The 144,179-nt window shown below is 37.2% G+C and overlaps 11 protein-coding genes across 12 annotated transcripts; 6 read left to right on the forward strand and 5 right to left on the reverse strand.

Moving 5' to 3' along the window:
• The first annotated feature begins 2,837 nt into the window (after positions 1-2,837).
• On the forward strand, positions 2,838-4,332 carry LOC104114604 (DNA damage-repair/toleration protein DRT100-like). The gene has a single exon (XM_009625086.4). It carries the CDS (start codon positions 2,988-2,990, stop codon positions 4,092-4,094), a length of 1,107 nt encoding a protein of 368 aa, XP_009623381.1. The 5' UTR covers positions 2,838-2,987; the 3' UTR covers positions 4,095-4,332.
• Positions 4,333-25,184: 20,852 nt separating this feature from the next.
• LOC138908789 (uncharacterized) lies at positions 25,185-25,757 on the forward strand. Its single transcript, XM_070199487.1, has one exon. It carries the CDS (start codon positions 25,185-25,187, stop codon positions 25,755-25,757), a length of 573 nt encoding a protein of 190 aa, XP_070055588.1.
• A 13,566-nt stretch (positions 25,758-39,323) lies between these two features.
• LOC104114614 (disease resistance protein RPM1-like) lies at positions 39,324-41,051 on the forward strand. The gene is made up of 3 exons (XM_070200103.1): positions 39,324-39,922; positions 40,011-40,514; positions 40,634-41,051. Exons 1-3 carry the CDS (start codon positions 39,324-39,326, stop codon positions 41,049-41,051), a joined length of 1,521 nt encoding a protein of 506 aa, XP_070056204.1.
• A 6,980-nt stretch (positions 41,052-48,031) lies between these two features.
• Positions 48,032-48,721, reverse strand: LOC104114605 (histone H3.2-like). Its single transcript, XM_009625087.4, has one exon. It carries the CDS (start codon positions 48,642-48,644, stop codon positions 48,234-48,236), a length of 411 nt encoding a protein of 136 aa, XP_009623382.1. The 5' UTR covers positions 48,645-48,721; the 3' UTR covers positions 48,032-48,233.
• Positions 48,722-60,330: 11,609 nt separating this feature from the next.
• On the forward strand, positions 60,331-78,488 carry LOC104114608 (clustered mitochondria protein). Of its 2 annotated transcripts, none has more exons than XM_009625089.3 (29): positions 60,331-60,485; positions 62,494-62,728; positions 63,785-63,846; positions 64,369-64,558; positions 64,653-64,790; positions 64,910-65,066; positions 65,161-65,354; positions 65,494-65,595; positions 66,837-66,972; positions 67,139-67,267; positions 68,431-68,821; positions 69,726-69,830; positions 70,852-70,970; positions 71,364-71,472; positions 71,657-71,797; positions 72,653-72,775; positions 72,866-73,036; positions 73,178-73,264; positions 73,746-73,880; positions 74,420-74,566; positions 74,649-74,717; positions 75,620-75,778; positions 75,943-75,999; positions 76,079-76,119; positions 76,242-76,361; positions 76,498-76,807; positions 76,901-77,008; positions 77,100-77,171; positions 77,572-78,488. In XM_009625089.3, the coding sequence occupies exons 2-29, from the start codon at positions 62,503-62,505 to the stop codon at positions 78,028-78,030; spliced, it is 4,257 nt and encodes a 1,418-aa protein (XP_009623384.1). In that variant the 5' UTR covers positions 60,331-60,485; positions 62,494-62,502; the 3' UTR covers positions 78,031-78,488. The 2 variants fall into 2 exon arrangements, with proteins under 2 accessions (XP_009623384.1, XP_009623385.1); XM_009625090.4 differs by having other exon boundaries at positions 62,494-62,719.
• On the reverse strand, positions 69,752-70,446 carry LOC104114606 (uncharacterized protein At2g23090-like). Its single transcript, XM_009625088.4, has one exon. It carries the CDS (start codon positions 70,366-70,368, stop codon positions 70,135-70,137), a length of 234 nt encoding a protein of 77 aa, XP_009623383.1. The 5' UTR covers positions 70,369-70,446; the 3' UTR covers positions 69,752-70,134.
• Positions 78,489-82,254: 3,766 nt separating the features above from the next.
• Positions 82,255-82,822, forward strand: LOC138909119 (uncharacterized). The gene is made up of 2 exons (XM_070200342.1): positions 82,255-82,471; positions 82,566-82,822. The coding sequence occupies exons 1-2, from the start codon at positions 82,255-82,257 to the stop codon at positions 82,820-82,822; spliced, it is 474 nt and encodes a 157-aa protein (XP_070056443.1).
• Positions 82,823-85,085: 2,263 nt separating this feature from the next.
• LOC104114609 (chaperone protein dnaJ GFA2, mitochondrial) lies at positions 85,086-94,320 on the reverse strand. Its single transcript, XM_009625091.4, has 17 exons — positions 94,000-94,320; positions 93,799-93,879; positions 92,291-92,373; positions 91,761-91,844; positions 91,619-91,657; positions 91,349-91,459; positions 90,439-90,486; positions 90,243-90,330; positions 89,657-89,721; positions 89,478-89,552; positions 88,694-88,766; positions 87,878-87,969; positions 87,705-87,776; positions 86,996-87,052; positions 86,081-86,129; positions 85,686-85,752; positions 85,086-85,460 (listed from the first exon to the last, which is right to left on the reverse strand). Exons 1-17 carry the CDS (start codon positions 94,145-94,147, stop codon positions 85,364-85,366), a joined length of 1,329 nt encoding a protein of 442 aa, XP_009623386.1. The 5' UTR covers positions 94,148-94,320; the 3' UTR covers positions 85,086-85,363.
• A 1,084-nt stretch (positions 94,321-95,404) lies between these two features.
• Positions 95,405-97,263, reverse strand: LOC104114610 (probable magnesium transporter NIPA8). Its single transcript, XM_009625093.4, has one exon. It carries the CDS (start codon positions 96,883-96,885, stop codon positions 95,866-95,868), a length of 1,020 nt encoding a protein of 339 aa, XP_009623388.1. The 5' UTR covers positions 96,886-97,263; the 3' UTR covers positions 95,405-95,865.
• Positions 97,264-113,799: 16,536 nt separating this feature from the next.
• Positions 113,800-117,293, forward strand: LOC104114611 (FT-interacting protein 1). Its single transcript, XM_009625094.4, has one exon. The coding sequence runs from the start codon at positions 113,921-113,923 to the stop codon at positions 117,149-117,151; it is 3,231 nt and encodes a 1,076-aa protein (XP_009623389.1). The 5' UTR covers positions 113,800-113,920; the 3' UTR covers positions 117,152-117,293.
• A 531-nt stretch (positions 117,294-117,824) lies between these two features.
• Positions 117,825-138,120, reverse strand: LOC104114612 (DNA-directed RNA polymerase I subunit 2). Its single transcript, XM_009625095.4, has 27 exons — positions 137,746-138,120; positions 137,010-137,092; positions 136,807-136,926; positions 136,398-136,477; positions 136,170-136,233; positions 135,969-136,039; positions 135,003-135,080; positions 134,879-134,924; positions 129,545-129,725; positions 129,410-129,462; positions 129,221-129,294; positions 128,996-129,113; positions 127,224-127,311; positions 126,366-126,481; positions 124,792-124,919; positions 124,611-124,690; positions 123,775-124,013; positions 123,536-123,700; positions 123,237-123,401; positions 123,022-123,096; positions 122,706-122,809; positions 122,558-122,633; positions 122,288-122,416; positions 122,061-122,201; positions 119,383-119,595; positions 118,975-119,217; positions 117,825-118,374 (listed from the first exon to the last, which is right to left on the reverse strand). Exons 1-27 carry the CDS (start codon positions 137,945-137,947, stop codon positions 117,949-117,951), a joined length of 3,558 nt encoding a protein of 1,185 aa, XP_009623390.1. The 5' UTR covers positions 137,948-138,120; the 3' UTR covers positions 117,825-117,948.
• Positions 138,121-144,179: the final 6,059 nt, after the last annotated feature.

Below are 144,179 nucleotides of genomic sequence, written 5' to 3' on the forward strand. Positions count from 1 at the left end.
GGTTTTCTTTTTGAGGAAGGGATTTTGAAGTCTTTGCCATTGCTTCTAAATAGAGGAGAAAAGGAAGTGCTGATAAAAGAGGAGGTGTGATTAGCAGACAACTTATATAAGCTTTCAGAAAACTAGAAGATGAGAGTGTTGAAGTTTTCTTAAGGCACAAGAGCAAAAGTTTGAATGTAAAAGTTCTAAATAAATGGATGAAAGGGTATTTATAGTTCTCAAACGGCGGTTCGTATCCTGAAGTGGCCGACCGTTAACTGACACGCATTTAATGCCTTGAAAACTGGACCGATGGGACGTTTCAACTATTCTTATCACTTACGTCATGATTTATCGAAATGAGAACCGGAGGCTCATATCGTTTCTCATCATCTACTCTCCGAAAAATAAGGGGACTATCTGTATACGGGTAAAATCGGGCTCGATGTTCGATCGAGCTTCCAACCTCCCTAATTAAAGCCAGGGTCGAAATATCCGTAATCGGGTGAAAGTCGAGCTCGAAGTTCGATCTTACGTCCAACACAATCAGCTAAGATCGAAATATGGTAACAAGATCGGGCCCAAAGTATTGCTAAAATTAGTCATCGACACCACTAGATTTGCCCTCGGGTTTATCGAAGTCATAACCGGTTTCGGTCATAACGTCTCAAGGAATATATTGCCAACTTATCCTATAGGGGTCCGAAATTCCCGCAACTAATCGGGCATTACGGCAAAAATTACGAAACATACCCAAAAAAAGGACCAACGGTCAGCAAATCAATGACCTTTTTACCTTTTATGCAATAATAGAATAACACCTTAAAAGTAGGTTCCCCTAATATATAAAGGGAGCCTCACAATTCATGAAGGATATTGTAACATACACTCATAAGCAATACATTATCGTTATCCTCTAAATTCTTATTTCTTTGTCATCTTGGTGTCAATCAAAGCACATCCGACTCAAGGGTGGTCAGCTTTCCTAGGCCGAAATCACCCAATCTATATGGTTTGCAGTTAATCTATCGTTATTTATTTCAATTGCAGTCTAACTTATCGTTCAGTATCAAGTTAATCCGCGTATCCTTTAAACCACTAATAAATTCAATTGTTATCTGATTTTGACGGAAAACATAAATAACTACCATTATCTTATCTCAAATATATCCCTTTTACTAACGAATTTTCATCAAGAAAAAAGAGTATTTGATTTGATTAATATGGTGTAAAGCCATGTAAGGATAAGTTTGGACTTTTTAAATTGTTAAGAAGCATTTAGAATTTTTAATTATTTAGGGGCATGCATTCAAATGATTGTAAAAGGTATATAAACCATTTTGATAGTTTAAGTGGGCATTTGGACATAAGAATGGTAAAATTCCAGAAAAAAAGTGAATTTTTTTCTAAGTGAAAATGGTATTTGAAAATTAAAGTTGTGTTTGGACATGAATATAATTTTGGGTTGTTTTTGAAGTTTTGCGAGTGATATGAGTGAAAATTTTGAAAAACAGTTTTTTGGAGTTTTTCAAATTTTCGAAAAATTTCAAAATCCATCTTCAAGTGAAAACTTAAAAATTTATGGCTAAACACTGGTTTCGAAAAAAAGTGAAATTTTTAGAAAAAAGTAAAATTTTTCTTATATCCAAACGGAGAGTAAATTTGAATGTTTTGTTTATCTATGCGGCTTGGCGGTGGCAATGTCAAAGCCAAGCTGGGACATCCGTTAGTGGGAGGGCGCTTTCATAGACCAAAAGGTTAACGTGGGACAAATATAAGACAAATCAGATATATACTTCAAGGGTAAATTTGAACTTTTATTAGAAAAGAAAACAAAATAAATAACAGATTCGTAAAATGATAAAACTTATTTACTCCCGGTTTTATCAAACTAAAGAATACAAGCCATACGTCTTTCGGATATGCATTTATTACTTAATCATATTTAAGTGATATATTTTCACTTTAATTTTTACAGCGAAAGTTAAATAATGGTATTGTATACGAGTAAAATCGAGTTTATGGTGCATCCCGACCTCCGATAAAATAATTTAGGCTCGAGACATGGCGGCAAGGGATCGAAATCGAGACAAAAAGCTCCACCGGGCCAGAATCTGGAGGCTTGACGTCTGCCCTCGAGAATGTCGAGGTCATGGTCCCGGAATCGGTCCTAACCTCGAACGACTTCGAAGAACATTGTCAAACAATCAAGCATCGCCAACGGAAAGCCGAAATATCCGTGACCGGCCGAATATCGCGGAGGGGATTTCGGCACATATCGATAAGGAACCGACAATCAGTAAATCAGAAGATTTTTTTACCTTTTATAGAGTTATACCTAAAGTAGGACTCCTCTACTATATAAAGGGGATCTAATAATTCATGAAGCACATTGTAACACGCACTCAAAAACAGTATATTATTATTTTCTCTCTAGCTCTTACTCTTTTTCATTTATGCTGGTTGTGGTGAGCCGGGCTCGAGAGCGAATATTTCACTAAGGCTGAAACTATCCAACTCGTGTGGTTTGAATTTGTTTTATCTTTGTTTGTTCAATAGTAACTTAATTTATCGCTTTGTATCAAGTTAATCCGCGTATCCTTGAAATCACTTACAAATTTAATTGTTATCCGATTTTGAGGGCAACCTATATATACGCAAAATACATGCAACTATTTACCCTCTTAAGACTGACTGAGTCACATTTCATCAGCAATAAAAGGGTTTTAATCTGACGTACAGTTAGGCCAACCAACTTCTTGGATTGAAAAAAAAGAGGGGGAAAAAGTACATTGAATTAAAATCTGAAGGAAGAAATAAAAATAAATTAATTGAGGAGAAAAGAAGAGTAATATGGCAATTCATTTATATATTTCTATATATAACATCTCATTCTCCCACTTCCATGTATTAGAAGAGAAAAAACACTTGTATATAGACACATACAAAATATATACATATAGAGAGAAGAAAAGAATTGTAGTGCTGCATTTCTGGAGAGAGGCGAAATGGGTCTTACCGGAGTAACATTCTTGGTCACTCTGATGTTGCTGACCGCCGTCACTATTCCGGCAAATGGTTGCTCGCCGGCAGACCAAGCAGCATTAATGAACTTCAAAGCAGCACTTAACGAGCCATATTTGGGCATTTTCAACACATGGACGGGCACCAACTGTTGCCAGGGTTGGAACGGTGTTAGCTGTGACCCGAATACTCAACGGGTCGCCGACATTGTTCTTCGGGGCGAATCCGAAGACCCGATTTACGAGAAAGCCGGCCGGTCTGGTTACATGACCGGTTCACTCTCCCCCTCCCTCTGCAAACTCGATGGCCTTACTACCCTCATCGTCGCCGACTGGAAAGGCATCTCCAGCGAAATTCCGGCTTGTCTCACGTCGTTAAAAAATCTCCGTATAGTTGATCTCATCGGAAACAAAATCACCGGCCAAATTCCGGCGAACATCGGTCAGCTAAGTAAACTCGCCGTCCTTAACCTCGCCGATAATCAAATCTCCGGCTCAATCCCCGGCTCAATTGTCAATCTCGGCAAATTAATGCACCTTGAGCTTAGCAACAATCAAATCTCCGGCGAAATTCCGTCCGATATCGGGAAACTCAGCATGATGAGTAGAGCACTACTCAACAAGAACAAACTCACCGGTTCAATCCCGAACTCAATCTCCAAACTCTACCGGTTAGCCGATCTCGATTTATCAATGAACCAAATTACCGGTTCAATCCCAGCCCAGCTCGGTTCAATGCCTGTTCTCTCAACCCTAAACCTAGACTCCAACCAACTCTCCGGTTCAATTCCCAAAAATCTACTCAGTAGCCCCGGTTTAAACATCCTTAACTTAAGTAGAAACTCATTAGAAGGATTATTACCCGATGTTTTTGGTTCAAAAACATATTTTACGCATCTCGATTTATCGTACAACAATCTTAGGGGTTCAATTCCTAAATCCTTGGCTTCAGCTAAGTACATTGGTCATTTGGATTTGAGCTACAATCACCTTTGCGGCCCGATTCCAAACGGGTCTCCATTCGATCATCTAGAAGCTTCATCTTTCTCTAACAACGATTGTTTGTGTGGATCGCCATTACGTACTTGTTAATTTCTTTGTTGAGGGTTTAATTATGGTTTGTAATTAATCGTATTATCGGTTGATTACACATAATTGTATTATGCTGTAATGGTAAAATCTTTCTTCGTAGTGTGCTTAGCTTAATTACTGAAAGTGTAAACCCATAAATTATTGCTAAGCAACGGTTATGAGGTCGCATCATGCATGCACGTGAAGATGTGTAAAAGTTTCCAGGAAAAATATCTAAGAAAATTGTATGCTTTTATTATTTGTAAATCTCCCGAACTTTTCTTTCCTCAATAATTTGCTATCGATTTGTACCCTTCATGATTCTTTTAACCTGTTTGACTGGATACGAAGTTTAAGAAAAAATAAAGACTTTTAAAATTTATAGTCTTAAACAAGTCAAAAAGGGGCCAGAGTATTTATGTGGTTATAAAAGATTCTCATTAAGGGTAGAATCGTAAGTTTAAACTAAATTGTTTCCAAATTTAGAAATTGGTCATTCTTTTTAAAACGAACCAAAAATTAAATAGGTTCACGTAAACTAGAACGGAAGAAGTATTATTTAAAGTGAGCATTCGAGTTTTTTTTTTTTATATATAAAAGATTTCTGCTTTTTCCTCTTTTAGCCAAATAGTTCGTGCACAACTGAACTGATGCAAGAAAGTTGAAAATTAATTTCAAACAACGATATGATATTATCTGTGACTTGCAAAATTTTGCACTTTATAGATAACCTTCTTTCAGACAATTAAACTCAAAAAGTTATGTTTCTTTATACTTTTTTTTGGGGAAGATTAAGACCCAAGCTATTTGGATACTGTTGGTCTGTGAACATTATGATTTGATGGCATATCATCAGATAATTTATTACGGACAAGACAGGAAGAGAAAAAATACAAGATCAATAAACTGAAATTTGAAAGGAAATGTTAGTTAGGTCATATGAATTATGATTTAAATGATATCATTGCTTAGTAGGAAAATGCATTAAGTGCTTGCTCAATGCCGTCGGCAGGAATCTGGTTGGTAGCCCTCATATATTTAGCCGAGGCGGACGTAGCCTTTTGGCTATAGATTCACCTGCAGAAATTAAAGACTTAATAAAATATTACATTTCAAATTAGAGGTATTCATGGTTCGATTTGGATCATTTTTTTCTAAAAAGAAACAAAATCAAGTAAGTCGATTTTTCAAATATTAGAACCAAACCAAATCAATTAAGTTATTTTTTTATCGATTCAGTGAATGTCGGGTTTTCGATTTTTTCGATTATTTATCTATTTTTTCTTAAATATGAGACATACACTACCAAATACATATTCCGTCGACCACATTTTCAACATAACACTATCAAACCAATTGCTCTTTGAGAAATCTATTATTTACCAAGATATATTGATGATAATTGAACCGAATAGTGATGAATAATTTAGGACTCAATTAAAAATAAATTATTTTTAAAATGAAATAAATTCTTGTACTTAGAAAAAGAAAACTACCAATCAAACTAGAATGTAAAGGCAAAGAACTAGAATATTATAATAACAAAGAACTAGACTAAAAGTGCAAACTATTATAATGTAGCATAAAACTTTAGAAACTTTGTATAAAAGATACATATATATAGGTGTAATGATAAATTTTAAATAGCTACTTTTATATTCTGTTTGGTTCAATTTTTTTCGGTTATTTTTTAATTAAAACCAAAATCAGACCAAATTTGGTCGGTTTTTAAAATTCAAAACTAAAACCAAACCAAACCGAAAAGGTATCAATTTTTTAGTCGGTTTGGTTCCATTTTTCGGGTTTTTATGAATACCCCTATTTCAAATCATAAATTTAGTTGTACAATAAGTTCAGTGTATAGCTGAATCCATTCAGTTTAAATTCTAAATTCACCTTTTATAATTAGTTGAAATAAAAAAAATTATTTAAAATTATAGTTAACATTTTACACTGATTTTAATAAGCCATTTGGTTTATTTATGCCGCTAAATTAGACTTACTATAATCAATTATATGTTGTTAAAGTCGTTTTAACTTGGAAGTGAAAAATATTTATACACGTCACTGCATTAAACCCTTTATAGGAAAAATAAAACCAAAAGAGCGGCGGGTAAGACGAAAAGGCAATTGATGGGAGTGAATCCTGCTTAAAGGTGGTATAGAATAAAGAAAGGTAATTCTAAACAAAATCACAATGGTAGTATATAACTCTAATTAGATCAAGTTCTAAACAAAATCACAGTCGTAGCCAAGATCGAGCTCGAGATCCATAGACCGATCAAGATCGAGATCATCCAAGATCGAACTCGAGACCCGGAGACCGATCAAGGTCGAGATCGGCCAAAATCGAGATCGAACAAATAGAGACCAATCAAGATCGAGATCAAGCCAAGAAAAAAACTGTTATAACCGCAATTAGGGGGAGAATCTCGGTGAAAACTATGGCACAAATCAAGGAGAGACTAATTAATTAATCTATCATGGGATCCCCACTATGTATTTTTAATTATATCCAAAATAGAATTTTTCCACTATATTAAGGGTTGTTATCATTTGTACAAGGGGGTCAGATTCATTGAGATTTACAGAACATAAAGCAAATACTATCCTTTTCTAGGCTTTGATATTTAGTCATATTGTTCCTCTATCAATCACTCTGCATTCAATTTGAAGGTGATAAAACTTGAAGGCTTAGGCTAACTAATTCATTCGGTTTGCATTCATTTTTCTTTTACAGCTAATTTTGATATTCATTTACTTATTTTTCTCAATTTGTACCAAGTTATACCATGTATCCTTAGAACTACGTATAAATTCAATTGCTATCCATTTTTCGGGTAAACAGTTTGGTGCCCACCGTGGGGCTAAGGATAATAGTGATTATTTGATACAAATCTCTGTAAAACACGCTATTTTACATTTGCTCTTGGAAGTATCTTTAATTTCAGGCTAAAAATGACGAACTCTCAATTAATGGCCGTACTTATCGACAACAAATCTGGCCATCAAGATGAGAATAACAACGTGACGCCCGGGGATGAAAGGCCACCCGTTGACCCCGTTGGAACTCAGGCCGTGGATCCAATTGATGTTAATTCGCATGTGGCCATTGAAGCGAACCAACATTCCGACCCCGAAAACAGCATTCATGATGGAACTCGATCTGCAATTCGAAATACCCAAAATGTTGGAGAAGACGGGATCAACCTTTGTATAATTTTCGAAATGTTGCAAGCTCAACAGGTAGCGATAGCTCAGTTGCAGAGCCAAACCCAGGCACCGAGCAGGCCTGAGCCCGGTCCACCCCAAGAAGTCACCCAAAGAACGGGGCCAACTATAGTAAGGTCAAATGAACAAGAATCGGGGACTAACCCTGAAATTATGAAGATGCTCAAGGAACTGACAAAACGGATAGAGTCAGGAGAAAAGAGGATTGAAGAAAACGACAAGAAAGTAGAAACTTATAACTCCAGGGTTGATCTGATTTCGGGGGCACCACCAATATTGAAGGGTTTGGATTCCAAAAAGTTGGCACAAAAGCCTTTCCCCCTAGCGCAACTCCCAAACCGATCCCTAAGAAGTTCTGCATGCCCGAGATTCCTAAATATAATAAAACGACCGACCCCAACAAACATGTCACCTCTTACACGTGTGCTATTAAAGAGAACGATCTAGAGGACGACGAGATCGAATCCGTATTATTAAAGAAATTTCGGGGAAACCCTGTCAAAAGGAGCAATGATATGGTATCATAATTTACCACCAAACTCTATCGATTCTTTTGCCATGCTTGCAGATTCTTTTGTAAAAGCACACGCCGGAGCCATAAAGGTCAAGACCAGAAAGTCAGACATTTTCAAGGTAAGGCAAAAAGATAGCGAGATGCTAAGAAATTTGTATCTCGTTTCCAAATGAAACGAATGGATCTACCATCGGTCATGGACGATTGGGCCATTCAAGCTTTCACTCAAGGACTAAACGAACGAAGCTCAGTGGCTTCACAGCAGTTAAAGTAGAACTTGATTGAGTTCCCGACTGTTACCTGGGCCGATGTACATAATCGATATCAATCGAAGATTAGAGTCAAAGACGACCAGTTGGGGGCCCCTTATGGATCCGTTACCAAAAAGGACATCGATCGAGAATCGAGGATGAACAGAGACCAATACCGGCCGTATAATAGAGATCGTAGGGGCAGCGGACCAGGGCATAACTCCGTACGAGGTGAAAGGAGAAGTGATCGAGGCCAAGGGTATCGAGGGTTGATGAGCAAGAATAGTTTCGACAGGCATACCGGACCTAAGAGGAACCGCGATTGTCAGAGTATAACTTCAACATTGATGCATCCGCCATCGTATCGACTATCGGATGCATCAAAGATACTAAATGGCCTCGACCTTTGCAGACCGATCCAGCCCAGAGAAATCCCAATCAAATGTGCAAGTATCATGGCACTCATGGCCACATAACGGAAGATTGCAAGCAGTTGAGGGAAGAAGTAGCCCGGTTATTCAATGAAGGGCACCTTCGAGAGTTTTTAAGTGATCAGACAAAGAATGTTACACCCCATATTTTCGTACGTGAAAGTACACCATAAGTAAATTGATAGAAGCTCGGAAATGAGATGGTACATCCCGCATTTTCGTATGTTAAAGTTTCGTCGTAAGTTAATCGACGTAAATTCGGGAATGAGATTATTTTAAGATTATAAGCATTATGCTATTTCAAATAAGTGACGAGTAAATTCGTGAAGGTAAGAAGGTAAGCAAATCGAAGAAAATGAATTCCGTTTAAGTTTGACATTTTGGGATAAAATACGACCCGAGCTAAAATACCTGGTATTTATGGACTAGTACCATACAAGGTACCACATGACCATGATAGTACGGTGTATAAAGTATATTAAAAGTGAGTAGTATTTTAAGTAATTTGAGATAATTTTTAATTATGTGGATAATCAGGTAATTATTAATTTTAGTGGGAGATTAATAATTAATTAAGGAATTAATTGGATAAATTTGGATAAGACTAACCCCCTCCCCATCGTGGCAGCAAACCCACCCCTAATAAATGATTCATAATGTCATTTGGTAACGTGGCAAAGTTTGAGAACTCTTTGGTTAAAGTATTAGAAATAATCTATATAATATTCTATAACTTATAAGATATGTTTGATCTTAAAAATGGATAACTCTTTTACCAATTATAATCTTGATTCCTAGACTTGCTTAAGCTCACGGGTGAAGCTCAAGAATTTCAAGAGTCACCTTATTCACTACAAGACTTCTAATTCACAAAGGAACGTGAATTAGCATTTAGCAAAGTAGCGGATTTTGAGCAAAGAATTTCATACAAAGTTACATTGCGTAATAGCAACGGGATTTGCAATTCTAAGAGAGCACTGTACAATCTTTCTCACGAACATCATACGGATTTTTCCCTACTTCGTTCCGCCGTTACGTGTTGTCGCAATCAACGGATGTTAAAGGGATTGTCAAGAAAATCAGTTCAGGTATGTTAAGGTTATCCCTTCTTTCCTTTTGGCATGATCTATACGACACGAACGAAATGAGTAAACGCATAATTTTCATAAATGACTCTACTTATAGAAGTATTAGGGGTGTCTATATTCTTGATTCACCATGTGAATTATTTTTATATCTTCTGTTCATGGGTCTTAGAAAAATACGTATTTGATAAAATTTATCCGACATGCATATTATTTTTATGACATTCCGAGAAAATCTTATTAACGTATTTCTTATGCATTTCATGCATTTATATATGTACATTGACCCATGACCAGATGGCGTTATATACGCGTATATTATATGTATATGGGATATGGAAAAAGGTTATGGTGTTATATACGCACCACCACCCGATCAGCTGGTATAGGTTGATGATTTGCCCACAGTGGCCGAAATGATATGATGGGATGCCCTCAGAGGCTTGATGATGTTATAAACGCATATACCTATACATGGTATGATATTTATACGCATATGCATGACATTATAAAAATGAAATAATTCACAGAGCTATGCAGACGTACATGTCGAGTCTTTTACTCCATGTTTCTCTCATGTCTATTATTTATTGATTTTTATTCCTTACATACTCGGTACATTATTTGTACTGACGTCCATTTTGCCTGGGGACGTTGCGTTTCATGCCCGCAGGTCCCGATAGACAGATCGAGAGTCCTCCAAGTAGGCGATCAGCTAAGCAGAAGATGTTGGTGCACTCCATTTACTCCGGAGTTACTTGTTTGGTTAGTATGATTTAGATGTATATTGTTTGGTATGACGGGGCTCTGTCCCGACCTTTATGACATTTCTATACCCTTAGAGGCTTGTAGACATATGTCGTGTACGTGAAAGATTGTACGGCCTTGTCGGCCTATGTTTTGAGTTTATAAATGATTATGTTGGCCTATTAGGCCTGTGTGTCATGTGTATATGATGATGTAAAAAGAAAGATACGTTACGTTGGTACTCGGTTGAGTAAGGTACTGGGTGCCCGTCACGGCCCATCGGATTGGGTTGTGACAAAGAATCACTTCAAAAATAGAAAGTTCAATAGACAAAACGAGCAAGAAGAGTCGCAACACATTATCCACATGATTATCAGAGGGGTCGATGTTCCCCAAGGGCCAGTGTTTAAATGCACTAAGGTGTCGATTATAAGGGAGAAGTGATCTCGAGCTCAGGATTACATACCAAAAGGAACCTTGTCCTTCAATGACAAAGACGCAGAAGGAATCATGCAGCCCCATAACGATGCACTGGTAATATCTGTACTCATGAATAAAACTCAAGTTAAGCGTGTGTTGATTGATCCAGGTAGTTCGGCCAACATCATTCGATCGAGGGTCGTAGAGCAACTCGGTCTACAAGACCAGGTCATGCCCGCGGACCTGGTACTGAACGGATTCAACATGGCATGTGAAACTACTAAGGGCGAGATAACTCTACCAGTAAACGTGGCCGGGACCATCCAAGAAATGAAGTTCCACGTGATCGAGGGCGACATGAGGTATAACGCCTTGTTCGGGAGACCATGGATCCACAACATGAGAGCAGTACCCTCGACCCTACACCAGGTTCTAAAATTCCTAACACCAGAGGGAATCAAAATAATCTACGGGGAACAACCTGCAGCAAAGAAAATATTTGCCATTGACGAAGTGACTCCGATATCGTCACTCTCATCGGCAAAGAGATCAAATTAGAAGGGAAAACAAGATACCAAATAGCAATCACAAATGCCGACCTCGGTCCAACTAGAGAAGCAGGAGATTGAAGAAGATAATGATTATGGGGTCCCTCGATCCTTCATAGTCCCCGATGATTCCGACGCTACCAAATCAACGGTTGAAGAACTGGAGCAAATCACACTAATCAAACATCTGCCCGAACGAAAGGTATACCTGGGCATGGAGTTAAATTCCGAGCTCAGGAAAAAGCTTATTCAATTTCTTATAGCTAACATGGATTATTTCGCTTGGTCTCATCTTGACATGACGGGGATCCCACCGAAAATCACCACCCATAGACTGAGCTTGGATCCGAAGTTCCATCCGGTAAAGCAAAAAAGAAGACCCCAGTCCGAGGTCAAACATGCTTTCGTCAAAGACGAGGTAACCAAGCTTCTTAAAATAGGGTCAATCCGTGAGGTAAAATACCCTGGATGGTTAGCAAACATAGTAGTAGTGCCTAAAAAAGGAAACAAGCTTAGAATGTGTGTAGATTACAAATAGCTGAATAAAGCATGCCCCAAGGATTCTTTTCCTTTGCCTAATATCGATCGCATGATCGATGCTACGGCCGGCCACAAGATCCTCAATTTTCTCGATGCCTATTCTGGGAACGATCAGATACAAATGAGCCCGGATGATCAAGAAAAGACCTCGTTCATCACTAAGTATGGTACATACTGCTACAATGTAATACCATTTGGATTAAAAAATGTTGGTGCCACTTATTAACGCCTAGTAAATCGGATGATCGAAGATCAAATAGAAAAATCTATGGACGTTTACATCGATGACATGCTAGTTAAGTCCCTGCGAGCAGAGGACCATTTAAAGCACTTACAGGAAACTCTCAGTATATTGAAGAAGTACAACATGAAGCTAAACCCGGAAAAATATGCATTCGGGGTTGGGTCAGGCAAATTTCTCAGATTCATGGTATCTAAACGAGGAATCGAGATCAATCCCGACAAGATCAAAGCTATCGATGGCATCACCGTGGTAGACAACGTAAAGGCCGTGCAGAGGTTAACTGGGCGCATGGCCGCCCTGGGAGATTTATCTCAAGGTCCTCCAATAAAGGCCACCAATTTTTCTCGTTGCTAAAAAAGAAAAATATTTTCACATGGACCTTGGAATGACACCATGCCTTGGAAGAGCTTAAACGGTACTTATCGAGCCCACCGCTGCTTCACACGCCAAAGGGGACGAATAGCTTTACTTATATTTGGCAGTATCTGAGGTAGTGGTAAGTGGAGTCCTAGTCCAAGAAGAACGAGGTACGCAGTTTCCCATTTATTATGTCAGCCGGACCTTAGGTGAGGCCGAAACTAGATATCCCCACCTAGAAAAATTGGCGCTCGCTTTGATAAGCGCCTCTAGGAAACTAAAACTATACTTTCAATCTCACCCCATATGTGTCGTAACAACTTACCCACTTCGAAATATTTTGCATAAACCCGAACTTTCGGGACGGTTAGCCAAATGGGCCATAGAAATCAGCGGGTATGATATCGAATATCGACCCCGAACAACAATTAAGTCTTAAATTTTGGCAGACTTCGTGGATGATTTCACTCCGGCCCTAGCACCCGAGGTGGAAAGAGAACTATTGATAAATTCGGGTACGTCCTCAAGAATCTGGGCCCTCTTCACGGACGGTGCTTCGAACACAAAAGGGTCCGGGCTCGGCATCGTACTAAAATCACCCACAGGTAATGTAGTTAGACAGTCTATCAGAACTACAAAATTGACTAACAATGAGGACGAGTTTGAGGCCATGATTGTAGGTCTCGAACTAGCTAGAAGCTTAGGAGAAGAGGTCATAGAGGCTAAGTATGATTCCCTCCTCGTGGTAAACCAAGTTAACGGGACTTTTGAAGTCTGAGAAGACCGAATGCAGAGGTACTTGGATAAACTACAGGTGACCCTACATCGATTTAAGGAATGCACCTTGCAACATGTACCTTGAGAACAGAACAGCGAGGTCGGCACTCTTGCAAACTTAGGTTCATCGGCCGAAGATGACGAACTCAACTCAGGGATCGTCGTACAACTCATGAGATCGGTAATTGAAAAAGGTCACGCCGAGATAAACTCCACAAGTTTAACCTGGGATTGGAGAAACAAATACATAGAATACTTAAAGAACGGGAAGCTTCCATCAGATCCAAAGGAGTCGAGAGCTCTGCGCACAAAGGCAGAACGATTCACTTTGTCCGAAGACGGAACGCTATTTAGAAGGACGTTCGATGGACCATTGGCAATATGTTTGGGACCGGGAGATACCGACTACATCCTACGGGAAATTCACGAGGGCACTTGTGGAAATCATTCTGGTACCGATTCGCTGGTCCACAAAGTAATTAGAGCAGGATACTATTGGACCGATATGGGCAAGGATGCAAGGGAATTCGTTCAAAAATGAGACAAATGCCAAAGTCACGCGCCCGTGATTCATCAACCCGGGGAACTACTCCACTCGGTCCTGTCCCCATGGCCCTTCATGAAATGGGGAATGGACATCGTTGGCCCTCTCCCATCGGCCCCAAGTAAGGTTCAGTTTATTTTGTTTATGACTGATTATTTTTTAAAATGGGTTGAAGCACAGGCTTTCGGGAAAGTCAGAGAAAAGGAAGTCATAGACTTCATTTGGAACCACATCATATGTCAATTTGGGATGCCCTACGAGATTGTATGTGATAATGGAAAATAATTCATCGGCAGCAAAGTAACTAAATTTCTCGAGGATCACAAGATCAAAAGGATCCTATCAACACCTTATCATCCCAGCGGGAACGGACAAGCCGAATCGGCCAACAAAACCATCATCCAAAATCTTAATAAGAGATTGACTGATGCCAAAGGAAAAAGGAGAGAAATACTACCCGAGCTTCTATGGGCATACCGTACAACATCGAAATCCAGTACCGAAGCAACACTGTACTCGTTAGTTTATGGCGCCAAAGCTATGATCCCGGTCGAGGTCAGAGAACCTAGTGTCAGGTTTCGATACGCAACAGAGGAGTCGAATAACGAGACCATGAATACGAGCCTAGAATTGTTGGATGAAAGACACGAAGCCGCTCTCTTCCGATTGGCCACCCAAAAACAGCGGATCGAAAGGTACTACAAATCGAATAGCCAATCTTCGACATTTTAACATCGGGGACTTGCTGCTAAGAAAAGTCACCCTCAATACCCGAAATCCGAATGAAGAGAAACTGGGCCCTAATTGGGAAGGACCGTATCGGGTTCTCGAAATCATCAGACAAGGATCCTATAAGCTCGGCACGATAAACGGCGAACAACTGTCGAGCAATTGGAACGTATCACACCTAAAATGATACTACTGCTGAGGTACGGCCCCTCCTATTTTCATTTATATTTTAAACTAACCCTTGCAGGTGTTGGACCAGAAACAACGATGGACTCTTCGACGCGAAGCCTTTAGGTCTGAAAGCACGCATTGCACTCTTTTTCTCTTAGACCAGTTTTGCCCCAAATAGGTTTCCGGTGAGGTTTTTAATGAGGCAACCATTGATCATGCTAATTTAGAATAATTCAATAGTATCCGAGGCTTCTTTATAATCAACCTTGAATACTGGGGGGCATCTCGAATATCAACTTTGATGCGAGGAAGTTACTTCATGGAAGCAGGGTCTCGATAGGAAAAATTTGTAAGGGCCAAACGGTCGAACGAACCATGCCCGCATAGTTTGCTCGAGCCCTGGCACAGAACACGTACGCATGTATAATCATTTATAAAGAGAAATATTTTTTTCTTTACCAATATCTCGTGCCTTAGAATTTTTTTTTCTACTTTACAATTTCATACTCTCGATCTATTATGTAAACATACTTAAGGGCCGACCATGACCAGAGTTCGGATGATTACCCCCGTGCTCGGGGACTGTCGTCCGAAAAATAAACGAGATGGAATTATTAAAATTCCGAGATCATAAGACCTTTTAGGAAACCCTTGATTTTTATAGGCCACGGCCACCCCACTCGGGGACTGACACTTCAGGCAAGCTCGAAGTAAAACGGGAAAATAAATACAAGGGGAAAATCCCGAACTAAAGAGGGTACGACCAAATTAACACGGATCAGAGACGTCCGAATCCCGTAACAAAACAGGCCTTCGAATTCTTTCATAAACTGGTTAAAAAGGCTACCCCCGACAAAATCATAAAATACTTCGATAATATCAAGCCTCAAAAACTCTAATGAGTAAAAAATTGTTCGAACTCTCGAACGATTCCTTATTTCATGTTAAGGCATTACAAGCTTTTTGCAAATACAAATGATAAAAAAAATTTTCAAGACGAAAAGGGAAAAAAGCCATAAACAATCTTTTTACAAAAGTCTAAGGGCTATTTTTTGCTTTGAGTTCGAGAGACCATCCTCGCTCAAATAAAAAACCTAAGGGTTACCTTACTTCGAGTTCGAGCAAACATTCACTTGATCATAAAGTCTAAGGGCTATACTAGTTCAGTTTCAATCAAATTGTCTAAACCTCGGGCCTTAGAATACAACTTCATAATTTTATAAGGCAGAAAGGAAGAAAGTTTATATATATATATATATATGTGTGTGTGTGTGTGTATCAAAACTCATTTACAAGGGCAGCATGACCCGATCAAATCTCTCTACAAAAGACCGAAACGGTCTTAAAAGAAATACAAAAAATACTAATCCTAAAGGACTTAGTCTTCTACGGGAGCAGCATCTTCACCCTCGAGGCCTCCTTCACTTTCATATCCGCTCATACTCCTAGAATCATCATCATCAGGAAAGGCCAACACTCTGGTTTCGGCTCCAAGCTCCTTAGCATTCTAAATCTCGGTTGTAAGGTCGAAGACACGAGCATGGATCTCCTCGAGAGTCTCCCATCGAGACTGGTATTTAGCATGCTCGGCAACCCAGTTTGATCGAGCCTGAGCAGCCACGACAACCTCCTTTGCTCGAACCTGAGCAGCTTCAGCATCGGACCGATAGACGACCACCATTGCATCAGCATTAGCCTTGGCCATTTCGACTTCTGATTTGGCCGTTGCAAGTTCTGTGGCCAGCCTCTCTCGATCAGAAGTTGTTGAACCCAACCGAAACTGGAATTCCTCGATTTTCTTAGCTTGTACCAAGACCTTATATTTCAAGCTTCGGAGTTGGGTCTCAGCCAAGGCCAGTTGAGCTCGGGCAACCTCCTTTTCTGAGGCAAGGCGGTCCATGTTCTTCCTCCATACCTCGACCTCCGCTTTCACTGCGTCCACTTTCCCACGAAGCTACTTGATTACATCGAGCTTAACTGAACCTGTGGGACCAAACTGTTAGCCATCACGCCTGAGTTAGTGTCATTAACTTCAAATATTCTTTTTACCTGCTCGGCCAGATCAACTTGTTCTTTCTGAGCTGCTTCTAGCTCAGCCCAAAGTCCTTTTGCTTCCCCTTCTCTCTGCTCACTGAGAAGCTTGAAGGCATCTCTCTCCTTAGTAATCCCTCAGTTTTCGGCTTCGTACCGGCTCAGTTCCCCTCGGGATCAGAAGAAAGCCTCATGATGAAGCACAGAAGCCTACAAAAATAAAAATAAGGAATTATACACGGGAAGAAAAATAGAAGTATGAAAATTGGCAAAGAAAATATGAATTTACTCGGTTCAGGGCCTGTTGGTCTTCGTTGAAAAGACAAGGCGCTCCCACCTCGCCCAAGCTTTTCTTCGGAGCCTCCAAGTTACTCAGACCGGTGACAGCTTCTACCCCAATAAAATAACCACGGAAAGGATCTTCCTCTCCATGGGCTCCCTCCCCGTGAAAAGTCTCCACGGCCTGAGCGTCGCGTATCATCGACTGGGAAAATGAAGGAAACGAGGGGGAATCCTCGATCTCTATTTTCTCAAGTAGGCCTTCTGGGGCGCCACCTCTGTCTTGGGGAGCCTCAAGCCCGGTATCTGCACTGGCATCCACCGCTTCTTTAATGGTTTTTTTGCCCCGAGGTATAGCATCTTCGGTTCCCCTCGGCTCGAGAACTTGGGCTGAAGTCTCATCCTCGACCTTATCAAGCCCAGATGGAGCAGTATCAACTCCCACCAGTTCCGAAGTTTTTCGAATCTCGGTGCTAACTCCCGCACGGGCCACCAGCCTGGAATCATCTTCTTCTTCTTCTTCCCTTAGTCTTTGGACTGACTCCATATTCAGTGGGATTGTGTTCCCCTTGGGTTTACGGGCTATTCTCTTCTTGGGTTTTTGACCCTCGGAGTTTGAGGCCCTTTTTATCTTATTCTCCTTCATCGGTTTCGAAATAGGTGGTAAAACTTCTTCATCACCGGACAGGGGTCTCATAGTCGCATTCTTTCAGAGACCTACAAAAGGAGAAAGTAAATAAACTCATGTTTGGAAAGATGCTTGAACGATAGGCAAATCGGTAAATCAGGAAGAAGGCTTACCATGAGTACGAGCCTCCCACTGGCCCTTTGACAAATCGTGCCATGCGCGCTCGGTGTATGTTGACGTTGAAACCAGGCTCCTGACCCAGTTCTCGAGGTGGGGAACCGTACCTGGCATCCAAGCAACGGCTGCATCCAGAAAAATAGTGATAAGAAAGGATGAAGAAGTAAAAAAAACGAACAGAAATTAAAGACGGAATCATACTTACGTTTCATATTCCATTTCTCAAGAAATGACATGCTCTCAGTCAGGATTGGGTCTGTGGTCTTCACCCAAACAAACCGGCCCATCCAGCCCCGATCTTTATCTTCATCTATACTCGAGATGAGCACCTTGGTGGCCCGGCGTTGAAGCTTTATCAGCCCACCTCGATAGAGTCGAGGGCTATATAATCTTATGAGGTGGTCAAGGGTGAAGGGAAGCCCGTCGATTTTTCTCACGAAGAAACAAAGCAGTATCACGATCATCCAGAAAGAAGGGTGAATTTGGCCGAGGGTCACCTGGTATTTCTTGCAGAAGTCTACGATGATCGGATCGAGGGGACCCAGCGTGAAAGGATAAGTGTAAACACTCAGAAACCCTTCCACGTGGGTGGTGATCGCTTCTTCCGGTGCCGGTATCACAACTTCTTTATTTTCCCAGTTGTAATATTTCTTCACCAGATCAAGGAGGCTTTTGGATATCGAGCATATATATCTCGATACCGGCTTGCATTGACCAGGAACCGATGAGGGTTTCTTGACCTTAAAGTCGGAATCAATGACATACACCCCGGGAATAAGTTCTTCAGGGCGTGGCTCCACCACTGGTTTCTCGCCGGCCGACCGAGATGAGGAAGCATCTTCTTTCTGCGAAACAATTTTAGATGTTTTGGCCATTTAGTTTTTGTAGGCAAAGAAGAATGGAGATTGAAGTATTTGGTATTTTAGGAAGAACAAGCAAAGAAACTCAAAAACCTGAAGAGAGAATGCTTTGGAGAAGGCAAAGAACTATGAAGATTGGAGTGAAAAAGATTTGAAAGTAAAAGCTTGAAATAATGAAGAAAGGGGCTATTTATCGGTTTCACAATGACAGTTCAAAACTGGTAGTGGCCGACCATTGACTGACGCGCATTTAATGCATTGGCAACTGAACCGACGGGACGTTTGTCGCATATGTCACAATCGAGCTCGTCGTTGATTTCATTTCTCATCTAGCCGGAGTTTGAAAATTCATATCGTTTCTCGCTATCTTCTTTTCAAGAAATGAGGGGACTATTTGTATACGGTCAAAACTGAGTTTGCCCTTCGAGATTGGAACATGATGGACCGAAGTTTATCATTGTAATATCGAGCCATAATGCGAAGTTAGGTTGTCGAGCTCGAGCCCTAGAGACCGATCAAGATCGAGATTGGCCATGATCGAGCTCGAGACCCAGAGATCGATCAAGATCGAGCTCGAGATCCGGAGAGCGATCAAGATCGAGCTCGAGACCCGGAGACCGATCAAGGTCGATATCGGCCAAAATTGAGGTCGAACAAATAGAGACCAATCAAGATCGAGATCGAGCCAAGAAACAAAAAAGCCGTTATAGCCGCAATTAGGGGGAGAATCTCGGCGGAAACCATGGCACAAATCAAGGAGAGACTAATTAATTAATCTATCATGGGATCCCCACTATGTATTTTTAATTATATCCAAAATAGGATTTTTTTCACTATATTAAGGGTTGTTATCATTTGTAAAAGGGGTCAGATTCATTGAGATTTACAGAACATAAAGCAAATACTATTCTTTTCTAGGCTTTGATATTTAGTCATATTGTTCCTCTATCAATCACTCTCCATTTAATTTGAATGTGATAAAACTTGAAGGCTTAGACTAACTAATTTATTCGGTTTGTATTCATTTTTCTTTTACAGCTAATTTCGATATTCATTTACTTATTTTTCTCAATTTGTACCAAGTTATACCACGTATCCTTAGAACTATGTATAAATTTAACTGTTATCCGTTTTTCCGATAAATAGTAGTATATAACTCTAATTAGATCATAATAAGATTCGATTTCAGTATTTCATATTTAATAGTGTGCATGAATCATTTGGGATGTAAACGATATAAGGAGAAAAAAAAGTATTTTGACAACACTTTAATAGGGATAATCTTGAATAAGTAGTTCTTTTTGTGTGTTTTTACTGGGTTGAGTCTGTCTCACATGGTTTGTCTAGTGCGGTTATATCCTCTGTGTGGTTTGCAGGTTATTATATATGGGGGTTTACCCAGTGCTCACCCGAACGGCTATCGCACGTGGCTTGCCTAGTGCGGTTTAAATCTCTTATGTGGTTTGCAGGCTATTACACATGGGGTTACCCAGTGCACACAGAGTGCTCACCCGAACGGCAGAGATTGTGACAGAGGTTGTAGCGACGGCGGATTTTCCTCTTACCAAAAAAAATACTAGGGATAATTTCGTACATAAAAAATGAAGCCATAGTTAAGAGACAAAACATGCATAGGAAAGAATCTTCAGGATAACTTTCTAACTGAAATTAAGTAAAATAAGCAAACAATTACGCGTCAATCATTGAGGTGGCTATATGAATTTCGATCCATTTTGCTCCATGTAATGCTTCTCAGTCCCAAAGTTCAAATAAAAAAACATTGACAGAGAAGAATTAGGGGCATCACATGCAATCTTAAGAGAGGACCAATGTGCCAAGCAATTAAGAAAATGACAGATGAGTACAGGAAAAGCAGAGGGGAAGAGGAACAGAGGTCAAGTTGTTGCTGAGCAAATGCATGTTCCCAAACCCAACCCCATGCATGTGACTTGCCTAGAATATCAAACTATGCACGATTTTAGGGGTCCACTCACTAAATACCCCCACTTAAAATCCATGGCTCACAATAACCAATACAAAGTTAGTACTACTATTAAAACACATTTATCCAAATAGAATATTTTGTAATCAACAGCAGAACTTAAAATCAGCTGCCTCAATGCATAAGCAGCTTCTTGGTTGCACCTACTTTCTACTCCAGTGCAACACATAAATGCAAAGCCTGAAAAGATTGGTAGTAACAGTTATGGAACATTTAAAGACACACCAGGATAATAAATTCTCTGGTCACGAACTTTTTATCACTTTCTTTCAGCAACATTAGTTATACAAATTCCAAAAGAAAAAAGTGAAAAATGAGAGAAAAGGAAAATATATACAAACAGAGCAGTTTCTTTTATGGTACTTGAAAGTAGAACTTTTAGTCTCTTTTACATGATTTTCTGTCTTCCGAAAAGATAAAAACACTCACTCACTCAGAAAGGAAGAAATAATTTCACGCTTCGAAAGAGTGGTGGGAGCACCATTTATTCACCGCTTTAGAGTCTAGATTCAACCAGAATTTCACGTGTTAGTCATACGCACAACATACTCAATTGCTGTTGGAGTTGAAGTAAGAAAGCAGCCCGATTACAAGCAGGCCAATCTGAAACTCATCCCACATGACTTATTGGGCCACATTATATTTATTTTGTATAACAGGCTACTAGGCCCAATTCTGGGAAGTAAGCCCATTTGTTGTATATAGCTTTAACTAGTGTAAGCGTACAGACATTAAATTCTTTAACTGACTAAAAATGAAATAATATCTCTCTTCTCTCTCTTCCTTCTCTCGTGTGGTGAATTACATGTTTCAATCTCTGTATTAATCTCATCAAGTTAACATGGTATCAGAGCGGTGATTCCGTTCCTGTTCATTTCTAGCTTTCTCGCGATGTTATCCTCATCTATGTCACGACCCAAAATCCAACTAGTCGTGATGGCACCTAACCCAACCCGTTAGGTAAGCCGATTACCAACTAACCAATTTCAATAATAATTATTAAAGCAATTTAAGTGAATAAAGGTCTTAATCTTGTACAATCCCCAAGAACTGGTAGTACAAATCATGAGTTTCTAAGAATAGAGTATACAAAGCGAAAATGGAATAAATACATAGTATGTTTGAATAATACATAAACAGAGTTTTTATAAATCTAAGGCTACCCTGAACAAGAAGCAGCTACAACAGAAACGCATGTACATCTTCAAGCCCCGCAACCATCGAGCACAGCAACATCAGCAGCCAACATCTGCACACAATGTGCAGAAGTGTAGTATCAATACAACCGACCCCATGTACTGAGTAAGTAACAAACCTAGCCGTAGGTTGAAAGTAGTGACGAGCTTCTACCAAGGTCGGGTCCAAAATCAATAGTTCACAACAGTCCATAACAGCATAAAGAAAATAATACCAGAAGTAACTCAGAGATAAAATGTTCAGCCAAATCATGATTTCAAAAATAATAGTTCTTCCTTTCAAATCCATCAGTGAAAACTCAAATCTTTTGCCGGAGTTGACAATAATATAAATAGTTTGAAAACAATAAATTTCTCCCAAAATCTTGTCAATAATAAATAAGATGTTTCATTTTCCTTCCGGATAACCCGTATAAAAACAAATGCATCACTATGCCCATCTGTAAAAAATGTGTGAAAAATCATGAATGATGTGATGCAGTACAACACGAGAAAATACATCTCTATGCAGGTATATCATGTGTGCATGCCAATGTGATACAAATTAATGATAAAATCATAAACATCCCCTCGGGCAGAACATCACTTATATACAGCCCCTCGGGCAAACCTCACAGTCACTCATGCCACTCGGGTATACCTCACAATCACTCTTGCCACTCGGGCATACCTCACAATCACTTTTGCCACTCGGGCATACCTCACAATCACTCTTGCCACTCGGGCATACCTCACAATCACTCATGCCTCACAGTCACTCGGCACTCGGCACTCGCACTCAGTAGGTACCTGCGCTCACTTGGGGTGTGTACAGACTCCGGAGGGGATCCTTCAGCCCAAGCGCTATATCAAGCCAAATCATGGCATAAATCACTCAGGCCCTCGGCCTATATCAAACATGTCGCGACGTGCAGCCCGATCCCATAAATATGTAACATGTTGCGGCGTGCAGTCCGATCCCATAAATATCCTCACAAATCAGGCTCTTGGCCTCACTCAATCATCAATTTCTCCAGTCTCTTGGGCTCACCATGTCATGAAAAAAATAATATCCCAAAAATGATGATATGATGTATCAATACATAATAACAGAGACTGAGATATGATATACAATGAAATGAATATGACTGAGTATAAATTTCAATTTAACACAATAATTCACAGCAATATGACCTCTGTGGGTCCCAATAATACTGGCACATAGCCTTAACATGATTTTTAATATGCTTTTCAGCTCAATTTCTTTAACTCATAGAACCGCATGGAAAATGCCAAGATTATTTAACTATAAAATTTCACAGAAATAATTATGTCGCAATTTCTATAGTACACGCACACATGCCCGTCACCTAGCATGTGAGTCACCTCCCAACAATTCACAAAATACATATATTCAGGGTTCATACCCTCAACTCCAAGATTAGAAGAGTTACTTACCTCGAACAAGCCGAATCCAATGTCGAGCAAGCTAAAAAATACTCCAGAAATTCTATTATGCGCGTATCAACTCTCGAACGGCTTGAATCTACCACAATTAATTTGATTCAGTCCACACAATATATAGGAATTAATTCCATATCAAAATACTAATATTTTCTACAAAATCTTAAAATCTGACGAAACTCACAAAATACGACAACACATCCAATTACAAGTTCAACCATACTAATTTCACTCAAATCCGACTCCAAATCGGTATTCAAACTTGAAAATTTTATTTTGTGATATTATAGAAATTTTCTTCTATTTCTCTTGAAGATTCAATAATCTTACACCAAAAATGAAGATTAATTCATGGAATATAATCACAAGGGAGTTAAGAACACTTATCCCAAGTTGTGTGAAAAATTTCCTCTACAAAATCGCCCAACCCGAGCTCCAAAATCCGAAAATGGGTGAAAATATTGAACCCTCGAATTTTAAGGTTCTGCCCCAGCGATTTCCGCATCTGCGGACAAGATTTGTGCACCTGAACATCTGCTTGTGCGAGCAAAATGTCGCATTTACGGACTCCACTCGCCTGCCCAGTTTCCGCTTCTGCGCGCATATATCCGCATATGCGCTCACGCAGGTGCGGAATTTTCCCTCGCACCTGCGACCAATGCCTCACAGCCCTCTACCCGCATTTGCGCTCCTTCTCGCGCAGGTGCGATTTCGCACCTGCGAAGCATCTTCCGCACATGCGTACCTCACTTCAGCGCACCCCTGCTCGCACTTGCGAGCCCGCACCTGCGACTACTTTTCGGCAGGTGCGATTACACCAGAAGGCTTCAGTTCCAGCAGTCTTCGAAATTCAAAAATCAATTCGTTAACCATCCGAAACTCACCCGAGGCCCTCGGATCCCCGTCCGAACATACCAACAAGTTTCACAATATAACACGGACCTACTCGAGGCCTCAAATCATACCTAACAACCTCAAAAATACGAACTACACACGGATTCAAGCCTAATAAATTTTTAAATTTCCAAATTCTACAAACGACACCGAAACACATCAAATCACGTCCGATTGACCTCAAATTTTGTAAACAAGTCATATTTCATATTACGGACCTATTTCAATTTTCAGAATTGGATTCCGACCCCTATATCAAAAAGTCAACCCCCGGTCAAACTTCCCAAATATTTAACTTTCGACAATTCAAGCCAAATTCCACTATGGACCTCTAAATAATTTTTCGGACACGCTCCTAAGTCCAAAATCACCATACGGAGCTATTAAAAATCATCAAAATTCTATTCCGGGGTCGTCTACATATAAGTCGATATCCGATCACTATCCTAACTTAAGCTTTAAACCTTGAAACTATGTGTTCTAATTCATTCCATAACCTCACTGGACCCGAACCAATTACCCCAGTAATTCACACAATAACTGTAAAGTATAATTTGAGCAGTAAATGGGAAAATGGGGTTGTAATACTCAAAACGACCGGCCGGGTCGTTACAATCTATTATCATCAAAGTTTCTCAATTTTTGTGGTGCTTTATGGTTTTCCGATCGTCGTCAAAGTTCTTAGTTTTTTGCTTTGGATGTGTCAATTTCGGCAGATTTTCAGCTAAATTTCAGTGGATTGAAGTCGTTTTGAAGTTGTTTCAAAAGCTTTTTAGTGGATTGCTTCAGTTCTTCGATTAAGGTTTACCGTTGGTTCCTTTATGAGTGCAAATTTGGGGTTTTCAATAAATTTCAAGGCATTCATCGTCTTTAGGTCGCAAAGACGACGGGTACACTCGTTCCTTGTCATATCTACTGATTGCTCTGTTGTGTTCATCTAAGTGTTGGTATTTTGCTCTTTGTTTTTGAATAAGTGTAGTATTTTGCTCTTTGTTTGATTGTGCTTCACAATATGGTGAACCCTAATGCCGAGCCTTCATCAGTTTCTTCAAATTTCGCACTTGATTCCTCGAGCCCTCTTTTTCTCCTTTCCTCTGATGTACCTGGTGTCTCACTTGTCACTGTGCCATTCTCTGATATTGGTTTTGGTGGATGGAGACATAGCATGATTGTCTCTTTGTCCGCTAGAAATAAGATAGGCTTCATCGATGGTTCATGTACCAAGCCACCTGAGAATTCTCCCCAGTTTAAACAGTGGGACCGTTGTAATAACATGATCATTTCCTGGTTGACCAATTCCTTATCACCTGATATAGCTGAGAGCGTCCAGTATTCTGATACTGCAGAAAGTATTTGGACTCAACTTAATCGAAGGTATGGAACAGTAAATGACACCAAGGTTTTTGAAATTAAGAATGAATTGGCTTCAACTAATCAGGGGTCACTGGACATAGAATCATACTTTAATAAGCTGAAAAAGTTATGGGGTGAACTTAGGTTCATGCGTGCTTCTCGTGGGAGTTCATGCACCTGTTCTGCCAAGTCTGAACTTCAGAGAGAGGATGATGAGAACAAATTACACTAGTTTCTTATAGGGCTCAACGAGATATATGTTGGAGTTAGGAGCAATCTCTTTATGATGCAGCATCCTCCATCTCTTGATACTGCTTATAGTATCCTTATTCAAGATGAGAGACAAAGACAAGTGTCATCTCCATCCCAATTTAGTGTTGATTCTGCTTCCTTCAATGTTCACCTCACCAACAAAGTTTCAAGTTCTCTTAATCCTCATTCCACTAACAAGTTTCCAGGTCCACCCACTAGACAGTTCAATCAGAGGATTAATTTTGATCAGAATAAATCAAGTGCGGTGTGTAGATACTGCAAGAAACTTAGACATCCTGTTGAGAAGTGTTACAGACTTCATGGTTTTCCATCTTGTTTCAAATTCACCAAGGATTGGAGGATTGCGTCAAATGTAGAGGTACAAGGTCCCAATGTTGATTTTGAAGGTAATCATTCTCAAGCTGAGGGTTCAACTGATCAAGGATCTTTGGTTCCTGGTCTTTCTAAAGACTAGTACACCCAGCTCATGCTTCTGCTTCAGTTTGTGCCACAACTTTCAGAATCTTTGCCACAATCCAGTCTTATGGCCTCTGCCAATTTTGCTGGTATACTCACTCCTTCTGATTCTGTTAAGAATGTCTCTTATGGTGCTTGCATGTTGACTAAAGTACATGATTGCATTTGGATTATAGATTCTGGAGCTACTGACCACATAACCTCTAATAAGGACCTTCTCTTTGATATCAAACCTCTAGTTATACCTTACCTAGTCACTTTACCTAATGGGTACAAAGTCAAAGTCACTTGCACTGGTTCCCTTCATTTTCTTTCTTTTACACTTCATCATGTTCTTTATGTCCCTAGCTTTCATTACAATCTTATCTCTGTGTCTTAGCTTGTCTCTCAGTTAGATTGCATTGTTCTATTTGCTAAGTTTGCATGTTTGATACATGCCCCTTCACTGAAGAGGTCATTGGTCTTTGGTAAACTTGAGCATGGACTCTACAGGCTTGTGCATTCCTCTACTTCTTCAAAGTCTGATGCTCTTGCTTCTGCATCCAGTTCTGCTTTTTCTTCTTCTTTACCTTCTGATTCTATTCATTGTAAATACCATGCTCCATTAGCTTCTGATTCAGTTACTAATTCTCATTGTATATATCATTCTGGTTTGAATAAAATGGAGCTTTTATGGCATCATATATTGGGGCACATGCCCTTTGCTAGAATGAGGGAAATCTCTGATTTGCCCTGTAAATTTTCTACAAAATAACCCTTTACTTGTACTATTTGTCCCTTAGCTAGACAATATGGGTTACCCTTCCCTGATAGCTCCATTAAGACTACACATTATTTTCATCTAGTTCATGTGGATACTTGGGGTCCCTATGGTTGCCCTACCTATAATGGTTGCAAATACTTCTTGACTATAGTGGATGACTTTACTAGATCTACTTTGACTCATTTCATGGGGTCCAAGAGCAATGCCTTTTCTTTAATCAAAACTTTTGTTACCATGGTAAAAACACAATTCAACACCACTATCCAAATTATTAGAAGTGACAATGCTTTTGAACTTGGCTCTAGTAATTCTTCTAGGGAGTTCTTTGTTGAAACTGGGATTATTCATCAAACATCTTGTTCTCACACTCCACAACAAAATAGTGTAGTAGAGAGAAAACATAGGTATTTACTAGGGACCTCTAGAGCTCTTCCTTTTCAGTCCAAACTACCTCTCATGTTTTGGGGGGATTGTGTACTTACTGCCATATATCTAATTTATAGATTTCCTTCCAAACTTCTTCAGAAGAAATCACCTTTTGAATTACTATTTGGGCAGCCTCCTTTCTATTCTCACTTCAAAACATTCGGATGCCTATGTTTCTCAACAGTTCCTAAGTGCTATCGGAACAAATTTCGGCCTAGAGCTGAACCTTATAGTTTTCTGGGATATCACCTCACTAAAAAGGGGTATAAGCTTTACAACCTCACTACTAAGCTCACTCTAGTATCTACAGATGTGATTTTTTATGAGTACATATTTCCTTTTGCATCATCTCATACTTCTCCATCTACTGTCTTCCATGCTCCTTCTTCCTCTTACCTTTATGATCCCTCCACTCCTTCATGTCCTGATACTTCCACTCCTTCCTTTCCTGCTCCTTCCTCTCCTTCTTCTTCATTTCCCTTTCATTATTCTCATGAACCTGTCTCTTCTCCTAGCTCCCCTGCTCCTTCTTTTACTGCTTTCTCCCCTGTCCTTAGGAGGTCTGCCATGACCCATACTCTCCTTACTCATCTCCAATAATTTGCCTGTGATCTCCCTCCTTCCTTATGTGGTTCCAGTTCTACTTTTGCATGCCTTCATAACTTAGTTGACACTGCTGAAGTTGAGCCTCATTCCTATCAACAAGTTGTGTCTACTCCTGCATGGCAAGAGGCTATAAGAAAGGAATTTGAAGCTCTCAAGGCTAATCACACTTGGTCGATAGTTGAATTGCATGTTGGGAAGAAACCAATTGAGTGCAAATGGGTCTATAAAATCAAATACAAGGCTCGTGGGACTGTGGAGATATATAAGGCTAGGCTAGTTGTTAGGGGTGACACTCAAGTTGAAGGTGTAGATTTCAATGAGACATTCTCTCCTGTTGTAAAGCTTCCCCCTGGATTGTGTGCCACTTCATCTTCTGATTCCTCATCTCCTTTGATCTGCCATCTCCAAAAATCCTTGTATGGGTTGAGACAGGCATCCAGGAGTACCATTGTGAAGATGTGAGTTTTGTCACTTTCCCCCTTGATTTGAATCACAAGTTGAAGGCTGATATGGGTGAACTTCTGCCATCTCCTGAGCAGTATAGAAGTCTGGTGGGTAAACCTAACTTTCTTACCCATACCATGCCTGATTTATCATTTGTAGTGCAGCATCTGAGTCAGTTTCTTCAGAGCCCATTTTTTTCCCATATGCATGTTGCTTTACACATTCTCAGGTACCTTAAGGGGTCCTCTGATGTTGGAGTGTTCATCAGTAGCTCTCCTAATCTCTCCTTATCTGCATATTGTGACATTGACTGGGCTGCATGCCCAGACACCAGGAGGTCAGTCACTGGTTTCTGCATTTTATTAGGTGATTCATTTGTTGGCTGGAAGGCAAAAAAACAACATATTGTGTCTCTTTCTTTAGCTGAGGCTGAATACAGAGCCATCAGTAAAGTTGTAGCTGAGTTGGTTTGGGTTGTGCGACTACTATTTGATTTTGGAAATGTTGTTCCTGTTGTTGTTCCTGTTTTCTGTGATAACCAAGCAGCAATACATATTGCTAAAAATCCTGTTTTCCATGAGCGAACCAAGCACATTGAGGTCGACTGCTATTTCATTAGAACCAAGCTTGGTGAAGGTTTGATTGCTTTGCATCATGTTCTCACTTCCTCTCAGCTAGCTTATGTCTTTACCAAGCCTCTTACACGTCTGGCCCATCATTCTCTCTTGCTCAAGTTGGGTGTGCAGTCACCCTCCAACTTGCGGGGGTGTTGGAGTTGAAGAAAGAAAGCAGCACAATCATACGCAGGCCCAATCTGAAGCTCATCCCACATGACTTATTGGGCCACATTATATTTATTTGTATAACAGGCTACTAGACCCAATTCTGGGAAGTAAGCCCATTTGTTGTATATAGTTTAACTAGTGTAAGTATACAGACACTCAATTCTTTAACTGACTGAAAATGAAATAATATATCTCTTCTCTCTTCCTTCTCTCGTATGGTGAATTACATGTTTCAATCTCTTATGTATTAATCTAATCAAGTTAACAATTGCAGGATCAACTGCCTATAACTAGTAATCCTGTCGGGTTTAACTTCTTCCCCCGACAGTGTAAAAGTTGTTTGTGTAATAAGTTAAATTAATAAATTGAAAAAATAAGACAAATAACATTCTATAACAAGTTAAATTGCACGAATCGTGTGAAAAGTTCATAACACTGTCGAAAGCCAATTTGCCATTTCGGAAGAGTATGTACATAAATTGTGCACCGCATTAGCTTCGATAAGAAAGTGAGAAAATTTAGTCATAGGTACAGATTAAGCGAATTGCAAACGTATACCCGTTATGATCACAACCGCACATCTCGTGTTACTATACCATTAGAGATGGGGAAGATTTACAGGTTTTTGAAAGTGACCTACAAGAATTGCACATAAAATAGCAGTATAGCACTGCCAGGTTGATGCTTAAAATTTCGCCATCATAAAAATGCACCTCAACTATGCTTAAGATCTTCCGTAAAAGATAAAGTAGTTAAAATATTCGTCAAACGGCTACCTTGAGCATAAGTCCATCTTGATTTTCTATTAATAATAGTAGTGTCTGAGCCAGCTTGAGCATATTTTTATTTCACAGATTATGCATTACCTCTCACCTGTCAAGTAACTCTGGTTTAAACAGATAGAAAGAAACCATCTATTTTGAATTCCACCGCATTGACAATTAGGCCCAGTCTTGGGTGAGACAAGTCTATCTTGATAATATAAAGTTACTTGTTTTCATGACTTCTGAAAGGATCAGGTAGAACAGGATTAGCATACTTTCTAAGCACGCTAACATCCTTGCATGTGCACCTATTTGGACAGCAACTGCCATTCAGGAATCAAAGAACATTGACACTCTTAAGTTGGATGAGCTAATTGGAAATCTCACTTCTTATGAACTTAGAAGGTAAACCATGAAGATGGATGTACCCAAGAAGGAAAGGAGTCTGGTACTCAGAATTACTGAAGGTTCTGATATTAAAGATGATGAAATGGCAATGATCACAAAGGACTTCAAGAAGTACCTAAAGAGAGGAAAGGGTCATTCAAGAAGTGGAAGCTACAGCAAACCAAAGGCTCCTGAAAGGCAAACCAATGAGGGATGCTATAAGGGTGGTAAGACTGATCACCACATCAAGAACTGCCCTCAATGGAAAATTGAATGGAAGAAGGAAAGAGTTGAACGAAGAAATAGGAAGAAGGAACATGTTCAACCCAAGAAGAACAAAGGATCAACAAAGGCTATGGTTGTTGCTTGGGGAGAAAGCGCAGATGAGTAAGATGGAGATGAACAAGCACTTATGGCCATTGGAGAATCTGATGAGGAATCTGAGGTAAGTGTAATTTATCTCAAAGACAACATTAAATTTTTGTCTAAAGAAAGGCTATCTGAATTACTTCTAGATTTCATTGATGAATCTGAGGATGTAAACAATGAAAATGAACAGTTATCTAAGGAATGTGTGATTTTGAAAGCAAAGTGTAAGAACCTGGAACTTAGGGTTAGTGAGACTATAAGTGAAAATACTGCATTAAAGAATCAGGTTCATGCATTTGAATCAAATGCCCTAAAACATAGATCTGAAAACCTAAAACTGAAATTAGGAACAAGTAAGAAGACAGTTAATTGCACACAACTCACTCTAGAAGAAAATGTAGGTAAACTAAAAGATGAGTTGTATAAGAAGGATAAGCATGTTAGAATTTTGAAGGAGGATCTAGGCAAAGTCAAACATGAACTAGATAGAACTTGTAAATGGAACAGGTCCTCCGATGCACTTTCATGGCTACAGGAATATCATAGTAGCAATAGAAGAGGACTTGGCTTTGGGAATCTGCCACCTAAATGGAATCCCAAAAGCAAGTACCTTACACTTCTTGAGAACAAGATTTGTACTCACTGTGATAAAACAGGTCACTACAAAAGTGAATGCAATGCAAAAGATAAGGCAAGCCAAAAGAACAAAGAAAGGCTACCAAGTTGGGCTAAAAAGAATCTGATTCATCCTTTTGCCTATAGAAAGGGACCCAAACTAGTTTGGGTTCCTAAGACTAACCCCTGATTTCCTTTTGCAGGTCCAAGTGAAGGGAAGCAGCCAAATATGATACATGGATAGTGGCTGCTCAAAGCACATGACAGGAAGCAAGAACCAGTTCCTTTTACTTGAGGACCTCAAAAGAGGTAATGTCTCCTTTGAAAATGGGAAGAAAGGTGAGATCATTGGGGTTGAAAAGGTAGGTAATACTATTCTCACTCTATTGAGAATTTCTACTTGATATATGGCTTAAAATACAGTTTAATCAGTGTATCACAACTGTGTGATAGAGGTAAATTGGTAGCATTCACCTCTACCAAATATTTTGTGATTAATCTTACCAATGACAAGATTGTTTTGTAGGGAAAAAGAGCGAACAATATATATATATTGTAGATCTGTCCACACTTTCAGAAAATAAACTCACTTGCTTAAGTGTGATAGACAATGATCCCCTCATTTAGCACAAGAGACTTGGACATGCAAGTCTGAGTCAACTCAACAAATTAGTTTCCAAGGACCTGGTGATAGGGTTGCCTAACATCAAGTTCAAAGAAGACAAAGTTTATGAGGCTTGTGCAAGGGGGAAGCAAGTAATATCCTCTTTTAAATGCAAGAAAGTGGTAAGCACCATCAGGACGATGGAACTGGTTCATATGGATCTTTATGGTCCAATGGGAACATTAAGCGGAGGTGGTAAAAAATATGTGATGGTGCTTGTTGATGATTACTCTAGGTTTACTTGGACATCGTTTTTAACATCTAAAGATGAAGCATTTGACATGTTCACTTCTTTAGTTAGAAAAACTAAGAAACAACTAGGTAATCAACTTGCATCAATTAGGTCTGATCATGGCACTGAATTTGAAAATGCTAAATTTGCTGAATTTTCTGATGAGCATGGCATAGATCATAATTTTTTTGCTCCTAGGACTCCACAACAAAATGGAGTAGTTGAAAGAAAGAATAGGACACTTGAAGATATGGCTAGGACTATGCTTCTTTCTAGTAAACTGCCACATAGCTTCTGGGCAGAAGCTGTAAATACCGCATGCTACATCATAAATAGGTGTATGACTAGACCTCTTATAGATAAGACTCTCTATGAGTTACTTAAAGGGAGAAAACCAAACATATCCCATCTTAGGGCATTTGGATGCAAGTGCTTTATGCACAATAATGGTAAAGACTCCCTAGGTAAGTTTGATCCCAGAAGTGATGAGGGAGTATTCTTGGGATATTCTTCACATAGCAAAGCTTATAAGGTCTATAACAAAAGAACTATGTGTGTAGAAGAAAGTATTCATGTGGTTTTTGATGAAACTAACATTCTTTCTGAGAGGCAGGAACATGATGATGAAGCAATTGGGCTGGTAAGAAACTCAAATGAAACGACAACCCAGACTGAAGCTGCACTAGAGGAAGGAACATATGATGGAACATGTGATGGAATAGGTTCTTCCACCCAGGGCAACATGACAGAGGGAATAGAACAAAGAGGAAATGATTCTCAAACCTCAAAGGAACCTGTCCATGAACCTGTTCCACAACAACGAAGCATTGAAGGAACATCAAGGGGGAACCAGTTGGTTGTAAAATCTTACATGTATCAAAGTTCTCATCCCATTGAGAACATAATCATTAATCCAACCTCTGAAATCAAAAGCAGATCTTCATTAAAAAAATCTGTGTGCTTTTGATGCCCTTTATGTCTTATTGAACCTAAAAATGTTGTTGAGGCTTTGCAGGATGCAGACTGGGTAAATTCAATGCAAGATGAACTCAACCAATTTGAAAGGAGTCAAGTTTGGCATCTGGTACCAAGACCCAAGGACAGATCAGTAATTGGCACAAAATGGGTCTTCAGAAACAAACTTGATGAAGATGGAATAGTTACAAGGAACAAGGCAAGATTGGTGGTTCAAGGATATAGCCAAGAGGAGGGCATAGACTATGATGAAACCTTTGCTTCAGTTGCAAGGTTGGAAGCTATAAGACTCCTCATAGCCTTTGCTGCTTACATGGAATTCACCCTTCACCAGATGGATATCAAAAGTACCTTCCTCAATGGCTATCTAAAGGAAGAAGTGTTTGTCAAGCAACCTCTGGGGTTTGAAAGCAAGGAAAGTCCTGATCATGTGTACAAACTTGACAAAGCACTTTATGGGCTCAAGCATGCTCCAAGAGCATGGTATGAAAGATTATCAAAGTTTTTGCTTGAGCATGACTACAAGAGAGGTAAAATTGACAATACTTTGTTCTTGAAAGAAAAAGGTAAAGATCTCTTGGTAGTTCAGATATATGTTGATGATAAGATCTTTGGAGCAACTACTGATAAGTTAGGTAAAGAATTTTCTAAACTAATGGGGAGTGAATTTGAAATGAGCATGATGGGTGAGCTTAATTTCTTTTTAGGCTTACAAAGTAAACAAAATTCAAATGGAACTATGATCCATCAGCAGAAGTATGTAAAAGAGTTGCTTAAAAGGTTTAAAATGGAAGATTCCAAAGAAATTGACACTTCCTATTGCAACAGCTACAAAGTTGGATATAGATGAACCCGGTTCATCTGTCGATCAGAAGTTGTATAGGGGAATGATTGGCTCATTGTTGTATCTCACTACTAGTAGACCTGACATTATTTTCAGTGTAGGCCTTTGTACAAGATTTCAGGCAAATCCAAAGGAGTCTCACTTGACTGCTGTCAAGAGAATTTTGAGATATCTAAAAGGCACCACTGATCTCTATCTATGGTATCCAAAAGGTAGTAATTTCAATCTAGTGTGATATGTTAATGTTGATTATGCAGGTTTTTTAGTGGATAGAAAGAGCACCTCAGGTATGGCACACTTTCTTGGCTCATGTCTTGTGTCTTGGGCTACCAAAAAGCAAAATTCAGTGGCCTTATCTAGTGCTGAAGCTGAGTATGTTGTTGTTGCTTCATGTTGTGCTCAATTGTTATGGATCAAACAGCAATTAATGGACTTTGAAATTGATGTTGGTTGTATCCCCATTTTTTATGATAACACTAGTGCTATTAGTATGACCAAGAACCCGGTTCATCACAAGAGAACTAAGCACATAGATGTTAGGCATCACTTTTTGAGAGATAACTATAAAAAAGGTTGATCACTGTGGAATTTTGTGCTACTGACAAGCAAATAGCTGACATCTTCAAAAAAGCCATAAGTAGAGATCACTTTGAAAAGAACAGGTTAGAATTAGGGATGATTAAGATCATCTAAAAGGACCAATTCAGAATTCATAACGGGAAAAAAAATTGAAAAAACAAATTTTTTTAAAAATTGTTTTTGGTTAAAAAAATCTAAAAATGTGTATATAATTAGATTAATTTTTGCTCAGACTCATACTTTCAATAGTATACTCTTGTGCCATATGTTAAAATGACTCATTAATCTCTAATGATACTTTCTCTATTTTGGCAAATTTAGACTTACACAAGAGAATTATCAGTGAAGAGCCTGGTTCATCAAGATTGTCGGTATGTTTTCTACATTCTGCATAATTTGAAATAATAATATTTGGATCATGAGAAGAGTCCTACCTAAGTCCAAATTCCTTTTAAAATTATCCAATATAAGTGAACTAGTTCCGTTCAAAAGAATTCTAACCAAATTAAACCACCTAGATACTAGGGAAAGACTCCCCTATCTCTTCAAAACTGACAATTCAGTTTGATTAGACTTCTAAAAGTCTAAAAAGCCTATCGTTACCCATTAATTACCCCCCTTTAAATTTATCACCATCATCTCTGTTTTCATTCCAAAATTTTCAAGTCGTCGAAATACTCTTCATCTTCTCTCATCCTCCAAATTTCGATCCATCTCTCTTTTTCTTCCAGAACCAAGCATAGTAATGACTAACCCTTCTGAAAATCCCGGCACACCCCAACCATGATCCTCATCTTCAACCACTACTCAGCCTAATAAAAGAAGAGTTAAGATGCTTTCTCGCAAGACAGTGGCTGGGAGTGAATTATCAAAGAAATTAGACGCTCAATTGAAAGCTAGCCAAGCCCAAGAACCCCAAAACTCTGAAGAATCCTTCAAGTCTGCTACTGAGGGGAAATAAATTGGGTCTTCTGATACAGAACAGGTAACCTCTGGTCCAAATACTACTACTGAAGTCATTTTTGAGTTAGCTGAGAATTTGGAGAACAGGTTTATTCTGGTTGGATTTGTGGTTGATGTAGAATCTTTAGAGTCCAAAAGGATTGGTGGTAAAAATAAAAAGGAAAAACAAAAGGAGAGTGAGGGTGCTCGTAGTGAAGAAAGAGGAATGGGTAAAAGAGTGGTTGATTCTTCACCCACTCCTGATACAGGTATAATAGTTGTTTGTGGAGCTGAATCGGGTAAAATGGAGGAAAGTGTGAAGAAAATAGGGGGAAGTGTGTCTTGGGAAGCCGCTGAAGGGCTGGTTAAACTTGGGCAAAATATAGATGAACCTGGTTCATCAGTAGAAGAAACCCTCGCATACCTATTGAAGAAAGTGAGTGAGAGATACAACCCAAAGAAGAAGAGAACTTCCAAGGCTAAGATCCCTGGCATTGCTAGGGGTAACAAGAAAAGGAAAGTTGCTCCTTCTGATTCTGCTGAAAATCCTCCCACAAGAGGAAGAGCCACAAGAAGCCAGCTAAAGCAGAATGAGGCAGATTTGCAAAAAGCCTTAGAAGAAAGCAAAAGAAAATAGGTTGCAAAAGGGAAGAAGAAGATGGCTGAGTCTGTTGAGGTTGTTGAAGTTGATGAGATGGATTGGTCCATCAAGATAAAGATGTGATTGAAGAAGTGTAGGTTCAGACTCCCAAACCCAAGAAAGCCAAGACTTCTACTAAGAAGTCTATCTCTGTGTCAAAGTCTGCTGAATCATCCACCCTAGCAAAAAGGACCAGGTCTGTTGTGAAGACAAAATATGTGAAAATTGTTGAGGAATAAGAATGGAGTGGAGAGGAAGAGGAAGATGGTTCGAATACTAAGAAGGACAAGATGGACAAGTTTGGCAAGAGGACAATTCTGAAGGGTAGACTACTCAGGGATTTGGAGGAGGAAGGGATGGTGCTACTGTTGGAGAAATCGGAATTGCAAGTCTGGAAGGACATGGTCCTTCAGATGGATGGCAGGTTGGCCAGGAGTGAAATTGTTGAATTCATGGAAAATGCTGCAGTGAAGGATGGACGGGTTACCGGCTTGGTGAAAGGGGTGAAAATATCTTTCAATGTGAAGGAGTTGGGTGAAATTCTAGGTGTACCTGGTGAGGGGTACAATGACTACATAAATCTTAAGTGGCCAAGCCTAGAAAACCTTCCTACTGCCCTATCCATTACTAGAAAATTCAGTGACAATGAGGAGGAACTTGAGCCCAAGGCTGTGTACAAGAGTGAGATGAAGCCATCCCACAAGGTGTTATTCGAATTTGTCAACAAGTGTGTTCTTCCTAGGAAGGAAATGAGGAACATTGCCAACTTCATGGACTTGGTTCTGATGGAGTGTTTGGATAGTGGGAGGCAGATCAATTGGCCTGGATTTATAATCCACCTTCTTGATAGGGTTATAAATGGCTCCAAGACTCATGTCATTCCCTATGGCTTCATTCTCACAACTGTGCTTGCATATTTTAAGGTGCCTCTGAAGAAATGGGAGGTGGCTACAAGCAAAGATCACTTTGGGGAAAATACTCTGATTGTTTGTGACTATGAGGTCCATGCCACTCCTAATGAACCTGGTTCATCCAAGAAAGTACCAGTCAATAGCAAGGTCGGAGCCTTGGTGCAGGAGAGTGTGGCAAAGGATACTGAGATTGAGAGGCTGAAGAAAAGGTTGGCTGAGGTGGAGACTGAGAGAGATTCTCTCAGAACTGAGATGGCAAGAGAAAAGAGAAGAATGATGGCATTCTTCAAGATATGCTGAAACTTCTCCAAGCCAAAAACCAAGCGCCTAGTTCTTCCCAGCCTTAAGCTTATAGTCTAGTGTAGATCCTTCAGTGACCCAGTTTGGGATTTTTTTTTTGTTTGCTCATGTTTTCAGTATTTTTATTTCTTTTTATGCTTTGTGAAAGAATCATATCAAGTATCAATAAAAATTGATGGGTTTTGCTCTAACTGTTTGTTTATATTTCTTTGATGGTTAAAATTCTTAGCTTGATCAATGATGATTAATCCATGGTTGCATTTGAAGTAGCTCCAATGGCCATGAGTAAGTTTTAAAATTTGGATATCGTACATTTTTAATGCAACTTTTCGATGATGCCAAAAGGGGGAAAAGGTTGTGCTTTACACTTTGAACAGTGATGTTTATAACCTAATGAACTTGATCCTTGATGATAAGTGATAAAAACGAAAAATATTTCTAACATTGTGTTGATGTTGAGCTAAGTTGAAACAGGGCCTAAGCTTATGAAAAGCACAGAGTTTGTCATCATCAAAAAGGGGGAATTTGTTGGCCTAAGTGAAGGTTAGTTTTGAAGATTGACAAAGGAAGCTCAGGCTTGAACCAGGTTCATCCCTTGTGTGCATAGACGGGCAGATTCGAGCATGTGGGATGCACGTGAAGGAGATAAGCTTAACTTGGTAAAATTGATATCCCCTGATCGAAAAGGTTGCATAATTGATATGGATAAGGACTCCTTAATCAAAGAGAACACTATCCAAGATAAGGGAGGAGTTAGAAGTTGAGATCAACTAGAACTCTTCCACCAAGGAAGAGTAGTATTAGAACTCTAGTTATTTCTTCATCTACTAACTCTATATATTGCAGGATGTTCTCATTCTACAGAGTTGCACAAAAGCAGAAGTTAAACGTGAATTGAGAGCAAAATAGCAAGGCATTTTGCAAGCAATTCGTGTGTGATTCAAGTGTGCAAACCAGGAGCTACATGAACCAGATAGAAGAACCATCTCTAAGTGTTTGTCTTTTATTCTAGTTCAATTGTAGTAGGTGTTTTCATATTGTACCTTTTAGCTTTATCTAGAGGCAATTATAATAGGTACTCAGAGTATTCAAGTTAGAGTTAGCTTGAAGTTATCGCATCAGTTAGAGGCCCGTTTCCACAACGGGATTAAAGTTAATCCTAGGTTTACAAAAGTGTTTTGTAAATGCAGTTTTTGGCTCAGTGATTTAGTGGAGAGTTTGGAAAAATCCTACTGAGAAGTAGGTCGTCATTTTTTCATCTTTTGAGCCAGGTGTTTTTCACATAAAATACTTGTGTTCTTTACTTTTCGCATTTACTATTTCAGCAATAGTAGGTTAAGGAACACATAGAAAAACTAGGTCTTTCTATAATCAGTTTAGGCGAAAAATTGAGTACCACACAAATCACCCCCTCTCTTTTGTGAGGTATTGAAGTTAAAAACATCATATTCAGTATATCAAAGGTCTAAGCACCATGAGCAGTAACAGACTAAAAGCACTAGCAAAAGTATTCCTGCAATCGAGAAGGTATGTACTAGTTTTTGATGATGTCTGGACTATTCAAGCTTGGGAAGCTATTAGATATGTATTGCCTGATGTAAATAATGAAAGTCGTGTTATCGTCACAACACGTCTTTTCGACGTGGCTTCCTTTTGTAGCATAGAGTGCAATGGCTATGATTATGAGCTGAAACCCTTGTCTGCAGAAGAGGCGTGGAATCTTTTCCGCCAAAAGGCATTTCATGGTAATTTGTGCCCTTCACACTTGGAGAGAATTTGTAGGAAAATCATAAAAAAAATGTGGTGGATTGCCGCTGGCTATTATGGCCATTGGTGGGGTTTTGGCTACAAAGAACTGGACTAATATTAGGGAATGGGGAATGCTTAATCACAACCTTGGTCCTGAACTTGATAGCAATGACAAATTTGGGAGTATGAGAATAGTTTTGTTACTCAGTTTCAATGATCTTCCCTACTATCTTAAGCCATGTTTCCTGTATTTGAGCATTTATCCCGAGGATCATCTAATTGAGCGCAATACATTGATCTACCGGTGGATAACAGAAGGGTTTGTAAAACAAAAAGAGGGGAGGACAGTTGAAGACGTTGCAGAAGGCTATCTCAATGAGCTCATCAACAGAAGCTTGCTCCATCCGGTGCAATACAATGATGACGGTAGCATGAAATTGGGACGGATTCATGACCTATATCGCGAGCTTATTCTTTCAAAATCAAGAGATGATAACTTTACTGCAACAGTTAATGAGCAGACTACATTGTGGCCTGAAAAAACTCGACGCATGTCAATCCATGGCACGCTAGGGAACCTACAAGTGAAAAGGTCAGCCACTAAACTCCGGTCTTTTCTTACATTTGGTGTAAGCAGATCCACAGTCCTTATCATGCATGAGTCTAGTGCTTGGTAGCTCCAGGATGCTCAGAGTTTTAGATTTGAGAAGAGCCCCTCTAGAAATGATTCCTGAAACAGTTTTCCAGTTGTTTCATTTAAGGTATCTAAGCTTGAGGAATACCAGTGTGAGGGTGCTTTCAAGATCCATTGAAAGACTCAAACAGCTAGAAATATTAGATCTGAAGCAGACATATGTCACTGAGTTGCCTGTGGAGATTTTGAAACTTGAAAATCTCCGCCTTTTAGTTTATAGCCACGTTTCCTACTCGTATCTTCCTTATAATTGTTCACCGGGTTTTAAGGCTTTGAGAGGATTTGGAACTTTGAGAGCCTTGCAGAAACTTGTGTATATTGAGGCAACCCCCGGCAGTGACATACTCAGAGAAGTAGGGATGTTGAGTGAACTGAGAAGACTTTGTATTCTAAAGTTGAGAAAAGAAGATGGGAGGACTGTGTGCTCATCAATTGTAAAGCTCCGCAAGCTTGAGTCTTTAAATCTTAAATCACTCGAAGAACATGAGATCCTTGATATTTCTTACATGTCTTCCCCTCCACCTCTTCTTCAGCGCCTGTATTTGACAGGACGCATTGTTAAGTTTCCAAGGTAGATTTAAGATCCTCATTCCTTGGTCAAAATATACTTCAGGTGGACTCATTTAACAGATGATTCGCTCAAATATCTCCAAGATTTTCCCAATCTTGTCCATCTCGAATTTCTTGTAGGATACACTGGAGAGGAACTACACTTGAGCAAGGTAAATTTCAGAAGCTTAAGTTGTTAAATTTGGACAAGTGGGAAGGACTTAGACGGGTGACAATCAAAGAGGGTGCAATACCTCATTTGGAGAAGATGGTTATCCAGAGATGTACTTTGCTGGAAAGTGTGCCAATAGGAATTGAATGCCTCCTTAGTCTGAAGATTCTTGAATTTTTTGACATGTCTGATGAATTTATCATGACATTGCGTCCCGACAAACTAGGTGCTGATTCTTGGAAAGTTTCACATATTCCTGAAGTATATTATACGTATTGGAGGGACGGTTGTTGGATGGTACACTCACTAAAGGAGAAGTGCAACAATCAGATTTCTAGCCATTCTGGAGCTGTCACTAGGACCTATGGAAGGCGAAATTCGCTGTAGGGTTATTTGTTCGCTTGAAGAGCTTCTCAGCCCCCCTCCAGTTTCTGTATATACGTTTTTCGGTCTCCTTCCAGTTTATGTACATAAGCTTTCTCAGCTTCTTAGTCTCCTTCCACTTTCTGTACATAAGATTTCTCTGCTCCTTCATTAGACTTGAGAATTGAAAACACTTACTTTTCCTGTTGTTAAATAGTTATATATAAATTTGTAATGTTCTCTTTACATAGCGAAACTGAACTTAATCTGTAACTGGTGCTACTTTAAGTTATTCGTTTCAAAGAGTTTGTGAGTTCTCAGACTTGCATTATGATGCCATACTAATCTTGTGCAATTTTGCAATCTCTGCGCGTATGCGCTTTCTTTTAAAATATTTAGTGTTAGAGTACTGCATATGTAAATATATGAAAGTTTATTTTATTGTACACTCATGCATTTTTAAGTAGGCTGTTTGTATCAAGTTTGAAGCTCTTGTTTGTATCAATTGGAGTCGATTCATTATTCAGTCTTAATAGTCTTTCTGATTTTTAGTAGTATTATCTGTAGTTCTAAACTTGAAAAACTGAAAATCTTTTCAGCTTTTTGGTCGAATTTTACACTTCTATGCATGTGTCAATTCTTTTTATTTTATATCTATTTTGCAAACCAAACAATTACTACCTCTCACGTGAATATAGTTGCAATGAAAGAATTATATTACACTCTGGCTAGTGTTACTGAGCAGAAATGAAGGAAGCTGAAAGAAGAGAAAGGGAAAAAATTCTTAATTGATTTCACTTATCCAAATGTGAAATCATATGTTGTGCAATTTTATTTGACATTTAGAATGTTGCAACTATTGTTTGGTAAGTACAAATAGGTTATGCTAGCTCAAAGCTCATACATCCTTCGAATTATGATGGTCTAATGTCATTCGTACAATAGGATCTAGTGATATATTACTTTGTCGAACATATAGATTTCATGCGTCAAATATAGCTGAAGTGAACTAAATAAAATAGAATCAACTAAGAAAAATAAGTTAGCAAAGTACATAGGTGCTTTCTTTCCTATTAATTTGGATTTCATTCAGTTCTTAAATAAAATTTTATATTTAGAAGTATGATTTTGACTCCGGCAACTGATACTAATGGCATTATGCCTGATGATAACTTCTCTAACGAGGTCCATAAGAGTACTATTCATCGACATAATTGCAAATTCTAGTTAATGTGTGATTTTACGTATCTACCAGATATGTTTTTTTGTTTGATTTTTCACCCGGTGTTCGTTAATCGTATTGAGAGCTCAATTAAATGCGGATTCACGTCGAAAAGTCAGTACTTAATAAAGGCAACTCCATACTCGTGGCTTGAACACGAGACCTCTGATTATTGTTACTATGCCACAACGTAGAATCTTATGTTGGTGAGCATGTATTGTTGCAGGCAGGGGTGTCAATAGGTTTTTAAAAACCGACTAAACTGACCGAATCGAACCGTACCGAAACTAAATTAGTTCCAACAAGCCACTAGGTATCGCGATGATCTTTGGTAGCAAGCTACAATGTATTGAATATCTTTGCTCTGGTTTGATTCAGATTTCTCTTGTTGGATATTAATCTTCTAAAAAGCTCTTTCTTGAATCCCAACTTGATTAGTATATTTTCACTCGTAAGATTTATATTTCTCTTGTCTTTGCTTAATTTGTTTTACGCTACTATTAGAATAGTAGGATGAATCTCTATTATGGACATCTTTCATGTTCCTTTGATCATCACTAAAAATGTATAGAGAGTTTTGTCAAAGTCCTATGCAAGTACACATTTATCGCATTCTAGACTAGCGACTCTTGCATGACGTTTTTAAAAAAATACCAAAAAATTAACCGAACCGTACATATATCGAAGAGAAATCGAGATAATTAGGACGGTTCGAAAAGTCTAATTTTAATTATACAAAATGGAATAACAAAAAAATTAGTATGGTACAAATTTTATAAAATATCAGCCAAACTGAATCATTAACACCCGTAGTTGCAGGTTACAATTTGATGTATATATTTTATTTAATATAAAAGTAGCTATACATTATCTTTTGGTGTATATATTGTTCATTATATAGAAACTTTGTGATTTCAATATTTATTTCTCATTAATTATACATGTTTAAGTGAAAATATTATGTTAAATCTCATTTAGGAAATGCAATTAATCTCCTTTATGAAAACATAGCATTTTTGAGATACGACGCATTTTGAAAATGTGGATTATAAATTTCATTTGTGAAGGTGATTAGATATTAATTAATGTTTGGCGGTCATTTTTCAGAAGTCTATTCGCATATTTCGCATTCATTTTTTCACGTATTTTTACTCGCTTGGTTTGATCAGACTTATGATTTCCAAAAGAAAACACGTTAGGAAATATTACCAACTTGTAAAACCTTTTCCTAATCAATATAGGTTTCCCTGAGGCAAAATCCTTATATGTCTCTATTTATACTCTTATTAGGTTGTTCTAGTTAACTCGTTAATTTTCGAACTCAAGCCCACGACTTTGTTCTCCTTGTTTCTAACTACTACTATTGAGATATGAGTTTAGGCATGGATTTAGAAGAATTGTTTCTAAACTATTTTGGCATAGAGAGAAAGCCAAATATTTTTAAGTTGATTAAAGCAGCCATAGACGTTGGTACATGGAAGTACCCTACAAAGTTTAAGAAGCACAAAGATGAAATACTGATGATGTTGCTCAATCCGGAAAAACCAAGCGGCGTTGACAGTGTTGGTGATGAAGAAATCGATAGTGGTGGTGTTGAGTTCTCTGTTGATGATCTCCACCAAATGGAGAAGAGTTCTTCTTCTAGGTTTCAAGAAACAGGCCATATTCTTGGGCGACAAGGGAACTACAACGTCAGTAAGGCCAAATCTACTGTATTTAAACTAAGTTTAAAGAAGACTCAGGACATTGACGATAAGCTTCAACACAAACATGTTGATAGTGATAAAGAAAAGAAGACAGAAGTAGGGAAGTATCTGTCTGACAGTACAGAAAGTAAGAACATGAGTTGTGTCACGGGATCGGCAACCAAGAATTCTTCTGGAGGTTTAAGGAAGATGAAGGAGGATATCAACCCCGTACAAGAAAAACAAGATTGTTCCTCACAGAAGATCAAGAGGAGGCTTGAGGGAGGAGGGCAGTTACAGAAACAGAGAAACTGCAGTGCAATTACAAGACCAAATCAGAAAATAACACAAAGCTCTACAGTTGCAAGACCAATGCAAAAACCAGCACAAAGCTCTACAGTTGCAAGACCAACGCAAAAGCCAGCACAAAGCTCTACAGTTGCAAGACTATTAATGGAAAAAAATAACACAATCCGGAATGAAGTTTGAATCAAGTAAAAAAAAAATTGAGGAAAAGGTTGCTGAGCAAAAAAATGCCAAGAGAAGGATCATAATGGTGGACTTTCATGATATGCCGAAACCAGCTAAAGATCCTTCTGCTCCCAAACGTTGCTGGGATACGAGGAGGAGGTTTTGAGATTCTGATTCCATTTGTTGTAAATTCTCTATCATGAGAATCTTAGTTTTTTTCCTTTTTGACTTGTAATTGTAGAGAGTATCATCACTCAGGTTCATTTTTTATTGAACGCTTGGTATGACTTTTGTATGTCTGAATGATCTTTTTTCTGAAATAGAAAAATCATAACCATAAAAAAAAAAATATATATGTAGATTATATGTGGCTTTGATGTGGTTCCTCATGTGTATTTTGGCTCCAAAGGGGTCTTTTCCTATTTTTCTGCCTCTTTCATTTGTATTAATGTTTTAATTACTTTGCCTTTTAAAATATCATTCTTTATTGACAACTCAGAGTTTCTTTATTGTCTTTAAACTCTTAGTTGAGCTCTTGTTTTCCTGTTGCCCTTGCAAGGGTGTATGCAGCTATTAAGAATGAAAAATGTGGTCTTTGGTCTAACTATTTTCTTACCTATTTATGATTTGACAAAAATCAATCTTTCTGTTGCTGCTGCTACTAAATTCATGTAGTTGCAATTACAGGGTGAGGTTGACAACCCTTCAAAATTTAGCATCTCTATGCCTTGGTTTTTAAATTACTGTCGTATTTAGTAGTTAAACAACGAAAGTAGATTTCATACCTCCGAGAGCAGATTGGTTTCCAGCTTGGGAAATATTATAAGCTCAAGGAGATGTTTAACAGGCATAATCATTTGGGAAAGTTTAGATTACATTTTCAATTACTAGTTGCATTTAATCTAGTTTGTATAGCATCAAATGTTAATCACAGGTACTTGTTGAAGATGCCTTCAAGTTAATAGTATAATAGTTCCCTTTAGGTCTGAGCCATGAGATGGAACAAAAGTCGCATTAATCTTCCACTTGTTTAGAGTACTAACACATGAAATGCAGTAAACCACTCCAGGAATAATCATCTAGCCATGCATAAAGTGAATATATATCAAGTCAATGCAGAACCAAGGAGAAGGCCTCTTACAACAAAAAAAAATACAAAAACATCAGACAGCGCAGTATATTTTCAAACTGCATGGCAGCAGTTGCAAAAGCAGCAAGCTGCAGGGCAGCATTCTCCTAATTGCACAATGCTACAGTGCAAAAATAGAATTGCACTCTCAAAATGCCCGATAAAAAGAGCCCCTTAAACATATTGAACATATATCACAAATATATTGTGGTCAAAACAAGTGAACGACATAGAATACAGAATCTACAATTCCAAACTCTAGTATGTGTAAATCTTTTGAAGCACATAATGAAGATGCAAAACTGACTTGAGGAGTAACATAGATGATGTTACTTCGCCCAGCTTAGACATCATGTTATGTGGATCATTTCAGCATTCAGCCACAAATCAAGACAATTAAATATCAAGACTCTACAAGAAACAACAAAAGCAAATGTTTTATTAGTACTAGACATGCGAACTAATTTACATGTTCTACATCTGTTAAATGAAAGTTTGCGGGATTCATAAAACTACATTATTGACCTTTTTTTTGGTTGAAAATATTTTGATAATTTATTACCATTAGCGAAGTAACACTACCCCAAATGACCTTAACTTGGATTATTCGATAACAGAGTTAAGGTTATGGACTCCGGACCACTGTAGTTGTTTAATGCAACCAAGCCGAGCAAAAATCTTGTGTGATGTTAGTAATCTAAAGAATAATAGGGCAATCCACACTGTAAGCATGGTCTGACAAGGAAGTGTTCTCTATTGAAAATTTGATACTATTAGTCATTTACTACCATTCAGTAGAAGCTTTGTTTTAAGATAAATTTCAACAAAGTCAAATCAAGTTTGTAGGCTGCACTCTTTATTATTTTTCTTAGCTAATCGAGCCACAAGATTACTAGAAACATCAGGAGAGCCAACAAACTGATTACACCTTAACTCTGAAGAAAATCCAAGAAAATTGACATATTTAAGCAACAAACAATTGGTAGAAAGTAAAGGGTCTTTGTAATATGTAACAAGTAACTACCATTCCTTTTTATAGTCGTACGTTCACAAACTCAATCAGCTCAAAGTTCAGATTTTATTTAGAAAGACTTGCAGGAGACAAGATGTCTGAAAATAGATTGGTTCATCTCAGGTTAGAAATGAGAGAAGTAATTCACAAGGCTCATTTATTCAGACAACAAAACTAAAACTTACCTTCTGATAATCTGATTAATAAGATAATGCAGAGGCTGAACACTTCTGATTCAATATAGCATGGATTTTTGCTGTCAATGTTAGAATTGAAAGTAGATATTCTTAGGAACAGCATAGCTAAGGAGCATCGTTTACCCACACTCTTGTTTGTTTTCAGATCTGCAAAGAATTAGAATGCTTCAGTTGCTCCCCTAATACCAGTATTTATGGACACAGTGGTAAGAAGTGAATTTGAGGACAAAAGGGGAACCTTTTAAATTTTTAATTTACTGTCACTAGACACCTCTGTATAGAAGAGCTGCACTCCTCAATTCAACATGTTAAAGGTGTCTATATAAATACGAAAAATAAAAGTTCCAAATGTCAATCTTCAATCAGGTTATGTACATCTCGTTTTAGGTCACAAGGGCAATTGGTGGGTGGGAAAGGCAAAGTCATGTATTGAAACAAAGAAGCACCTTCCATTATAGATGTAATAAAAGTAAAATCTTCTTAACTTTAACTGTTTTGGAATACCTCACATGCACAGACACACACACAAACATTCATGCATATAGCATGATATTCGTCGAAACTTTAAATTAGAACAAAATGAAACAGATTTTACCAACTTCAGAGAACTAAGAACTCAACACTTAACATATGTTTATTGTTCAAGATCATGAGGTTTACACCAATAACCCTAACAGCGCAGCACATTTGCCCAATCAAAACTCAGGCTTTTAATTTGCTAATTTTGGATTTTGTCCAAATTGACTCATCAATGAATACATACCTAGTCCACACGGCAAAACATTACAAGTTGAGCAAGTTACACTTGTGTGGTCAAAATTTGCACCCTTGTGTTAGCTGAGATGAAGTCTCAAGAAGAATAGCTCAGTCAGTTTGAATACTACAGCTGCAGCACCACGTTTCCAGAAGTTGAAGTCAAAACAGAAATTTCTTCAAAGCAGATACCACTTCAACCTTTGATGGGTTTAAGTAAAAAAAGAATATCAACGTCAACCCAACCCCTACGAATTAGTTCTTTCTTAGGGAAATTAGGAATCTAAATACTTTTATTCCTTCCTTAAATAATAGTAGCATACATATGAAAGCCCTACACTACCAGAAGTAACAAAGCCATTTAGAGAACGGAAAAATACTCCACATCATTAAGAAATATATCGTAGTCTTCAAATTTCCAATAAAAAATATAAGGTATGCCTGCACATTCCTGATTTATAATAGCAACAATAGTGTTCCAATTTCTAGTTGTTTACTTGTTTGCAAGTTTTACACTAATACATGTGACAAGCACTTTTGATTGAACCAAAACGGCCAACAGATTTCATTAATCGGATTTTAAAAAACTAATAAACCAGAGGTTTTACATAAATTTTGACTGAAACAAGTCATTTGATTTACATCATTAACCCTAACATCCAACAAAACAAAGAAAAATAAAGAAGTAAATCAGATAACACGAATTAATCATAACCATAAGCCAACAAAGCATCTTCCTAAGCCCTTTCTCCACGGATCCTCCTGGCCAGCTGAATGTCCTTTGGCATTATGGTGACCCTCTTCGCGTGAATGGCACAAAGATTGGTGTCTTCAAAGAGTCCAACAAGGTAAGCTTCGGCTGCCTCTTGAAGAGCAGCAACAGCACTGCTCTGGAACCTCAAATCTGTCTTGAAATCCTGTGCTATTTCCCTCACCAGCCTCTGAAATGGCAACTTCCTCATCAACAACTCAGTAGATTTCTGGTACTTCCTGATTTCCCTGAGAGCGACAGTTCCTGGACGGAAACGGTGAGGCTTCTTCACTCCTCCGGTCGCCGGAGCTAACTTTCTCGCGGCCTTGGTAGCTAGCTGCTTCCTTGGAGCCTTTCCACCAGTGGATTTGCGGGCAGTTTGCTTGGTACGAGCCATTTAGAATGTATTATAATAATGTGAAAGACTTTGTAGGTTCGGCACTGCTTTGGTTGTTACAATAATAGTGAATTGGAGCGATGTCTGATGGGAACTTATATAGGAGCGAAGTTGGGCGGGAATATTGGGAAATTTTGAAGAGTTTGAAATTTTTTTGGCGTTGTGGTGATTGAGAGTGAATGAAGTCCGTTGATTTTGTGTTAACGGTGAAGATTTGAGAAGAGTTGTTTGCTTCGGATAGCTATCCGCATACTACTTTAATATCAAATGGGTATTCACCACGTGGAATTTCACAGGTTCGTTCATTTTTGCCTGGCGTGTTATGTTTTGGGCCAAGGCTACAGATGGTAGGTCCACTACTGTTTGTGTTTCCATCTTTGCTCAGTAATGAGTGATTAATGAGAAAAATTTGGGTGAAATTCAAAAATAGCGAGATCTATACATAGTTATTGAAAAATAGTCACAGTTTCAAAAATAATTAAAATTTAGTCACTTTTTATGAAAAGCTAAATCTGAACGAAAATACTGCTAAAAATCCGGAAAATATTCCAATATAATATACTGGAGTTCGAATTTTTTACATGTGAACTTTTATGCATAATATATTGGAGTTCTAGCAGAATATATTTGGTCCAGCATAATATGCTGAAAGTTCATACACAGGTGTTCCAAGCCTCCAACCTCCGGTATATTATGCTGGAACTTTCCGTATATTGGAATTCCAACATAATATCTGGAAGTTCATACACAAGTGCATCAATCTCCCATATATTATGCTAGAATTTTTCGTGTTGCAACAAAATAGTTGCTATTTTCTAATGACTTTGCAAACGCTGACTATTTTTTAATTACCAGTCCGAAAAATAGCTAACTCTTGCTATTTTCACGAAAATTTTGCCTTCGCGTGTTTTGTTTTGGCTTTTCCCTCTTATTTGATGTCCACAAAGTCCGCAAAAAAACCAAATAAAGTACATCTTATTTATGTCATTCCTTATAATATTATATTAATTACTAGTTTGCTTGTCCGTGCTTGACGAGGTCGTAGAAAGAATAAAATGGAATATATTAAAGAGCTTACTCTTATAAAAAAAATAATTAGTTTTTTAAGATCAAACATTATATTATAGATTCTATAAAAGAGAATTGAAAAATAGTTAGGTTAAATATGAGACGAACAATTTAAGAAATTAATATATGTGAACTTGAATAAGATAATAGAATATTAAAAATAAAGTTAATGAAAAGAGAAAAATGGTAATTTTAAAAAAGCTTCCTTTTCCTCGAAGGCCTTTTTTTTAGTAGTTTGTTTCTTAGTATATCAACAACAAACAATAACAACAATCCAGTAAAATCTCACAAGTGGAGCCCGAAGGGATAGAAAGGTTGTTTCCGATAGACTCTCGGCTCAAGAAGACGAATTAAGTTAAGACTAGAAAATTTGAAACCAGAAAATTTGAAACCAAAAAATTTGAATTTAATATCTATTTCTACCATACTCATTCTAATATAATATAGATAAAAAATAAAAAACGTTCTCATCTCAAATTCAAATAATTTTTATCATTCTATTTCTAAATTGGACCGCATTTTCAAAAAATTATGTTATGATTTCAAACTTAAACAAACCGCACTCAATTCAAATATTAATCATAGAAAAATATTTTCTTAATTATTTGAACACATTATATTTAAATAATGTAGTAATATTTACGTATAAAATATTCATTTGCCTGATCTATCAATATTAATATGACTTTATTATTCTTGTTATTAAAATATTTTTTTACTTATTATTTAATTTTTTTCTTTCCTTATAAATAATTTGTATACTTTATGTAAGATCTTATTTTGCTGCTTGAATTTACTTAATTTTTAAACTCAATAAATCTTTAATATTTTAAGTAAATTTTAATTTTATTTTATATTTTAACTTACTCCAAAGTATAAATAGTCATAGATAATCTCAATTTACGTCTTTATATATTTTAAACTTTTTTCTATTATAGTTTTTTAATTAATTTTTTACCTCCATATTATTAGCTAATATAGAAGAAAATCTATGAGTGGATCAATATATTGATATAAATATAGATGTAGATATAGATACATACATACATACATATATATATATATATATATATATATAGAGAGAGAGAGAGAGAGAGAGAGAGAGAGAGAGAGAGAGAGAGAGATTAAATTTATCTAAGATCTATTTAGATTATGTATAAGATTCATTAAACTACTTCCATTAATTATATTTCTATTTATAATTTTTAATTATTAATGTTCTCCTAAAATTGCCAAGTGGCTTCATTTTAGCTTGCCACTTGGCTCAGCCACAATGCATACTATCCTCCTTTTAATATAATATAGATTTTAATATAATATAGATTATTAATTACCAAAAAAAAGTTGCATTGTTTTCTTTTTTCTTTACCCTTCATTTCATGTATTACTTATTTGAATTAAGAAAATATCTAGAAAAACAAAGGTTTTACTATCTGATGAAAGAAAAATAATCACATACATTTATACGTACATCTAACAGATAATTAGTCATCATATATTAAAATCACACACACATTATATTTATATATATATATATATATATATTTATATATATATTCCTTCAAATTGCTTTTCTTTTTGTTTCTTTAAAGAATCTTTTATAATAGAATATTCAGTTCATTTAAGCACTAATTCTAATTAAAACTTATCTTTCTGATTCCATCACTATAATAAAACTAAATTGTATATGCATATAACATAAAGTTATATTTCATCTATCTCGAATAAATTATTAAAAATAAAATCACTGATATATTCTATAATCGCACCAAGTATGAGCAGGTTCACCAGTTTGCCTAAACTTTAAGTAAAGTATGTAAACCACAATAAAATGGACCATGAATTATAACCGATATCTATGTCATGTTGTTATCAAATACCTTGCATTTTATATCCTTACACCCAAAGTGTGGAGTCTAGGTATTCAAAAGAAAAAGCAGGCAAGAAAATACACAATTAAAGAAAATTAGTGTAAATTTATGTGTGCTGGGTTTTTGTGTACGCTTCCTCCATTTCAATTGGAATTAGTTTTTGGACACGTACGTTACAAGTGGATCTCATGCTTAGAAGTACAAGCATTTTAAAAATGATATAAATAATTTTAAAATATTTGTGAGTTACACAATATATGAAAAAGAAACGCAAGCTCAAACTAATAAGTGGTGTGTCTATTCGATCGATATTGTTATCATTGCACAACAAAATCAGATTAGAAATTGCTATTAAATGAATCTGAAAGAATATTCTTTCATTTTCAATGGTGAAATTAAAGTTGAATTCTCGTGACCTTTGTAGACAATAAATATGCGTCGAGAAAAATAAGTAAGACCGAAAAATATTACAACAATCGTAGTATTTGATTTCAAGTAATTTGAGTATACAATCTCTATGAATCCTCTGATTATTCTTTCTCATAGTAAATAAATTCAAGGGCCCTTTAACTTGATTTTGAATATGTAATTTTTGCCACGAATGATGATCTTGAATTCAACTAGCACGAAGTTTGATTTGAACTCGTACTCCTTTAATCTTGATTTGTTCTTCGTTCTTGAGCTTGAACTTGATTTGTTCTTCGTTCTTGAGCTTGAACCTGATTGCTTGAACTTGAACTTGATTGGTTGAAGTTTGAAACTTGTGAAGAAATTTGTAGTGTTTGATCCACGAGCTCTTTCTTGCTTCTTGTTATAACTTCTGGTGTCTTTTCTGGGTTATGAAGACCTCTATTTATAGTTTTGGGAGGAAAGAGTTATGATAAGAACAAACTCTTTCCGACCAATCAAATTGAAGTGTGACAAGGCCGCATTTGATTGGCCAGAACATATCACTTGCACATGTGACGCAATTTCATTGGCCTTTTAATTTGACTTGACATGCCTTGTCATTTTGACATGTGGCATGATCCTATTGGCTCTTCCGTTTAACTTGACGTGCCGCGTCATTTGACACGTGGTACCAAACTGGACCTCATGAAATATGACATCTTGGGCTTAATGAAGTGGGCTCATCATTTTAGCCCAATTAAATGGGATAGCCCAATGGATTAAGACTATTTATTTAAGATAATTTTCAGAAATCACTATTGTTTAGTACCTATTAACTTCCTATAGCTACCATATGCATAATTATTTCCTATAACTACTATTCAGTTGTTACGGTAGTGTATTCGTTGTATTCGCGCTGCTGTGTTCATGAATATATCAGCAAGAAACGCCTAAAAATCAGGGTAGTTTAGTTGTACGCGCATGTATTCACATGTATTCGCGCCATGTATTCATGAATACAATAGCAAAAAACGCATAAAATCAGGGCAGTCCAGTTGTACGCGCATGTATTCACATGTATTCGTGCTACTGTATTCATGAATACAACAGTAAAAAGCACCTAAAATCAAGGCAGTGCAGTTGTACATGCATGTATTCACACCATATATACATGAATACATCAGTAAAAAGCGCGTAAAATCAGGCAGTCCGGCTGTACGCGCATGTATTCGCGCTGCTGTATTCATGAATACAGTAACGATAATCACCTTAAAAATAGGTATGTCCATCTGTCTAAGAGAGGAAAAACATAAATAGCGTATTTTCACGCCGTGTATTCATGAATACAATAACGACAATCACCTTAAAAATAGGTATGTCCATCTGTCTAAGAGAGGAAAAACATAAATAACGTATTTCATGCATCAATGGTAGTATATACTATAAATACTTATTTTGGTATAAAATATAAAAGATAGCTATAGAAAATAATATTTTAAAATAATTTTGGTTTATAATAAATAGGGTGTATACCTTTGCTATATGTGGTAAAATTTTCTTTATTTAATCCATATATATTGGATAATATAATTAATTCAATTATATTAACCCATAATATTTGTTTGGACCAATATATCTTGAATTTAAAATATAGTCCAAATTATTTTATCGATATAGATTCGATAAAATTTAAATACTTACCACCTCTAAATTAAGTTAGGATATATCCTTTAAATTCGTAGGATTGTATTGACGATGGTTGGAATTCCAAAAAATAAACATAAGTCTGCATTGTCGAAGTTGTAGCATATAGGATTCTCCAACTTTTGCTTATACTCTTCTTTTTTTTTTCCTTTCTCTTTCCGAACACATGTACAATGAAATTGTCGATGAGCCAACATCAAGAGGATCTTAATTCAAATTATTTAGTCCAAAATGCTTTGAAATTTTTGACCGTCAATAATAACCATATCGGCTGATAGATACTTACACATTCTATGTTTGTGTTTTGTATTAATCTTCGTCTTTCTACATTTACTTCACAATTTTGTTCATGCATTTGGTTATGTCATTAAAAATTCGACGGCTTATGCACTGCAACCAGCAACATGATTTAGACTATAAAGGCTATCCCAGTCATATTTGAGGAAAAAACCAAATTTTCATATTTAAGGAGAATCAAAATAACTAATATTATAAAAATCTAACAAGGCTAATGACATCAAATCTAACCTTGAGAATTATCCTACGTGAACCGATAGATTTCTTCACCAACCAATGGCGTGTAGACTAATGACTACAATTGATGAAAAAAATACTTAAAAAGGAAAAGGATTAGCAAGATTAAGATCTTAAACAATTTTTTTTGCTTTTAAGGAGAAGCTACAAATAACCAGAAGCAGAAAATTAATTTGTTCAAGACAAAAATAACCTTACAATAAATTGATATTTTTTAAATTATTCAATTTAACATTTTTTCCTTTTCCTTTTTATTTCTACCATACATTTCTTCTCTTTTTATTCAATTATATTTTTATTCTTTTTATCCTATGCCTAATAGTAGATTTTTAATTTGTATTAAATAATATATTTTGATATATTTAAATTATAATGTAAATAATAAGTAATACTAGATACTCAATGTTATTACTTTGGAATAACTATATTTTATATTGATTAGAGTTTTAATTTATATTTTTACTTATGTTTTATATTTTAATTAATTATTTTATAAGAAATATTTAGATTCATTTTTTTAAAATAATACTAATTGCAAACTGAACATTTACTGTCATTTTTCTTAATTGATACTTAAAAGTACTTTTTGAAAATTGACCAAACACAATGAGCTTGCAAAGAGCATTACCCAACTGAAATAGTCAAACACAAACTACTATTTTACAAAAATATTTTTTTCAAAAAGCACTTTTAAACAAAAAAAACTTTTCAAAAGAAATTATTTTTGGCAGCTTGGCCAAACGGATTGTAAGTCCCAAATAAACTATTCATTCCCCATCTTAAATGAGACTTTTCAGTAACCAAACTGTTGAGTACGCATCCCAAAAACTCAACATATACATTATGGGTGTTTAACGGGCGGGTTGGGACGGGCCGGACACAAAAAAAAATAGTCCGTTCGTTTAACATTGTGGGATGTTAGCGGGCTATACTTTTTCGAGTTTTTTTTTGTCCGTCCGGGTTCGGACTCAGCTGGTTGTTAGCGGGCTATGGAATTTTTTATTATTTTTTTAAGTAAATTTTGTTTTTCTTAAGTAATTAAACTTTGAAGTTTAAAATTTGAAATTTAAATTTTATAATTTTAAAATTAAAATTTGAAAGTAAGTGGCTACAAAAAATTATTTAATAAGACCAATAGGCAATATGTAAGGATCAAGCTCCGAAGACTTTCAATTGATATTTTTATTGAATAATATATAATACTTCAAATTAAGTTGCAAGCTCTTTTTTGATTTTGTTATTTTTGAACTTGCAAATTAAAAGTTTACAATAATTATTAAAAAAAATAGTACATCACATGCTTTGCATCATTTTTATAAGTTCATCCATGTCAACATGAGGTTCTTGATTACCGGCATTGGTTGAATCAGAACCATAAACCATTATATCTCCAATTTCTTGGTCCTCCGCTTCATCTACCTCGTTACGCCCTTGATTTCGTCGTTCTAATCTTATCCAATTTTTGAAACACACTAGAATTTTCAAAGCGTTGCTACCCAATGAATTAAGGGTATCTCCTAGTTGCTGCCTTGCTTGGCTAAATGCGCTCTCTGATGCGACTGTTGAAATCGGCACATTTAGCACGTCTCGAACCATGGCCGAAAGAACAAGAAATTGATTTGAGTTGCTCCTCCACCAACCCAGTGGTAGAAATTCCTTTGTGCGGGGATCTGTTGACTTTTGCAAGTATAATTGAAGTTCATTAATATTCCTGCTACTGGTTTGTTGATGCTCCCCTGTTGTAGACCAAATCAAATAATATTCAACACCATCATTATCATCCAAAGCACTGGTCCCAGATGTTGAAACTGAACTTGAAGGAATATTTGCATCTACAACAGAAGAAGTATCAACAATGTTAGCATAATAATTATATAATATTTCTAAATGTTTGTGTAGATCAGAAATACAAGTGTCAATATCAGGAGTTTCAGTTGGTCCAATATCCATATAAGAATATAAAGCAGTGATTAATTGGCGACAAGTGGCCATTTTGATATAAGGGTTTAAAATAGCATCAATTAGGTAAATAGGGGGAATTTGGTAAAAATATTTTTTAAACTTATCTAGCATAGATTCAACAACAGAAGTATATCCTTCTTTCTTCTTCAAATTATGTAGTAAAAGAGAAATTTCAGCAATATGAACTAAACCATTTGCAATAGTAGGATAATAAGCTCTAGGAAACTCAAGTGTAGCCACATAATTTTTTTGTAAAAACTTTACAATATCTTCAACGACATCCCAAGTTCTAGATGTTAACAAACGGCTAAGATCGGTACAATGAGAATTAGCAACTTCAGTTATAGGCATTCTATATTTATAACAACATTTTAAGAATAAATAAGTATAATTCCACCTACTAACTATTTCTTCATGCATGAGTCTTGGTTTTAGTCCATAGTGTACACATCTTTTTTTAAATGCATTTAATCTAGCACTTCTATTATTTTCTTGAATTATACCAACAGCTCTTCTAACTAAAGTGATATCATCTCTAAATAATCCAAGGCCACTCTTCACAATCAAATTATAAATATGACATGCACATCTAACGTGAAATATTTCAGGAAGTGATGGGTGTAGATGCAATTTTAATATTGTAATAACAACATTGTTGTTAGAAGTATTATCAAATGACACACACAAAACTTTTTCTGCAAGATTATAAAATATAGCAACTTCATGGATATTATTACTTATAAATGCACCAGTATGACTTTGATCTTCATCATATTTAAAAGCAATAATACGTTTTGCATCCAAAAATTACCATCCATCCAATGGCATGTAACCGTCAAATAATCATTACCATTTACAGCATGACCAATATCAGAAGTAAGAGAAATTCTACAAGAAAGACTGGCAAACAAATAACGTATATATGTTTGATATTGTCCAAAAAGCCTAAAGATATCAGCTCTACAAGTACTTTTAGGAATACCTTTAAACAAAATGTTATAAATTCTTTGAATATAAGTAACAAGATATGGTGAAGCAGCAAAACTAAAAGGTAAACAACCTAAAACAATCATTTTAGCTAATTCTTCCCGATCTTTCTTAATATCGTATTTACCCATTAACCCTTCAGTACCCGGATTAAGTTTTTGTTGCCCATCTTTCTCATCTACTCCCCAATCAAGAGGGTGGTTGTCTACCACGTGCCTACGAAGTTGACCCGTTCTCCCTCCCTTACCGGTCTCATGTTTATAAATATCCTTACAAATTCTACATCTTACATAATTTTTATCTTCTTCTAGTATGTCAAAAAAATTCCAACACTTACTTCTTAATCTTCGGTTCTTCTTAATAGGGAGGGGAGGCCTACTTGTATTACCACGACTTCCACCCCTAATGTTTTGAGTTTGACTAGCATTACCAGGTGTAGCTGGTGGTGTTTCGAGATTATCAGGTGATGAAAATGGAATATCATCTAAATTATCATCTAAATCATCATCTATACCATAATTTTTGTTGAAGTCCCTCATAATCTACATTTAAATTTTCACGTGAACTTTCAGAAATATGTGTAAAGCTACTAGAAGAACAAGCACCACCTCTTGATCATTTGGAAGTTTTCTTACTACCACCTTTACTAGTGCACGCTTTTTTGGCTTCTTTAAATATATCCATTATGTAAATTAAATTAATAATTGTAAATAATAAAATAAATGTACACCAAAGAAGAGAAAAATATAGAACGAGTGTACCGGGATTCCGGATGCAGCACTAAATTTGATATCAAAAATCAAACTTCAATTGATAGATCGATACTTGATAGTTGACACCACACTTCACTTGAATACTTGATATTTGATAATAATAATTTTGTAATGGCTAAACTAAATATTTGATGAAACTTGAAATAATAAGTAATTGAGAATTTAAGAACAGTAATTAATAATATCAAGAGAGAATTAGAGTAGTAAGAGAGTGAATTGTGAGGAAAAATAAAGAAGAAGTGGGGTATTTATAATTTTTAAAAGGTTAAAATTATAATTTATCAAATACTAGGGGTGTGGGGCTATTTTCTTAAGGGGGTAGGCCGAAATGATCATTTTTGCAAAAAGGGTTGTTGGCCAACAATCATATTTGAATTTGACCGTTGCCAACGGTCAATTTTTTATTTTTTATTTAAAAATAAAATAAAATAAAGAAATAAAGAAATAAAAAAATAAAAAACGTTAAAAATCGGGCTGAACCGGGCTATAGCCCGTTAACAGGTTAACGAAACCCGCTCCCCGTCCAACCCGTCCCAGCCCGCCCCCCACGCTACAGTACCGGGCTGAACCGGGTTGTAAACGGGTCAGCCCGACCCGATTAACAAGTATAATACACATACAAAAGATACCACATAAATTGTACAACGACAAATGTCCAAATATACTTCTGTACTTTCAAAAATGGTCTAAAAATATCCCTCGTTATACTATTGGGTTATCTATACCCCTGCCGTCATACTTTGAGTTCAAATAGAGCCCTCATTTAAACAGAGGGACACGTGTCATCGGCATGTTGGCCAATTCTAAATATCTCCTAATTAATTAAAAAGTAATTTTCTAAAACAATTTTTGTTTGTTTGTAAAAACTGGAAAAAAATGAATTTTTTTTTACTAAAAACTGAAAAATATTTTCTAAAATAATATTTTTGTAAAAACTGAAAAAAAAAAACTGAAATTTTATAAACTAAAAACTGAAAAAAAAGAAAATATTTTTTTTTCCATTTTTTACAAAAACATTGCTTTTGAAAGTTGCTTTTCAGTTTTTTTTTTTTTACAAAAACAATTGCTTTAAAAAATATTTTTCAATTTTTTTAAAGCAATATTTTTCTAAAAACTGGAAAAAAATATTTTCGATTTTTTCAGTTTTTAGTAAAAAAAAAACATTCAGTTTTTTCCAGTTTTTACAAAAGCATTGCTTTAGAAAATTATTTTTCAGTTTGTTTTTCAGTTTTTGCAAAAACATTGTTTTAGAAAATATTTTTTAGTTTTTTTAAAAGCAGTTTTTTTTTGTAAAAACTGGAAAAAAGTATTTTCGTTTTTTTCTAGTTTATAGTAAAAAAAAAATTCAATTTTTTTCCAGTTTTTATAACAAAAAAATTGCTTTAGAAAATTATTTTTTAATTAAATATGAGATATTTAGAATTGGCTAACATGACGATGACACGTGTCCCTTCGTTTAAATGAGGGGTATATTTGAACCAAAAGTATGATTGCATGGGTATAGATAACCCAATAGTATAACGAGGGATATTTTTAGACCATTTTCGAAACTACATGAGTATATTTGGCCCTTTTAACAACTTATTATAATCTCACTAGTGGGGTCTGGGGAGGGTAGTGTGTACGCAGACCTTACCCCTACCCTGGGGTAGAGAGACTATTTCCGATAGACCCTCGGCTCCCTCCCTCCAAGTACTACCCACATTGCTCTTGGGGTGACTCGAACTCACAACCTCTTGATTGGAAGTGGAGGATGCTCACCACTAGAGCAACCCACTTTTGTCACCACATAAATTGTACATAAAATAAAGAAAAAACTCTATATGTAAAATGAATCTAGGGTTTTGATCGTCTAGAAGAGTTAATCTAAAATACTAAATCTTGATCTGCGATCTCAAAAGTAAAAAAATTGTAGAAATGTGACATATTTTGGGGTTGTCTTTAATTATTGATCCACGCTTGCCCATGAGCAGAACTTCAAAGTCAAAAGTTAAAAGTATTACGCATGGGACAAGCGAGGAGCAATATTTATTAAAGTTAAAGTTTTTCCCATGAGTAAAGCGGAGAAAACACTCAAAACCACCCACTTTGAAGTCTATTTGTGTACTTCACCCCTCAAAAGTTGCTATTTTGCCGATTTCCCCCCAAAAAGATGTTGAGATCTTCACACAAATAGCCAGTCGAATTTATAGTTTATTTTTTTAGTTAATATACATAAAAAATATAGTATACGATTATACACATACAATACATAGATTAATATATATTATATATTCACTAACTATTTTAAATTTAAACGCTTGAGTAGACAGTTACTTAAGTTAATTCTTTAAAGATGTTCTAGGTCCAATAACTGAAGCCCAATTTAAATTAGATTCGATGAAGAAGAATCAGAAGAAAAGCCCAACGTGTACTACAGAGTCGCAATAATAACAAAAGCCGCGCCGTCTCTCAGCCTTTCTCTCCCTCTAATTGCTAAAACCTCTGTCTACCCACCCACCTGCCAACAATCGGCCATCGGTCTCTTGCAATTGCTAGTGCTTCCCTTTTAGGTAATATACATGGTCAATCCTTTAGTTTCCTTCTGTAAGTGTTGTTTGACTGACTTTTTTCCCCACTTTCCTTAATGTTTGCTTTTGGTCACTCGTATTTTTCTTTTGTACTATGGTGATTGTTTGTGTTTAAATGATTAAAAGCTAAAATATTGATGTGGATAATAAGCTTACTTCGGTTCTTTTTATTTGTTAAATGCTTGTAGGCTGAAAAAATCATTTGGATTTGCACCTTTTTTGATGTTTGTTTTTGGACTTCACTATCTGGGTTGAGTTACTTTCCAAGTTTATCTTTTTGAGTATTTACTCAATTAGCGTGGAGATTAAGGGTGTTTTTGGTATGAAGTAAAATATTTTTCAATTTGGTTTAAATATTTTGTAAAACATTTTCCGAACTCATTTTCCTCAAAATGTTTTCCATGTTTTCCTTATCAAGAGAATCTTAAACATTTTCCAAAACTCCTTCTCAATCTTACTCACCACCCTATTCCCCACCCTCATCAACCCACCCCACACCCAGGGGCGGACCCACATGCTTCGCTGAGAAATTACACTGTGTATATTGGTAAATTATATTTGAAACAGCAAAAATATGTATAGAAATAAAAATTTGAACCCACTTGAAATGTTGAGGTGGTAAAGAGTGTTCAAAATGTAAGGAAGGTGTTGTGTTCGAATCCCTCTTGTGGGGCTTGTAAACTTTGTTTTGTAATCTCTAGCGTGCCATAGTTATGCGCTTAGTCCCTTATGAATTTATTATTCTTACTTTTATATTTTTTTTATTTCACATTATTTTTTTATTGAAATCAATAAAAATTATTCTACAGTTTTACCTACTTCAAAAATTAACCTATCTACAAAGTGAATTTTGGTTGTTTCTTTCTTAAATTTTGATAAAACATGAAAGTACATTTGTTTAAATCATTTAAGAACAAAAAAAGTGTTCAAACCCTAGTTGTCTTACCCGACACTACTTATATGAATAGCCACTCATCTTTTACTTAACCCGCTTGTATAAAATCCTGGGTCCGCCACTACCCACACCCACCCATCTAAGCCCCCACCCCATGCCTGCCCACTCCACCCCTCCTCGGAAAAAGTCTTTTGTTTTTTCAAATTTGATTTTTTTTTCAGTCACCACTCACCCTACTACTCCCCCGATTTTTTTTTTTTTCGTTTTTCTGCACCACCCACCCCCACCCTGCCAAACCCCACGCTCCACTGCCCCACCCACCCCAACCCTGCTCATACTCCCGCTGCCCCACCCCTTACCCCCGCACATTTTTTTTTTTACTTTTTGTTTTGTAATTTCAAATTTCTGTTTTTTCTTTTTTCTGCACCCCACCCCCGAAAAAAATTATTTTTTTAAAATATATTTTCAGTTTTAGTTTTTTCATCTTTCGGTTTACATGTTCGAAATTTTACAAGTTCCAAAGTTATGAGTTCGGAGGTTTATGTGTTTGGAAGTTTGCGCGTACCAAATACCGGAAAAAGAATAGGATTACTACTTGTTTTCCAAGAAAATATTTTCCACGGAAAACATTTTCCGTTATACCAAACACACCCTAATTGTTTATTTCTTTGTCTTGAGTTGGTATTATGCAGATTGAGTCACTTTCACATGTTGCTCTTTTTGACCATTTATCAAACGAGTATCCCTGGAAGATTGGAGATTATGTGATTCTTTTGCTGTTTTCTTGATTTTTTATTTGTATATTGATTTTGAGTTTCTTGCCCTTCATGAGCCGAGGGTCTATTGGAAACAACCTCTCTACCTGCATTAGGTAGGGGTAAGGTCTGCGTACAGACTACCCTCTCCCCAGACCCCACCTGTTGGGATCATACTGGGTTTGTTGTTGTTGTTATTTTGAGTTTGTAGTTTTTCATTTTCAAAGTGAAACAGAAAAAAAGTTTCAAGTTTCTTACTTCTTTTTCCTTTATTTGATTCTTCGCTTAGACTAATGATAATTGTTTAGTATGTCACACTGGGTCTTCTTGTATGTTTCAGGGGATAGAAATGGCCGGGAAATCAAACAAAGGGAAGAATAGGAAGGCAGTTCAAAATCCGACCACTGCCAGTTCGTCAGAGCAAGCAGCACCATCTGATGCTCCGGTGAATGATACTGCAACACATGCAGAGGCTAATGGAACAACAGCGGTGACTCCACCAACTGATACAAAGATGGAGGCAACTGAGTCTGGAAATGGGACTTCTGGACACGAGGCAAAGCAAGGTGAACGTGGTAACATAAAATTTTAATTTTAATATGTAAAGACGGTTGCTGGTTTTACAAATTTGTATCTGGAGGTGGGAGAGAGGCAGATATATGATGCAGTATATTTGAAGGATCATGAAAATACACAAATAATTGCAACTTGTAATGTTGCTACATTGTACATATTCTCAAGCACTCACTTTATGCTGGCAATTAATTAACTTATCCTTTACCGATCAAAAAGTATGGAACTGTTTCTGCTATAGAATGAATCAATGTCCACATTGTCGATTCAGCTTTTATTCATGCGGTTGGAAATTCCCGGTGGTATGCAAAAAGGCAGGCAGTCATCTATACTTATCAGAACCTCTTGGATGCACCAAAAGTTTATTAGAAGAAAAAACGCCCTCATCTGTTGTTTTTGTTTTCAATTTATCCAAAATAGGAGGAAGAGAAAAACAAAGAAGAAAAGAATTGTTTTTTCAGTCTTGGAGATAAAAGCTGTTAATAGATGTGTCATGAGATCTATTACGTAATATGTGAATGCAATCTGTTCGCTATGTTCTTTAATTATATTACTCCTGGAAACCTTCTCATGATTCCTTTAAAGCTGATAAAGCATATGGTGAACAGTAACTCTTATCTCCACACCTATGTCAGTTAGATGATCCTTCAAAGGAAAAGATTTTATGAGAGTGGCTAGTGCATAGGATACTTGATGTGCCTACTTCTGGTATGCTCCATGAAACGTGCGTTGTTTTATTCTGGATCTCTGCCATATGTGTCATTTTGAATATAAAACAATGTACAGTGCTAGCGTCATTAGAATTCTTTTTCCCATGTTTATTATTCTTGTCAAACTGTCTATCTTTTCTGCTTATGTAATCGCTGGTCATGTAAAAACCACATACATCATCAAACTCATACTTAATACGTCTAGGTTCTCTTCCAGTTACACTTTTTCATATTACTTGAAGATAACTATTTTACATTCTTGTATGACTTTTATTTAATAGTTTAAACTTCTTTCTAGTTCTACATATTGGAGGAAATGAAGAGCGATTCTGCTTTAATTTATTGCAGGTGACATCCATCTTTATCCTGTTACTGTCAAAACCCAAGGAGGGGATAAGCTAGAGCTACAAGTACGATGCATTACTAATTTTCTTGGATTTTTATTTCTTATTGATGGCTGTGTCGCAAAACTTGTTACTTTCTTTATCATTCTCCTTTGAAAGATGGCTTCATTCTCCAGATTAAGAGAGTGGCTAGAATTCTCTCATGGCATAGATAAGAAGTCTTGTTCGTATGTTCCATTGTGCAATTATATTTTGTATCTGGATTGTCATAATCATGAAAAGCCGCTCTTTCTCTTTGTTTCTTGATGTTCTTAGCTACTTGCCATTTGTAATCCTGCCTTTATGTGTAGGTGTTTATGTTTAGGCGTTTAGGTCTATGTTGCGTGGACTCTCCAAAATGCTGCCGCACCCGCACCCATGTCGGATCCTCCAAAAATGCACCACTTTTGGAGGATCCGACATGCATCCCGTGACATTTCCAGAGAGTCCAAGCAACATAGGTTTAGGTCCACCTTATATTTAAATATTTGTGGTGCTAGTGAGTTAGTTTGTCTAATATTTGATGTTCTGATGGGTACGTGTTTGCAGTTGAGTCCTGGGGATTCTGTTATGGATGTGCGGCAGTTTCTTCTTGATGCTCCAGAGACATGCTTCGTTACGTGCTATGATCTATTGCTGCATGTAAAGGATGGTTCTGTTCATCATCTGGAAGATTATAATGAAATCTCCGAAGTTGCTGATATCACCACAGGAGACTGCTTCCTGGAGATGGTGCCAGGTGTGGCTTATTTACTTGGTCTGCTAGTTATTATATTTAACTGTTATCAATGAGCTTATACTTGTTTCCTCTAACTTAAACCTGATTGTTGCAGCATTGTACGATGATCGATCCATAAGAGCTCATGTTCACCGTACTCGAGAATTGCTCTCTCTTTCCACATTGCATTCCTCACTATCAACATCACTTGCACTGCAGCATGAAATGGGAAGTAACAACACGAAATCTGGAGGTTTGCTATTCAGCTGTTGTTCTTTTTCCTTCTATTTTATATTCATTTTGTTTACTAATTTGATGGCCATTTATCAATTGGATAGGCATGACAAAGATTTCTGGCTTTTTATGTTTTAGAGCCTATGAAAGCCGATGTACCTGAACTTGAAAACTTGGGTTTTGTGGAGGATGTTTCTGGTTCAGTCTCTAGCTTGTTGGCAGCACCTTCAAAGGAAACTAAATGTGTTGAGAGCATTGTGTTCTCTTCGTTTAATCCTCCTCCTAGCTACAGAAGGTTTATAATTATTTATCTTATGATGATCATCAAATTTATTTTTCGTCAGGGAGGTTCATTGTGACATGCTGACTTTGGTTTCTCCTGCATACAGGCTTTCTGGAGACTTGATTTATTTGGATGTAGTAACACTAGAAGGAAATAAGTATTGCGTTACTGGAACAACCAAAACATTTTATGTTAATTCCAGCACAGCGAATGTTCTTGATCCAAGGTCTAATAAAACTGGTTCAGAAGCAACTACTCTTATTGGGCTCTTTCAAAAGATTAGCTCCAGATTTAAGAAAGGTAGTAACATGGTACAAAGTACGCCCCCCCCCCCAAAAAAAAAAATACTAGATGGCATTTCATTTTGAGTCCAAATATATAAATGATTTTATCTTGCATTGAAGTTTTTATTTTATTTATAATGAATCTTGCATTGAAGCTTTTCGTGAAATATTGGAGCGGAAGGCTTCTGCACATCCTTTTGAGAATGTTCAATCTATGCTACCACCAAATTCGTGGCTTGGGTCATATCCTATCCCTGGTAAGTTGTTTTTGATGCATTCTTAACCTCTGGTTATCTTTATTTCTTGTTGGTGTATGTTGTATACACATACAGATGAGGTAGGTGGATGCTGGGTCACATAGATGCCAAAAATGAGGCATACTTAGTGGTGTTAGGAATCCTAGAAAGTCTGTTGCAATCTGTAATAATACTTGATTAGTGAACCATATAGTTGAAAAGTGCGAGGTACGATGACTTGCAAGGTCTTTGTCTGTTGGACCTGATGTAGAATTTGTCTGACAGGTGGTTAACCATGTTTTAATTGCATTCCTTATGTGTGAAGTTATGTCCGCTGCACGTTGAACATGTCCCTTTATTTCAAATTTGAACACTTCAAAAGATCAGTTTTATTCCCAGGGCATTTTGAAATATATTCAAAAAACATATGAAATATTAGATTAGATTAATGATGAGGTGTCAAAACTATCACGTTTGATTTGATATAGTAAATGCTGAACATCAATCTAAAATCCAACTTAATAATACCCTCAAGGATTAAAAACCTTGTGTGAAGGAATATTAAAGTCGTTGACCAAACATCCGGTTTAAGGACACATGGACAGTGAATCAACAGAATCGAGTTTGCAATCCTTCATTGTGGTTTCTAATCTTGGGATATTGCATGTTGATTTCCAGTGTTTATAATGTTGTGCAGGCATGGATGGCCATGTGTCCTTTCTGCTCCTGTTGTAGAGTAGAATAATTCCAGGGACTTCCATGTAGTCAAATTTATGTTCACGTCTCATATCTTAAAGATGTGTCACTTTTCATTCTTACAACTTCTTCCGTCCCTTTTTATATGAAAACTCTTCCCTTGGGATGTCCCAAAATGTTTGACGGTATTCCAGAAACATGATTTCACAAATTTCAAAAAAAAAAATGATTTAATTATTCAAAATTTAAACTTGATATGATGCGTTCTCTGCTGAACTAACTTAGTAAGTGTTACTTTAATCTTTTTCATCATCACTAATATATTACATAATGTATCCACAATAACTAATATAATGCATAAGTCAGAGTAGCATTTGTATAAGATGCGCGGAGGGATTATTATTCCTCAGTTCCTTTATGACAATGAGGGACTTGTATGTGGAGACAATTTTAAGTTAATAACTAATAACTTAAAAACTGTTACTTTTCATTCTCTTACAATTATCTTTCTTTTAATTATTATTGGTGTCACTAGTTTTAGTTCTTTTTGGATTCTCTGGTGTCAGATCACAAACGTGATGCAGCACGGGCAGAGAATGCACTTACACTTTCTTTTGGAAGTGAGCTGATTGGCATGCAAAGGGATTGGAATGAAGAGTTACAATCTTGTCGGGAATTCCCCCATACAAACCCCCAGGAAAGGTGCATCTCGACGGATCTAACTTCTAAGTCAAATTGTGCATTCTAGAGTGAATTAATTAATTCTGTTATAGATTCTACTTGTGTATGCAATACTATGCCTACGTCTGTCTGTGAAGGTAGAGTTTCCTCTGTTCATGTGTAGTCATCTAACTCCTTTTTATCACAGGATACTGCGAGATAGGGCCCTGTACAAAGTCAGTTCGGACTTTGTAGATGCTGCAATTAGTGGTGCTATTGGAGTTATCAACAGGTGTATTCCCCCAATTAATCCAACTGATCCAGAGTGCTTTCATATGTAAGTATTGAGCTGGAGATGAGCACAAATAATTTCCTTGTAACTATATGGTTTCACTTAAAAATAACTTAATACTTTTGGATATGGTATAGTTTGACCTCCATAATTGAAAATATAGTGCAAGAAAGTGGAAAACTAGGTAACAAACAGAAAGTGGGGTTTTGCTTGGGGGAGGGGCGGTGAAGGTGAACATATCAATTAGGTATCAACTGATATCCCGTAAGGGTGTCAAATGTCAGGTCGAAACGGGATGAGTAGAAGAAGTGTGTTAAAGAACAGATCACAAACAAACTGCCAACTCAAGTCCTTCAGCTAAATAGCCTGGGTAAAATATGTTCATTATAGTTCTTGCATTGCAATAGTCATTATTATGTCTTTTCCAGTTATTCACCGAGTTTCGAACCGTGCACCACTGGCCATCGGGGAATTCTCGGTTATAGAACAAGTCATTACTATGTCTTTTACAAGTTCACTCGGAGCATTAAATTTGTTGTATAGCTCCTCGAAATTGATCTTCATTGGAAGTAGAAAAGAAAACAAAGGGGAGCAAGCTAGGTAATAGGAACCAGTGGAGGCAGTTGGAATGCATACACGCAAGTAAAAGAAAAACAGTATTTTAGTGCCATCAGGCAGCAGTGGTTGCCTTAATCCCATTCTGCAAGTGCACCTTTTTTTTTTTCTGGTTCCCTTAGTACATAAATTGCATCATTATTCCCATCATTCCCACCAATGAATTTGGGCTACTACTTGTACCCCAAACTGGCCCAATATTTTGTACGGTCTGTTTTGACCTGTCATTTAACATATTAATCACCCTATACACTGAAGTATGGGCGGTTGGATGGGTTAACAGCTTAAGTTGAAACCAGTCGTTTAACATGCTCTTATCCCATTAGCCCTTCCACCAGGTGGAAAGAAGGTCAGAAGGACATTGGGAGTTAATGGTGGTGAGAAGGCAGGTACAGGGTGGGGAGAAAGTAGAGAGATCGTCATTGCTGTCCTTCTCTATTGCTTGTCTGAGCTGACTATGTGCCTGATCCATCATTTCCGTGCTGCATTTTTGTTCACATTATGCTTGTTGGCCAAATGTTGTTTAGATTGCTAGAAAGATTCTCCTTAGTTGTTCATTGTCACTTTTGCCTGATACTTTTGTATGAATCTAGGTACGTTCACAATAATATATTCTTCAGCTTTGCTGTTGATGCGGATCTTGAGCAACTGTCCCGAAAGCAGGGAGCTGATTCTAAAGTTGAGGGCACAGGCTTATTACGTAGTTTGTCGGAAAAGACCTCCAACAATTTGTCACAGGGAGCCTCTGAAGTCTCTAATGGAGATGAGCATGGCGGCCCAGTTGTAGAAGCTGTAAACATCAACTTGGATTGTCCTCCTGGAGTGCCTGGTGAAACTCAGTTGGCAGAAAGTGAGCAAGCCACTTATGCAAGTGCGAATAATGACTTGAAAGGCACAAAATCATATCAGGAAGCTGATGTCCCTGGATTATACAACCTTGCTATGGCGATAATTGATTATAGAGGTCATAGAGTGGTGGCACAGGTGTTTATTGAACTTGTATTACCTATATAGTCGTATGCTGTAGTTTAATGCTTTAGATAAGTTCAGACATTAAGTGTTAATTACCATGGGTTTTCAACTGGAAACCATCTTTCATGAATTTTGTAATTTCATGCATCTGACTTTGAAGTTGGACCTGCAATATAAGTAAGTGGCTTCACTTACTCGACATTTGTCCTGGATTGAACCCCTCCGTACCATTTTATGTGGAGTCGATTGACCGGGTCAGGAATTTAAGAAATTTAAGAATTCTTTTAACATGTAAGCCAAAGATATGTGAAGTACCGAAAGTATCCTTTTAGATGGGTTTTGGTGAGAGTTCCACATGTCATGCATTTTTTCTCTCCTTATAAAAGGATGAACTTTTATTCAAGTAAATCCCAACAAGTCATGTCATTAAGGGTAAAATGGAGATACAAAGATTAAATAGTTTCCAAAACGAGAAAGGTACCGTTCTTGTGGGGATAGACTAAAGAGAAAAGTGTGTCACATCAAACGGGACAGAGGGAGTATAACGTAATTACATCATAGAATTTAATCAGCTGGAGATTTGGAAGTGAATCGTACTTATTTAATTTCGATATAGACAGGGTTCCGAGGCATAATTTTCTTGCATCTCTTATAAATAACTGTGCTAGTATGGGTCTCTTTGGATAGGTACTCTTCTTGATGGCCATGTTTGATTTAATCTTGTAATTCCTTTCAGATGCATGGCTTACCCTTGTGCATTATTCTGCCAATTTATCTGAAGATTTTAACTTTTTTCTGTTTTTCTCGGTAGAGTGTTTACCCTTGTGCATTATTCTGCAAGATGCATGGCTTACCCTTGTGCATTATTCTGCCAATTTATCGGAAGATTTTAACTTTTTTCTGTTTTTCTTGGTAGAGTGTTTTACCTGGTATCCTTCAAGGTGACAAATCAGATTCCCTCTTATACGGGTCTGTTGATAATGGCAAGAAAATCTGCTGGAGTGACGAGTTCCATTCCAAGGTACCAGTGGACCTTAATTTTTTGTTCACCTTCTTTTTTTCCTTGTATGGCTTGCACAACAATTTTAGGATGTTTGTGGAAAGTATAAGGTTTATTAGGATTACTTGCTGGGTTTGTCATGATTCTTTAACTATCATACTTTTTTTTTTTCAAAGACAAACCACTAACACAACTTGAGAGTCTCGCAAACGAGCACACACATACAAGCAGTTCACAACTTGATTGGGCTGACTGTTGCAGCTAGTGACGGGCAGATAATACCGACTTTTTTTTTGCAAGGATGTTTGACACCTAATTAAACAGCTCACTTTTTGAGATGAGGAAAACAGGCATAAAGATCAGATTTTGGATGTTTAGCTTCAGCATGTTCCTTGCACTTCACCTCTGATGTCGTGCACATAAATGTCTGCATACTCACCTTGCACTGGATACTCATTGCTTTTTTGTTCGTGTCGTGCTGACTTCCTTTGGAAGCTTTCGACTTCTCGAGATTTTTCTCGCGAGCCATCTTGGCTTTCTGACTGTTGCCTCCACCCATGATTTTTCTTGATCAGAGGTCGGAAAAAGAAAACCCTAGAAGAGCCCTTTTTGTTTCAGCGCTAAAACGTGGCGGGGAATGGCATGCTTTGGTTCTATATATTGTGATAATGAATTGATTTGAAGCATCTGGGCTTCTTTGGTGTGCTCAACTGGACATGCTTGTTATGGAGTGATACATGTCTTGCTGGATTCCTCTTTTCCTTTCTGTGCCTTTGGTTATTATGAGGGATCATTTTAGTTCCCTTATTTTTTTGGGGGGGGGGGGGTGCCTTATTTCCTGGTAGTATTTTTAGATGGTAAAGAAAGATGTTTGTTGTGGGATCATAGGGGTATGATATTTCAATGTGAACTGTAATTCTTGTAATGACGGCTGATGTTATTTTTTTCCTCTCCTTTTTATCATTCTTGACTTGTTTGTTAATCATTTGAAGTTTATATCTGGTTCTGTTCGTAAATTTCACCCAGCTTTATTTGTTCTTAGGTGCTAGAAGCTGCAAAACGTCTGCACTTGAAGGAACACACTGTCCTTGATGGATCTGGAAATGAATTCAAATTAGCTGCACCAGTGGAATGCAAGGGCATTGTTGGTAGTGATGACAGGTGATTACTTTTTGAGGATTCACTGCTCCTTCGCGCACGGGGAGGGGGGGGGCTGTCTTATGATGAAAGCCAATTTTGGTTCATTGGTGATAAGAATCTATTTCACCACAGGATGTCATTGGTGGTAATAATCTATTTCACCACAGGATGCATATGATTGAAGTCCTGTGAAATATACACATAACAGACCCCTCCAAGCTTAATAATGTCATATTTTTGTAGATATATAACTTGGAGATGGGAAAACGTGGAAACTTTTAAATAGATACTGCTCTTTCATTAGTTGCAGTTAGCATATGCGTCTGTATATGTGAATGTCATTGACTTAACCAACTTAAGTGGGCAATTTGTCATCTTAATAAGATTAATTCTTTAGTCTTATGTGGTTTTCAGGCATTATCTGTTGGACTTGATGAGAGTCACTCCTCGTGATGCAAATTATAGTGGTTCAGGTTCCAGATTTTGTATTTTGCGACCTGAATTGATAACTGCGTTTTGCCAAGTGAGTCCTGCTTGTGCTATGACTTGCTCTCCTATTTTCATTTGTGTTCAATTCTTATATTTATTTTGGTTTTTATATTTGTTCCGGATCTGCAAACCTTATTTTTTGGGTTCGGGTTGCTTTTGTACTTGGATCTGATTTCTGATTCTTCGCTCTCAAAAAATTATCTTGGTTCTTTCCCAAGGCTGAAGTTGCTGAGAGGTCAAAATCGAAGTGCGAGTCAGAGGGGGAGGTACCAGTGGCCTCTGATTCTTCAACGGTAAATAACACTGAAGAATTACAAACAACCGATGGCGTTGCCCCAGCTGAAGTCGACAGTAATAAGGTAGCAATCTCCTGCTTAAATGAAGTCTGTCCTCCTACTGCAAACTTTTTTTTTGTCTAGCTTATAATGAGATGGAATGTGTTGTTGAAAGTCAATTCCTTGTGGTAACAATTACCGCAGTTGCGCACTACTGTTGGATATAAGTATGCTTGTTTACTTGCGACCAATTTTGTGTTGGATAATATAGTTTCATAGTATTTCTTTAACAATACACACTTCTTGAAAGATATTTCTTTTATAATATGATTCGCGAGATTTTAAAGTTCTATTTTATGTTCTCACCTTGGTTGTTAATGATGTCTTCCTTTTTATAATTGCTTTCAACTCTCCCTGATTTTAGATTCACGTTTAGATGAATGCATGTCCCAAGTTATGTGAGCATTATCACTCTGCAGTATCTTATGTTGCCTTTTCTCTTCCCTATCTCTTCTCCTCTTTACTTTGATTTGTCATTTTCAGTCTACGTGTCTGTACAAAAAAAGTATACGTGTCTGTTACTTTCAAAAGTGCTCTAGTTGGTTCATCTTCTTGTACCTTGTTAGTTTTTTTCTGAAATTATAATATAAATTTCATGTACACTGATGATTCAAAGCATTAAATGGTGATGGATTCTTTATATTCAATCCGTGATAATTGTGATATTAGTATCATGCTCGGGCGTTGATATATTTTGTGAACTTCGGAGGATATCAATCTGGAGATTCTATGAGTTCTTTTTAAAGGAAAAAACCTACAAATATGATTTTTTCTCTCAAGAGGGAATCAATGAAAACACTTTTGTACGAAGAAGTAATTTACCTCTTTGCTCTTGCTATTCAGTTATATAAGATATAACCTCTTTTTTCTCTTATTTAGGGAGAAAAAAGTGTGAAGGATGCTGGTAACAACTGCTGTTCTCACTCGGGAAGAACGGATACTGAGGATATACTTTTCAATCCTAACGTCTTTACAGATTTTAAGTTGGCAGGGAGTGAAGAGGTTATTTTTTTTTGCCTGTGAGTATTGTTCCTTGCTTGGTTTTTAGAAGGTGTTTTGTATTTATATGGTCCATTCTCCCAACTTCACCAGGAGATAGTTGCTGACCAAGAACTTGTGAAGAAAGTGAGTTTGTATCTGAAAGACACTGTGCTTCCGAAGTTTATTCAAGATCTCTGCACACTTGAAGTTTCACCCATGGATGGGCAAACTTTAACTGAGGCACTCCATGCGCATGGAATTAATTTGCGCTATCTGGGAAAAGTAATGATCTCCTGACAAGCTCCGTTAATTCTCATATTGCTTAGATTTTCCACTAAATATAAGAAAAATTTGTAGCATGAGCGGAACTCTAACTTCAGTTAAAGTAGTAAGCTTGGCTTTGTCTTCTCCCTTTTTTTCCAGGTGGCTGAGGGGACCAGGAACTTGCCTCATTTATGGGATCTTTGTTCCAATGAGATTGTTGTCAGATGTGCGAAGCACATACTCAAGGTGATTGATTTTGATTAAAAAAAATGTTTTTCATTGCCAGTTGAAAGGCTGCAATAAGATTGAACTATAAACCTACTAAATCTTATGCTTTGACAACTATGGTCCCACTTGAGAACATGCTCCACCTTTTGAGATTGAACAAATTTTTTGTGGTTTTCTGAGGTTCAGTTTTTTTTGTTTCTCCTGTCATGTCTCAACATTTTTGCTTAGCATTATAAGTGGAGAAGTGAAGGGGATGTTTCTTTTTACCTGCCTTTATTTCTTTATTACTGGGCAAAAGCTTTTTAATCTACAGAGGTGGACTCGTTTTACTTAGGCTCTGGTGGTTCAAAATAGTCATTTGTGCTTATCCACTTGGTGGTTAAGATGAAACACCACTAATCACTCTGATTATCTTGATACATGGAAGAAGTTGAAATTCTATTTTATAGGTTTCTGGAGTTTGTAATTTCTTTACCATTTGATCTAATGAGACATGCAGGATGTGCTGAGGGATGCTGAGGACCATGATCTTGCAAACACAATCTCACATTTTTGCAACTGTTTGATTGGAAATATTCAAAGTGTATCTAATAAAGGTGGCGCCAACAGTGCACTTTCTAAAAACCAAAAGAAGGTACAGAGAAAGAGAGATGATTGTCATTACTCCCTATGGCTATTTATTGCTACTTCCTATAGTAAGATATCATGTGGAAGTTCTATTGAATTGAGTGTACCATCTACTAAACCTTTTAAAGAGGGGATAGTTTTATTTATTTATTTTAGGTTTACAACATGGACCCTCAAGTGCTGATTTGATTCTTTTGCTTGAGCCAAACATATGGAAATATTTTGTTGATACAGTGAACTTCTCTAATACCATGTTGAATTATGTGGTACCGCCTCATCTAAAAGTTTGAGCTATTAAAGTGGGATTTCTTTTTTTTTTTTAAACAAGTCCATGCTTTGCCATTGTTATTTACTTGTATGCTAATATTTGGAGGAGCAATATGGAAATTACTAGTTTAATTGTCTAAAAACTCTGTTGCCTATATAGAGCAAGCATTTTCCAGAATCAATTAAGCTTGCTGTGCTGATATATTCTATTATTGTTTCTCAAATGAGTATATGGTAAATGGTTTTAGTAAATTTACCTCTATGAAACACATTGCGTAGGACCACATCAGCAACCAGCAAAAGTCGTCCAAACAAGGAAAGCGAAAAAATGTAGGATCTGCCAAGAAGAAGCTGTCCTACTATTTGAATATTACCTCTGATAGTTTGTGGTCTGATATCCAGGAATTTGCGAAGCTAAAGTATCAGGTATCATTTTCTTTCAAGAACTTTCTTCAGTTGTTCTCCCAGATGTTTCAAGTTATTAGTCATGGTTTTTTCTTCTCTTTAGTTCGAGTTGCCTGAGGATGCAAAAATGCTCGTAAAGAAAATTCCAGTTGTACGCAATCTTTGTCAGAAGGTATGTTTCATCAAGTAATCCACTATGAGGAATTCTTACTTTTAATTGAGATTATATATTTGTTACAGTAGCTAATTTTTTCCTGCTTCCCGATATTATCTTATATTGGTCAAGCATTATCATCATTTCAAAGTGGCTATGTCCATGTCATCGTTCATATATTGAGTTCTCTGGGATGCATTCTACTTTCTTGGCATGAAAACTTGGTTGTATTTAGTGATCTTGTGACGTTTTCTTGACTGTGCATAGAGGTAGTCCCTTCGGAGTCTGTCACCATTTTCTTGCTTTAGAGAGGGCCTACATTTTTTGTATACTGTTTTGTGACATCAGTTGTCTTGGTGGTGCAAGCGAAGTTGTGGAGAAAAAGTAGTCTGTTCTTTTGAGTGTTTGACTTCTCAAGACCATGGAGTTCAAGCAGGGAAAATTTCCTTCCAGATTATGCTAATCTTGATATGGGTGGTGAGGCACAGTGATAAATTCGTGCTGTTATATGATGCAGCAGTTACATTGTTATATGTCCATTGATTTAGAAAATTTTATTGGAATATAAATCATTAGATGGAGATTGGCACTCTATCTTGGTGGTAGAGATGACTGGAGATTGTTAACTAGTTCTTGATGGGATATTGTGGTTGATGAAGATTGTTTCCCGGAACTAGTTTTCCTCTTAGTAGTCGAGCTAAGATTAGTCAAGCATCTTTTCCTCTTATTTTATATAGCTATAAGTAATATGGTGCCTAATTTTAGGTGTAAGGAGATGAACCCACTCACTTTGATAATGAGTCTTCCCCTTGAAATCCCTTTATTGTGCTTTTTCTTGTGCAGCAGACTATTGCCCCATGTTATGCATGTAATTCTACCTTAATATGTTTAAGTAGCTCGTAGAACTTTGCTCTTAACAGGTAGGTGTGACCGTTGCAGCTCGTAAATATGACCTTGTCTCTGCTGCACCTTTTCAAGCATCAGATATTATGAATCTCCAACCAGTGGTGAAGCATTCTATCCCAGTTAGTTCAGAAGCTAAGGACCTTGTAGAAACAGGGAAGGCTCAATTAGCTGAGGTATTAACTGTTACAATTGGTGACGAAAATGGAACATGTTCATGTTAGTCATGGTCTAATGGATATTTTGTTAGGCTAGCTGTCAATCCTTTTTTCCTTTTTTTTTTAATTTGGAGTTTACGTAGGTCGTATTTGAGACAAAACAATGACTTCATGCATTTCAGGGTTTGCTTAGTGATGCCTACACTTTATTTTCTGAAGCATTCACAATACTTCAGCAGGTATAATACTGTTTTTTTTATCTGCGATCTGCTTTTGATGTCTATATCAGTTAGTTAATATCAATGTTTAAAAATGCAGGTGACGGGTCCTATGCACCGTGAGGTTGCCAATTGTTGTCGGTAAACATCTGTTGCTCTATCAGTTCATCTTTCTATGAGAGAAAATGCTTGTGCAATGCAATCTTTGGTCATTCTATTTTCTCTCTTTGTTCTTTTCTTTTAATAATTTTTTTCTCTTCCAGCTACCTTGCTATGGTTCTGTATCATGCTGGAGATATGGCTGGCGCTATAATGCAACAGCACAAGGAACTTATCATAAATGAAAGATGCCTTGGACTGGACCACCCTGACACTGCGCACAGGCACTTTTCTTCGTCTTTGAACTCTGTTTTTCCTTGCATTTGCTAGACATTGCCTGTTGTTTTACTGGTGTTGAAGGTGAAGATGAAAACCTGTATTTCGTGATCATTATATGATTAATAACGTGTTTGACTGCAGTTATGGAAACATGGCCCTTTTCTACCATGGTCTTAACCAAACAGAACTTGCATTGAGGCACATGTCACGGGCCTTGCTTCTGCTTGGCTTGTCATCAGGTCCTGATCATCCGGATGTTGCTGCAACATTTATAAATGTTGCGATGATGTACCAAGATATAGGAAAGATGGATACAGCACTTCGTTATCTCCAAGAAGCATTGAAAAAGAATGAACGGTTGCTCGGGGAGGAACATATTCAGACTGCTGTTTGTTATCATGCTCTGGCAATTGCATTCAATTGTATGGGTGCTTTCAAGCTCTCACACCAGGCATGTGGTTGAACTGTATAGTTTACTGCGTTAGCAAAAAGGGTATCAGCATGGTTACTTTTTAAACCGTTTTTAATTAATTTTTATCAACAGCATGAAAAGAAAACTTATGACATACTAGCCAAACAGCTCGGAGAGGAGGATTCAAGGACACGTGATTCTCAGAACTGGATGAAAACTTTTAAGATGCGTGAGATACAGGTACAAGTTACTCAGACCTGATCACTTCTAACTCCTTGTGACACACTTATGATTCCCTTATGTGCTTTTGCAATATGGAAATCCTTAACAGATGAATGCGCAAAAGCAGAAAGGTCAATCTCTGAATGTGGCTTCTGCACAGAAGGCTTATGATATTTTGAAGGTACATTTTTTCTAACAGTCTTGTACCTTTTTGTGATCCTTCGAGGGTTCCATTAAATCTCTGACATATTTGCTTACCTTAAAATTTCACCTTGTTTGTGGTTACGTGGCTGTAGTGCAAGCTTGGCCTTGGTGATCAAGACTTGCTTTTCTAATTTGCATTCCCTCTTCATATCTCTCTCGTGATAGTGCATGTTTAATCCTCTTTAGGACCCTTAGATCAACAATTACTATGGCATATATAGGATCTTGGCTTTTCCTTTTCCCTTTTGATGGCCAATATTGGAGAGAATTTATTAGTGGATTTTCATTCTAGGACATGATTGTGGTCGCCTTGGAATTAGTTTATAAGTATGTCAACTAGAAAGAGGATGTTCACTGTTTTGAGTTGAATGTTGCAGGCTCATCCTAGCCTGCTACACGCATTTCAAGCTGCTGCTGGAGGTGCTGGTGTTGGTGGCATGAACCAATCATTAAGTTCTGCAGTACTTGGTGATGGGCTTCCTCGAGGAAGAGGAGTTGATGAAAGAGCTGCACGAGCTGCTGCTGAAGTAAGGAAAAAAGCTGTAGCAAGGGGTCTTCTGGTACGTCCAAGTGGTGTTCCTGCAGCGACTTTACCCCCTCTTACCCAGCTACTCAATGTAATAAACTCTGGCGCCGCGCCGGATGCTGCAAATGCTAATGAAACTAATGAAGAAAAGGAAGAAGTGAATGGCCATTCTTCTGATGGACCTGGAGTAGATGCCCAAGCAGACCATTCCAAAACACCAGGACAAGATCAAACTCCTGTTGGTTTAGGAACAGGTTTGGTGGGGTTGGATGCCAAGAAACAAAAATCAAAAGGGAAATCTGCATCTTGAAACATAGAATGCTGAATTTACTAACAAACATGACAATGGCCAGTTCGAGCATTATTATGGATTTTAACCAGCGGCCAGCTCATGCTGCAGGTACTCATCGTGTGGGCAATTGCTTATACTTGTATTCTATTCTTGCAATAATACTCTCATGGAGATTTAAGTATTCGAGATGCAGTTCCTCTCATCTTGATTATTGCTACTGAGATTACGTAACTTGTAGGCCTAGTTTGAGAAAATAGGTTTAGTAGGCGCATTATTTTGGTGTTCGTTCTAAATAAAGTTATGTAGGGAGGTTGATTATCTGTTTTGTGCATTGATGTCATCCTGAAAATTTTGACATCAATCCCTTATGTATACCCATTTCGTTGCCGTTGAATATGTAATGATCTGGTGAGTGAAAGTGCTCTTTCGTGGACAACCTTTTTATTTCTGGTTAAAAGTTATCGTTCTATTTGTCACTTTTTTTTCTTTGGGATTTTTTTAATTTAAAAATTTTGAGGTGGCTTTAAAAGACTGAAGTCAATGTTGTTGATTAATGAGTTTTTTACCTCCTAGAAATTCCATTTTCATTGAGTGCATACACTGATTTAAGAAATGAAATTCTCCTTTACCCTCTGTTCAGGTTGACCCTTTCTCTGTGCAATATCCATGTCAAAAAGATATACTACTGTAGATCAAGTAAAAGTTATTCTTTCCTCTCTCTGTTCTACTGTAATTGATTTTTTTTTGGTTGTTTTCACATATATTAAAGAATTCACATTTTAATAGTAATTAACAATAAAATTTACCATACTAACCTTAATTTGTTTTTTGGAAATACAACAAGTACTTCTAGGCTCTTTACTTAAAGGGCAATTTTGGATAAAATAAGTTATTTCTTTTTTGATATTTGGAAAAATTAAATATTGTGGACTACAAAAAAGGGTTAGAAAATTAATTAAAGTGAGCCGGATGGAGTACTAAATAAGGATAGGAGTTCGTTTGAAATGGTAAATTCCTACTTCCATGAGAGTTTCAGATATAGTTTCACTTGTAATTTTAATTATCTGTTTTATAAAATTTAGGTCTAGCAATGTTGCAATTAAAAAAAATGGAAGTTACATAAATTTTGCTACACCTATATACTTCAGCAAGAGAAATACTCCTGGTTATCTTGATACATTATGCATCATCCTTCAAATTTTTTAGCTCGTAAGCTTTATATTTGAAAGAATTTTATTTCTGTATTTTGAGACTGCGATCTCCTTTTTATTTAAATTTAGATGGTTTCAAATCCATATTACATTAAAAGCGTGAACCCTAAAACTTAGGACCCGTTTTGTCATAGATTTTGCCAAAATAAATTTTGGTTTTATTTGGCAAACACATGTTTGGCCATAGATTTTGTCTACATTTCGGCAAAATCCCAAATTTCAAAAACCAGCTCAATAGCTGATTTTGAGCCAAAATATCACTATTACATTTTTTTAAAAATTGTCCCAAACTTTTATATTTTATAAAAGAGCCTACAATTTATTATTTTGTAACAATGTTGCTTCGTCATCTCGGTCACTTGATAGTGTATCATGTAGTTCATTATAAAAATGATAATTTTGTATCAAATTTATTTATGTTCAGGACTATGGTTTGCGATAATATAATGAATGTTATTGATAATGGTAATGTTGGGTATTTGTGATAGTTTTTAGAACTTGTGGGTATAAGTCATGTTTCATGTTTTTTCAAAATAAATTTGGGAAATATGTTTTGAAAATTGATGTCCAAATACATTTTCATCTTCAAACCAAACTTCACCCAAATCAGATTTTTCAGAACAAATTTGGATATCTATGACCAAACGCTAGCTTAAAAGTTAAATTACATATTTGCCTTTCTAGATAATATAAATATCTTATTCCTACAATTGAAAGAAAAGAGAAAAAAACTGAAAAATTGCTACATTGAGTCACAATGGTCAGAAAAGTTTTTAGACGCGTTGGTTTGGCACAACACATATTATTTATAATAGTATATTAACTATAGAATATTTAAATAAAAAGAAGGCAACTGATGTGTCTTTTCCTTTCTAAAGTTGTGTCTTTTTAAGATAACTAACCAACTCTTCTTTCAATTCAAAATTCACCCCATCAAACATTGAACACAAGTTCATTCTCATTGAAGAAATATTCTGGAAACAAAAACAAATAATGGTCTTGAAAATTGAATATTAAAGAAATTATCTACGAGGTGCATAGACACAGCTCTAAGAAGTCAAACACTCCTTTGGTAAATTTTCATCAATGTAAGTATAATTTTATGAGAGAAGGTGTCACATGATAGTGTCAAGAATTCTATTGCGTCAGGCTATTATTCGGAGAGATTGGAGCAGTTTGATAATGAAATAATGGGTTCTATTTTCTCTTATTCAACTTATGGTTTATATGTTGTTTCTTATCCTTAGTTATTTATAAATATAATTCTATAAATGTTAGGGCACTTAATATATAGTGTGTCATGCATTTTATAATTAAGAATACAAAATAATTCCTTTTAACAAATGAGATTGATTTGTTGGTATGTAATTTAGTAGCATGCATGAAATTATGTGAAAGATTATAGTTTCAAGGTTGTAATATGTGAATTAGTTTTACTAACTTGAGTAAATTTTTGAAATCATAAGAATAAATGAGGTTTACACATAAATATTATTTAAATGTTGCTGTCCTTTTATCATGAATTTGATCTCTTTGAGAGAAAATCCAAATAACCTTTTAATTTATTTTTAACAATAGTAACAATAAAATAAAATTTTGAAAAATTTATTTCTATTGTGTTTCTCTAAATAATTATGTTCTTTTATTAGTAAATTATTTTTTTTTAAAAATATTTAGCTGTTAAGAATATAACTTTTCAAAGGGTTACTTATTTTATTTTAAGGAAATTATTTGTGAGAGAAAAGACATAACTTCTTAGTTATTTTATATGTTTTTATTATATAATAACTATTATGTATAGCTATTCAATGTGATTTTCACGGTTGGTGTTATGAACTATAAATCAATATTGATCAAGCGACCATACGACCATCTACACCGGTCATTTACAGAAACTTGTATCTAATTTTTTCATGTATAATCATCCCCTAAAAATAATATTTTAATATTATTAATATTATTTTATAAAATTATATGACATAACTTGACATACACGTGCCGAAAAACTAGTTGGATAAAAAAAGAAAAGGTCTTTGGTGCTATCTAGAGAACCTCATGTTATACAGATGTTCCTTTGCGCTTTACATAAAGATCAATAATATGGTTGTGATATATTAGGTTCCTGGCTTGTTATGTATTCGAACTTCTGGATGCTCTTGATTTAGTTAGAACTATGAACAACTTTTGTAAAATTAGATTTATTTTCTCGCACAAAAATTATATAACTTTCACTAACTCACATAAAAATTATAGAGGTCGAAAAACAAAAAATTTCGATACTATTTTCTTATTATACATTTTTTTATTTTCTCCGGTGAATTTTCGCATCTAAGAATTTGGTATAGATTTTGAGTTCACACATTTTCACAACATTCATTTCCAAGAACGTTACATCTATTGCAGAATCTTCTATTTACTACTGATATAGCTATTTCACGGGAAGAAGAAGAGCTATTTCAAGAACAGATATAGCGAAACCAGCCTGATTTCAGGACAGAAATATTGAAATCATATTTGGTTCGTCAGAGGCTACTTACGGAGAGACTTGCATGAATTTGAATTCAAAAGCAAGGTTTGACTATACTGGAACAGAATCAAGAAAATCCAAGGTGTTTTTTCGTCGTTCGTCACCATCACCGTCGGCCGATCGCCGTCGTTAAAGTTATCCCCATTTCGCTTCTCGAAGTTTGCCGTTCAGTGAAAATATTGCATACCGAGAAGCTTTTCATAGGAGGAGATTTCAACTGTCACATTGGAGCGGCGTCTCGGGGTATGATGATGTGCGTGGTGGCTTTGGTTTTGGAGATAGAAACGGAGGAGGAACGTCTCTGCTCGACTTTTCTAGAGCATTTGATTTGTTGATAGCAAACTCGAGTTTTCCGAAGAAGAGGGAACACTTGGTCACCTTTCGGAGTTCGGTGGCCGAGACTCAGATTGATTATTTACTCTGAGGAAGTCCGATAGAGGTCTTTGCACGGATTGCAAGGTCATCCCGAGTGAGAACCTCTCGACCCTTCATAGGCTCCTGGTCATGGACCTTGAGATCACAAGGAAGAGGGCGATGTATTGCCAACATAGGATCAAGTGGGGAGCCTTGACGGAAGCTAAAGCGCAGGAGTTGAGGATCAAGCTGCTGACTATGGGGGCTTGGAGGAGTAGTGGGGACGCAAGCGCTATGTGGACCACGACTGCGCATTGCATTAGGGAAGCTGCAAGAGAGGTATTAGGGGTCTCAAAGGGTTACTCTGGTAGTCACAAGGGAGACTAGTGATGGTAATGGAGAGGTGCAAGGAAAAGTGAAAACCAATAAAGCGGCGTATCTGAAGCTAGTGAAAAATGCAGACGAGGAGGAGAAGAGGGCGAATAGGGAGCAATATAAGTTGGCTAAGAAAGAGGCAAAGCTAGCAGTTACGGCGGCCAAGACTGCAGCTTTTAGTCATTTGTACGAGGAACTTGAGGGCCGAGGTGGGGATAAGAGGTTGTTCTGGTTAGCCAAAGCGCGAGAAAGGAAGGCACATGACTTGGACCAAGTGAAGTGCATCAAGGACGAAGATGGTAGAGTTTTGTTGGATGAAGGGCTTATCCGTCATAGATGGTAGACCTACTTTCATAGTCTCTTGAACGAGGAGGGGGACATGACCATTGTACTAGGTGATTTGGAATTCCCTGGGAGTTGTTGTGACTTTGGGTATTGTACCCGAATTAGAGTTGATGAAGTGGAGGGGGCTATGCGTAAGATGAGCAGGGACAAAGCGACCGGACCAGATGAAACCTTGCTTTTGAATTCAAATTCATGCAAGTCAAGACAGGCTTGGAGTGGCTCACTAGGTTATTTAATGTCATTTTTAGAATGAAGAAGATGTCCGAGGAATAGAGGTGGAGCATTATGGTTCCTGTATACAAGAACAAGGGTGATATCCAAAATTGCAATAGTTATCGGGGTATCAAGCTGCTTAGCCATAGTATGAAAGTCTGGGAGAGAGTGGTAGAGCTAAGGGTGAGGAGGATTGTGTCTATTTTCGAGAACCAGTTCGGGTTCATGCCGGGGCGTTCGACTACATAAGCCATGTCACACATCGTATTGGGGCGGGATAGATGAAATTGAGACTCGCTTCTGGTGTTTTGTGTGACAAGAAGGTGCCACTGAAACTTAAAGGTAAGTTCTACAGAATAGTGGTCAGACTGACGATGTTGTATGGGGTTGAGTGTTGGCCAGTCAAGATCGCTCATGTCCAGAAGATGAAGGTAGCAGAGATGAGGATGTTGAGATGGATGTGCGGACACACCGGGTTAGATAGGATTAGAAATGAGGTTATTCGCGACAAGGTGGGTGTGACCTCTATTGAGGACAAGATGCGGGAAGCACGGCTTAGGTGGTTTGGTCATGTGAGGAGGAGGAGCACAAACACCCTGGTGAGGAGGTGTGAGAGGTTGACATTAGAAGGCCTACGGAGAGGTAGAGGTAGGCCAAAGAAAAAAGTGAGAAGAGGTGATTTGGCAAGACATGGCGCAACTTCAACTGACCGAGAACATGAGCCTTGATAGGAATTTATGGAGGTCGAGGATTAGGGTAGTAGAGTATGTAGTCTAGAGTGTTCATAACAGTAGTATTGACACGCAGTCTCGCCTTCTGTTGGTAGTAATTTTTTATAATTAATAATTATTTTCTTTCATTGTTGATCACCTTACTATCTTGTTGTTTTTATTCTTCTTTTATATGCTTTTTTGGTGTTGTCCCTTCTTGTCTATATTTTCATTAATGTGGTGCTTATGCTTTCCTGAGCCGAGGGTTTATTGGAAACAACCTCTCTATCCTCACAAGGTAGGGGTAAGGTCAGCGTACACACTACCCTCCCCAGACCCCAATGATGTAGGATAATATTGGGTATGTTGTTGTTGGAATAGGAATATAGATGAGAAAGACATCATATTTCGTGACCTGGACAGAGCAGAAAATACAAGGCACAGGTTGATAGCTTAGTACGCTCTCCACTTTGCCTAACTCTGAATAAATGAATTGTACCAAGATTTATGTGATGGTATTTTAGGAGACTCATCTGGACATCTCAGTTATTGAGGTGTCAAATGAACAGAGTGAGAAAAAAAAAAAAAAAATAGCACCAAATGACTACTTTCCCATTCTACTTTAGGCCACCTGATTAGGACCAATTTGGCCAATTTTTAAGATTATATTTTACCTGACTTTATCTAAGTATAGAAAATTATTACAAAATATTATTAAATTATTTGGTTTCTTCAAAAGACCGAATTCGTCACTAATAGTTAAATAGTCAAATTTCAAAATTTTGACTATCAAAATTCGGCCTAATTATATCATCGAATAACAATAAATTGATTGTACGAGTTAGAGGTGTCTCAAATCACGCCGGAGAAAAAAAAAAAGACTTTTTCAATATACTTCTCAAAATTAGAGAAAGAAGTATATTTAAGGTATACCAACGCCCTTCTTCCAAAAAGGGCAAGGAAATACAACACATGTAAATTGATCCTGTGGAAACGTGAAAAACTCTTGACGAACCTTTTGATTATGGCAGGGAGAGACTAGGTATAAAAAAATCTAAGTTTTACACACAACATCAAAATTTTGGTTAGAAAAGAAAAGGAAACCAAGCAGGCAACTCTTCCCGACCTGAAATCTTACACACAACGCAGGTTTACAATTTGGTTTCTTTTTCTTTTTTTCATTTGGTTTCAATTTAGTTGAAACCTAACTTTCTAGCATAAGAATTCAAATATATAATTATTATTTTAATAGTTTTTTGAGCTAATCAATAATTCGGCAATACTTACGCCCAAGCACTTAGGCTTTTTTGATACGAGAATTAATGGCATGCTAAGCTATTATTCAGAAACAGTGAATTGTTTGATACTAGTATTTATATACAACATAAGTTGCAGACCAAATGCTACATTATCTCGCTGCCACAATAATGATTACTATAACTATCAACTAGTCCCCTCCATCAAGCAACAATTAAATCCTCGCCCAAGGTAAAGGAAACCGAAATGACCAAACCCCAAAATTGCACTGGCTATGTTTCCCAGCTCATTCGAAAAGAATAGTACACACTTTTGGCTCATCCCTATACCCACTAAACTAGCTCGTACAGTGGTGGCCCTTACCTAGAGGCTCCTGCTGCAGCCCCTTTATCGTATTCCCCTTGCTCCTCCTTGGCAAACTCTTCAATCAGTTGACGCTGTCTTGGTGTCAAGTTTCTGCACCCAAGTTGCAAAAATAATCATTAGATCGCACAATACAGGATAGCTTCATAGGTACACATACCTTCTCCAGTAAACATTTTTTTTTTATGACTTAATTCAGTGACCGCCAAACTATAAAACCACCTAATTTTCTGAAGACTAGGCCGACAAAAGAGTCAAGGGTATTAAAAAGTGCATTAGTAGACAGTCATTTCTACATTTTACACAAAGGGCACCTACGTGGGAATGCTGACATTGAAGTGGACAAACTGATCCCCAAATGAGAAGGAATTCCGTCCTTTTATTCCTGCACAAGCACGAAGAACAATATTATAAGCTTGAACGAGATAGTTTATAATGCTTCAAGGGTTAAACGAGATAATTGACTCTCTGCATATCAAACAAAAATATTATAAGCTTGCGGACTACTCCTATGTAGTTATTTGTTCGTTACACACGGACCACACATTGTAAATTGATACAACTCCTACTATACCTCACACTGTAGCTTGATAATATGGGCAAATATCCAAATCATCTAATGATCTAGTAAATTTGAGCATTTAGCAAATCAAGGATTCATCAAAAGAACTAATCCAGAAGAAAAAATCTGTCTTAATTTAAGAAGCTGTTACCTTTCTTTTTGAGGACAACCTTTTGGCCAGGTTGAGTGCCAGCGCGAACCTACAAACAACAGGACGTCAAAATTCTGGCACATCGATAAATCATCAAAGGATTAAACAGTAAAATCATTTCTCATTTGTTTCATAGGTCAAGTAAAGCAAGTTGGCTTGTATAAAGAACCTTACATTTTAGCAATGACCATTGCCTACCAGAAATAAACCAGCAACCACTTTTCAAAATTCATATAATGCGGGTTTAAGGATGATTTGAAGGCTCAAAAACTGATAACGTACTATCTCCATGAAGATTGAACAAGTACAGCGATTGCTTAATTAACCTAGTCATAGTGCAGAAAAATATAATGTACAGTTTACTCTTAACTTCAAGTTTGAAAACTTTCTGGCCAGGTGGTATTTGACAATTGAAGTTGTACAAACAGTAGTCTCGACCAAAATAAGAGAAGAATTAATAACTATCTGGATGCAGATTGAATAAGCATGGAGCTTGCTTAATTTACCTAAGCTCAGTGCAGAATATTTAATCTACTTCCTTTTTTAAATTTCTAACTTTGGGAACTTTCTGGCCAAGAGATATTTTGGCAATTGCTGTTATAGAGGTCAAATAACCGCCATGTCAGAAGATTCTCCACTAAAATAAAAGAATTGACTAGTTTGAGTGGATACTTGATAGAACTTCGGAAAATTGAAGTAATCTATATTAGACAATAACGTTTGTGTCCTATCAGTTTACATCCAATAAAGAAGTAAGGAGTGCCTTAGCGTCTATATTTCATAATATATCACGCTGCTCTCACTTTTACCAAGTTGTAGGGACAATCAGAGCGCATAACGCATCAACCTCTTAAACTCAAGAAGGAAATTGAAGGACAAAAGTTAACCAAGATCAGCTTAGTAGTATTTCAGTACCTTAACAACAACATCTCCAGTCAGAGTTGGGACTTGGATCGTTCCTCCCAAGATTGCCTGCAGTGAAGTATTCATCAGAATCTAACCATATTACCCAAAGAAGAGTCACAAATTCATAGATTTAGTAGCCATGAAAAGAAACAATATAATGACAACAGTATGCGGCCACAGCTTGACAACTGCTATGGCAACCAGATGTCCAGAAATGATGCAAAATGCTTGTTGGACCCAGCAGATGTTATGATAAAATTTGTCAATTAGCTTCACGGGAGAAAGTATTCATACATATTAATGCAAAATGTTTCATATTGTATCCTCTACCCACTAGGTACATATAGTTTCCAATCATTGTTACATAATATTTTGGATCATGGATCATGGATCATGACCAGGGGTAGGCTTCTTTAGATCACATGTCGATATACTTTTAAATTCAGTACATTGTAATCTTTCTGTTTAAAGGAAAATGGGAATTGAAAGGTTTAAAAAGATTCTTAGCATCACAATAGTAAGATTTGAAGACGACAAATGCTACGAAATAGTAAGATATGGGGATAATATTTAGATGCCAAAACTAGCACTAAGAAAGAGCAGAAATCAATTCGTGATTTGCTAGGGAATAGTGAACTATAGTTCTCAATAGTCCTCAATGTACAGCAGCAACACATTCTTTATATCAGCAAAGATTATAGTTAGTTAGAAATAGTACCTGGGTGATACTCAAAACAGCATCTACATGAATATCAGAGCCTTCTCTCCGGAAAACAGGGTCTTCCCTGACCTGAAAAAAGAATTCAAGAGGCCTCTGTGAATAACATGAATCAAAATTGAGAGTAGAAGAAACCTTACATACAAAATGACCATGGAAGCTTTCAACTGAACCTTAATAACAACATAAAGATCTCCAGGCCGGTTGCCTTCAGGATCTGCTCCACCACTTCCATACACCTTGAGTGTCTCGTCAGTGTCTACTCCTGTAGAAACAATAATGAACGATAAAAAATATCTAGAGGCATGCACAGCCACAAGCACAACCACAAAAGTTTCTTGTTCTTAGCTACAGCATATATGGGGTTTCCCATTCTTGACTTGATCTGTATGTAGACAAATACTAGTACATGTGTGGTTTGTATGCCATTTATGTAAAATCAAGCAAATGATACGTTTAATCTCTTTCTAAGGTTTTTCAAGAGGCGCAAAGAACCATTCAACATCGCGTAATAGCAACAGAGACAAAGAATGGAGGCAAAAATTGTTCAACTAAGACAGTTTTTCTTGTGCTATATAGCAGCTTTAATACTAAAAGGACTACTTGGGCATCCATTGATGAAAAACAAAAAGGTTTTAGTTTAAGTAAAATTGCATCAATCCACATACAGATTTTAACAATCAGATGCTTTCATCTGAAAAAAAAGTTGTCATACATTAATTTACCCGTTTTTGCTTTTTTCACATATTTCGGTAAAGGGGCAAGGGTGGTTAAGGTGCACAAGTCACAACTATACTATAGTTCTATAACATGGCCACATCTACAAAAGCTGCTAAATCTATTATGAACAAACTCTTAACAAATGCATTTTGTACCAGCAGATTATAACAAAGCATCAAAATCGGTTATGTTGACAAAATCAGGTATATTTCACACCATATACTTGCTGTGGCGGTCATGAGTAGATGTAATATGTGACTATAGCTTACCGGGCATGATATCCACTTTCACTGTCTTTGGTCCTCGTAGTACCCGATTTCCCTTGCAAGACTTGCAGAAACTCTGTAGGCCAAAAATATTTCTATCAGTGCTTCTACCTCTAACGCAATTATTCATCAAACAAAGCCAATTCATCCAAGTAAACGTTGAAATGTTAGTTAACACTGCAACTGGCAGTGGTTTAGAATTCAAAAGTCATCGTTTTTTTGAAATGGGAATTCAAAAGTCATTGTTGCACTCGTCCCCAAAGGGAAAGCACATATATTGATGATACATACACTGAAGACTAAAAGTGTCAGCTGAAAAATGGAAAAGAATAATTTTCAACAATTCTTTGTATCAAGAGGAAGACTTCTATCATCTTACGGGATCCGTCAAGAACACTAGAGAACAGACATTTCCATTATAAACCAGAGTATATTCTTCCAAATATCACAAAACTGAAGAAACTCTACAAAGAAGGTACATTTAGGAGCTTTATCTTATCTGAGTACAGAACAATTCACCAGCAGTCAGAAAACAAACTTCTACGAATATGAAACAGATATACAATTTATTCTTGTCCCACTAAAATGAAGTTGGTGAAGTTAAAGATTCCCTTCTATGGTGTTCATGTAATCTTTTAAATCAAGGATAATTATAATACCTACTCGTTGATATGCTTACACCAAACAAAGCACAATGACCGTACTCATCCCACAAAAGGGAAAGACCAATATTAGCTATATGCATGCATAACTAACAATACTGGTTTTTGTGGAGAGGACGTCATACCGATACGATCTTCCCTGTTCCTTTGCATGCAGGACAAGTCGTTTGCAATGTGAAAGGACCAGTTTGCGAGATTGACTGCAGAGGATTATTGAAATATAAGTAAAAAGGAGCCAACATTATACACAATGAAACATGCATGTCGCTGAAAGTAGAGTGAAAAATAAGCAAGAGGTACTCACCACACCTGAACCTTTGCAGCGCTTACAAGTTTCGGGTCTAGTGCCAGGAGGCACACCAGTTCCACCTAAAAGAGAAATAAGGAAGGGAGGAAGAGTGACTACAGTAAGTACCAAGTAGATTGAAGTCTGCCTCCCTAACATGAACTAGCAGGATGACTACTTTGACCAAATTTTAGAGGTTAAAGAGGCTAGACAAACTTTTACATGTGAATTCAACATATCACTTATCCCTCTCACTCGACACCCAGCAGTACTTATTTAATCTTGTTCCTTATCAGAAAAAGCTTCTTTAATCTTGTTAACTACCCGATCTTGATTAACGCATATGCACTTCAATGCTCATGCATATCACTGTTTCATCAATGACTGCACAAATGAACTTTGCTACTACACTAGCAACTTTGACAACAACAGTACGAAAGACATATCGATATCCTACTTAGATTCCCCCTCCCCTCCCCCATCCTGAAAGAAAAAAAAAATAAAGAGGTCGCTAGAGATATAGATTAGGCAGTTAAATTAAACCAAGTTCCTTCAAGAAACAAGTAACTATATCCTTTATCATAGAAGAAACAAGTGAATCTACCACAAGCAGTGCAAGGCAAATCTGTTTGGAATGTTATAGTCTTAGTGCACCCCTGAACAGCTTCCATGAAGGATAGTTCAATGGGAACCTGCATAACAGGAGGCAAAAACAGTTAAATTTTTTTAAATATATGAAGTGCGTGCATAAATTCAAAACAGCTACAATAACAAACGGAGGAGAGATAAAAGGAGAAAACCTTGACATCCTCTCCACCCATGTCTCTGTTAAAGATGTTGCCAAAAATCTAATCTCCAATAAATGCCAAAAGGAACAGAAAAAGGTTAGATCTCAAGGATTGAAATTAAGAATGAAAAAGAAACGGGCATAACAAAGTAGGTACCGATAGTACATTCACCTAATTTTGCATCAGATTCAGAACAAAAAGACTTTAAGCTGGAAGAGTCATGATGCATAGAAAAAGACCATAAAAGCGATGCCTAAGAGATTAAGGAGAAATATTAAAGCATGCCTTGTGCACTGGGCTGCCATCTGCTTTCGTAGCACCTTTCCCAACATCATTCCTATGGATCTATTTCCCACAAAGGAACGGGATGTATATAGTAAAGTTTTTTTCCCCTTTTCCGATAAGGTAAGGTAAAGATGTACCGGGGAAAATATATATTTGAAGCTTAAGGAAACTCGACAGGTAACAATGACGTCAACTACTTTTGATTTTTTAGCTTCCAATATTGATATTAATTAGTACTTAATTAGCTGCAAAAAAAAAAGTACTTCTTCACAAACATTATCTTCAGAGAACCAAGGGAAGGAGGAAAATAATTCAGATTTTTGACAATTATGTGCATACTCTCTAATGCCGTCTGTGACACTGTTTCGCAAAAACTCAACCTATAATCTCTTGGTATCTGTGGAAGAGAGAACAGAGAGTCATGGTTGTACACCAGATTACTTCTCATATAGGGGAAAGCACAACCACTCAGGATCTAGCTCAACAACCAAATTTATGAAGAGGCGGAACATCATACGCAAATTAGCAGAATTCAATGCTCAGCAGACAGCTATCAAAAAATTCAAATATCCAGAATATCACGATGGCAATTTTCCAAGACTATGTAGATTAATTAGAACCTGAATCTAGTTCTTACATCAGCATTTCTAAACATGTCTTCAAATGGACTTCTGAAGCCACCAAACGGATCAAACCCAGCACCTCCACCTCCACCATTGTTCATACTATTAAATGCATCATGCCCAAGCTGCATAATGAGCAATGCATCAGAATGCTTCTCATTCAAGAGAAATTATATTCAAAATCTTGAATGCTTCTAGGCAAAATAAACCCCTAATATGCAAATAACAAGAAATATTGAAGTAAATGTCTGTCAGGTTTAAGTGCAAAGTAACACATGTCAAACCTGATCATATTGTTCACGTGCTTTATCATCCTTCAGAACCTGCAACATCGAAATAAACAATTTTTGATACAAAATTCCGTACAATACTGACTTCAAAAACAACCTTATATAGAGCAAAAAAGTTTTCCAAAGTGACAAGTACCTCATAAGCCTTTTGAACTTCCTGAAACTTTTTTTCAGCATCTGGATCATCTTTGTTCATATCTGGATGCAGTCGCTTTGCAAGCTGAAGTATAACACAATGTGTCACCATTCACCAATAGCAGAGATAAGGTAATACCAACTCCTTTGGAAAAAATAATTGCAAATTGCTACTTGAGTTATTACAAACTCCTACTCGAGTAGTAAGTCAATAAAGTTCTACAATTATAAACCTTAAGGGGTTGTTTGGTACAAGGGATAAGATGTCGGATTAAATTTATACCGTGTTTGGTTGGCGGTATAAACCAAACACGGTATAACAACCAAACACGGTATAAATTTAATCCCAGACTTAATCCAAGATATCTCATCTTATCCCACCTTATCCCATCAAACATGCGATTATTGTATCCCACCTCCCATATGGTATAAATTAGTTCTGGGATTATAATCTCGGGATAATTTAGTCCGCATACCAAACGACCCCTAAAGGACAAGATCAACCAACGAAGAAGGGGATAACAAACATACCCCATAATAAGCTTTCTTGATTTCAGATGCAGTTGCATTTCGATTGACGCCAAGCACCTCATAAAAATCTTTCATACTCGTGGCTAATCAGACATTAAGCAGGGAAGAGGGTGGGGATTATATGTTAGTGACTAAACTCAAAATTCATCTGCAATGTGATAGGAAAATAAATACCAGAGAATCAAAAGATAATTCTAACAAATACCTTCATTACCCATTTTCCCATGATTACCACCAAAATTTCCAAGATGAACATCAAAGTGTAATTTTTGAATACCACTTTTACCAATACGCAAAACATTTCACAGTGGATGATAATTTTTTGTTTTTTCAAGTATAATGGATGTTTATGTTTTTTTATACAAATGTTATCTGCTTCTAGATACATAGATATTCAGTTCACATGGATATATGAGTCAGATAGATGTCATTAACAGAAGAAGATGTAACCCTTTAGCACATCCCAGGGGCTAAGTAACCAAGATACTGAAAGCATGCCTATATGAAAAATCCTCAAAGCCAGGATTTTGTTACTTCAACAATTCACTTACTAATTTCTTTAGAAAGAATAATTCACCTACTAGAACATAATAACAGAGCTCATGTAACACTGGCTGGTCCCTTTTAGGGGGAGAAAAAGGAAAACAATAAAAAAAAGATTCTTTGATTTAAAGGAAGGAACCAGTAAATGTCATTGAGCTTCACCTCACCTCCATTTTCTCAGAATGCACCATAGGGGATGATAAAAATAAATTCAAACTATATCCCACCTCTCCTATCAGCTTACTAACTTCAATTATAAACAAGCTTTTGTCTCTCTGTCTCTCTCTCTATAATATCTATCTATCCATCAATACACCTATCTATCTGTGTTGGAGGGGTATACAAGATTGTCCGCCTGCTAGCTAGAGCTTCTATACCGCTTTTCTTCCTCTTCTTGGAATAAGTAGCAGCTTGCAATCTATAAAAGACACCGAGAAACACGGTGGAAGTATGATAGTTTCTACATTCTGTTTTACCAGCCTCTATGAATGTGCATACTGCATAGTGTGTACTCATCCGGCTTTAGAGGCAAAAAGATTTTGATTAAAATGGAATAAGAGTCAAAACACAGCAAGTTAACAACTGATTCAACTAAATGAAACTAACCCCTAGAAATTACACTAAAAACCTCCAGTAAGAAATTATAGCTAGATTGCCACAATCAATACTATCAAATGGCCGTTGGCAATAAATACTATCAAATGGCACAACGGAACATGAAGGAGATGAAAGGTATTTTTTTTATCTGGTCTAATTAGCATAGGAAGAGCAGCATACAGAAAGATTTTACCCATCAGTTCAGCATTTTTAAACAAGAACTCCAATATAGAATCCATAAATTTCCCAAATTTTTTATGACATTCGACAGATGAATTATGTATTCACATTTAATATATTTTCCACATAGAATAACAAAAAACAGATAATTCATCACAATCATTAAACGGGGCATGGGTAATTGGTACCTGTTCCATGAATTGATCTTGTGGCACCAAAATTGGCTTTGAATAATCCAGGTCTTAACCAATCCCTCCTTTCACTGCCCCCTATAACTCACACAATAGAAAAAAAAAAAATCAAATTCAAAACAGAAAAGAAATAAACTTTATGCATCCGCGGCTATAATTCATTCAAATAACACAACAAAAGGTCAAATTTACACATACCATTATTAGAATTCAAATAAAACAAGCCCCTTGTTTGATTGTACACTGCTGTATTATATCTCCTACAACCTCCCTTTAATAAAGATCCAGAAGAAAAGGTGCAGCGAGCAATCCGGTGAGCAATACGAAGAGCATTAGAGCTGACCATTTCAGTACACTGGATTGTTAAATCCTAGAAAAACCCTAGTTACTGAAGTGAATAAAAAGATGGGTTTTTTATTTTAATATGAACAGAAACACCCACAAAGGTACAAGCTTTTTTCAAGCTTGCAGTGGAAGCTTCTAGTTACGAGTTAATGGCGGAAGAAGTAGCAGAGGCTTACTCTAGGGAAAATTTTGTGGAAGCCCTTTCACTTTACTTTTTCAGGGGGTCTAATTAGGTATTAAGCTGAAATGGAGGGGCCTTTTTGACAAAATCTATAGACCTTGTCTAAAGTAAATCTAGGGCAAACGCAAATGTTGAGGAAAAAATATTGAACTTTGCTTTTTCTCCAAGAAAGGGGGATCGTTAAACATAATTCCCATATATTTTTCTACCTCTTAATTTTTTGATGAAGAAGCCGATAAAAAGATTTGATTCAGAAGTGGATTATTATTGAATTATGGTTTCTCCCCATCTTCCAATTTTAAGGAGTAACACAATTTCATACAAGGATAAAAATACCATTTTTATTTGTAACTAAACAATTTTATTTATCAAGTACTATAAAATATGTACAGTATCTTTAAAAACCCTGACTTTGGACATCTAGTTCTAAATACCAGAATCAAACAAAACACCAAAAAATACCACATTTTAAACTGTTTTAGGAGTAATGAACTACTGAAAATAGTCTTTTCACTAGTACTTCTTTTTAAAAACTTGCATTCAAATTTGTTTATAAGTACTAGTCCTAATTTATAATTGCTTGTTACAATAAATTCTAAACCACCTAATTACTACCTTAACCTTCAACTTGCCCTTATAATTTGATAGTGGTCAAACTTTTCCGGAAGGGTGCCTACATATGAAACCTAAATTTTATATAACACACTTCATATAAGTATTTTGATGTTAAAATCTCTAAAATATACAATACTTCTTAACATTTGAACAAGTATAGTTTTCGAATCTTATTTGACATATTTTTTTTAACTATAAATATGATAACACGAAGGACTTAAGAATATTTTGTTAGAAAAAAAATTTATGTCCTTTTTTAAAGTGTTGTTGGTATTGTTGTTGTTATTATTTAATACTCAAATACTATGATTCAATTATGAATACGCCTCTCTATAGGTTGGAATCAAACACTTAATTCCTTACACTAGGAGAATCCTATAAACATATTGAATTTTGTAGTTTTTCATAGTATGGAAGAACAACTAAATAATTTGAAAATGAAAGAATTTAAAGACAAACGGATTGGAATGAAAATTTCTATTTAGAACTCTAAAGTTTATGAAATCTTAAAAATTTCAATATATACAAAAAAATTGTACTTATCTTATATACAAGATATAATTTTACTGCGAAACGTATTCAATTAAACCCTTCTTGCTCGTGCCAAGCATTCTCATGTCCGTCACCACAAACTAATGTCACCCTCCTCATAGTCTAAGTTGATACCCTGGTGCAGCATTGCAGTTGCCTCCAAAATTGCCCCACCATCCGGGCAGAGCTAGAAGCCCGTCTACGCGTTCGGCCAAACCCCGTAGCTTTTGTTCAAATAATGTATTTGTATTGAAAAATTCATTAAATATGTACAAATATTAAATTAAGAACCCTTAAAATCGTCGTTCTAAAATTGAGAACACATCACGATGAAATCGTGGTTGCGCCTACGTGACACAATTGTCTTCAAATGAGAAATTGCTCCAATCATATTAGCAGTTTTCATCACCAAAACTTGTCCAAATGATCTCTATATCCTTAATTTGGGTGTCTTGAGATGGCATGAACAGCCTCTTGTCATCCTTCAGTATTTCACCTCCTTTTGAATATGATTCATCATCTTCAGGTGCTAGCAAATAAATGCCAACAAACACAGAAATCATTCCAAGAATGAACATTGTTGTTCTCAAAGCATCAAACACCTTGTATTCCTCAAAGTAGACAAAACCAGTACAAATGGAGAAAAAAGTCCAAGCTATTTGAAACATAGGGACAATAAGTATAGCATCAAAGCGCGAAAGTCCTTCGTTTAACCTCGCCATCCAAAATCCACCTGTACTTAGAAACATCAGAAGCATCGAATACGTGAACCTGTTTTGCAATATTGCATAACCACCACTTGTTGACATTGACAATCTTAACATGTTTGAAAGAGACTTAGCAAACAATACTGAACATGATCCAATAGCACCTGAAACAACTGCATATGAAAATGGAACCAGCATTTGCCCTTCTCCTCTCTTGTAAATTGAATGATGTAATACAACAACCAATACCAAAGTGAAACAGTAAAGAAGAAATGTAGTGTTTGTGTAATTTTCAGCCAATTGCTCTGGCATATAAACAGGGGACTGGTGGTTGCCAAAGGCTACAAGGAATATGTTACCAACAACAATAAAAGCAGTGGCTAACACTATTTTGATTGTCACTGTTTTGTTCGAAAGAAAGTAGGCGAAAACGATGTTTGAGACAAATTGTATAGATCCCAAAGCTGCTAGAAGTGATTGAGCAGCATATCCAAATGAAATGAAATTGAGACAATTTCCTATTGCAAAGAATAGAATACCAACTCTCCATGTTTGGAAGTATATAATGGGCTTATTCATCGTAGGCTTTACATTCATAGAATGCCTTTTTCTCTCATCGTGGCCTAATTTAAGGAGGTTGGTTCCAAAGTTAATGATAATGCTTCCTAATAAATTGATAATGGCTGCAATTACCCACTCCCCCATGGATAGAACAAGTTAGGAAAACCTCAAACTGCAGAATAAAAAAAAATACAAGAATACTATACTTGGGATTAGTATCTGCGACCTAAAGCAATTTTTGAGCCAATGCCTTAGAACCATTTCATTGCAAATTGGTTCAAATAAATCCCTTTCGAACCATGTAACTCCGTCCCCGATTGAATGCGTTGATAAAGCACAGGAAAGAGCTCACAAAATATCCTAACTCTTGGAAGACTTGAAAGGGGGCGGGCCGGCGGGTTGAAATCAGAAATTTGAAGGAAAGACAGAAACTAATTAAGCTGATCAAACAATGAACTAATTCCTTTGATTTTTCTTCTTGTGGGTAGTCAATATATACATATAATTAAATTTTATCTTTCTCGGCATTGAAGATTTAAATTCTGTATTGATAGAAAAAAGGAATTAATCTTGACAACTTTGACTGGGAAAATAAGGGAAAAATCAAAGCTGGTGGCTTTGAGTAATTTGAGTATTTCCTTCTTCTTTCCTTTCTTGCATAGCTCCAGCATGGCAGCATATATTTGAATACAGGAAGTTTTCAACGCTGTTTCTAGAAGTTTAGACTTATAATTGACCTTCTATAGAGCTTTTAAAATCACGTCTTCATACTTTACTCAACTTGTATGTATATTTGTAACATACCCTACGTAATAAGACAACTAAATAACAAAACAGTGAATAAAAAAAACACGGCAGAGGTGACAAATATTTCCAGTTTAAAAACCAGTTTATTCATTTCCAGTTGAACTTGAAATGACTCATCAAATTATTATACCAAAACAGATCAAATAACGTAAGCAACGTGTCAAAATGCAACACAAATAAACATAATAAATCAAATTTTGGATATTAGAAATTATGTAAATTAGAAAGAATTAAGCTAATAATTTTAGAAAAATACATTAGTTTAACTTCTTCTTTTAAAATAATATTTTTTCCAAAAGTAACATAAAAAAGAGGAAACTCAATTCATGTTAATTATGACCCGTCATTTAACATATTCTGACCTAGCTCATTTTCATTCAACCAAACTTTGAGCAGGTTGGGTCATGATCTTTTTTTTAATTGATCCATCTTGTCTAAGTTTAAGTTGACTCAACCCATTAATTTGTAAACCTTTTATATATATATATATATATATATTTGTGGGGATGGAGTACATATATATATATATATATATATATATCACATATTTATAGTTTTCTTCAATTTTTATGCAATTTTACATGTTTATAAATATTTACTATAATTATATTATTTTATAAAATATTAAAAATCCCCCCTCCCCTCCCCCCCCCCCCCCCCCCAAAAAAAAAAAACTCCTCCCACCTCTTCGAATATTAATTCAGAAAAATGTTCAGAATAACTTATTTGATTTTTAACGTCAAAGAATTTCATAGAATATTATTTGTTTGCGTTATTTTATGTTTATAAGATACTCTGTTACTCGTACTGTAAGGCAGAAAGAAAAGTAGGACTTTAAAGATATGAAATTGAAACCTCCAATGGGCCAACTAGGCAAAGAACTACCTATGTTTAGCCCACAATTTATGACCTAGAGCTGGTCCAGAAATTGTAATGGACTATGTAAATTGATTGGGCTGGGCCATGAACCTAAGAAATAACCTTCTCTTCACCATCATGTTAAAAATAACATGAGCTAGCCAGTTTTCAAACCGGTAATCGAAAAATAGTCAGCGTTCGTAAAGTCATTGAAAAATAACTACTATTTTAGCTGAAACACGGAAAATTCCAGCATAATATGCTGGATTGTGGAGCTCCTGCGTATAAACTTCCAGCATATTATGTTGGAACTCCATTACAATATGTTGGAATCTCATATGTGAAAAATTCGAACTATGTTTTTGTTCAGATTTTATCTTTACATGAAAAAGTGTCTAAATTTCGATTAGAAACTGTGGCTATTTTTTAATTACCAGTTGTAAATTAGGCTATTTCTGATTTCCCCCCTTGATTGTAGGGATTCTAAAAGTTACTATGGCGTCCTAGGAAATCATACAGAGCTAAAACTGGTGCACGAAACAGGAAGAAATGATCAAAATTTATGATTGTCAATGGATAAATAGGATGAGATTATACTTTTATGCAAGTTAAATCGAACATTAGAATAAAACTTAAGATAGAAATAAACTGGGAACATATGCGAGTCATACTAAGTTCAAGTCGAATATAGCACAACTTGCTTGAAAATAAATATACTTTCTTTATACGACTTATTATCATTGGTGTCTATTTGCAATAATTTTGCGCAGAAAAATAGAAATGTAATAACAAACAACTATTAAAAAAAAGAATTTTATTGATAAACATTGCGGGTTACAACTATATTTATCCTTTGATTCTTCCTTCTGATTTGTTATCCGTAATTCGAGGGCTATAGCGGCGTATTTCTCGAACGTAGGATGATATGTGTAATAACCCAACCGGTCATTTTGACTTTTAGAAGCCCGTTCCCCTAAATAAAACTTTCCGAATATGTTTTTAATAATTTATGACTTGCGAAGATGGTTGGTCAGAATTTGGAAGTGATCGGGTTGAAATCGGAACAATTGGTTCTTTAGTTTGGCTTTAAAAGGCCAAGTTTGACTTCGGTCAATATTTTGAGGAAACGACCCCGTAATCAGGATTTGACGGTTCCAATAGGTTCGTATGATGATTTCGGACTTGAGAGTATGTTCAAATCGGGTTTTGGATAACCTGAGAGCGTTTTAGCGCTTAATAGTGAAAATCAACTATTTAAAGGTTTAAATTTGATTTGGAATAGTTTTTGGAGTAATCGAGTTTCGTTTGAAATTCTGAGTCTGGGAATAGCTCCGTATAGTAATTTAAGACTTGCACACAAATTTTGGTATCATTCTAAGTAGTATAAGTGTATTTCGGCGCGTTCGGAGTACGTTTGAAGAATTTAAAATTTCTAAGTTGAATCAATTTGGTTTGGAGTATGATTCTTAGATTTAATGTTGTTTTATACGTTCCGAGAGTTCGAGCAAGTCCGTTTTATGATTTCAAACCTGTTGGTATGTTCGGGCGGGTCCCCGGGATGGCCCGAATGCTAACCGGACGAGGCTCGAATCAATTTTGGAATTTTGAAGAAGAGGTGAAGCCTTCTGCTTCTGGTACGTTCGCACCTGCTCTTGGACAGCCGCAGGTGCGACTCTCGCAGATGCGAGGTTTATGTGCAGAAGCGAAAAAAGGAAGGGGAGGCCATCGCCGCAGATGTGGAATTTTGGCGCACCTGCGAGGAGCTTCCGCAGGTGCGAAGCCGCAGGTGCGATAAATCCCTTCGCAATTGCGAAAAAACTGCTTGGACAGAACCTTAAAACGGACGAAGCTCAATCCATTTTTGTCCATTTTTCTTCCATATTTGGGTGATTTCAGAGCTTTTTGAGAGGGAATTTTAACTAACAACTTGGAGGTAAGTTAATTCTATACCCCTTGAGTTAAATACATAGATTATGGATAGATTATAACCGGTAAATCTTAGAAATCAAGGGTTTAGATGAAAAACCTAGACTTTTATAAAAATGAGATTCCACGAAAATGGTTATGGAATTGGATAGAAATTATATATTTGAGTTCTTGAGATTATGGGTAGCGTTTTCATCCGAAAATTTTCGGAATCCGGGCACGTGGGCTCGGGGTGAATTTTAAAAATTTTATCATTTTGGATAGAGTAATTTACTTAATAGATGAATTTCGAATTATTGAACATGTATTAATTATTTTATATAACTTTTGGATAGTTTCGAATTTTTTGGTACCGAATTGAGGTTTTTACGCGATATTTTAACCGGAAAGCGGACTTTGAGACAAGGTAAGTCTCTTGTCTAATCTTGTGAGGGAAAAATTACCTCATAGGTGATTAAATTAATAATTGTTGCTAATTGTGGGGGCTACGAACGCACGAGATGAAGAGAGTACGTGCGTAACTACTATCTATGCTAAAGCTCGGGTAGTTTAGGACTCAAATCATGAATTACTTGTGTAAATTATATTCTTTATTTAATTAAAATTATTTGATATATATATATTGTGAATTGTTAGGGAAAAATATTAAAAGATGAAAATTTCATATGCTTAATTTTATGTTTAAATTATAAATTGTTAAAATAAATTGTTCATCCTTTCGAATTGGTCTTATAATAAATATACTCTCCTTCCGGAGGTACATTCGAAAATGTCCTCCTTTCTTGTGGAGCGGACCGAACGCCTCGGCAGGATAGATGCATCTATGGATCGCGCGGCACGTCCCTCGGCAGTATACACGACACTCTGGAACGGGTCGTATGACCTCAGTAGAAATCGTGCCTAATAATTATTATTATTATTATACGATACCTTGGCATTTCAATTGCTGTTTGTGAATTTAATTAACAGATTGGAAATTATTGCATTTGAAGGAATTTAATTATTTCTGCTGGTTAAATAAAAATTATTGTTAACTCTGTGAATCATGTTGATTTTGATATTCTAGTTTTATTTTAATTATTATTATTGACCCATAGTGAGTGTCAAAGTCGGCCATCTCGTCTCTACCTCTTCGGGATTAGGCTTGATACTTACTGGGTACACGTTGTTTACGTACTCATGCTACAGTTGCTGCACTTTTTGTGCAGGACCTGAGACAGGTGCTATCATTGGATCTATCGGCGCGCACCCGCATTATCCGGAGGCTTAGTGGTGAGCTGCTTTCTGAGCCGTTCTGCAGCAACTAGTGCCTCTTCCTGAATTTTTATTCTGTCTATTTCATTCCAGACAATATTTATAATTTTTGTATAATCTACTAGATGCTCATACACTCGTGGCACCAAGTCTTGCAACACACACTAGTAAAATATTTTGATTTAATTATTTTTCTTGGTTATTTTAATTTACCGGATCTTTTCATATTGTTTTAATTCTTGCAAGTAAGAAGGGTTTAAATTACTAGTTGTCTTGCCTGGCTGTAGTGTTGGGTGCCATCACAACCTATAGATGAAATTGGATTGTGACAACATGGTATCAGAGCACTAGGTTCACGTAGGTCTTACAAGTTATGAGCAGACCTAATAGAGTCTTGCGGATCGGTACAGAGACGTCTGTACTTATCTTCGATAGGCTATAGGGTGTTAGGAAACTACCTTTCTTCATATTCCATCGTGCAATTGATGTAGTACTAAATATCTTTCTCTTATTCTCTCAGAGATAGTGAGAACGCGCTCCAATGGGATTCCAAACCAGGGAAGAGCTACTCCCCCAGTTGCTAGAGGCATAGGCAGAGGCCGAGGGAGGGCTCCAGCTCGTGGTAGGGGGCGAGGACGTCACAGGACTATTCCAGTTATGCCGCCAGTGGGTCCAACAGAGAATCCCATTATTGAGGAATAGGGTGAGGTGCCTATGACAGAGCCAGCTCCGATAGATTTCACATCTGCCCCAGGATTTCAGGATGTCATGGGTCGTATGTTGCGGTTCATGGATACTATGACTCATGCCGGTTTATTTCCGGCAGACCCAGCCACATCTCAAGCGGGCGGGGGAGCACAGACCCCTATCGCACAGGCTCATGGGCAGGCGGCTACTGTATATTAGACCCAGGGTGCACTACCCGTGGGTGGAGCCCAGCCAGTGGCAACAGCTACACCTGAGCCCAGGCCAGCTGCAGCCGCTGATCCGCAGAAACTATTGGACATATGGACTAGGCTACATCCTCATATCTTTAGGGGTGAGCGATATGAGGATCCCCAGGACTTCCTTGATCGGTACAAGGATAGACTGTACAACAGGAGGATATTGGAGTCTCATGGGATTGACTTTGCTACTTTTCAGCTAGAGGGCAGAGCCCGTAGATGGTGGAAGTTTTATCTTCTTGGTAGACCAGCAGATTCTCCTCCCATGACTTGGGACAGGTTCACCTGTATCTTCCTGGACAAGTATATTCCACCCTCTCAGAGGGAAGAGTTGTGATTTTAGTTTTAGTAGCTCCAGCAGGGTCAGCTGTCAGTGACCGATTATGAGACGATGTTCTCTGAGTTATCTTGCCATGCACTTATGATTCTCCCTACTGAGATGGAGAGAGTGCGGAGGTTTGTTACGGGTTTACATACTGGCATTCAGGCCATTATGGCTCGAGAGGTTGAGATGGGTACTTCTTATGAGCTAGTCGTGGAGATAGCCCGGAGGATTGAGGGTGTGCGTCAGCGGAGCCGAGATCAGGTTATGAAAGATAAGCGGTTTAGATATTTTGAAGAGTTTATAGGTGCTCTGTCTGGGGGTAGAGATCAGTTCGCGAGAGGGCAGTCCAGCAGGCCCCCATATCTAGCACCACCGCCTCCTCGTGGTGCTCCAGTGAGACCTTATTTCAGTGCTATACCAGAGAGTTCTTATCGCCCACCAGCTATTTAGGGTCCTTCCAGTGGGTATTCAGGTCACCAGGGCCAGATTCTTAGTCAGCAGCCCATTGTACCTAAGAGTTGTTACGAGTGTGGGGATCCCAGTCACTTACAGAGATTCTGCCCCAAACTTTGGGGTAGACCAGTGTAGCAGGGTCAGCAGCCTATGATTACCGCACCAGTTACTCTACCAGTCGCCCGACCACCAAGAGGTGGAGGATAGGTGGGTAGAGGTCATCCTAGAGGTGGAGGTCAGGTAGACGGAGGCCAGCCAGTTGGCGCTCCAGCTCGGTTTTATGCTTTTCCGGCCAGACCAGATACAGAGGCCTCAGATGCCGTGATTACAGGTATTATTTCTGTTTGCGTCAAAGATGCCTCCGTATTATAGTTGGTCTGTCTGGGGGTAGAGGTCAGTTCGCGAGAGGGCAGTCCAGCAGGCCCCCATATCCAGCACCACCGCCTCCTCGTGGTGCTCCAGTGCGACCTTATTTCAGTGCTATACCAGAGAGTTCCTATCGCCCACCAGCTATTCAGGGTCCTTCCAGTGGGTATTCAGGTCACCAGGGCCAGATTCTTAGTCAGCAGCCCATTGTACCTAAGAGTTGTTATGAGTGTGGGGATCCCAGTCACTTACAGAAATTCTGCACCAAACTTTGAGGTAGACCAGTGTAGCAGGGTTAGCAGCCTATGATTAACGCACCAGTTACTCCACCAGTCGCCCGACCACCAAGAGGTGGAGGACAGGTGGGTAGAGGTCGTCCTAGAGGTAGAGGTCAGGTAGGCGGAGGCCAGCCAGTTGGCGCTCCAGCTCGGTTTTATGCTTTTCCGGCCAGACCAGATACAGAGGCCTCAGATGCCGTGATTACAGGTATTATTTCTGTTTGCGTCAAAGATGCCTCCGTATTATTTGATCCAGGATCTACATATTCCTATGTGTCATCTCTATTTGCTCAATTTCTGGGTGTTTCTCGTGAGTCCTTGAGTACTCATGTTTATGTGTCCACTCTTGTAGACGATTCTGTTATTGTGAATTGGATCTACCGGTCATGTATTATTACATTCTGTGGTTATGAAACTAGAGTAGATCTCATATTGCTTGAGATGACCGATTTTAAAATTATCCCGGGCATGGACTGGTTATCTCCATATCATGCCATTCTAGATTGCCATGCCAAGACTGTTATCTTGGCTATTCCAGAATTTCCTAAGTTGGAGTGGAAGGGTTCGTCTGTTAGTGCATCTACTCAGGTTATTTCTTTTATGAAGGCTCAACACATGGTTGAGAAGGGTTGTTTAGCTTATCTAACCTATGTTCGGGATACTACTGCAGAGACTCCGACTATTGATTCAGTGCTTGTAGTTCAGGAGTTCTCCGATGTATTTCCTTCAGATTTCCCACGCATGCCACTTGATCGTGATATTGATTTGGCTCCAGATTCCCATCCTATATCTATCCCACCGTATCGCATGGCTCCGAAAGAATTGAAAGAACAACTTGAGGAGTTACTAGCCAAAAGGTTTGTCAGACCGAGTGTATCGCCTTAAGGTGCACCGGTGTTATTTATGAATAAGAAGGATGGAACGATGCGAATGTGTATTGATTATCGTCAATTGAACAAAGTCACTATTAAGAACAAGTACCTGTTGCCGCGTATTGATGATCTATTTGACCAATTGCAGGGTGCTAGGGTGTTCTCTAAGATCGACTTGAGGTCGGGGTACCATCAGTTGAATTCGGGATTCGGATGTTCCGAAGACTGCTTTCCAGTCTATATATGGTCATTATGAGTTTCTGATAATGTCCTTCGGTTTAACCAACACCCCGGCAACGTTTATGGATTTGATGAACAGGGTATTCATGCTATATATTGATTCGTTTGTCATTGTCTTCATTGATGATATTTTGATTTACTCGTGCAATAAGGAGGAGCACGAGAAGTATATAAGAGTGGTGCTTTAGATGTTGCGGGAACAAAAGCTATATGCTAAGTTCTCTAAATGTGAGTTTTGGCTAGAGTCTGTAGCATTTTTGGGGCATATTGTATCAGGCGAGGGCATTAAAGTTGATCCCAAAAAGATTGAAGCAGTTCAAAATTGGTATCGTCCCACTTCAGCGACTGAGATCAGGAGTTTCTTAGGTTTAGCAAGTTATTATCGTCGGTTCGTGGAAGGTTTTTCATCTATTTCAGCATATTTGACCAAATTAACCCAGAAGGGTGCTCCATTCCGATGATCCGATGATTGTGAGGTGAGCTTTCAGAAGCTCAAGACAGCATTGGCGCACCAGTGTTAGTGTTGCCTTCAAGTTCAGGGATGTATACAGTGTATTGTGACGCTTCACGCATTGGCTTGGGTTGTGTATTGATGCAGGAAGGGCGAGTTATTACATATGCTTCACGTCAGCTGAAGCCCCACGAGAAGAATTATCCGGTATATGATTTGGAGTTAGCTGCGATTGTTCACGCTCTTAAGATTTGGAGGCATTATCTTTATAGGGTGTCTTATGAAGTTTACACTGATCATCGCAGTTTGCAGCATTTGTTAAAGCAGAGGGACCTAAATTTGAGGCAGCGCAGATGGCTGGAGTTAATGAAAGATTATGATATTACTATCCTATATCATCCGGGCAAAGCAAATGTGGTTGCAGACGCCTTGAGTAGAAAGGCGGAGAGTATGGGTAGTTTGGCTTTCATTTCAGCAGAGGAGAGGCCATTAGCTTTGGATATTCAGTCCTTGGCCAATAGACTTGTGCGGCTGGATATTTCAGAGCCCAGACGAGTTCTTGTATGTGTTGTAGCTCAGTCTTCACTATTTGAACAGATCAAGGCTCGCCAGTATGATGATCCACACTTAATGATTCTTCGAGAAATGGTACTACGGGGTGGTGCCAAGGAAGTTACTATTGGAGCATATGGTGTTCCGTGACTCCAGGATCGTATATGTGTTCCTAATGTGGATGGACTGAGGAAAAAGATCCTAGAGGAGGCACACAGTTCTCGGTATTCTATTCATTCAGGTGCTACGAAGATGTATCGTGACCTGAGGCATTATTATTGATGGCGATGAATGAAAAAGGACATACTTGAGTATGCAACTAGGTGTCTAAATTGTCAGCAAGTTAAATATGAGCACCATAGGCCAGGTGGCCTAATTCAGCAGATGACTATACCAGAGTGGAAATGGGAACGCATCACTATGGACTTTGTAGTTGGGTTGCCGCAGACCTTGCGGAAGTTTGATGCAGTTTGGGTCATTGTTGACAGGTTGACCAAGTCGGCATATTTTATTCCGGTTGTGACTACGTATACTTCAGAGAGGTTGGCCCACATTTATATTCAGGAGATAGTTCGGTTGCACGGTGTGCCAATTTTTATCATATCAGATAGAGGCCCTTAGTTTACTTCACATTTCTGGAGAGCAGTACAGAGTGAACTGGGGACCCGCGTAGAGCTTAACACAGCCTTTCATCCGCAGACCGACGGGCAGCCAGAGCGGACAATTCAGATTTTGGAGGATATGCTCAAGGCATGTGTGATTGACTTTGGAGGTCACTGGGATCGTTTCTTGCCTTTGGCCAAGTTTGCTTATAATAACAGTTACCAATCCAGCATCGAGATGGCTCCATTTGAGGCTTTATATGGTCAGCGATATCGTTCGCCCATCGGATGGTTTGAGCCCAGTGAGTCTAAGTTATATGGTACTGACTTGGTGAAGGATGCCTTGGAAAAGGTAAAGTTGATTCAGGAACGACTTCGTACAGCACAGTCCATACAGAAGAGTTACGCAGATCAGAAAGCGCGTGATTTATCATTTATGATAGGTGAAAAAGTTCTCTTGAAGGTTTCACCGATGAAGGGAATCATGAGATTCGGGAATAAGGGCAAGTTGAGCCCAAGGTTTATAGGCCCATTTAAGGTGTTGAGGAGAGTTGGGGAGGTTGCTTATGAGCTTGCATTGCCTCCCAGTCTATCGGGAGTTCATCCGATTTTTCATGTATCTATGCTCCGGAAGTATCATGCCTACCTATCACATGTGTTAGACTTCAACACCGTTCAACTAGATAATAGTTTGGGCTATAAAGAAGAACCAGTTGCCATTATTGATAAACAGGTTCACCAGTTGAGGTCCAAGAGGATTTCTGGAGTAAAAGTCCAGTGGAGGGGCCAACCGGTCGAGGAAGCGACTTGGGAGGCCGAGAAAAATATGCGGAGCGGATATCCATACTTATTCAGCACTCCAGGTACAATTCTAAACCCGTTCGAGGACGAACGTTTGTTTAAGAGGTGGAGAATGTAATGATCCAATCGGTCATTTTGACTTTTAGAACCCCGTTCCCCTAAATAAAACTTTCCGAATGTGTTTTTAATAATTTATGACTTGCGGGGATGGTTGGTTCAGAATTTGGAAGTGATCGGGTTGAAATCGGAACAATTGGTTCCTTAGTTTGGCTTTAAAAGGCCAAGTTTGACTTGGGTCAACATTTTGAGAAAATGACCCCGGAATCAGGATTTGACGGTTCCAATAGGTTCGTATGATAATTTCGGATTTAGGCGTATGTTCAAATCGAGTTTTGGATAACCCGGGAGCATTTTAGCGCTTAATAGTGAAAATCAACTATTTGAAGGTTTAAATTTGGTTTGGAATAGGTTTTTGAGTAATCGAGTTCCGTTTGAAATTTCGAGTCTAGGAATAGCTCTCTATAGTGATTTAAGACTTGCACGCAAAATTTGGTGTCATTCCGAGTAGTATAAATATATTTCGGCGCGTTCGGAGTAAGTTTGAAGTATTTGAAATTTCTAAGTTGAATCAATTTGGTTTGGAGTATGATTCTTAGATTTAATGTTGTTTTACACGTTTCGAAAGTTCGAGCAACTCCGTTTTATGATTTCAAACCTGTTGATATGTTCAGGCGAGGCCCCGGAACCCCCGAGTATTAACCGGATGAGGCTCAGATCAATTTTGAAAATTTGAAGAAGAGCTGAAGCCTTCTGCTTCTGGTACGTTCGCACATGCGCTTGGACAGCCGCAAGTGCGATTCTCGCAGATGCGAGGTTTATGCGCAGAAGCGGAAAAGGGAAGCGGAGGCCATTGCCGCAAATGCGGAATTTTGGCAGTGTGCGCAGATGCGAGCTTGGCCAAGGCTAGTGAGACTCGCACCTGCGAGGAGCTTCCGCAGGTGCGATAAATCCCTTTAGCAGGTGTGAAAAACCTGCTCGAACAGAACCTTAAAACGGACGAACTCAATCCATTTTTTTGTCCGTTTTTCTTTCATGTTTGGGCATTTTAGAGCTTTTTGAGAGGGTATTTCAACTAATAACTTGGAGGTAAGTTAATTCTATACCCCTTGAGTTAAATACATAGATTATAGGTAGATTATAACCGGTAAATCTTAGAAATCAAAGGTTTAGATGAAAAACCTAGACTTTTATAAAAATGAGATTTTTACCACGAGAATGGTTATGGAATTGGATAGAAATTATATATTTGAGTTCTTGAGATTATGGGTAACGTTTTCATCTAAAAAATTTCAGAATCCGAGCACGTGGGCCTGGGATAAATTTTAGGATTTTTACCATTTTGGATAGGGTAATTTATTTAATAGATGAATTTCGAATTATTGAACATGTATTAATTATTTTATATAACTTTTGGATAGTTTCGAATTTTTTGGCACCGAATTAAGGTTTTTACGCGATATTTTAACCGAAAAGCGGACTTTGAGACAAGGTAAGTCTCTTGTCTAATCTTGTGAGGGAAAACTTACCTCATAGGTGATTAAATTAATAATTATTGCTAATTGTGGAGGCTACGTACGCACGAGGTGACGAGAGTCCGTGTATAGCTATTATCTATGCTAAAGTCCGGGTAGTTTAGGACTCAAATCATGAATTACTTGTGTAAATTGTATTCTTTGTTTAATTAAAATTATTTGATTATATATATATATATTGTGATTTGTTAGAGAAAAATATTAAAATATGAAAATCTCATATGCTTAATTTTCTATTTAAATTATAAATTGTTAAAAGAAATTGTTCATCCTTTCGAATTGATCTTATAATAAATATACTCTCCTTCTGGATGTACATAAGAAAATGTCCTCTTTTCTTGTGGAGCGGGCCGAACACCTCGGCAGGATAGATCCATATATGGATCGCACCGCACGTCCCTCGGCAGTGTACACGACACTCTGAAACGGGCCGTACGACCTCGGCATAAATCGTGCCTAATAATAATAATACGATACCTTGGCATTTCAATTGCAGTTTGTTAATTTAATTAACAGATTGGAAATTGTTGCATTTGAAGGAATTTAATTATTTCTGTTGGTTAAATAAAAATTATTGTTAACTCTGTGAATCATGTTGATTTAGATATTTTAGTTTTATTTCAATTATTATTGACCCATAGTGAGTGTCAAAGTCGGTCATCTCGTTTCTACCTCGAGATTAGGCTTGATACTTACTGGGTACACGTTGTTTACGTATTCATGCTACACTTGCTGCACTTTTTGTGCAGGACCTGAGACAAGTGCTATCGTTGGACCTATCAGCGCGCACCCACGTTATCTGGAGGCTTAGTGGCGAGCTGCTTTCGGAGCCGTTCTGCAGCAACTAATGCCTCTTCCTGAATTTTTATTCTGTCTATTTCATTCCAGACAGTATTTATAATTTTTGTATAATCTACTTGATGCTCATACACTTGTGGCACCAGGTCTTGGCACACACACTAGTAGAATATTTTGATTTAATTATTTTTCTTGGTTATTTTAATTTACCGGATCTTTTCATATATGTTTTAATTCTTGCAAGTAAGAAGGGTTTAAATTACTAGCTGGCTTGCCTGGCTGTAGTGTTGGACGCCATCACGAGTGATAAGTGAAATTGGGTCGTGACAATATGCATCTCCTTGATGTATTTGATGATCAAGAAGCATGTAGCAGCACTCTATTTGGATCTTGAATGTTGCTAGAACATTGAGCAAGACATATTTGACATGTCTTTGATCTCTTAATGAATATTTCAAGAGTTTTATGGAATTTCAAAAATCGTATATTTGATCTCTTTGTGCATATTTCGAGAGTTTATGGAATTGCTTAGATCCTCTTTGAAGGACATATGTAGCATTATATATAGGCATGAATTAGGGTTTGCGTGGAGTAATCACCAAGTAACCCTAATAGACTCCTAATATTTAAAGAGTCGTCTTGAATTTAGGATTTATCTTGATTTGTTAAAATTTTTGTGTCTACAGTGTCTATCTAAAACTGTAATAATATACATGCGCTAAAATACTTTCAGGTGCTTTTACATATATAGTTTACCTATGAGTTTTTTTCAACTTAACCATGAGTAGGGGTGTTCATAAAAATCTGAAAAACCGAACCAAATCGAAAACAGAACCAAACCGACCAAAAAAATCGATACTTTTTAGGTTTGGTTTGATTTTAGTTTTGAAATTTAAAAACTGATCAAATTTGGTTTGGTTTTCGTTTTAATCAAAAAATAACTGAAAAAACTGAACCAAAACGACAATAGAAGTAGCTATTGAAATTTATTATTACACACACACACACACACACATACACACACACACATATATATATGTATATTTTTATATAAAGTTTCTAAAATGTTATGGTACATAATTGTAGTTTGTATTTTAAGTCTAGTTCTTTGTTATTATAATAATCTAATTCTTTACCTTTACATTCTAGTTTGATTGGTAGTTTGCTTTTGCTAAGTACAAGAAATATTTCGTGTTAAAAATAATCAATTTTTAATTGAGTACTTAAATTATTCATCACTATTTGATTCAATTATCATCAATATATCATGGTAAATAATAAATTTCTCAAAGAACAATTGGTTTGATAGTGTTACGTTGAAAATGTAGTCGTCCGAATATGTGTTTGGTAGTGTATGTCTCATATTTAAGAAAAAATCCGATTAATAACCGAAAAATTGACAAAAAATCGAATCGCTAAAAACCGACTTAATTGATTTGGTTTGGTTCCAACATTTTAAGAACCGACTTACTTGATTTGATTTCTTTTTAGGAAAAAAAATCAACATATGAACACCCCTAGTGCCATGAGTTCATAAGGTCGTTCATTTGTTAGTGGGGATAGTCTTTCACATGCCATTTATGAACATTTCACAATGTATACTACAATTAAGTTACATTTCGTTTTAATTTTGTTGTTTATTGTGGTGGTTTAATCATAAAGGAAATGTAACTTTTTCTAGCCTAAAGAAGGGAAGTAATTTTTAAAGTGATTAAGAAAAGAATAAAGCATTAAAAGGCATCTTTGGGTAGTGTTTATACATAAAATTCAGTGTCTGCTTTATCCTCTTTGGATCCTCACATGCTTCTTTTCTCCTCATATTTTTGCTCTGCTTTACTAAGAAGAATGGAATGCCTTAAAAGATCACAAGATCCAAGTAAGGCATTTTTTATTTTACCTCTACATTCTCTTTCAAACTTAAAAGAGGTCTCCCTCTCTTTTTCCTTTTCAAATTCTCTCCTCTTTTCTATTTTTCAAATTTTTCCCCTACGTTCTGCCAACTATCCGCTAAAATATTTATAGTATTAATGTATTTATATAAGCTGTACCAACATTACAAACCTTATTTTTCAAGTTACTAATTTTTCTTGTTATGCACAGTTATCTGTAATTATTTTTTGATATGATAGTATAAAAATTCTTTTACATTATCGGTTTATAGAAGTTAAAATCGTTGTTGCAAGGGTTAGAATTAGATTGACACTTGTGAAAGTTGAACTCTTGCCTATAGGCTTGAGCTTAAAAGCAGTACGAGGCTACCCCAGTTAGGGTTGTGCATGGATCGGATCAGATTTAGCACATTTCGAATTCGGATTCTATAAAATACAATCCGAATCCGATCCGAATTATTATCGGATTGGATCGGATTTTAAAGTTTGGATCGGATCGGATCGGATTATTATGCCTCAAAGTTGTAAACTCATATGTATATTTTCTCTGTAAAAGAGGCAATACATTATAAAAAATTCATGTTTATGCAATTATGAGAGTACTATGATGTCAATATAGCTAAATCCAGCAATTGTAAAGGTAATAACTTGGAGGAATATGTAAAGGAAATATTGATTATCTGAAATTAAACTTTAATATTTATAAATGTCCTAATAATTTCGGATTTCGGATCAGATCGGATTACAATTATACCAATCCGAATCCGATCCGAAATCCGATCCAAATATCCGAAATCCGAAATTGAGCGGATCGGTTCGAATTTCGGATATTCGATACAAATAAATAGCCCTAAATCCAGTTGGGGTAATCATAGTTGTAGGCTTTTTTTTCGTTAAATACTTTCTTACTGCTCATATTCTTTTTAAATTTAAAAGAAAACATATAATAGAAGAATGGAATAAACATCGGATCTACATCTAGATTGTTCTTAGTTTCTAGCTTAAAGTAGTAAATAAAAGCTAAAAGAGAAAAAGAGTATGGAACAAATTAACCAGCATAGTATTATCTTAATCCAAAAGTGTATGTTTGACACGAGTCTCAACAGTCACTTCTAGCCAAGTTTCATATATTGGTTTGAAGTTTGAACAATATGACAGAAAAGTTAGAATGTTATTACAAAATATTTGAAGGACTTAACATAAATATATTATCAGTATAAATAATTTATCAGTGTATTATATTAGGACAACTTTATCTATTGTTTCTTAGAATTTTGATTTTTTTTTTTTCTAATGGTTGTTGTTATTGCTTTCTTTCCACAGCTTCTCCACTACCGTATTTCTTTGTCATAACTGATGTGATTATGCTTTCATTGAGCCAAGGATTCATCGGAAACAACACATTTACCTCCACAAGGTAGGGATAAGGTTCTACCCTCCCCAAACTCCACTTGTGGGATTACACGTGTATGTTGTTATTGTTGTTATAGACTTTAATAGCCTCTTTGGCCAAGTTGTAAATATCAGCTTATTTTAAAAAGTATTATTTCTCAAAAGTATTTTTTTCAAAAGTACTTTTGGTGAGAAGCAGTTTGTGTTTGGCTAATTGATTTGAAAAGCATTTCTGAGCTGCAATTGGTGTTTGACCAAACTTTTAAAAACTGCTTCTAAGTGTATTTTTCTCAAAAGTGCTTTTCAAAAAAGTATTTTCGGAGAGAATCTATTTTTTTCTGCTTCTCCAAAACTGCTTTTGCTTCTTCTCAAAAGCACATTTTTTCTTCTAAAAGCTTGGCCAAACACTTCAAAGTTGAAGAAAAAAAAGTTCTAGTATTGGCAAGCTTGACCAAATAGGCTATAATATATGGTCTACAAATGTTCTATAACATACGAGTTAAACTCATAGTTGAACCTAAATTTACATGGATCCATTTCTGTTTCATAGAATCTTTCCTCTAGAAACTATTCAACAGCTTCTTCATCAAATCATTCTTTTCTTGTACAATGCACTTTGATACTACACACTAAAAAAACACAAAGTTGTTTACTTCCTTCCTTTAACTTACTACTATCTTTGGTAAATATTAGAATCTGGTTACTTGAGAATTGAGTTTGAGATATCTTGAAAGGAGTTATTTCCTGGTAGGCAAAAAAACAAGAACAAAAAGGGAAGAATGAAGCTCATAGTAGAAGTAATAGATGCTCATGATCTTATGCCCAAAGATGGTGAAGGATCAGTCAGTCCATTTGTAGAAGTTGATTTTGAAAATCAACTTAGCAAAACTAGAACAGTCCCAAAGAATCTCAACCCCACTTGGAACCATAAACTCCTCTTTAATCTTGATGATATAAGAAATTACCAATACAAATACATTGAAGTTTCAGTGTATCATGAGAGAAGGCCTATACCAGGGAGAAACTTTCTTGGAAGGGTGAGAATTCCTTGCTCAAATATAGTCAAGAAAGGAGAAGAAGTTTATCAAAGATTCCAACTTGAAAAGAAATGGTTTTCCTCATTTGTTAAAGGAGAAGTTGGCCTCAAAATATATACTTCATCAGAATCTGATCCAAATTCACATCCTCAAAAATCTTCTAGTCCTTCAAATATTCCTTCCACAGAAAATCCAGAATATTTAGATAATCCACCAGCTTCTCTTCTTGTCTCTGAAGTTGCTAGTCTTGATACTGCTAAAGCTAGTAGTAGTCCAAAACTAGAAAATGGAAACACTGCGATTTCTTCTAGCTTTACTGCAGTAGAAAAACCTGCTCATCTTACTCAAAGTGAGCAGGGAAAGGAATCCTTTAAGCATATTGAGGAAAGATCTCAGTTTATTTTCAAGCATCAAGCTATGCAGCAGCCAGTCATACAAATAAGGAAGAGACCAGGTGTCCAACCGGCAACGCAGCATCAAGTAGACCATCACCCCCGAGCTATTCATAACCACCCAAGTGTCCAACCGACAATGCAGCGTCAAGTAGACCACCCTCCAGCTGTTCATAGCCACCCAAGTGTCCAACCGACAATGCAGCATCAAGTAGATCACCCTGAGGATGAGTATGAGCTGAAGGACACAAATCCTCAGCTCGGTGAGCAGTGGCCACGTGGCGGAGGATATGGAGGAGGAAGAGGATGGATGAATAATGATAGATATGCAAGCACATATGACCTTGTGGAGCAGATGTTTTATCTATATGTTCGAGTTGTTAAGTCGAAAGATCTTCAACAAAGTGTCCTCACTGGTAGTTGTGATCCATATGTGGAAGTGAAGCTGGGGAATTACAAAGGAAGGACAAAGCATTTTGAGAAGAAAATGAATCCTGAGTGGAACCAGGTATTTGCTTTCTCTAAAGATCGAATTCAGTCTTCAGTTGTTGAAGTATATGTGAAGGATAAAGATATGATGGGAAGAGATGATTATCTTGGAAGGGTGGTTTTTGACTTGAATGAGGTCCCAACAAGAGTTCCTCCTGATAGTCCCCTGGCTCCTCAATGGTACAGACTGGAGGATCGCCGAGGAGAAGGGAAAGTAAGAGGGGAGATCATGCTTGCTATTTGGATGGGAACACAAGCAGATGAAGCATTTTCAGATGCCTGGCATGCAGATGCTGCCTTTGTTCATGGAGAGGGGGTTATGAGCGTAAGGTCTAAAGTTTATGTCTCTCCAAAACTTTGGTACCTGAGAGTAAATGTTATTGAAGCTCAGGACATCATCCCGAATGACCAGAGCCGCCTCCCTGAAGTTTTTGTGAAAGCTCAGGTGGGAAATCAGGTTCTCAAGACCGATATATGCCCTGCTCGAACAGCAAATCCAATGTGGAATGAAGATTTGGTTTTTGTAGCCGCTGAGCCTTTTGAGGAGCATCTAGTCCTCAGCATTGAGGACCGTGTTCACCCTATGAAAGATGAGGTTCTTGGGAGGATAAGTTTCCCACTCAACACATTCGAGAAGAGGCTTGACCATCGGCCTGTCCATTCTCGCTGGTTCAACCTTGACAAGTTTGGTTTTGGTGCCTTGGAAGTTGACAGGAGGAAAGAACTCAAGTTTTCAAGCAGAGTTCACCTCAGAGTATGCCTTGAAGGTGGATATCATGTGCTGGATGAATCAACCATGTACATAAGCGATCAAAGGCCAACAGCACGACAGCTATGGAAGCCACCTGTGGGAGTACTGGAAATTGGAATATTAGGTGCAGAAGGGCTTCTTCCAATGAAGATGAAGGATGGCAGAGGAAGCACAGATGCCTATTGTGTGGCTAAATATGGTCAGAAATGGGTAAGGACGAGAACCATTCTTGACACTTTCAGCCCCAAATGGAATGAGCAATACACTTGGGAAGTTTATGATCCTTGCACAGTTATCACATTGGGAGTCTTTGATAACTGCCACTTGGGAGTTGAGAAGCCAGGAACTGGAGCAACACGAGACTCGCGAATTGGAAAGGTGCGTATAAGATTATCAACGTTGGAATCTCATCGAATATACACTCATTCGTATCCCCTTCTTGTTCTGCACCCATCAGGGGTTAAGAAAATGGGGGAACTCCAATTGGCAGTAAGATTCACAAGTCTCTCTTTAGCCAACATGATACATACTTATGGCCACCCTTTGCTTCCCAAAATGCATTACCTTCATCCTTTTACTGTCAACCAAGTAGATAACTTGAGATACCAAGCCATGAACATTGTTGCTATTAGGCTTGCTAGAGCTGAACCACCACTCAGGAAAGAAGTTGTAGAGTACATGTTAGATGTGGATTCTCACATGTGGAGTATGAGAAGAAGCAAGGCTAATTTCTTTAGGATCATGTCACTCCTTTCGGGCATAATCTCCATTAATCGATGGTTTGGTGATGTTTGTCACTGGAAAAATCCAGTCACCTCAGTCTTGGTTCACATCCTCTTCCTTATACTGATCTGGTATCCAGAGTTGATTCTTCCTACTCTGTTTCTCTACATGTTCCTCATTGGACTATGGAACTACCGTTTCCGGCCAAGGCACCCTCCTCACATGGACACTAAGCTTTCATGGGCAGAAACAGTGCACCCTGATGAGCTTGATGAAGAATTCGACACGTTTCCAACGTCTAGGCCCCCGGACATTGCTCGAATGAGGTATGATAGGCTGAGAAGTGTGGCCGGGAGGGTTCAGACCGTGGTCGGGGACATAGCAACACAAGGAGAGAGGCTGCAGGGGGTGCTAAGCTGGAGAGATCCAAGAGCAACCAGTTTGTTTATCATGTTCAGTCTTTTTGCAGCAGTTATGCTTTATGCGACTCCCTTTAGAGTGGTGACTTTAGTTGCTGGATTATATATGCTAAGGCATCCCAGGTTCAGAAGCAAGATGCCCTCTGTTCCCGGCAACTTCTACAAGAGATTACCAGCTAGAACAGATAGCATGCTATGAGCTCAAAGTTCCAGCTTTTCTTTTCTTTTCTTTTCTTTTTCCGGTCTGTATTCCAAATAATGATTTCATGTTTAATCTTTTTTATAACTTGCAGTCTTGTGAACTTTCAAGCAAATAGATGAATTTGTCCTAGATTTAGCTTTTGGTCGCTATAATTGGCGAGAAGGTACTATCTTGGATCCATTGATGATTTTGCTTTAAAATGGAAAAGAATATATGCCCCCCAAAAAAGATTAAAACATACTTCATCACACATGTAAATAAAGAATAGACAATTAGAAGTATACTAAGATAAATATTTAAAAAAACTACTGGCTCCAAGAGAGCCTAAACAATGGTATCTTCTTATACATAAGTCACTACAATGTACAAAAAGCTATATCTAACAAAGTATAAAGCACATAACACTATATTTTGCTCTATACTTCACAAGGCCATCTTCATAATGCCAGGAAGGTCATTGCACCTCTTGAGCCAGACAAAAGACTTGTACAACTCGGGATTCTTACTAATGAGGTTCTCCATATTTTGCTCCCTCCAGCACTGTAGAGATGACAAGAAGCATGTGTTATTTGCAGCACACTTTCTATCTCGATGGCCTACTAGGAAGCTGGCCTTTCTATGTCTAAAACACATCACCATCGCCAGAATCGAGTCATCTGATGCTGCAACCCCGCCAGAATCGAGTCATCTGATGCTGCAACCCTTTGTTGGACATTTGCGCATCGGAGAGAACAATTACAGGTAAAATGAGCATCAAGCTCCTGCTTTTTTCTATCAGCAGCCTGAAACGCATATCAAGCTCCAGCCCCATTGCTTAGTTTGAGGGTCATCTTGATGTTCATGGCTGCCAGTTCAGCCGCTAGATATTTGAACACGTACGGCATTGCAACAGTCTCCATTCCTTTACTTGTCCGGCAAGCAAGACAAGTTACCTTTTTGGGTTCTCTAGCAGGTGGCAGACCACTAATTTTCCGCATTTCTTCTTGCATTTTTTGTTTTGGCGGCTGGATTAGTGACGCTGTTAGGATACTTCCACATTCAGAACACACGTCTGCAATGTGATGATCTGAGCTGGTATGGAGTCTATCATGCAGCAAATATGCTGCTCCATGAGCAAGGAGTGAGTCTCGTTCCATTTCTCCAAAGCGGATACCTCCACCACGCTTTCTCCCCTTGATGGGCTGCCGCGTGACCTGGTCTACTGTTCCAGTAGAACGGACCTGTAAAAAGAAATGACCCAATTTCAGTATCCAACTATATAACCTGAACAGATCACCTCGGAATGAGGTTGATAAAGTAAGAATATTTGAAAGTCTTAATTTATTCAACTGCACCTGTGGTTTTTTGTGTTTGGGGGGGGGGGGGGGGGGAGGTTAAATGGGGTAAAAAAGAGAAGCCTTCCGCAGGATAAACTTGTATTTTACACCTAGTCAAAGTGATATCCCACTTAAAGTCGAAGAAAAAAGAACAGCAGTAAAAGAGACCCATTAAAGCATCAAATCTGTCAACCCCGTAGTGCATAAGATACATTTAATAATATAGTAATGAAACACTCAAACAGGAAAAGGAAAACGATGTAGAGCAAGCATTTAAGGATCTTGGTATCATTTGTAAGTCAATATTGAGCAAAAAACAAGGGGTTCTTTTCCGGTTTTCAGTTTCCAACTTCCAAACTAAACAGTTCACATCAGACTTGAGCACAAGAGGTGGTTATGTAAGCAGTTATTCTCCCCTTGATGAAAACATGAATCAACATAAAAGAGTCAACGGGGGCAGGATGAATAATCAAGATTTTATTCTAATATCAGCATGATACGAACCTGAAATTTATCGGAAACCATGTGCCGTAGCCGCTGATAATAAACAGGCCCAATAAATATTTCACAAGTCAGCTCTGTCCCATATACTCCACTATATAGTACTTCTACACCATGGTAATTGAAGCCAGAAGCTGTTAACATGGAACCAAGTTCATCCACCAGTGAACTGGATTCTGATTCTGCATCCTTCATTGTGTTAGAAAATGGTGTTGCATCGACAAACTTTCCGTGTAAAGCACCTCCCTGTTTGGAGATAGCATAGAAAATAAAGAGTCTTCAGCATGTATGATCATCCATGTCAAGCTAAAGGAACAATTTATTCCATAAACAAGAGATGTCGTCAGCACATGCAATCATGTAGCCAGCTACTTTAACTCCGAAGACTGACAGAAGAGAAAACAGACGTACCTTAGCAGCAATTGACTCCAATAGCATAGCAATCGTCATCCTTGAAGGGAATGCATGAGGATTAATAATAAGATCTGGCCTCATTCCTGTAACACCTGAGAATGGCATATCAATATCAGGCCATAATTGAGAGCAAACACCCTTTTGCCCATGTCGGCTGCTAAATTTATCACCAATTACAGGATTCCTGGAGCGTCTAAAACGTATGTTTGCCTGCCCAGAAGTGAGAAACGACTGTCATAAGTTGAACAATTTGAAGCTTTTTGAAGTCATGACACCAGAGTAAAAATTTTAGCTAACAGAGAGAAATGTGTACATCATGAACTAACAAGGTTTTTATTATCACAAATAAATAAATAAAAAGAAAAAAGAAAAAAGCTGACAAGTAACAACAGTTGCAAAATTTGATAAGCGCAATAAACCTTCAACCACAGCATCAAAGGGAACACCCCATACTTTAAGACGACAAAAGTAAATAGTACCACAAACCCCCTGAAGAACATGAAATTTTGAACTTCCAAGGCAGACATGAGTCACCAAGAGAATATCAACTTACCTTGATACAATGAAATAAAAAGAGATATTGACAAGGCAATAAGATGAAGAAGTTATAGCAAACAACAGAGACTTCATAAACTTGTTATCTATGTTAGATCTATGCTAAATACAAATTAAGGAAAAGTAGTGGGTTCGTGAGTATGGACAGTAGGTGGCTAGAGATTATGGTTTTCTTCTTTTCCCTTGTCAAGGGAGGTGGACCACTACGACCAGCATAGTTACATCAGAAACCAAGAAACATTTGAAGTTATCCATTGCTCAAACGTTCAATCACAGAGACAGTGTCATTGACTAAAAGGTTTGCCCTGTAGGTTCCCGTTTGCCTTCAGTAGAACTAGGTATAAAATGCAAATCTAGTCAAGATTAGGTGATACTCCAAGTTCTCATAATTGATATGCTGCTGACATCTCAGGTAAAATATTGCATAAAAAGATTGAAAAAGCATAAATTTGAGGGGTGGGGGGAACAATATTAAGTTATGTACCATTGTTAGTTCAATAATCTCAGAAGCAGGAAAAAACTTGAAGCCAGCGGGACACCTCAAAGTCAAAAGTTAGGTTCACAATTAATCTGGGGGAATTTAAACCCTGAGGTTATCACAGATAGTAGTTGGGAGAACAGCTTAAACCCTGAGGCCATTCTCCTCAGCTAAGTTGTTTGCCAACAACCAACAGGATGTTGTTCGGCCATCCATTTGTTCCCGGTTAACAACTACCAAATCAATTCTCAAGCATAGGTAGTAACAACTTGCATGTTGAATCAACACCGCCACCTTACAGCAAAGGGACTATGAAAAATAATTTAAGTACCTTTCCCATGATCCCCTAACTTTTCTTCTTCCCCTCCCCTAACCAGATGCAAGTCTATATAATACATAATTTGAAGACACGGAATTTAAGGCGTGAGGGAAAGAGGCACTGATAAACTAGAAGAGCAGAACCCAATAGGATGCGGGGAAGGGTCTTGAGAAGATGGATAACTAACCATCTGAGGAAGAGTCTGAATCAGACAACAGGAAGCAATTTGATTCAGAATCTGAGTGCCCTATAAATGCTAACATTACGGGACTATAGCACTTGCTGGCTGCTGATGATATGTTGCAGAGGTGGAAGATGATGCTATATATACCTCTTGGGTTCCAGAATAACTGTTGGAACAAAGATGAGACAGCAATTTAAATCGTTGGAGATTCTTTTTTGATAACCGAGAAATCTCCGAGGGCCAGTAAGGCACGAATTGAAACTCGGTTGATAACGGGCCCTTCCCTTTGCCCTTCTCCATTTCAACACCAGGCTTTTTTCTGTGGCAGGGTTCGAACTTGTGATGTTTGTCAAGAGACTGAAAGGATGTACTTCAACCACTAAAGCAACCTATAAACTATGACAGTTGATGCTGAATCTCTTTGGTTTAAGCTGGACCATGCCTAGAACTCTGGGATATTACTCCACAAGCTATTAGGTGAACTACAAGGAGAGAAAGGAACTCGAGAGCTTTTGAAGGTAAAGAAAAGTCCATCAGAAAGTTCTATAGGATTTTTTTTTTTTGCAATAAAGTATAGTTCTAAAGGACTTAGTCTAGCACACATGTTTTGCTGTTTGTATAGATAATGGAATGGAGTACTGCAGAAGGAAGCTCTTCCCTTTACAGTTTGAGTATACCTTTTAATAGGGGCACCTTTCAGTTTGAGTATACCTCTAGTGTAATAGGGGCACCTTTCAGTTTGAGTATACCTCTAGTGTAATAAGGGCACCTTTCAGTTTTGAGTATACCTCTAGTGTAATAGGGGCACCTTTCAGTTTGAGTATACCTCTAGTGTAATAGGGGTACCTTCTAGCAATAAAATAGTAACTTACCAAAATGGATAGCTCTGCAATCACACGACTATGATAATAAAGCATCAGATAGAAAACGTTCAGTGGCCGATGTATATATCGGAACTAGAAAGCAAAAGATAAAAGAATTATACCAGCTTATATATTTTAACAAACCTTTCATTTTATGAAGATGGAAAAGGTAGAAAATTAAGAGCACAGAAACAACAGCAAAGCGGATCAGAAACCCGAAAAAGTAACAGCACACATATATCTTCTCAAAGTCGAACATATCCTGGAACTACTCACCTTCTGCAGATGCGTTTTATTTTTTACATCGACAGCAACATAATCAACAACAACAGGCTCTGAACCCTTCAACTTCATGTTAGTTGTCTGACTGGTTATTTCGTTGTAAATGGTACAATATGGCTCATGTGGATTAATCCTCTGTAATCAAATTAGCATGTTGGTTCAGACGCAACTTGACCCACAAAAAGAAAATAAAAAATAAAAAAGAACAGACATCCTCTTACCTGCCCCACATATGGAAGACCATCAGAATCAATCAGCTGATGAGATGACTTATCCAAATAGCTTCTTCTAAACACCCTTTGAGCACGATCAGATTTGGCGCTTTGCTCAGTCAAGTCAATTGTTTCTGTCTGCAGATCACACATTGGTCAATAAAAGACGTCCACATAAAAGATCAGAAAACTTGCCACTCCATCAATGCAGTGCCAAAAGGAAAGTCATAGTTCAGTAGATGAATTTGTATGGGGAAACCCCTTAGTGGCAGATGATACCTGGTATATATGCCCATGACACAAACCACGATCTACAGATGATTTATTTAAGACCATGGCATCCTCCATGTCATATCTGTATAACATGAAGATATGCATTTAATGTTTCCACTGATAGAAAAGACAAGGCACAGTACAGAACTCTTACCCTGAATAAGCCAAAACTGCCACAATTGCATTTGTTCCTAATGGATAGTCATCAACACAGTACTTCTCATAAGCTTTTGTGCGTACAATTGGAGTTTGAGGAGTCTGAAAAGATCCATTTTTCCCCAAAAGAAAATCAGAGGAAAGGGAAAAGATAATATCTCAGAGGCTAGAACATTATCAACATAAGTTCTTAAGATTTATAGCTGTTTCAAGGAAATGGCATCCAGTTCAAGGCACATAATTACTTAGATACTACTAAATAAGTCTCACCCTCCCAAAAAAATATCGAATTGCAAATAATAACCAGGACAAACCTGAAGGTGATATAGCTTTTGATCAGCACGACAGTTTAATGCTTGCGAGGAGAAACCCATTGTTTGTTTACCCATCTGTACAGTAGATGAAGCATGAGATCCTTTAACAATCAAAACAAAAATAGATGAAGCATGGGATATACTAATGTATTGAGCCTCAGCAGCGAGCAGTCTATATAACATCATCCAGAAATCCTTTAAAATTAACTCAATACCTGACACTGATACATATTACGTGGACTTTGATTATGATCAGACCAAGGTGTAAGATTGCCAACAACACTCAAAATATTAGTTGGATGAATTTCTCGATGTGTGGCAGGGAATACATTTTTCCTTCCTCCATCTCCACCATCCGGGCAGCTTATCTCCATATACACCTGCACATAACAAGTATATGACCTTGCAATGATATATTGGAGGTTCTCATTAACAGTAAAGTTCATTACATTCATGTCTGTTCCAGCAAAAGTGTAGAACTTGGGAGAGGAAAAGCCAGAAATATAGTACCCACCTGTTCAAAGGGTCCAATGAGTTCAAGATCATTGCCCTCTTCAGCAGGCGCAGAGATATTTCTTACGGGACGAACAAACCTAGAAGGAGATGTGAACAGATATAGACCAGGATATGCTCCACTCATGCTCAACGGGATGTATCCAACCTCCAAATCAACTGGGATCTACTGTCCATTAGGTGCATAATAAGTCACTAAGCAAAAGATCTTTTGCAAAAAGAAGTCGATCAGAAACAAACCGATATTGCTGACACTTTCAATCTTCGCAAGTATGTAACAGCTTCTTCAATTTTATCAGATCGCATACTGCCCACAATACGACCATCCAGTAGGACAGACAGCTCTTCAGGGGGGCCACCTTTCACAAGCTTTGGCGCTGATGGTATCATTCCAATTGTAGTCAACACGCGCAATATGGACTCCCGGATTTTGAAGAAGTCTTTAATATTTCCCTTCAAATCATAGTATGACGTGATGCCTAGTGACAGAATGATTGTATTAAGTGGATAGCAAATTTTGCATTGTGTTTTCCAAATAAAATAGAGAAATTAATCAAAGGACATTGGACCTCACAATCATACTTAGTTTGAAGTGGAAGCATTTAGTGCTAAAGTTGAATATTTGACTAAAAAAGAGCAAAGAAACAATTTATGTCACACACTATCAGGACTTCACATTCCCTGTTTAACTACTGATGTGAATATGACACAAGGAGTCCGTGGTACGTGCAGCAAATGATGGGCAATTGGAGCAATGCATGTAGTAGCATAGAAGAAGAAGTTGCAGTAACAGAGAAACACTAGGGGATGCAAAATTCCACAAAAGGTTAGTGATATACAGGTTAACTTCACCCCTGAAAAGCACCAGTGGTGATTGGGAAGTGGCAATGCCCCTCCTGTTCTGGGTTAACAGTTAGTTTTCTCCTTGACATATTGATTCAGCAAGTGGTGAATCAATGGGAGCGAGCAAGATTTCATAAAAGAAAAAAGGTTAAGGAAAAAAAGAGTAAAAACAAGACTATATCCCAAAGTTAGGCTGGTGAACAAAATCGACAGCACAAGGCAAGGGAACTTACGGCAAGATGCAGTCATATGATTAAGCAACCCACATGGCTCCCCATCAGGTGTGTGAACAGGACAAAGGAAACCCCAAGATCTGAAAAATGGTGGGAAGTGCCACAAAAATATGAATGAAAACTTAATAGTGATTTCCCATGAAAATAAAGCAATTGGGCAGCGGACAAAAAGACAACATACTCAGGCAACAACTTCCGCACACTTGTCGTACGAAGGCCAGCAAATGAGGCACCTCGATGAACTGCTCGGAAATGTGAAAGGAAACGGAGGAAATTTAACCTCTCTGCCTGAACTGTCATACCAGCTCTCTAACCAAAAAAAAAAAAAAAAACAGCCAAGTGAAGATGCTCATGAGAACATGATGCCAAAGGTGCACTTTCTATAAAATGATCTAACCAAAGTTTAATATTTGAGAGGCCAAAATTGGCTTCCATTGCCTAACTGTGCTACCTTCAACAAGAATTATCTCATTCATACAAATTTTTTTAATAACATGAAAAAGCATGAAAAGCACCACTATTGTTTGTCACAAAAATACACTTCCTTTAAAATGGGAAGAACCTGTTTAACTAGGACTAGGAGTACTAGTAGAAGCGAATGAAAAGGAGTTTAAATTTCTCTTATAGGTTCTTTTTTTGGGATAGGTATAGTCAATCAGATTACCCCACACAAAGCTGCTGTAGATCTACTTATTTAATGCAATCACCCACTTTTACCCCCCTCCCCCCCCCCAAAAAAAAAACAAAAAACGAACAAAGAGAAACCTACTTGATGTTTCACAAGCACCCGTAACTCGCAAGTTATCCCTTTCTATTCTATCTACCAACCCTCGGGGAAGAAGAGAATTCTATTTGAGACTCCGCTGTCAAATTAACTTAAATAGCGGCCTATCCAAACGCTTAAACTTAAAATAGCCAACGGATATATAATATATGTATAATCCATATATAGAAGGGGAGACTTGGCGTAACGGATAAAGTTGTTGCCATGTGACTAGGAGATCACGAATTCGAGCCGTGGAAACAGCCTCTTGCAAGGTAAGATTGCGTACAATAGACCCTTTTGGTCCAGCCCTTCCCCGGACCCCGCACATAGCAGGAGCTTAGTGCACCGCTCTGCCATTTTTTTTATAATCCATATATAATATGTGTAGAATCATGTATAATCATTAAATAATCTGGGTATACTAGCTAGAAAAAGTAAACAATGAATTCAACCGATTATTTGTGTAAAGATCTCCCCAACGAAAACCACTAAAAATAGACTATCTTTAAGCCCGTGTTCTTTTTGCTCACTATGGTACCCAATCTACTTGGTGTAGTTTCTCCAACAAGGCACTATGAGTATTCCTTTTGTCAAGAATTTCAATCCAACACTGCATGTACGTTAGCTTTGTGGCATAACAGAACAGAATCTTCAGATGTAATTCAATCGAAATTCTTTCTCCATTTTCTGTTAGTTTTGTTAGGTTTTCCTTCCTGTGAGAACTTTTTACCGATTATTAACTGTTCAATTTCATTTAGTATCCCTATGTGTTCTCTTTTTTCTTTTTTGATTGGTCTACCTTCCTATATGAATCTTATGGTAGTTATCAGATGAAGCAGAGAAAGCTTAAACTCATTTTCCTTTCAGAAGACAAAAAGTTTGAGTTCTGCCATATGGAGAATAAAAAAGACAGTTAGGAAGAAGCATCAGTTGCAAATGCAAATGTCTTAATTGTTGGTGCTTCATATAAAAGCAGCATAAATAAATACCTGCTGCAAGTCAAGACCTGATTGTGTAACCAATCTCCCAGTCTTTAACATGTTCTCAATAGCCAAGCTCATCTGTTTGGGAGCATTTTTTTCAATAGTCTTCTTGACATCTGCCACTGCAATATACATAAAAGCAGATGAAGTCAATCCAAAATTCTACCTGAGTTCTAGGAGGAAGCTGATTTAATTATCTTATATGTGAGGTACATGAGCATTCTCTGGCATGGATGTTTAAGGATATCTTATTTGTAGGTGAATCATAGGCCTGCATATTGGTGATCACTAAATGATGAAAAAACGGAAAAGAGACTGAAAAATGAAGAGAAGAAATGTAATTTTGGCCCGGATTTGATCTATGGAAATTGAGATAACTGAATGGGAAAAAAAGAGGGAAGCTCTGACTTTCTGGACATTAGTACTTGTGTTGCAACGTTAAACTAACAGAAAAGCTTATGATAATGACCCATGTAGGACTGGCAAAAAAGGCATAAATATTCAGACAAAGTCTGGACCGGACCAATTCCAGAACTTTTGCAGGGATGTCCCAAATTATTCATCGGTCCACGCAAGTTGCATGCTAAGATCAGGAACAGCTTCACGGGTGAAAACTGATGTGAAACTTTGTCATTTGTTTTATAAGATAAATAAATTTCATTAATATTTCGGCCACAAAAGCGCCTGTATACAAGTAGTATACAAAAAAGAAGAGAAGATGTGAAGCTTTTTTAAAAAATAAACTTTGTGTACATAACTTGCAAATTTCTGCAACATTTTTGTGAAAGCACTCATCATAGCCATGTACATATATCTACAAAGTGATATAAACTAAGATGGATAAAATAGGTAGATGGAACATACAGCTACTTAGCTCAAACTTCTTTTTTTCACCATCAGTTTCTTCTTGAAGCATCCTTTGTAATCTAAGCAGCCAATCTTGTAGCTTTTCCTGTAAATGTGCTAGAGAATGTCAAGACAAAGTTAAGATTGCAAATACAGTAAAAAAAATTTACCATCAACTAATACAACCAACGCAAAACTGCAAAATCCAAGTAGATAACAGTTATGTCAGGAAAAACAAAAGAACATTCTGATTCAGAAATGGTGTCGATCTGTAAAAGCGTAACACAACTCAACACATAAAATTGAATATCTCATGTGAGGAAGACATTAAACATGTTTGATAATAAAATTAGAAGATCACTTAATATATTAAGTGCCACTTTTTAAATGCTTCACGAATCATAACACAAAATCAATGAGACTTCATCTCAAACTTGTCAACCATTACATGTCGGTACCAAAACGAATATATTTCAACATATATTATCAGATTAACATATTCATAATTAAATATACATTATGTTTAGTGCATATAGAAGTTAAAAGAACATAAACTAGTTAGACATGTAAAGTCTTTTAGTTTCAGCATCTAGTTTCATAAGTATCCAATGAATGAAACATTTAATCAGTTTCAGTAACAAGTTTCAGACATGTAACAGTAATTTAATTGCTTAAAGGTTAGTGACTTCAATTATGCAGTAATTTAAAGTTGACTTTGACCTAAAAAATTTAGTTTTACCACATAGCTCCCAAGATGTAATATTTGCCACATCCTCATGTTTTGTAATGAGTAAAAGGGAAATTAATAATGGAATAGAAGCACCAAGAAGGCGGAAGGATAGAAGAAAGAAAAGTAAAAATCAAAGTACTAGAGTGTGAAAGGACAGAAACTTTCAAGTGGAAACTGAAGGAATCCACGAACCGTGCTAATTCTTTTATCCCCTTCATACCAAAGATACGAGAAGTCTAAACACTAAAATTTAGACCTATGAACAGGAAGAGTGGAACACTCATATTGTGTGCTATCCCTCTACTTCGACAACATCACCACATGAGGCAGTGTGGAAATATATTCAGAATTCTGTATGTCTTTTTGATCTTCAAACCAGCCCATGATGTAACGCTGTCCCCTAAACAGAGGCATTGACTCATTATGTGCCAAATGGGAATAGGACATTTGCTAGAGATCTCCTGCTAGTTCACAATGTAATAGAAGATATCTACATTCTCTTAAAGTGTTCTTTTAATCGTTAAAGAGTACTAAGTGATGTGTAACTGCACACAATGTTATAGCACCAAGGAGCTCAAAAATTATAAGAATCCATCTATTTCTTTCATATTCCCATATTACCCCAAAGTTCAAACAGCTAAACAAAACGTAATACAGTCACAAGAGCAGCCACTTGTCCTTCAAAACATCACACATTTCTTTTAAGTGCCTTGTGCAAGCAAAAGAAAATATATATCCATAAATGTACTGCAACCACGAGCTGTCGCAGACAACTTTAGCACTTGTAGTATGCCTAACTCTCAACTTAAAAGACCTACTTAGTATTGGACTTAAATGGGCATGAATATAACACAATTGATGGAGATGACTCATCCAGCAAACATCAACTAGTTCGGGTTTGAGGTATAGTTGATTGCTACTTAATTCATCCTGGATATAAGATTTTTTAGCACAAGGGAGAATGACAAGACATATTGCTATGCGGCACTCACTATTTAAGCATTACATTCAATATCACAAGACAATTATTCCGTAAAAGAAATAATTTCAAAGTTTGGACCTTGAGATAAATAGTAATTAAGTGACCCGGCAGCAAAACTTCTTGATTTTGCAGAGAGTCTGGATTGTCTAGGACAGAAGTCTGGTCTATAAGAGAAAAAAGCTTCTGCAACATAAAGCTAAATAAAGAAAAAGTATCAGTATATCAATAGCCAAAACATACAACTGCAGGTGGAAGAGTAACCATAAAATCACAAGACAACTTCCAAAGAAGAAAAATACTAACACAAGTAGATTGAATTTATCATGATTGTTATCCAGATGGACAAATATGTAGTCTCTTAGCACAGCATCAGCAACCTGCCAAGAGAAACAGAGAGGAGTATGTGACGTACGGGTATCAAATCCAGACAAAAAATGTTTGTTCTGACTATTAGAAATAAATCATGTCACGTACAACCAAGATAATACTTACAGTATTGTAACTATAATTTTGCATTCCTGTCATAACGGGTTGGAAATGCTCCCCTGAAAAGTAGAAGATTGATCATATGCAGTCAACAGTCGTGATAAGGTGACAGTTAACCTTGACAGGAAACAGAACAAGTACCAATATGTTGGAGGCACTGTGCTCGGGTGAAAAGAGATAAAGCTTGAACTTCATCCAGAATAATTTTTGCTCTTTCACCGACAAGCTGGGTGCCAACAGCTCCCTTTACTCGGTCATATTCCTCATTGTAGCAACATGTTAAATTGACGTATATTTCGTGATCAGTAGTGTCAACGAGGGCCTGGGGACACATAAATACGGTAAGAAGTCTAGCAGAATAGACAAGGTTAGCGGGATAAAGCCTAGTGGTTTCTAGCAACGCCTGCCCACCACCCCCCACCCAAAAAAATGAATCCTTCTTTATCTTCCCAGTAATCAATAAGTTATGGTACCCCAATTATGCACCAATTTGTATAATATTTACAGAACGAAGGTCCAACAAATATACAAATGAGACAAAGAGAACTTCAGTAAAGCCTGAAAGTAACTTGTTAAATATGAAAAAGAATATATTAGAGGTCTAACTGTACATAATGTTTTCTTTTTGTTACCTTGTGTAAATACTCTCTTATATATATATATATATATACAGAGAGATGTGTAGAGTGGCTGTACACTTTTTCCCCAATCTCTTTTCTCTCTTATTTCACATGGTATCAGAGCTAGGGTTGGGGAAACCAAGTTACATCACTTCCCTCTCTATCGCTTGTGACAGAATCTGTCCTCTTTGTCTCCATCCGGGCGGTTAACAGATTTTTGTTTTCTCGCTACAGGTGGACTGATTTTTTTCGTTGTTTTTCTTTCACTGGTTTGGTTCGTTGGTCTTTTGTGACTGGTTCTTCGCGCTGCTCTTCGTTCGTTGGTTCTTCAACATAGTGGCCTCCTTTCTGCTGGTAACACTGAAAAATTGAATTTTTGTTGGCTATTGTTTGATTGGAGTAATCTGGCTACAGTGATTAATTCTTGGATTTTGAAGACTCTTCCATACTGCTTTCACTGATTTTTTGTTGGTTATTGCATTCGTCTTCAAGACCTTATTGAAACCATCTCAATCTAAAATGTCAGAAAAACAAAGTTTAGTTCCTGGTGCATACGGTGGTTCCCTAATTTTTGGAACTCCAGTGATTTCTACCGTCAAACTTAACGGAAGAATTTTGCTGATTGGAGGGACGCTGCTAAATTGTGGTTTATGTGTCAAGGGCATTTGCAGCACCTTCCAAAAGATGTGTCAGAAATTGAGGAGTCTAAGAAGGCAAACTGGACCCGAATTGATGCCTATCTTTGTTCCCTTCTATGGCAGGCAATTGATCCTTCCCTGATGGCAGTTTTCCGTCCATACAAGACATGTAAAGGAGTATGGGCTCGCGTCCATGAGATGTATATCCGTGATGTTACGAGGGTTTATGATGTCCTCTCTAGCCTCTTTCAGCTTAAATTGACAGATACTGATATGCAAACACACTTGGCGCGCTTGCAGGCGTTGTTTACTGAATTTGATGAGATTATGCCTTGTACAACTGATTTGAAAGCACAAGATCAATGTGACAAAATGAAAATGGTTATATGCTTACAAAGTCTAGGGGTGATTATGAATCTGTCCGAGCTCAGATCCTTAGTGGAGAATCAATACCTCCATTGAAGGATGTATTTGCTCATTTGATTTGAGTGACTAGTAATTTGGTGGCTCTATCAGGTATGATGGGGGAGGAGAAAACTGCCTTTGTGACTGATTCTAATTTATTGGGTACGACATATGGTTGGAAGGATAATCGAGGATTTAAAAGTGGTAAAGGCAAAGAAGGTCATGTGAATCCTTTAACTTGCAATCATTGCAGAAGTCGTGGTCACACCCAAAATAAGTGTTATTCTTTACATGGGTTTCCTCCTAAAATTGCTAATGCTGCTCAGACACAATTTTCTACCAATTCAGATGGTAATGCAACTTCATCCAATGTTCCCTCCACTGGATAGTCCTCTATAGTTATTTCAGCTGAGGAATATGCTCATCTACTACTAAAATTGCTCATCTGCTACTTTACATGGGTTTCCTCCTAAAATTGCTAATGCTGTTCAGACACAATTTTCTACCAATTCAGATGGTAATGCAACTTCACCCAATGTTCCCTCCACTGGATAGTCCTCTATAGTTATTTCAGCTGAGGAATATGCTCATCTGCTACTAAATTAGGCAGAATAGCAGGCATCTCAACCTATTGCTCACCTAGCACAGTCGGATAAGTCATTGGCTTGTCTTACTACATCTTCCTCTCTTGGCCCTTGGGTCCTTGACTCAGGCACATCTGACAATATGTCGGGTAACTAAAATTATTATCTATCTTCATACTCCTTATTCTTTACCTTTAGTTACTTTAGCTAATGGTTCTACTACCTCTGTGAGTGGTCTTTGGACTGCTCAACCCACTGCTTCCGCACCCTTTATTATCTTCCCAAGTTTCCTTGTAGTTTAATATCCATCAGCAAACTAACCAAGGAATTTAACTGTTTTGTGATTTTTACTTCTGATTCTGTGTTTTTTTTGGATTTGAAGACTGGAGGAACGATTGGAAAGGGGCATAGTCTCAAGGTCTTTACTGGCTAGCTGTTCCAACACCTTTTGAAGCACCTACTGCCTGCACCGTCATTGCATTCCCGCAACAAATTCATTGTCGTCTTGGTCATCCTTCCTTGGCTAGTTTGAAGCAGATGGTTCCGAGTTTTTCAAATGTTAGTCAACTAAAGTGTCAGACTTGTCAGCTTGGTAAACACACTAGGGTTCAGTTTCCAAGTAGAGTCAACAAACAAGCTAGTGCTCCTTTTGTTTTAGCTCATTCAGACATTTGGGACCCAGCCCCCGTTGTTTAGTCAAGGTTATCCTTACTTTGAAACATTCATTGAGGATTATTCTAGAATGACATGGGTTTATTTATTGAAGAATCGTTCTGATTTTATATTTCACTTTTGTCCCATTTGCCAATGAAATTCAAACACAATTTGGTGTCCCTATTTGCAGTGACAATGCTTGAATATATTTCTCAACACCTTTTAAGTTTTTTATGTCTTCCCGGGGCATGTTACACCAATCTCCTTGTGCATATACTCCTCAACAAAATAGGGTTGTGGAATGGAAGAATCGACACCTTGTTGAGACTGCACGAACTTTACTCATACATATGATTGTGCCAACTCGTTTCTGGGGTGATGCACTTCTCAATTCATGTTACCTGGTAAATAGAATGTCTTCTAGTGTTCTTCATGGTCAAATTCCTTTTTCAATTCGTTTTCCTCTAATGCAGTTTACTCACTACCTCCATGCATCTTTGGATGTCTTTGTTTTGTTCATCAGTTACTTCCAGGTTCGTCCAAGTTATCTCCTCGCCCGATAAAGTGTCTTTCTGGGTTACTCTCGAGCACAAAATGGATACGGTGTTATTCACCAAAACAACATCAGTATTTTATACATGCAGATGTAACCTTTTTTGAATATACTTCATTTCTTTCCAAGTCTTCAGACCATTGTGAGATGATATCTGACCCATTTCCACTCCCTCCTATCTCTTCTAAGGAATCATCTACCACTCCACCAAATAATCCACCGGAAATGATTACTTATCAGCGCAAGCACAAAAGAACTCAGGTGGAGGTTGGCCCAACAGAGGCGTTACAGGTACCTTCTAATAAACAATATCCTGACCCCTGCTCTAACGTTGCCTGCCTTCATCTTTGCATCCACCATCATTGTCTTTTACAAAACTAGATTTTCCTATTGCACATAGAAAATGTACCCGTTCTACTGCCAACCCTCAAAATATAGTCATGCCTCTTGCCTTATCTATAAATTTCTAAATTATACTCCCTCCGTTCCAGCTTATGTGAACCTATTTACTTTTTGGTCCGTTCCAAAAAGAATGACCCCTTTCTAAATTTAGAAACAATTTTGCTTAAACTTACAATTCTACCCTTAATGAGAAGCTTTTATAAACACAAATACTCTGGCCCCTTTTTGACTTCTTTAGGACCACAAATTCCAAAAGTCTTCATTTTTTCTTAAACTCCGTGCCCAATCAAACAGGTTCACATAAATTGGAACGGAGGGAGTAACCGTTTATCTGCACCATATATTGAATTTCTTTCTTCTTTGGACTTTGTTTTTGTTCCTAGATCTCTTACAGATGCACTGTCACATCTTGGCTAGCAGGCAACAATGGAGGATGAGATGTCTGCATTGAATGCTAATGAAACTTGGGAGCTTGTTTCCTTACCACCAGGTAAGACTACAGTAGGGTGTAGTATATACGGTAAAAATGTCCCCCGATGGTCAAATTGATTGTTTGAAGGCTCGTCTTGTCGCTAAGGGGTACACACAGGTTCTAGGTTTGGACTATGGAGATACTTTCTCTCCTGTAGCAAAGATTGTGTCTGTTCGTCTATTGTTATCCTTGGTTGTTGTTCATCACTGGCCATTTCATCAATTAGATATCAAAAATGTTTTTCTGCATGGTGACTTGGAAGAAGAGGTTTACATGGAGCAACCACCTGGGTTTGTTGCTCACAGGGAGTGCTTTGGCAAGGTGTAAACTCCAAAAGTTCTTATATGGTTTGAAGCAATTCCCTCGAGCATGATTCAGTCACTTTAGCTCAATTGTCCTTGATTTTGGTCTGGTAAGAAGTCAATTTGATCATTCAGTATTTTATCGACATTGTGAAGGAAAACAGATTCTCCTGGTTGTATATGTTGATGATATTGTTATTACTGGAGATGATGTGGTTGGCATTAATCAACTAACGGGCTATTTGCACTCACAGTTTCAAACCAAAGACTTTGGGGCCTTGAAGTACTTTCTTGGAATTGAAGTTGCTCAATCTAAATGAGGCATTTACATATCACCGAGAGTAGGTACTAGATATTGCTCGAGTCTAAGACAGTAGATACACCAATGGATCCCAACATAAAGTAGACACCAGGAGACAAGAAGCCCATAATATCATCATATAGCTTGGTGCTCCAAAATGGTGTTTTACATCAAAACAGGTATACAAGTCCGGCAGGATGGTATCCAACCAAGACCAAGCCTATTACGACATAAACAATAATCTACCATGAAGTGTGATCCAAGCCCAGAGTTCAAAAGAAAAACTTTTGTCGAATCAATGCATCAACATCAACTATTCACTTCTACATTTGAATAGTTCTTAAGCGAGCCCACTAATGCTACCCCAACAATAATGTAATTGATTTTGTAAGTATCCTTTGCCAGCATTACAGCTTCTGATAGAATGATATAGCTGGTTAATTTTGAAATTTTAAATCTATACTGCATTTTAACCAGGTATATTACATAAAACATTCTAGAGTCTCAAAGAGGAATCTAACGAGACTAGAGAATACCAGTTTACCTTTAATATGATACCAACAGGAAGCAAGTATTCCCTTCCTTGTATCCTGCAAGGAGATAGCAAGAAGAATGCTTTTGAAATTATACAAGAAGACAGTTCAATCAACTAAGCTGTAGTTCCTCACCAGAATCCAAGTCTTGCACTTCCATTATTTAGATAATACAATTTAACTGAGACTGCAGACTGATCTTCTCTAACGCATCTGAAATCCAAATAGATGGATCAGTATTGTGCCAAATACATGTGAGCCCAACAAATAAAGAAGAACCAAAACAGTATCATATAAATGACGCAAAAACATTTTGACCATTATTATATCCTAATTTATTCTCCGAGTAAATAAGCCAAAGACACTTATTAATATGTCCAACTCCTGTAAAGCAGAAAGAACCAAAGTTATACAAAACTCTCTCCAGTGAGCCATAAAAGACCAATATGGTCAATCAGGCCATCTCAAATCAGCTTTGTCATTTTCACTGATTTAAAAGATTGGTTATTGGTCAAAACTATACAACTACTAGAGGAACTTTTCCTTGGCTCCACAATATAATAAATGTATAACAATAGTTTAGTACTTGCCCTTTGCAAGTATTAATTCTGCAGTCTCAGACCAAAAGAATTACTGTAGATGGATTTATTATGTAGTTATCATTGGAACTCTATCAGAAGGACAAAGATTAACCATACAACCAACCCTATCAGAGAATAGGATCAAACAAACCTCTTCCTTCCAGCATCCTTTCCTTCATCCTTCCCGGTTACTTTGATTGATGATTTTAAATAACTAAAAGAAAGGGTTATCTGTTCTCAGATGTCTTACCGGTGTTAGTCATAACACAACGGTCACTTTCTTTTTATACCATTTATGAGCACAAGAATCTCCAATAAATACTTCTAGTACATGACGTTTATTTGAGAATATCTTCTTCTTTTTTTTTGCAGAGGCATATTTATTTCGGCAGACATGTAAGCAATGATCTTTAGGAACTGTCACAAGCAAGATAACATCTTCTTATAAACAAGCATCAATGCTATAACCGAACACAATTGCTACATAAGCAAGTCATCAGTAAGAGTGTTGAGAAGGAACCTTATAACGACAGCTTTATCGGAATACCCTTCACGTCTATCACGAAATGAATTCCGTACCATACTCATTGGCTGGAGGTTAAAATGTTAAATGAAACCAATGAATCACATGAAAGAAATAGAAAATTCCAGCAGAATAAAGCATAATGTAGAGAAACCTGTGTAAATGTAGTGCAAGTGTCAAATAGATAGGAAGACTCACATAGTTTCGTTTTGGCAAAATTAGAAGGCGAATGACTCTCTCAAGCCCTTTAAGAATGAAATATCTGTGAATACACCCAAAAATTTATGTCTATGTTACAAAAACATGATAGATTATTCAAAATTCTTCAATTCCCAATGAAAAAGGCAGGACTCCTACTAAATCTGCGGAGAAAAGGTGCTGGATAGAGTGAGGATAAAGTGATTGATAATTAAAATTTGAGCTCACCCGCCCATTTCTGATGGTTCTTCTTTGTGAGCAGTTAACTTTTTGGAGTCATCAGCAGCTCTCAGATGACATAGTTTTGACTAAAAGAGGAAAGATGAACAAGCTAAAGGTCATGCAAGTGTTAACAATAGTATGTCATTAAAGAGGAAAAAAGGAGGCAACACATTTCCTTTTGATGGTTCTACAATTGAGCGCTTAATTTAAACCTCTGCAACAGACAGATGCTGGCGTAAAACACATGTATACACTGGGATAAATGATCAAAACCACTTTTAAGGTGTCCACTGCCAGATTCTTTTCTATAACTATCCCATAATGTCTTGTTTTTCTCAACTTGCAACATTTTCAGCTGAAATTAAATGAATATTTAAGTCATCAAACTAGGTATTATAGATTTAAAAAAGCTGACCTTCAACATGATAGGGAACTGCCCAAAATTAAATTTCTCTCTGATTACTGCTCCATCTCCATACTGGAAGCAAATATCCACCAAAAACTTTCCCGTATATGAAAGTTTAGCTTGTCGACACTGTTTCACGAACGCAATAGATCATAGATTAGCTGCGGTCACGGATTCCACTGACAGAAGTACGCATGAACATAAAATCTTACCTCAAAAGGATACAGAGCATCATGCATGGTCTTGGAAGTTCGTTCCTTTTGAGGTGGGAATATTTCAGGTTTGCCGAACCAGAGTAGTCTTAGGTTAAGAAAAACTATTAAATAAACGATTAAAAGACTGGCGATAAGAAAAAAGAAACTAACAAAAAGAAGCAAAAACAACATTCACCTCCTTGTTTTACAGATTAAAAACACAATTAAGCCAAGCTCAAATATTTTAATCTCTAACCCATATCGGAAGCACTGTGAAACTGTTTTTAATACATTTTGACTAGTAAATGACCGCAAAGCACGAACCTTTCCTCAGATTTTATCATGAAAAGTCATATTCACTACCAAATGCACTAAATTTATTTTCCTACTCTAAATTGATAGTAGTACTATATAATGTACTTACCTCTTCTCCAATTCTGAAATAAATCTTAAAATTAAAAGGACTTTTGTTTTTCAAATAAACTGAGGACAGAAAATTATAATCCTAACTTCACCATGATTCAATGCACAACCCCTAGGTCTTCAATTTATACAGTAGAAAAGAAAAATAAGATAGTTAAAAAAAAATCCAATCTTTAACACAAGGCACATATTTTCAAGCTGTTCACTATCCTGTTTGACTAAATAAGTAAGACTCCGTCTCTTTTTAGCTCTGTATATAGCTAAAAATTCAATCAGAAGAATTGGCAACTAAAGAAAGGAATTTTGAAAAGAAAAAAGAAAAAAAGGATATTTCTTAGCTTGAGCTTGGAAAAGGAATCGAGGACTTCAACGGGCTTGATATTGAGGAGCATGGTTTCAAGACCATTATCGACCATATGATCAAAGGACTCAATATGGTGGCTGAACAGCTCTTTCAGTGCTGAGTAATCTTTCTCTTGCAACAAATGCGGCCGTGACATCGCCTTATTCTTTCCTTCGTTTTGGTCTTCCATCTTCCTGTTGTCTTTCTTGGACAGTATGACTGACAGCTAGGGTTTAGGGTTTAAGAAACTGAAAGAAGAAAGAACAAGTTTTTGTCAATGGGTGGGGCGGCGTTTGGGAAGAGGCGTCCCTTATTAGTAGTTAGCCGTAATTGTAATAACTTAGAAACATTGTGCAATGAAACAAAAATTATGGAAATTTTCTAAAGAGATGGCTATATTTTATAATCTATATTTGGTTAAAAATCGTTTTTTCCTCTCAATTTTGTCTCAGAAATCAAATTCTCCGAGCAACTTTAGACAATATACATTTTCTACTCTTATTTTCGATAATAATAATAATACATATTTTACCCTTTAGATTATCAATATTTCATCTCTTTGTATTTTTTGAAAGTCACAATATTTTTCTCTTTCTTCTAAAACGTATGCTATGGACTTACTTTTGTCCTACTTTTAAAACAAAACAAATATTATTTTTGAAGTAAAAATTTATTAAAAGTATTAATCAAGTATATAAATTTATCTATATTATATTAAAAGTACGAAATTCGTGACCTTAGCGAAATGTCGTTCGGCTTTTTTACCCTTTAAAAATAGAGTTCACGTCGAACAAAATAGTCATTTGATTATTTTCTTAATAGTTAGGAATAATCATTAAAATAATTTCCTAATATATAAAAATAATCATTGAATTACTTTCCTAATATTCAGTACTTTGATTTTTCTACTATAATTCCTTCAAAAAGCTTAAAAAGGAAACTTATCTACTTTGATTGTGAGAGTTTTTTTTCCCAAAAACCTTGTTGCTTATCAAACAAAACTAAAAAAATAACTTTTGAAAACTTTCCTCTTTCTGACAGCTAAACGTAGCAAAGGATTCTCCTATAAAATTTTATTGTTACCTTGATTTCTTTGAAATATGTCTTATTTCTTTTTTGTCAAAAAAATAAAAATAATTTTTAGGGAAAATACAAAAATATAAAACGTAAATAAAAAAGGAAATTATCATTACAAGAAGTAACAAAATTGTTCTCAAAGTGTTTAGCAATCCTAATTTAAATAACAAAGAAATTAACTAAGTGTAATTACATATACTTACAAAGAATAAAAATAATTGATTTACATGTTAAAAAGAAAAATAAGACATTCCTAAATTTTCTAACATAAATAAAAGAAAAATATAAAATTCCCAAAATCCTACCATAAATAAATGAAAAGTACCTTTTCAAGAAAATCAAACAGTCTTCAATTCTTAAAATCTAAGTTTAAGTTAAACAAAAAGAGAAATATCTTTTTCACGAGGTAATCAAATTGTTTTCAATTATTTATATCTATATATATATTTATATTATATCTATCTATCTATCTGTAGGATGTCGTGATGGCACACATAATCTCTAAGACTAGGTAAACCTATCAATGCGGAATAATAATAAATATCTGAAATAAATAAACTACAATTCAAATAATTTCAACTCCCAAAATTCAGTAGAAAAAAGTCACAAGCTTTTAAGAATTTATGCTCAGTGTCTCTATATAACAAAGTCTAAGAAAATAAGGAAGCAACATAACAAGAATAGAAGGGGACTCCGGAGTCTGCGGACGCTGGCAGATATACCTCGAAGTATCCGTACACAGGTACTCACTAATGTCTAGACTGGTAAGAAGTACCTGGATTTGCACAAAAAGATATGCAGAAGCGTAGTATAAATATACCACAGCGGTACTCAATAAGTGTCAAGCTTAACCTTAGTAGAGTAGTGACTGTGATGACCCAAAATGTCATCTTTAAATTTAATAATTAATTATGTATTCTAAGACCTCGAAAAGTACTATTTATTATTTCTCGACTTACGTGCACAATCCGTAAAATTTCCTGGAAAGTTTTTATGTGAAAAATAGATTAAAATGTGAATTAGAGGTTTAAAACTCAATTGAGTTGACTTTGGTCAATAATTTGAGCAAACAGACTCGGATCAGTATTTTGATAATTCCGGTAGGTCCGTATCGTGATTTGGGACTTGGGCGTATACCCGAAATCAAATTCTGAGGTCCCTAGCCCGAGATATGGAATTTTGATGAAAAATTAAAAGTTTAAGTTCAAATATAGATCGGATGTCGAATTATGTGCAAACGACCCCGAAATAGAATTTTGATAATTCCAACAGCTCCGTATGGTGATTTTGGACTTAGGAGCGTGTTCGAAATTTTATTTGGAAGTCCGTAGTTAAATTAGGCTTGAAATGGCTAAAAACAAGAATTTAAGTTTGAAAGTGTAACCGGGGAGTTGACTTTTTGATACCGGAGTCGGAATCCAATTCCAAAATATTTTATGGCTTTGTTATGTCATTTATGACTTGTGTGCAAAGTTTGAGGTCAATCGGAGTAGATTTGATAGGTTTCGACATCGAATGTAGAAGTTGGAAATTTTAAGTTTCATTAAGCTTGATTGCTTGAATGGGAGCACAATTCGTGATTTTAGCGAAGTTTTATGTGATCTGAGGTTTCAAATAAGTTCGTATGATATTTTAGGACTTGTTGGTATATTTGGTTGAGGTCCTGAGGGTGAGTTTCGGATGGTTAACGGATCAAAAGTTGGACTTAAAACAACTGCTGCAATTTTTCCTTTGTGCTGGAAATTCTGGGCCAAGATCGAGCCCAACATCGAGACCCAAGATCGAAGCCACGATCGAGGCCGAGGATCCTCGGCCATGATCGAGGGCTGCCTGGGCAGAATTATAAAAGAGGGCATTCGTCTCATTCGCCATTTTTAACAAATTGGAGCTTGAGCAAAGGTGATTTTTGATAGATTTTCAAGGAAAAGACATTGGGGTAAGTGATTCTAACTTGGATTTGGTCTATAAACACAAATATATAATTGTTCTCATCATTTATTTAGTGTTTTCAGATTAAGATTTGGGAAATTTTTAGAAATCTCATAGAAACGAATTTTTCAGAGTTCGGTATCGATTCGGAGTCGGATTTGAGTGAAACTGGTATGGTTGGACTCGTAATTGAATGGGTTGTTGGATTTCGTAACTTTTGCCGATTCCGAGACGTGGGCCCCACAGACGAATTTTTAATTAATTTCGGGATTTTTTTTATTGAAAATGTAGTATTTTCTTATAGAATTGATTCTTATAAATTTTAGTAATTGTATCGAATTATTTTTTTTGGTTAGATTCTAGCCAACCAAAGTTGGATAATCGAGGAAAAGGCCTACTAGTGGATTAAATTGGAGCAAGACGAGATAAGTCTCTTGTCTAATCTTGTGAGGGGAAATTATCTCATAGGTGATTAAATTAAATAAATGTTGCTAATTGTGGAGGGCTACGTACGCACAGGGTGACGAGAGTCCGTACGTAGCTACTATTAAATGTTAAAGTTCGGGTAGTTTAGGAATCAAAAGCATGAATTACTTGTGTAAATTATAGTCTTTACTTAATTAAATTATTTGATTATATATATATATATATATATATTTATATATATATATTGTGAATTGTCAGGGAAGATATTAAAGGATGAGAATCTCATATGCTTAAATTTTCTGTTTAAATTAATTAATTATTTAGTGAAATTATTCTTCCTCCTGAATTTATCTTATAATAAATATACTTTCATTCCGGAGGTACATAAGAAAATGTCCTCCTTTTTGTGGAGCGGGTCGAACGCCTCGGCAGGATAGATACATATATGGATCGTGTCGCACGTTCCTCGGCAGTGTACACGAAACTCTGGATCGGGTCGTACGATCTCGGCAGAAATCGTGCTTGATAATAAAAAAAATTCACGATACTTGGACAGTTTATTGCAGCTTGTAAAGTTATTTGATAAATTAGAAATTTATTGAAATTGAATTGCAGCTTGTGTAGCTATTTGATAAATTGGAATTTTTATTGAAATTGAAGGATTTAATTAATAGATTGGAAATTGTTGCATTTGAAGAATTTTTATTATTTCTGCTAAATGAATAAAATTATTATTAACTTTGTGAATCATGTTGATTTGAATAATTATAATTTATTCTATTTATTATTGTTGACCCTTAGTGAGTGTCAAAGTCGGTCATTTCGTCTATACCACTTCGAGATTAGGCTTGATACTTACTGGGTACACCTTGTTTACGTACTCATGCTACACTTGCTGCACTTTTTGTTCAGGATCTGAGACAGATACTAGTGGAGGACCTATCATAGCACATCCTCGGTATCTAGGGGCGTAGTGGTGAGCTGCCTTTCTGAGCCGTCCTGCAGCTACTAATGCCTCTTCTTATATTTTTAATTCTGTCTATTTTTATTTCAGACAGTATTTGAATTTTTGTATAATCTACTAGATGCTCATACACTTGTGATACCAGGTCTTGGCACACACATTGGTAGAATTTGATGTCTTAATATTTTTCTTGGATTTAAATTTTATCGATATGTTTAATTTATTAGTTGACTTGCCTATCTATAGTGTTGGGCGCCATCATGACCTATAAGTGAAATTGGGTCATGACAACATGGTATCAGAGCACTAGGTTCACGTAGGTCTCACAAGTTATGAGCAGACCTAATAGAGTCTTTCGGATCGGTACAGAGACGTCTGTACTTATCTTCGAGAGGCTAAGGGGTGTTAGGAAACTACCTTTTTCATATTCCATCGTGCAATTAATGTACTACTAAATATCCTTCTCTTATTCTCTCACAGATGGTGAGAACGCACTCTAATGAGGTTCCAGACTAGGGAAGAGCTACTCCTCCAGTTGCTCGAGGCAGAGGCAGAGGCCGAGGCCGAGGGAGGGCTCCAGCCCGTGGTAGAGGGTGAGGACGTCCCAGGACTGTTCCAGTTATGCTGCTAGTGGGTCCAATAGAGAATCCCATTATTTAGGAGCAGGGTGAGGTGCCTGTGGCAGAGCCAGCTTCGGTGGATTTCACATATGCACTGGGATTTCAGGATGCCATGGGTCGTATGCTGCGGTTCATGGATAATATGACTCAGGCCGGTTTATTTCCGGCAGACCCAGCCACATCTCAGGCGGGCGGGGGAGCACATACCCCTACCGCATAGGTTCATGGACATGCAACTGTTGTATATCAGACCCAGGGTGCACTACCCGTGGGTGGAGTCCAGCCAGTGGCAGCAGCTATACCTGATCCCAAGTCAGCTGTATCCACTGATCCTCAGAAACTATTGGACAGATGGACTAGACTACATCCTCCTGTCTTTGGGGGTGAGCGACATAAGGATCCCCAGGATTTCATTGATCGGTGTAAGGATAGACTGTACAACACGAGGATATTGGAGTCTCATGGGGTAGACTTTGCTACTTTTCAGCTAGAGGGCAGAGCCCGTAAATAGTGGCAGTCTTATGTTCTTGGCAGACCAGGAGATTCTCCTCCCATAACTTGGGACAAGTTCACCCGTATCTTCCTGGACAAGTATATTCGACCCTCTAAGAGGGAAGAGTTGAGGTTTCAATTTGAGAAGCTCCAGCAGGGTCAGATGTCAGTGACCGATTATGAGGCAAGGTTTTCTGAGTTATCTCGCCATGCACTTATGATACTCCCTACTGAGGCGGAGAGACTTCGGAGGTTTGTTGCGGGTTTATATACTGGCATTCAGGTCACTATGGCTCGAGAGGTTGAGATGGGTACTTCTTATGAGTTAGTCGTGGAGATAGCCCGCAGGATTGAGGGTGTACGTCAGCGGAGCCGAGAGCAGGTTACGAGAGATAAGCGGTTAAGGTATTCTGGAGAGTTCAGAGGTGCTCCGTCTGGGGAAAGAGGTCAGTTCGTGAGAGGGCAGTCCAGCAGGTCCCCATATCCAGCACCATCGCCTCCTCGAGGTGCTCCAGTGCGGCCCTATCTCAGTGTTATACCAGAGAGTTCTTATTGCCCACCAGCTATTCAGGGTTCTTCTAGTGGGTATTCAGGTCACTAGGGCCAGACTTCTAGTAAGCAGCTTATCGCACCAAAAAGTTGTTACGAGTACGGGGATCCTAGTCACATGCGGAGATTCTGCCCCAGGCTGCGGGGTAGACCAGTGCAGCAGGGTCAGCAGTCTATGATTACCGCACCAATTGCTCCACCAGTAGTCCGACCACCAAGAGGTGAATGACAGGTGGGTAGGGGTCGTCCTAAAGGTGGAGGCCAGCCATGCGGAGGCCAGCCAGTTAGCGCTCCAGCTCAGTTCTATGCTTTTCCGGCCAGACCAGATGTAGAGGCCTCAGATGTCATGATTACAGGTATTATTT

The sequence above is a fragment of the Nicotiana tomentosiformis genome, chromosome 1 (assembly GCF_000390325.3).
Source record: "Nicotiana tomentosiformis chromosome 1, ASM39032v3, whole genome shotgun sequence".
NCBI lineage: Eukaryota > Viridiplantae > Streptophyta > Magnoliopsida > Solanales > Solanaceae > Nicotiana > Nicotiana tomentosiformis.

Coding starts and splice junctions, on each gene's coding strand:
- LOC104114604 (XM_009625086.4), top strand. CDS start 2,988: ATGGGTCTTACCGGAGTAACATTCTTGGTCACTCTGATGTTGCTGACC.
- LOC138908789 (XM_070199487.1), top strand. CDS start 25,185: ATGGTGAACCCTAATGCCGAGCCTTCATCAGTTTCTTCAAATTTCGCA.
- LOC104114614 (XM_070200103.1), top strand. CDS start 39,324: ATGGCCATTGGTGGGGTTTTGGCTACAAAGAACTGGACTAATATTAGG. Junction 39,923..40,010: donor ATGCATGAGTCTAGTGCTTG/GTAGCTCCAGGA, acceptor GTTTCATTTAAG/GTATCTAAGCTTGAGGAATA. Junction 40,515..40,633: donor CGCATTGTTAAGTTTCCAAG/GTAGATTTAAGA, acceptor AATTTCTTGTAG/GATACACTGGAGAGGAACTA.
- LOC104114605 (XM_009625087.4), bottom strand. CDS start 48,644: ATGGCTCGTACCAAGCAAACTGCCCGCAAATCCACTGGTGGAAAGGCT.
- LOC104114608 (XM_009625089.3), top strand. CDS start 62,503: ATGGCCGGGAAATCAAACAAAGGGAAGAATAGGAAGGCAGTTCAAAAT. Junction 64,791..64,909: donor TAACAACACGAAATCTGGAG/GTTTGCTATTCA, acceptor TTTATGTTTTAG/AGCCTATGAAAGCCGATGTA. Junction 67,268..68,430: donor GATCCAGAGTGCTTTCATAT/GTAAGTATTGAG, acceptor GTATGAATCTAG/GTACGTTCACAATAATATAT.
- LOC104114606 (XM_009625088.4), bottom strand. CDS start 70,368: ATGGGTGGAGGCAACAGTCAGAAAGCCAAGATGGCTCGCGAGAAAAAT.
- LOC138909119 (XM_070200342.1), top strand. CDS start 82,255: ATGGACCTTGAGATCACAAGGAAGAGGGCGATGTATTGCCAACATAGG. Junction 82,472..82,565: donor GGTCTCAAAGGGTTACTCTG/GTAGTCACAAGG, acceptor TGAAAAATGCAG/ACGAGGAGGAGAAGAGGGCG.
- LOC104114609 (XM_009625091.4), bottom strand. CDS start 94,147: ATGGTCAGCTCTAATGCTCTTCGTATTGCTCACCGGATTGCTCGCTGC. Junction 93,880..93,999: donor TTATTTGAATTCTAATAATG/GTATGTGTAAAT, acceptor TGTGAGTTATAG/GGGGCAGTGAAAGGAGGGAT. Junction 89,553..89,656: donor GCTGCAAAGGTTCAGGTGTG/GTGAGTACCTCT, acceptor AATCCTCTGCAG/TCAATCTCGCAAACTGGTCC.
- LOC104114610 (XM_009625093.4), bottom strand. CDS start 96,885: ATGGGGGAGTGGGTAATTGCAGCCATTATCAATTTATTAGGAAGCATT.
- LOC104114611 (XM_009625094.4), top strand. CDS start 113,921: ATGAAGCTCATAGTAGAAGTAATAGATGCTCATGATCTTATGCCCAAA.
- LOC104114612 (XM_009625095.4), bottom strand. CDS start 137,947: ATGGAAGACCAAAACGAAGGAAAGAATAAGGCGATGTCACGGCCGCAT. Junction 136,040..136,169: donor TTTTGCCAAAACGAAACTAT/GTGAGTCTTCCT, acceptor TTTAACCTCCAG/CCAATGAGTATGGTACGGAA. Junction 122,634..122,705: donor GCAGTTTTGGCTTATTCAGG/GTAAGAGTTCTG, acceptor CATGTTATACAG/ATATGACATGGAGGATGCCA.